The sequence below is a fragment of the Salmo salar genome, chromosome ssa03, assembly GCF_905237065.1.
Source record: "Salmo salar chromosome ssa03, Ssal_v3.1, whole genome shotgun sequence".
NCBI classification, from domain to species: domain Eukaryota; kingdom Metazoa; phylum Chordata; class Actinopteri; order Salmoniformes; family Salmonidae; genus Salmo; species Salmo salar.
This window is the reverse complement of record NC_059444.1, coordinates 72045037-72153097: the sequence shown is the minus strand read 5'-3', so window position 1 is coordinate 72153097 and position 108061 is coordinate 72045037. Positions and strand designations below refer to the sequence as shown.

The 108061-nt window shown below is 44.9% G+C and overlaps 5 protein-coding genes across 9 annotated transcripts; 3 read left to right on the top strand and 2 right to left on the bottom strand.

Annotated features, from left to right (window-relative positions):
- The first annotated feature begins 5471 nt into the window (after positions 1–5471).
- Positions 5472–32640, top strand: LOC106601531 (liprin-alpha-3). Its single transcript, XM_045715269.1, has 32 exons — positions 5472–5726; positions 7179–8213; positions 11902–12003; positions 13685–13849; positions 14088–14162; positions 14250–14309; positions 14469–14603; positions 14745–14837; positions 15456–15508; positions 15650–15743; positions 15955–16089; positions 18395–18478; positions 19037–19168; positions 19492–19554; positions 19640–19722; positions 20029–20194; positions 20430–20626; positions 20983–21223; positions 21915–22048; positions 22142–22293; positions 22441–22537; positions 22694–22775; positions 22891–23091; positions 23857–23919; positions 26052–26078; positions 26249–26424; positions 26907–27004; positions 27300–27475; positions 28891–28959; positions 29165–29327; positions 30425–30488; positions 30790–32640. Exons 2-31 carry the CDS (start codon positions 7875–7877, stop codon positions 30475–30477), a joined length of 3708 nt encoding a protein of 1235 aa, XP_045571225.1. The 5' UTR covers positions 5472–5726; positions 7179–7874; the 3' UTR covers positions 30478–30488; positions 30790–32640.
- Positions 32641–32853: 213 nt separating this feature from the next.
- LOC106601548 (uncharacterized) lies at positions 32854–50324 on the bottom strand. 2 transcript variants are annotated; one of them, XM_014193845.2, is made up of 2 exons: positions 50145–50324; positions 32854–35714 (listed from the first exon to the last, which is right to left on the bottom strand). In XM_014193845.2, the coding sequence occupies exon 2, from the start codon at positions 35693–35695 to the stop codon at positions 34112–34114; it is 1584 nt and encodes a 527-aa protein (XP_014049320.2). In that variant the 5' UTR covers positions 35696–35714; positions 50145–50324; the 3' UTR covers positions 32854–34111. The 2 variants fall into 2 exon arrangements, with proteins under 2 accessions (XP_014049320.2, XP_014049319.2); XM_014193844.2 differs by lacking the exon at positions 50145–50324 and adding an exon at positions 48227–48883.
- Positions 50325–57461: 7137 nt separating this feature from the next.
- Positions 57462–83558, top strand: LOC106601550 (excitatory amino acid transporter 2). 2 transcript variants are annotated; one of them, XM_014193848.2, is made up of 11 exons: positions 57462–57641; positions 68865–69044; positions 71134–71286; positions 71946–72202; positions 76625–76730; positions 76953–77079; positions 79249–79482; positions 80465–80659; positions 81036–81170; positions 81483–81921; positions 82096–83558. In XM_014193848.2, the coding sequence occupies exons 1-11, from the start codon at positions 57521–57523 to the stop codon at positions 82366–82368; spliced, it is 2220 nt and encodes a 739-aa protein (XP_014049323.1). In that variant the 5' UTR covers positions 57462–57520; the 3' UTR covers positions 82369–83558. The 2 variants fall into 2 exon arrangements, with proteins under 2 accessions (XP_014049323.1, XP_014049324.1); XM_014193849.2 differs by lacking the exon at positions 57462–57641 and adding an exon at positions 67617–67818.
- A 1971-nt stretch (positions 83559–85529) lies between these two features.
- Positions 85530–94696, bottom strand: LOC106601551 (potassium voltage-gated channel subfamily A member 1). Of its 3 annotated transcripts, none has more exons than XM_014193850.2 (3): positions 94494–94696; positions 91501–92357; positions 85530–88444 (listed from the first exon to the last, which is right to left on the bottom strand). In XM_014193850.2, the coding sequence occupies exons 2-3, from the start codon at positions 92233–92235 to the stop codon at positions 87536–87538; spliced, it is 1644 nt and encodes a 547-aa protein (XP_014049325.1). In that variant the 5' UTR covers positions 92236–92357; positions 94494–94696; the 3' UTR covers positions 85530–87535. The 3 variants fall into 3 exon arrangements, with proteins under 3 accessions (XP_014049325.1, XP_014049326.1, XP_014049327.1); XM_014193851.2 differs by having other exon boundaries at positions 91501–92331; XM_014193852.2 differs by having other exon boundaries at positions 91501–92280.
- Positions 94697–98106: 3410 nt separating this feature from the next.
- Positions 98107–104257, top strand: dhb14 (17-beta-hydroxysteroid dehydrogenase 14). Its single transcript, NM_001140853.2, has 9 exons — positions 98107–98457; positions 98558–98596; positions 99109–99206; positions 101725–101791; positions 102990–103081; positions 103242–103346; positions 103453–103520; positions 103630–103726; positions 103908–104257. Exons 1-9 carry the CDS (start codon positions 98367–98369, stop codon positions 104049–104051), a joined length of 801 nt encoding a protein of 266 aa, NP_001134325.1. The 5' UTR covers positions 98107–98366; the 3' UTR covers positions 104052–104257.
- Positions 104258–108061: the final 3804 nt, after the last annotated feature.

Genomic DNA, 108061 nt, shown 5'->3' with positions numbered 1-108061 from the left:
TGTATTTTAAACATTCTGATGTAGTAATGAATCCCTTCGGTGTTTCTGTACTGTGCTCTCTCTTTTCCTCTGCTGTTGTCCAGTGGTATGGTTCCCTGGGGAGTATGTGCTCATTGTTGTTGTCTCCCATGGAATGGGTCCCCTGGCACACAGTGCATTCCTACCCTGCATTCCATTTCCCTGACCCCTGGTGACCTCAATGATGACCTCACTGCCCCTTCTTTCTGGGTGGTGATACAGCTGTTAGCTGTCAATCACTCCGCTGCTGGTGATATCACTGCTCAGGGATGGACATATCTGTGTGTTTAGCAATGTCCTTTTTCTTCAAAATGTTTTTTTTTTTTTATTCTCAGTCTGGTAGTAGGTGAGACAAGTATGTGACAACATAAAGGAGAGACAGCTGGATGTAATCTTAAGTTATGAGCAACATAAGTTCTATATGTGACCATTTTGAACATCTACAGTGGGGAGAACAAGTATTTGATACACTGCCGATTTTGCAGGTTTTCCTACTTACAAAGCATGTAGAGGTCTGTAATTTTTATCATAAGTACACTTCAACTGTGAGAGACGGGATCTAAAACAAAAATCCAATCACATTGTATGATTTTTAAGTAATTCATTTGCATTTTATTGCATGACATAAGTATTTAATCACCTACCAACCAGTAAGAATTCCGGCTCTCACAGACCTGTTAGTTTTTCTTTAAGAAGCCCTCCTGTTCTCCACTCATTACTTGTATTATCTGCACCTGTTTGAACTCCTGTTACCTGTATAAAAGACACCTGTCCACACACTCAATCAAACAGACTCCAACCTCTCCACAATGGCCAAGACCAGAGAGCTGTGTAAGGACATCAGGGACAATAGGCAAGCAGCTTGGTGAGAAGGCAACAACTGTTGGCGCAATTATTAGAAAATGGAAGAAGTTCAAGATGACGGTCAATCACCCTCGGTCTGGGGCTCCATGCAAGATCTCACCTCGTGGGGCATCAATGATCATGAGGAAGGTGAGGGATCAGCCCAGAACTACACGGCAGGACCTGGTCAATGACCTGAAGAGAGCTGGGACCACAGTCTCAAAGAAAACCATTAGTAACACACTACGCAGTCATGGTTTAAAATCCTGCAGCGCACGCAAGGTCCCCCTGCTCAAGCCAGCGCATGTCCAGGCCGGTCTGAAGTTTGCCAATGACCATCTGGATGATCCAGAGGAGGAATGGGAGAAGGTCATGTAGTCTGATGAGACAAAAATAGAGCTTTTTGGTCTAAACTCCACTCGCTGTGTTTGGAGGAAGAAGGATGAGTACAACCACAAGAACACCATCCCAACCGTGAAGCATGGAGGTGGAAACATCATTCTTTGGGGATGCTTTTCTGCAAAGGGGACAGGACGACTGCACCGTATTGAGGGGAGGATGGATGGGGCCATGTATCGCGAGATCTTGGCCAACAACCTCCTTCCCTCAGTAAGAGCATTGAAGATGGGTTGTGGCTGGGTCTTCCAGCATGACAATGACCCGAAACGCACAGCCAGGGCAACTAAGGAGTGGCTCTGTAAGAAGCATCTCAAGGTCCTGGAGTGGCCTAGCCAGTCTCCAGACCTGAACCCAATAGAAAATCTTTGGAGGGAGCTGAAAGTCCGTGTTGCCCAACGACAGCCCCGAAACCTGACGGATCTGGAGAAGGTCTGTATGGAGAAGTGGGCCAAAATCCCTGCTGCAGTGTGTGCAAACCTGGTCAAGAACTACAGGAAACGTATGATCTCTGTAATTGCAAACAAAGGTTTCTGTACCAAATATTAAGTTCTGCTTTTCTGACGTATCAAATACTTATGTCATGCAAATTAATTACTTAAAAATCATACAATGTGATGTTCTGGATTTTTTTTAGATTCCGTCTCTCACAGTTGAAGTGTACCTATGATAAAAATTACAGACCTCTAAATGCTTTGTAAGTAGGAAAACCTGCAAAATCGGCAGTGTATCAAATACTTGTTCTCCCCACTGTATATGGTTGGACAACATGCAGTACCAGAGCAACACAGCAGATGATGGTAGACACTGATCAAACTGAGTGTCCCTCACACAGATTTATGTAACCGTTTTTCCTTTTTTATCTATAAAGGAATCATCTTTCAGCTTTGATATTTACAGCTCCTCGCCTCCATCTTGGCGTTTGGGAGGGTGGTTACTTCATGAGTTGGTTATGGAAGTGACCTGTGTTTCCTTGTTCTTATGTGTCCAATGTCCATAGCCTGAGGCACAGCACAGCCTCTGTTCTCATGTGTTAGTTCTCTGGATAGAACAACTGACTGTCTCTCTGCCTGTGACCTTTGGAACCCCCAATGAACCCCACTGGAACCTGAATGAATCACCAGATAATAATAGGAAATGATACCATTATGGAATGATCCTAGTATTAGATATAGTGCTGATGCTGCTGACACGTCTTCACCATCATCTCCAGATCAGAGACTCTGTCACATTTTCAACCTCTCCCTGTCTGAGTCTGTAATACTAACATGTTTCAAGAAGACCACCATAGTCCATGTGCCCAAGAACACTAAGGTAACCTGCCTAAATGACTACCCACCCGTAGCACTCACGTCTGTAGCCATGAAATGCTTTAAAAGGCTGGTCATGGCTCAAATCAACACCATTATCCCAGAAACCCTAGACCCACTCCAATTTGCAACGATGAGACAGCCTATAGGGAGGAGGTCAGAGACCTGACCGTGTGGTGCCAGGACAACAACCTGTCCGTCAACGTGATCAAGACAAAGGAGATGATTGTGGACTACAGGAAAAGGAGGACCGAGCATGCCCCCATTCTCATCGACGGGGCTGTAGTCGAGTAGGTTGAGAGCTTCAAGTTCCTTGGCGTCCACATCACCAACAAAGTAACATGGTCCAAGCACACCAAGACAGCTGTGAAGAGGGCATGACAAAACCTATTCCCCCTCAGGAGACTGAAAAGATTTGGCAGGGTCTTCAGATCTTCAAAAGGTTTTACAGCTACACTATCGAGAGCATCCTGAGAGTTTGCATCACTGCCTGGTATGGCAACTGCTCGGCCTCCGACCGCAAGGCACTACAGAAGGTAGTGCGTACAGCCCAGTACATTACCGAGGCAAAGCTTCCTGCCATCCAGGACCTGTATACCAGGCGATGTCAGAGGAAGGCAACTAAAAATTGTCAAAGACTCCAGCCACCCTAGTCATAGACTGTTCTCTCTGTTACCGCACGACAAGTGGTACAAGAGCGCCGGTACTAGGTCCAAGAGGCTTCTAAACAGTTCTACTCCCAAGCCATAAGACTCCTGAACATCTAATCAAATGGCTACCCAGACTATTTGCATTGCCCCCCCCTCCCCCTTTTACTCCACTGCTACTCTCTGTTATTATCTATGCATAGTCACTTTAATAACTCTACCTACATGTTCATATTACCTCAATTATCTCGACACCGGTGCCCCGCACATTGACTCTGTGTACCCCCTGTATATAGCCTCGCTACTGTTATTTACTGGTGCTCTTCAATTATTTGTTATTCTTATCGTTTACTTTTTTTTTTTGTATTTTCTTAAAACTGCATAGTTGGTTAAGGGCTTGTAAGTAAGCATTTCACTGTAAAGTCTACACCTGTTGTATTTGGCGCATGTTTTTTTATTTTATTTTATTTGTAATTAGGCCATGGTGCAGTATCCATATTTTCCTGCAGAGGAAGACATTGAGTCAGTGCAGAAACAGCACAAATGTGGAAAGATATGGACACAGAGTTCTTTCTGTCATTAGCCTCACTCTCCTATTGAGAGCTTTGTAGAAAAAGACCCATACCTTTGGGCTGTTTACCAAACCAATATGCCTACAGATCAATACAATTTAATTATGTCCAGTTCTTCACTTTAATCCTGCAGATGGGCTTTCTGTCAGACATTTTGCTGAGCTTTCACTAATAGTCCTTATTCAGATAAAGGTAGTTTAAAAAGCACATACATTTTCCAATTCCCAGTGTGTGAGTGAACTTCTCATCTGGTCTGGTGTCTTCTGAGGGGAGGCATCAGTGTCAGCCAGTCCTCTCCCTGCAACAGCAAGGTATAGGACAGAGAGTTGCTGAAACGTATTATGTCATATGTGTCCTATCTATTGTCACTATCTGCACACTGTGGAATCTCAGAGAGCAAGTCTTTGGAATAATCACAGTATTTGTGATTTGGCATGAGTTGGACGAGGGATTTAAATGTTGATAATGGGCAGATCAAGTGTCTTTTCAATAAGGTCTTTGGCCAAAGAGTGGTGGATTACGAATGTATCTTAAGGAAAGAATAGAAAGGGCATCATGGGAGACAGGGACTGAGGATCTGTTTGGCTCTCTATGAGGTCAGACTGCTGCCACCTCTGGTCTGACCCTGACTTTAGTGTGACCTGGAAGGAGAGAGGGAGAGAGAGGGGTGTGCGTGTGCGTGTTTTATATGATAAGCTATGCAATGGACACACTTTTCTGTCTGACAATTATTGTTCTTGACATCACATCTGTACTTATCTGAAGTGGGGACCCACAGACTTACTCAGACTATTGACTCATTCATTCTACTAAGTGTCTCGATGATGCAATAGCTTTCTGTCTCTTCTCCAAAGAAAAGATTATTGCCTATTTGAATGCTCTCTCTGTGCATTACAATGACATCATCCTCTAAGAGAAAATTACGTCATCCCTTCCGGGACCCTTCTTACCGCCCCAACCAATTGAGCTGAAACCAATTTCAATTTTTCCTATTGGCCCTGCCAGTTCCAGAAAACGCCTTCTCTTGCCTTCGGTTGGTTGTAGTGTAACCGATGCCCTGTGGTGATTGGTGTCAACTGCACATCTGTCTGTGCGTCCGACCATGAGAAGAATACAGAGGTGGAGATGACTAGCGGGTAGTTTGGATTTGACATTTATAGACGATTTGCATTTCTGTAGAAATACGTTCAAAATCCATCATATACACAGTTGAATTTAGAAAGATCTGAAAATAACAGTCTTTCATCATAAACCATATTTAGGCCTAAACATTTAACGACCCACTCTGCACAACAAAACATTAAATGGTGAAATATGTTGAAGACAAAAAGGAATATTTGTGATATACATAGTTTATTATGGGGAGTCACGGTCAAAAAGCCAGTGTGAACAATAGGTGAGTTTTGAGCCGTGAATGACGCAGTTCTCATACTAGACACCAGAGGGGGAGAATGTTTCACTGTTGCCGACATTATGAGGCTGTAGAAGTTATTAGTCCTTCTCTGATTTCCATACATGTCGGGTCTAACGTTGAATGTGAGTGTAATTTTAATGTGTGTCAATGTAAAATGAAATCGCGACTGTGCCCTCATGAGTGTGTGCGTGCGCGCTCCCATGCATGATCAATTAATTGTATAGCCCCGCGTGCGTGAGTGGGCGCGTGAGAGCTGCGAGTTTGTTTCTTTAAGACCCAACACCTTTTTATCCGAGGGAGGGAGGGATGGATGGAGAGAATGAGGAGAGAGAGAAAGACGGGGGTTGTCTATGGTGAGGTGTAACGTCGCTCGCGCCCAGTGCCATCGTTTACATGTGTGAGAAGGGAGAGGGGAGGGGGTTGCTTGCTGGCAACTGGGTTTTCACGGCGATACGACTTTTAACCGCGAGATGCCCGGATGGGGTAAATGGGAATTATGTATTTTTTGCTTTCGACGATGACAAGGGTGAGATAAGATTCTAAATACAACATTGGTATCTGACATTTAATTAACGTTGTGAGATGGAGCTGTGCATGATCGGCCAGCTGTTTTTGAGGATGGGGATGGAGAGGGGGCGAGGCGGTGGGGTGTAACGAGATGCTTCATTACCTACAATATAATTGGGGCATTTAAGAATAGAAGAATGCATAATCTTTCATTTGTGCGTATAGCCTTTATTTCGTTTGCAGAATTATTTGCATAGAGGCCATTGGAAGGAAATCGGATGGGAAGAGGCTATAGGCTACATAGCCTAAATACATGACATCTTCTGTTTTATTTTATTCACGTCGCTTTTCTGTTGTGACTGTGGTTTTAATTTATTAGGCCTAACATAGACCCTTCTCTCTAAATATATTTTCAGATTGTAACATACATGACAGTGTGAAGACAGAGGTTATTATGAGACAGAGATATATTCCCTTCTACAGACTACACATAGTCCATAATTACAATGATGACAATTTAAATTCAAATACGTTATGAGACTGCCCCGCATAAATACATCGGTCTGTCTATCTCTGTAGACTATTAAGGGATACATCCGGCTCGCTTATTTTACCCATGCTCCCCCTACTGAACGAGATGGCCAGTCTAAGGCTACAGCGTAACCCTCCATGACTCTCATTTCCGTGTATAACGCGCATCCATGATTAGCATTATGACTAATCGGCTGTATGGACAGATAAGAGCAGAGACCGATGGATACATAGCTTCAGACAGACGTGTGCAACGGAGTAGGTTGCCGTGGATGCTGGACATAATTAATGCAATAGGCTCCAACTATGTATTCTCCTGATTAGTCATTGTGGTGGAACAGAGATAGGTGTGTGTGTGTTTGATGACCAGTGAATGTGTGACGTGTGTGTGTGTGTGAGAGAGAGATGAGAGATAGAAGAGAGAGAGAGAGAGAGAGCTGCGTTTGTGTGCATGCCTGCATGTGTGTGGAGGTTGATTAGACATAATTTTTTCCCATCAGGTCAAATGCTTTCATTGTGCAGTACATAAGCTACAGTAGGTGTCTTAATTGTCTGGCCCGCTCTGTAAACAGCTGCTTCCAACTGGCTATGACAGATTTGATTTGGTCATTATCATCTGGTTTTGTGTCTGTACTGGCCACCCCATCATCTCACCTGGTCCACCCACATCTCAGAAAAGGGGTTCTCCACTTCCTCCTCTTCCGGCCTGGATTGTCTTCATGATGTTGGTTACTAACAAACTGTTCTCTAAAATCTGTTGCATTATTAGATCCAAGGATGAGGCTCTTTCAACTTGTCAATTACAATTATATAAGTTGATTGAGAGTTTAATGGAAAAACACTATAATTTCTCTCTTCCTTTCCCCTGTTTCTCTCTTCCTTCCCCCTGTTTCTCTCTTCCTTTCCCCGGTTTCCGATCATCTTGTTCTCTATTTTCCAGCTGCTTCTCTCATCTGTCTGAAGACCACCCTGGGGTGTCCGAGGCCCTCCACTACACCTGCCCTCCCTCTTGCCCCTTCCTTAAACTCTTAGACACCCCCATGGCCTCCTCCTTACTCGCCCTACCACTCTAGACCCTGCCTTTGGAAACCTAACTGCACCCCACCCAAAGACACACACCGCACCCCAAGGTACCTCACAATTACCTGGGCCCTGTCACTCAGCCAGACTCACTGAGACAACCAATCAGTTGCTATCACCACAAGCAGAGAGCCAATCAGACACAGCAGAGCTATTCCTATTGTAGCAATACATCCAAAGGAGCTAATTCGGTGAAGCCAGGAAGTAGAGATGAGGAAGTAGCAAGGTACAGAGTGACAAGCCATTAACCAACCAAACACAGGCTTGTTAGTGATGACTGTGACATCTTATTCATAGAGAGGTGAGGTACAGAGGAGAGAGAAGGGTAACAGAGTGCCACCATTCTGCTTGCCTGTCTACCAACCTCTCTCACATAGTAACAGGAGAAAAGGACAAGGACACAAACAAAAGAGAGAGACCAAGGGCCAAAGCTAGGCAGAGAGAAATAGAGAGAGAGACAAAAGAGAATAGAGTGCCCTTCACACCTTACCTCATACACTCTCCACCGACACCCACCAACTTTCAGCTAACACCCCACACACTCTCCGGCCTCAAGATGATGTGCGAGGTGATGCCCACCATCTCTGAGGATGGGCGTGGCGGGAGTGGGGGAGGGCCTTCCTCTCCGGGAGGGAGTGGCGGGGGAATGGGAGGCGGTATGGGGGGAATGGGGGGTGGGTACGGGGGCAGAGGGGAGCCCCGGGGCGGAGGTGACGAGGGGGGCAGCACAGGGAATCTGGAGTCTCTGATGGTGAACATGCTGACGGAGAGGGAGAGGCTGCTGGACAGCCTGAGGGAGACCCAGGACAGTCTGGGGACAGCCCAGCTTCGACTCCGAGACCTGGGCCATGAGAAGGACTCCCTCTCGAGACAGCTGTCCATCGCCCTACCACAGGTACACACGGGGAGGCGGGGTGTGTCTGTGTGTGTGTGTGTGTACATTCATGCGTCCGTGTTTGCGTGTGCACTTGCGTATGTGGCTGCCTGTGTGTGTGTGTTTCTGTGTGCATGAGTGTGTGTCATATGTGTGTTTACATACTAAGTGTGAGATCTGGAAAAATAATCTATAGGGACCTTCCTGTTACCTCGCTGCTAACACATTGTGAGTGTGAAAAAGAGAGAGTGAGTGTATACAGTGCATTCGGAAAGTATTCAGACCCCTTGACTTTTTTCACATTATGTTACGTTACAGCCTTATTCTAAAATTGATTAAATTAAATATTTCCCTCGTCAATCTACACACAATATCCCATAATGACAAAGTGAAAACAGGGTTTTAGAATTAAAAAAACTTTTAAAAAACTGAAATACCTTATTTACATAAGTATTCAGACCCTTTGCTATGAGACTCCATCCTGTTTGTTTGGGCTCAGGTGCATCCTGTTTCCATTGATCATCCTTGAGGTGTTTCTACAACTTCAGTGGAGTCCACCTGTGGTAAATGTAATTGATTGGACATGATTTGGAAAGGCACACACCTGTTTATATAAGGTCCCACAGTTGACAGTGGCCTCCATCATTATTAAATGGAAGAAGTTTGGAACCATCAAGACTCTTCCTAGAGCTGGCCGCCCGGCCAAACTGAGCAATCGGGGGAGAAGGGCCTTGGTCAGGGAGGTGACCAAGAACCCGATGGTCACTCTGACAGAGCTCAAGAGTTCCTCTGTGGAGAAGGGAGGACCTTCCAGAAGGACAACCATCTCTGCAGCACCACCAATCAGGCCTTTATGGTAGACTGGCCAGACGGAAGCCACTCCTCAGTAAAAGGCACATGACAGCCCGCTTGGAGTTTGCCAAAAGGCACCTAAAGGACTCTCAGACCACGAGAAACAAGATTCTCTGGTCTGATAAAGCCAAGAGTGAACTCTTCGGCCTGAATGCCAAGCGTCACGTCTGGAGGAAACCTGGCACCATCCCTACGGTAAAGCATGGTGGTTGCAGCATCATGCTGTGGGGATGTTTTTCAGTGACATGGACTGGCAGACTAGTCAGGATCAAGGGAAAGATGAACGGAGCAAAGTACAGAAAACCTGCTCCAGAGCGCTCAGGACCTCAGACTGGGGAAAAGGTTCGCCTTCCAACAGGACAACGATCCATCTTGGATTTCAGACTGGCAGTCTCCCTGGATGCCTAAGTGGAGTGATGAGGTTTATGTTGTTAGAACCCATATGTTCTCTGAGCTATTGAAAGCGATAACAGATGTGATAGGACAATGTGTTCTTACTGAGAATGACTGGACATTAAAGGGCCATATTACCTCACTGAGAGGGGGATCAATATGGTGCACACATCTACGGACACACACATACACACATGATGTGAGCAGCACAGAGCGCTGTGATAGATTCAACACTAGAGCTAGCAACACAGAGCGCTGTGATAGATTCAACACTAGAGCTAGCAGCACAGAGCGCTGTGATAGATTCAACACTAGAGCTAGCAGCACAGAGCGCTGTGATAGATTCAACACTAGAGCTAGCAACACAGAGCGCTGTGATAGATTCAACACTAGAGCTAGCAGCACAGAGCGCTGTGATAGATTCAACACTAGAGCTAGCAGCACAGAGCACTGTGTTAGATTCAACACTAGAGCTAGCAGCACAGAGCGCTGTGATAGATTCAACACTAGAGCTAGCAGCACAGAGCGCTGTGATAGATTCAACACTAGGGCTAGCAGCACAGAGCACTGTGATAGATTCAACACTAGGGCTAGCAGCACAGAGCGCTGTGTTAGATTCAACACTAGAGCTAGCAGCACAGAGCGCTGTGTTAGATTCAACACTAGAGCTAGCAGCACAGAGCACTGTGTTAGATTCAACACTAGAGCTAGCAGCACAGAGCGCTGTGATAGATTCAACACTAGCAGGGTTCATTAAGTGCGTCTGCTCAGAGTGTGCCGCCACTGCCGAGAGAAAGAGAGAGAGAGGGAGAGTGGAGAGACAGATTGATAGAGAGAGAGGGCGGCAGAGTGAGAATAAGAGCATGGTACAGAGAGAGAACTGGTGGTATGAAACACACACATAGACTAACGAATCAGGCCAATTTGCATATTGCTGCATACTAATGATGGAGCTTCTGGCGTCTATTCTTAGGTGTTCTGGGTTATCACATGGAGAGATAGAGATGGATGAAGGATTGTAAGGATGAGAGCGGAGTAGGCCGAGTGAGAGGATGAGAGGGAGAGATGGAGGCTCGGTACAGTCGAGAGACACCTTGAGGTAGTTTATGATCACATTGTGTCTTGGACTGTGGAGGGGGAGTGAGACAAGGATAGAAAGAGAGAACTCTAGAGAGAGAAAGCATATAATTGTGGGATATTGGTGCCAAAGGCTGTCTTTTCAGCTAGAACCAATCCCAGAATTCCAAATTCCTATGGGTCTGCTGTGTACCATCTGTACATGACTCTCCCTTTTCCTGTCTTCTTTTTCCCTTTTCCTGTCTTCTTTTTCCCTTTTCCTGTCTTCTTTTTCCCTTTTCCTGTCTTCTTTTTCCCTTTTCCTGTCTTCTTTTTCCCTTTTCCTGTCTTCTTTTTCCCTTTTCCTGTCTTTTTCCCCTGTCTTCTTTTTCTCTTTTCCTCCTGTGGTCTTTTTTCCTTTTCCCCCTGTCTTCTTTTTCCTTTTTCCCCTGTAATCTTTTTCTCTTTTCCCCGTCATCCTTTTCCCTTTTCCTCCTGTCTTCTTTTTCCCCTTTCTTCTCTATCAGTAGTTACCACTGATGTGCACACTGACAGCCCAGTCCCTAATATTCCTACCAGTCCACTGAACACAATAATCAACAGTGTTATGTTATAATGCTCCAGGGCATGTAGAATTACACCATATACTGTAAGAGCTGGACTGAGCACCAATGCTTCTCAGTGACTTGTGGGAACGCCCATGATTCAGTCTTCACATGCTCCAGGACACGGGCGGTTGCATGCCTTTCCTTACTGTGACACTGATAGTGAATGTGTGTCACGGCTTGGTCACGCACAGGTAAAGTCCATCTGAGCCAAGATGGTACAGTGTCATATGTGGCCAAATGTCAGCCTAGCCTACACAACATGGCTGGCCCCGCCATGGCCACGCCACAACAGAATGGCTATGAGGTGTTCACTGGAGGGTTATGAGCAACCCAGGCCAGGAACATAGACATTATCTGCTCCCAGATATACGTAGTTGGAAACTCAACATCATACTATAGTCGACTCAGTGATGGGGGGGTCAGTGGAGGCTGGTGGAAGGAGCTATAGGAGGACGGGCTCATTGTAATGGCTGCAATGGAATGCATGGAATGGAGTCAAATGTGGTTTCCATATCTTTGTGTGTGATCCACTTCTATTTATCCCATTCTAGCCATTACAATGAGCTCGTCCTCCTATAGCTCCTCCCACCAGCCTCCACTGTGTGTGTATGTGTCTCACCAGTGTGTCACAGGTCTGTAATTTAAATGTTTGTTTTTTCTTGTTGAAATGTTTTTGTGCTTAGTTGTGTCTTGTTGAACTGTTTGTAATTGTGCTGTATGTATGTGTGCCAATGTACTGTATATGATTATGGCTACATACAGTGTATTGTGAGTAATGCTGCCCCCTTGTGTCTCTGCAGGAGTTTGCAGTGCTGACCAAAGAGCTGAATGTCTGCCGGGAGCAGCTGCTGGAGAGAGAGGAGGAGATAGCAGAACTCAAAGCAGAGAGGAACAACACACGGGTTAGTCTGTTTCTGTGTGTGTGTGTGTGTGTGTGTGTGCGCGTGTGTGTTGAATTGTGGGCTTGAGTGTACGTCTTTGTGTCTATTGATGTGTGCATGTCTATTCATGCACACATATGTTTACGCTTGAGTATGTCTGTATACCTATATGTTATACAGTTCAGTTTGTATTTGTAATTGTATTTATTATGGATCCCCTATAGCTGCTGCCAAAGCAGCAGCTACTCTTCCTGGGGTCCAGAAAAAAATTAAGGCAGTTTATACCATTTTAAAAACATTACAATACATTCACAGATTTCACAACACATTGTGAGCCCTCAGGCCCCTACTCCACCACTACATCTACAGTACTAAATCCATGTCTATGTATAGTGTGTATGTTATCGTGTGTGTAAGTGTCTGTGCCAATGTTTGTGTTGCTTCAGTCCCTGCTGTTCCATAAGGCGTTTTTTTAAATCTTTTTTTAAAATCTAATTTTACTGCTTGCGTCAGTTACTTGATGTGGAATAGAGTTCCATGTAGTCATGGCTCTATGTAGTACTGTGTGCCTCCCATAGTCTGTTCTGGACTTTGGGACTGTGAAGAGACTTCTTGTGGCATGTCTTGTGGGGTATGCATGGGTGTCCGAGCTGTGTGCCAGTAGTTTAGACAGACAGCTCGGTGCATTCAACATGTCAATACCTCTCATAAATAAAAGTAGTGATGAAGTCAATCTCTCCTCCACTTTCAGCCAGGAGAGATTGACATGCATATTTTTAATATTAGCTCTCTGTGTACATCCAAGGGTCAGCCGTGCTGCCCTGTTCTGAGCCAATTGCAATTTTCCTAAGTCCTTTTTTGTGGCACCTGACCACACGACTGAACAGTAGTCAAGGTGCGACAAAACCAGGGCCTGTAGGACCTGCCTTGTTGATAGTGTTGTTAAGAAGGCAGAGCAGCGCTTTATTATAGACAAACTTCTCCCCATCTTAGCTACTAGTGCATCAATATGTTTTAACCATGACCGTTTACAATCTAGGGTTACTCCAAGCAGTTTAGTCATCTCAACTTGCTCAATTTCCACGTTATTTATTACAATATTTAGTTGAGGTTTAGGGTTTAGTGAGTGTTTTTTCCCAAATACAATGCTTTTAGTTTTAGAAATATTTAGGGCTAACTTATTCCTTGCCACCCACTCTGAAACTAACTGCAGCTCTTTATTGAGTGTTGCAGTCAATTCAGTCGCTGTAGTAGCTGACGTGTAAAGTGTTGAGTCATCCGCATACATAGACACTCTGGCTTTACTCAAAGTCAGTGGCATGTCATTAGTAAAAATTGAAAACAGCTACCCGGGGGAATTCCTGATTCTAACTGGATTATATTTGAGAGGCTTCCATTAAAGAACACCCTCTGGGTTCTGTTAGACAAGTAAGTCTTTATCCACATTTGTAGCAGGGGGTGTAAAGCCATAACACACATGTTTTTCCAGTAGCAGACTATGATCGATAATGTCAAAAGCTGCACTGAAGTCTAACAAGACAGCCCCCACAATCATTTTATCATCAATTTCTCTCAGCCAATCATCAGTCATTTGTGTAAGTGCTGTGCTTGTTGAGTGTCCTTCCCTATAAGCACGCTGAAATTCTGTTGTCATGTAGATCAGATCCTTATTCCAAGTGGCCCCTGCTCTCTGTGTGTCTAGCTGCTGCTGGAGCATCTGGAGTGCCTGGTGTCTCGTCATGAGCGCAGTCTGAGGATGACAGTGGTGAAGAGGCAGGCCCAGTCTCCTGCCGGGGTCTCCAGCGAGGTGGAGGTCCTCAAGGCCCTCAAGTCCCTGTTCGAACACCACAAAGCCCTGGACGAGAAGGTGTGTGTGTGGGGTGTGTGTGTGTGTGTGTGTGTGTGTGTGTGTGTGTGTGTGTGTGTGTGTGTGTGTGTGTGTGTTGCTGGACAAGAAGGTCAGTCTGGGTGCTAAATGGAGGAGTGAGTGGGCTGGCTCCATAGGATTTAACATCCACCTCTCTCTCTCCCCTTCACTCCCACTCTCTTTCTCTCTTTCCGCTATCGTCTTTCTCTCCCCCTTTGTCTGTCTGGGACTTCCTTAGGTGCGAGAGAGGTTACGTGTGGCTCTGGAGCGAGTGACTGTTTTAGAGGAAGAGCTGGAGTCCTCCTCAAATGAGGTGAGTTATCCTCTGCTCGTTCTCCTTTTCCACTCTCCACAGATAAAGCATCTTTTCTAAACCTTTCTGTTCTCCATCTCTACCTAGTGCCATTCTCTACGAGACCAAATCAAAAGACGGCAACAAGGCTTAGAAAATGGGAAAGAGGTGAGGGGATTTATGCTGTATTGGCTGAAGTAAATGTTGAAGTATTAGTGTCTCATGTGCTGCGTAGTTTGCTTGGAGTTTAAGGAGTCGCATCACATTTCCATCTTTACATGATCTTGTCTTTTCCTTGTCGTTTTCCTCTCCTTCTTCCTTTCACAGCGGCTGCCCAATGGACCCTCCTCCATCCTGGAGGATGGAGAGATTGACAGAGAGAGACAGAGAGAAACAGAGATAGAGCGGCAGAGAGCAGAGCTGGCCCAGCTGAAAGAAAGACTGGCCCTCATGTGCAGACAGGTGAGTGACAAATAGAGATAACTAACAGTTTGAGTCATACATACACCAGACATACATGTGTTTACAGGAATATCACTTTCATAGATGTGATACTGACCCAGATGGTGGCTTCTTGTGTGTAACTATTATGTCACCCTCCAGGTTGGGGAGATCGAGGAACAGCTGACTGCAGCTAGGAGGGAGGTGACCAAGTCAGAGGAAGCCAATCAGAAACTGCAGAGGGATGTGAAGGAGGTGAGCTCTACTTCCCAATTGGTTGAAAATACACGTGTGTGTCAGCATCTCATTGCGCTAGAGAGAAATTTGTGTCTGTTTTCCCTACTCTATTAGAGAAATGTAACAGTTTCCTGTGGCAACAGAGCCATTTTCCTACTTGGCAGCAATAACTGCTACTGTACTGTATGTGTGAGACTTGCCCTGTAGCCATGGCGACAGTATCACTAGTAAACAGGCAAGCGTGTGGATAGAAGCTGGCGCTGTCACTCACACAGCTGATTGGTGGCTTGGGACTGGGAGGGATTTTGGGGCTAGTGGTCCCAGAGCCACCCAGTCACCACACCCCCTACCTCCTCCTCCCTCCTCCTCTCCCTCCCATTCCTCCTCTCCCTCCTCCTCCTCCTCCTCCTCCTCCAGGACTTGTTCAATAACATCTGTCACTTGGCAGAGACGTGTTTCCTCTGTCAACAACTTCCTTCAACTAACCATTATCATACTTCAGCTACAGTTATAGTGGTTTAGCCAGCAGCGCCAAGTCCCTTTGATCATGCCCGACTTTTATGTTATTTTCTCCCTCTTTCTATTTCTCTCTTTTCCTCGGTCTGTCTGTCCCTCCCCCTTTCTCCTCTCTATCAGGCTCTTTGTCAGAGAGAGGACATGGAGGAGAGAATAACTACTTTAGAACGCAGGTAAATACAACTGTCTTTCCACCACCCCTGAAAACACCAGGGAATGTCTTTTGCCATAGGCAATTGTGTCTGTTGTGTTCAGTTGTACGACATTGCCTTCAAGATGTGTCTGCTGTGTGTCATTGTGCTGTGTGCCTGCAGGTACCTGAGTGCCCAGAGGGAGGCGACGTCTCTCCATGACATTAAAGACAGGCTGGAGAATGACCTGGCCAGTAAAGACTCCCTCTACAGGCAGGTGGGTGAAACGACCTGCTTTCTCCTGGTTGTTTCTGCTAGTGGAGAGGATTGGTAGATTAGCAATGATAAAAGTTCTGCATTTTGCGTTCAGGGTTAAGAATTATTTTTGTTACTGACTGTGAGGTCAATTCCTTCTCCTCCTTCTCTTCCTCCTCATCTTACCTCTCCCTCTTCCTCCTCCTCCTCCTCGTCCTCCTCCACTCCTGCAGAGTGAGGAGAAGAACAGGCAGCTCCAGGAGCGTCTAGACGATGCCAAGCAGAAGCTGCAGCAGACCCTGCAGAGGGCCGAGACGCTGCCTGAGATAGAGGCCCAGCTCGCCCAGAGAGTGGCTGCACTCAACAAGGTACACCACCTCCACTACCTGTGTGTGTGTGTGTGTGTGTGTGTGTGTGTGTGTGTGTGTGTGTGTGTGTGTGTGTGTGTGTGTGTGTGTGTGTGTGTGTGTGTGTGTGTGTGTGTGTGTGTGTGTGTGTGTGCGCGCGTGCGTTTGTGTGCGTGCGTGAGTACATCCAAGCGTGCATTCGTGTGTAAAATTGACAGCACGCTCAAATCAAATAAATATAAAATCAAAATCTGAAATAAATAAATAGCTGCTACGAGCCCTGCATGATAATGGATGCGGCTTCATCACACTATTCACATTGTAGTTCAGCCTCAGGTGCAGAACATGTCAAGTGCTGAATAATAATTAATTGCTTGTATCATAAAACTGTAATTTATAACAAACATGATTGTCAAGGAGATGTAAATGTCTCAATCATCAGCGTAACCCTAAAGAACCAATTATGTAGTACTTGTTGAGGCAAGATAGCTGAAATGCCACTCCAAATAAGATTCATGTACACTGACATCAGTGGAGGCTCCTCAGAGGAGGAATGGGAGGGACATCCTCCTTAGTGAATTGTAAAAATGGTAAAACATTTAAGTTATCCTTTTTAGATAAAACTATACTAAATATAATCACATGTCACCAAATAATTGATTAAAACACACTATTTTGCAATAACATCATTCAGTAATGTAGCACCATGGTGTAGCTGGGGGACAGCTAGCTTCTATTCTCCTCTGGGTACATTGACTTCAATGCAAAACCCCCAAAATGGTTCTCACCCCCTTCCATGGACTTACACAGTAATTATGACAACTTCCGGAGGACGTCCTCCAACCTATCAGAGCTCTTGCAGCATGAACTGACATGTTGTCCACCCAATCAAAGGATCAGAGAATTAATCTAGTACTGAACGCATAAGCTACATCTAGCTAGCACTGCAGTGCATACATGTGGTGAGTAGTTGAATTTATTTGGGGTAACAGAAAAATACTGCATGATAGCTGACTCAAAGAGAGAGAAAGACAATAGTTGAACAGTTTTGAACAAATTAATTTATTCCACTTTCAGTTTCACTTACTTAGCTAGCAAATGCAGCTAGCTAGTTTAGCCTACTCAAACACCCTGCTCAAACAGAGGGATGCTATGTTAGCTAGCTGGCTATGACTATCCAACATAACACTGGAACTCTTCCAAGTCAAGGTAAACTTTTACTAATTTATTGCCACCGGGGCCTGCCGGTGTAACGTTACTGCATGATTGTAGCGGGTTTACTATTGTGTTAGTTGTTTTAGCTATTTTTTATTTTATTTTTTATTTTTTATTTTTCACCTTTATTTAACCAGGTAGGCAAGTTGAGAACAAGTTCTCATTTACAATTGCGACCTGGCCAAGATAAAGCAAAGCAGTTCGACACATACAAAAACACAGAGTTACACATGGAGTAAAACAACATACAATCAATCAGCTATGTTGACTATGACGTTACTTTAGCTAATATGGTGACAACATGTAGGCTATGAGTAGCGGTTATGATATGGTTTGGCTTGGAAAGGTTTTTTCGCCTGGTCACATAGGTGGACAAGGTGAGAGGAGGAGAGCGCATGGATGCAAGAAGAAATACAAAGTGGCTGCTATGAAAGTGAACTGTGTTTACGTGTGATCAGGGGTGTATTCATTCCGCCGATTCTGTTGGAAAATGTTTCTTAAATGGAAGCAAATGGAACAAAACGGGGATGAACATACCTGAATTTGTTCAATAGAAACTCTTGTTTGCAACTGTTGGACTAATGATTACACCCTATACCAGCTAGATGCAGGCAAGAGTGTGCAAGGTGGTATTGAATGTGTCACTGTCTATCCATGTGTCACTGTCTGTCACCTCAACATTTTCTCTCGACCTGTGTGCACCTGCGTTGTAAACTTTCATTCAAAGGCTAAGTTGTAGCAACCTCATGGGGGTATAGGTCAAATTTGAGTATCCTGTAGTAGCCTAAACCTATCGCTGTTACATTGAACTGGGTGAATGGAATATGAATGACAGTCATCCAATGTGCTGTAATAGAAATAAGGCCATGCTCATGAAAAACTACATCTTAAACAGCACTGACCGCCACTGACTGACATCTGCAAACAGATCAGAAGTGAATGTGTATGCTAGAAAACATCCTACTGTGTTTGACTATGATCTGCACAGACAGGGGATCACTTAAATCAAAAGGTTGACCCAACCCAAGGTTGCGCAGTCATAATTATGTTCTATCAACATTCTTACATGCTGCCTGTTTTGACTCCCCACCCTCCTCCTCTTGCATCACAGGCTGAGGAGCGTCATGGTAACTTTGAGGAGCGACTGCGACAGATGGAGGCGCAACTAGAGGAGAAGAATCAGGAGTTACAGAGGGTGAGTCATGCTCGCTCTCCCTTTTTCTCCCTTCCACCCCCTCTTTCATACCATTCCTTTATCACTCTTTACTCTACAATGGCATACTAATTTTCTAAACCCTCTATTTGTCAGTCTGTATTCAGATCCCAATCTCCTTCTCTCTCACTCAGTCAAGCAGAAAGGTCGCTGTTAACTCTCCACCCACCCTCTGTTCTTACATTTTTCTATTTTACTCTCTCCCTGCCTCAGGGCAAAGGAGGCACACAGAGTTTCCCAACTGGAGAGGCCTTGTCCAAGATGGCAGCAGGATCAACAGTAGAAACAATAACAGACATGAAAATACCTCACTATTTAGCTCCCTAATCTCCCTCTTTTCTCTTTCTCTTTCTCTTTCTCTTTCTCTCTCTCTCTTTCTCTCTCTCTCTCTCTCTCTCTCTCTCCCACCCTTTCTCTTTCTCTCTCTCTCTCTCTCTCTCTCTCTCTCTCTCTCTCCCACCCTTTCTCTCTCTCTCTCTCTCTCTCTCTCTCTCTCTCTCTCTCTCTCTCTCTCTCTCTTTCTCTCTCTCCTTTCGCTAGGCGAGGCAGAGGGAGAGGATGAATGATGAACACAACAAGCGTCTGTCTGACACGGTGGACAAGCTGTTGTCTGAGTCTAACGAAAGGCTTCAGCTCCATCTCAAGGAGAGGATGGCTGCCCTGGAGGACAAGGTACTACTTACTGGCCCACTCACACCCTCTCACACCCCTTCACACTTAGCATAGTTCCCACTCAAAACAGTCAACACTTCAACCAAAACCCATACACCTTCATTTCACACACACCTGAGTTCCCACTCAAAACAGTCAACACAATCCTCTTCATCCAGTTTCTATTCAAGACTGTTGTCACTTCAATATTAAACCCACTCTGGCTCTAAACAGCTACTATGGAATACAGTTCGGACCTCATGGCATTGATAATGTGTGATTACAGATATGTTGTTGTTATGCAGTAGACCTAATAAAGTTTTTTTTAATGGTGATCCTTTCAGAATGCTCTCTCTGAGGAACTTTCTAACATGAAGAAGATCCAGGACGACCTTCTAGCAAACAAGGTATATCAAGAGATAAATCCATTTAATCATTTTATTAAATATTTCAATTGTATTAACTTATTCTCTCTTTCTTTCCCTGTTTCAGGACCAGCTGATAGCCGAGCTGGAGAGGATTCAGCTGGAGTTGGACCAGCTCAGACTGAGACCCGGCGGGTCCTGCTATTCCAGGTCTCCCTCCCTTCCTCAACACACCTCCTACACACCTCATACAGCTGCCGCCTATGAATGTGGCTGGCAGTATTGTAACCAAGTAGTATAAGTGGTTTGCAGTGTTATGTGCTTCCTATAACCTCTCTCTCCTACTCTCAGTATAGGTTCAGGTGTGGCCTATACACATGGAGCAGAGAGGCTGGATGAATGTATATTCCAGTTATCTCTCCCACTCACTGTCTATATCAGTCTATCTTTCTCTTCTCGCCCTCTCTCTCTCTCTCTCTCTCGCCCTCTCCCTCTCTCTTTCCCTACGTCTCTCAGGTCTCTCCCAGGCAGTGCTCTGGAGCTGAGGTATTCCCACGGGGGAGGCTCCCTCCCCACGGGCTCCACCGCTCACCTGGATCACTACGGTAACGCCAACACCGTGGCCGTGGTCAGGCGGACTCACCGCGGGCGCTGGAGCACAGCCCGGGAGGACACCAGCAAGGTCAGAGGTCACATGATCACATGATCACCTTTGACGTGTCTAATATTGATAATGATATAGTCACATTGACTTACACTTAACACATCTATTCAGTGGATGTTGTCTGTCCATTTGGGAATTAAACCAATAATTGTTATGTTGCAAGCATCACAACCCAACAAACTGAGCCTTCTCTGTGTGTATGTGTGTGCGCATGCTTGCATGTGTGTTTGTGCGTGTGTGTATATGTGTGCAGTACGGGGACTGGGACAGTGGGTCAGCGCTGCTGAGGACCGGGTTTGAGGGGGGTGTGGACCACGGTTGCTCTGACGATGAGGACGACAGAGAGACACTGTTTGGCTCGGAGCTGCTGTCTCCCAGCGGACAGACTGACGTCCAGACACTGGCCATCATGCTGCAGGAACAACTAGAGGCAATCAACAAGGAGATCAAGTAAGGGAGGTGGAGGGAGGTGGAGGGAGGTGGAGGGAGGTGGAGGGAGGTGGAGGGAGATGGAGGGAGGTGGAGGGAGGTGGAGGGAGGGATTGCAGGTAGAGGGGTGCTGTGATTGTGTACAAGCAGTTTAGGTCAAATGCAGGTGGAGAAGATTCATCTGAGGTTTCTTTTCATTTTCTCATTCAAGACCAACATTCATTGGTCTTCCGTCTGACATAATCCTCAATTTCCCGTCTTTCCCTCTTCTCCCCTTTTCACTTTCCTCTGTTTACCCTCTCTCTCTCTGACCCGTTTGTCTATCTATCTCTCTCACTCTCCCTCCCTCTTTCCCTTCCTCCCCCTCTCTCTGTCAGGCTGATCCAGGAAGAGAAGGAGAGTACAGAGTTGCGGGCGGAGGAGATCGAGAGCAGGGTTAGCAGTGTGGCTCTGGACGGTTCCCCCATCCCACCCTCCTCCCTGGGGAGGGACAGTATGGGACACGGCTTCATCCCTCAATCCCTCACCTCCTCCACCCTGGCCTCCCCTTCTCCTCCCAGTTCTGGGGTCTCCACCCCTCGCCTGCCCCACTCCCCTCACCGCGAGACAGATAGACAGGTACAGCTGCTCTGTGTGTCTGTGTGTGGGTGTGTTGTGAATGTGTGAGTCTTTGTGCGCGTGTGTCAGTGGAGGCTGCTGAGGGGAGGACGTCTCATAATAATGTCTGGAACAGAGTGAATGAAATGGCATTTAACAAACACATTTTTGATAACATATTTACAGTATTTCACTTTTTAATGGGTATAGTATTGCTTACTAGGTGTGGTCTAATGAATGCTGTAACCACTCCCTCTTTAAATCAGGGTTTATTGGAAAAAGCTGTTGAAAAGAGGACAGTGTATTATCATATTTTTGTACTCCCTGACGAAGGCCATGCAGCCGAAACGCGTCAGAGTTTTTAAACTTTGTTTCCATTGAACATGCCATACAAATAAAGGCATTTTAATGAATTATATGAAGAGTGCCTTGGTCCTCCTGCCTTTTTGATGACCCATTTACCCCTTTTACCAAAGAGCACCTTCTGTCTACCAAAACCTACTATTGTGTACCTGTACCCTTCCTCCTTTTTCTACATGGAAACCATGCTTGGAAGTATTTGATACCATTCCACTCATTCCGCTCCAGCCATTACCACAAGCTCATCCTCCCCAATTAAGGGGTCACCAACCTCCTGTGGTGTGTGTACATGCGTGCGTACAGTATGCATGCTGTATAAGGCCCCTAAATGTGTTCCTACTTTACACTCCAGAATAACAAAGAGGATGATAGGTCCCTTGCCCTTCTTGACTCCACCCCTCCACCCACCCCCCGAGCGCTGCGACTAGACAGGATGACCCTCACCCACCCAGGGGCCATGATGGATGACCCCAGGGAATTCCGCAGGTATTGACAGCCAATCATCATCGATGATGTAGTGCTCGTATGGTTCGTTCCTTCCCTGTTTCTCTTATTCCTTCTGTCTCTTCTGTCTCTCAGTCTGTCAGCAGACGGCAGCAGTTCCAACAGCAGTCAGGACTCTCTCCACAAAGCCAGTAAAAAGAAAAGCATCAAGTCTTCCATCGGCCGCCTTTTTGGGAAGAAGGAAAAGGGAAGGATGGGCCCGGCTGGGCGAGAGTCTGCCTCTCTGGGTGAGAGAAAATTGAAATGATACTTGAAAAACGACATATCCCATGACTTTGCTTTAAATGTGTTTGAACTGCAACAGGTCAAAGTCCACATGGTGTTGACACCCATATTTGTAGTCTTTGTAACCCCTGACCCCCTGTGTCTCTCAGCCTCTACGCCTTCTGAGGACCTCAGTACTGGGGATTCTATGGGACTGACCAAGGGGAGCATGACAGGAACTGTTGACAACCGCCGCAGCAAAAAGAAGTGAGTCTCAGGGAATATCACCCTCCGATTCATTTCTCTCCTGAAGTCATTTCTCTTTTCCACTCTCTGTTCCACTGCTTTTCTTCCTCTCTTTCAGAAATCACTTTTCGTTTTATGCTTATTCAATCTTTGTTTCCCCCGGTCTCTCTCTCCCAGACATGAGCTGCTGGAGGAGGCGTGTCGTCAGGGTCTTCCCTTTGCATCCTGGGATGGACCCACTGTGGTCTCCTGGCTAGAGGTACTCATAGATGTTTGATAGATAGATGGGAAACCTTTATAGCCATATAAACCCTCACGATCACTACATTCTAGCCAATCCGTTTCTAGCTCACCTCTTTCCCTCTCTACTCCAGCTGTGGGTGGGAATGCCAGCGTGGTACGTGGCAGCCTGTCGTGCCAACGTGAAGAGTGGTGCCATCATGGCCAACCTGTCGGACACAGAGATCCAGAGGGAGATTGGCATCAGTAACCCCCTGCACCGCCTCAAACTGAGACTGGCCATCCAGGAGATGGTGTCCCTCACCAGCCCATCTGCCCCGGCCAGCAATCGCTCTGTTAGTAGTCTCACTAGTACACACTCACAGAACACAAACCGTGTAGACACAATTATAGAGGTACACATGATACTATATTGATATACACATATACGTACAGGTAACTGCCAAAATAAAGGAAACACCAACATAAAGTGTCTTAATAGGGTGTTGGGCCACCACGAGCCTGAACAGCTTCAATGCACCTAGGCACAGATTCTACGAACTTCTAGATCTCTATTGGAGAGATGCGACACCATTCTTCTATGAGAAATTGCATTATTTGGTGTTTTGTTGATGGTGGTGGAAAACGCTGTTTCAGGCGCCACTCCAGAATCTCCCATCAGTGTTCAATTGGGTGGAGATCTGGTTACTGAGACGGCCATGGCATATGATTTACATCGTTTTCATGCTCATCAAACTATTCAGTGACCACTGTGCCCTGTGGATGGGGGCATTGTTATCCTATGGGGGCATAGTCATGGTAGCCAAAATAATGGCCTGCCCAACATTTTTATACATGACCCTAAGCATGATGGGATGGTGATTGCTTAATTAACTCAGGAATCACACCTGTGTGGTAGCACCTACTTTCAATATACTTTGTGTCCCTCATTTACTGAAGTGGTTCCGTTATTTTGGCAGTTACCTGTATATGCACATTTACATTATGTGCAGAGATTAACATAAAAATGTTACCTGCATTCACAGCAGACTTATCAACACACAAACAATATAGTTTTTCTGACGATCGTGTTTTCTTTCTTTCCTGTCTTGTGACCACAGTCGACCAGTAACGTGTGGATGACCCATGCTGAGATGGAGTCGTTAAACGCAGCCACCAAACCGGTAAGTATGTTTGTCCTGTTATGTTAATGTCTCAACATTTTCTAGACATTTAACATTGACGTTCATCTAACATTGACATATATCACAGGAGGTTGGTGGCACCTTAATTGAGGAGAACGGGCTCATAGTAATGCCTGGAACGAAATGAGTGGAATGGTATCGAACACATCAAACACATGTTTCCATGTGTTTGATACCATTCCATTCACTCCATTCGTCACATTATTATGAGCCGTCCTCCCCTCAGCAGCCTCCTGTGATCAACAGTGCATTCGGAAAGTATTCAGACCCCTTCACTTTTTCCACATTTTGTTAAATTACAACCTTATTCTAAAATTGATTAAATTATTATTTTTCCTCATCAATTTACACACAATACCCCATAATGACAAAGTGAAAACAAGCTATTAGACATTTTGCAAATGTATTAAAAATAAAAAACTGAAATACCTAATTTACATAAGCATTCAGACCCTTTGCTATGAGACTCGAAATTGAGCTCAGGTGCATCCTGTTTCCATTGATCATCCTTGAGATGTTTCTACAACTTGATTGGAGTCCACCTGTGGTAAATTCAATTGATTGGACATGATTTGGAAGGGCACACCTGTCTATATAAGGTCCCACAGTTGACAGTGCATGTCAGAGCAAAAACCAAGCCATGAGGTCGAAGGAATTGTCTGTAGAGCTCCGAGACAGGATTGTGTCGAGACACAGATCTGGGGAAGGGTACCAAAACATTTCTGCAGCATTGAAGGTCCCCAAGACCACAGTGGCCTCCATCATTATTAAGTTTGGAACTACCAAGACTCTTCATAGAGTTGGCTGCCCGGCCAAACTGAGCAATGGTCACTCTGACAGAGCTCCAGAGTTCCTCTGTGGAGATGGGAGAACCTTCCAGAAGGACAACCATTTTTGTAGCACTCCACCAATCAGGCCTTTATGGTAGAGTGGCCAGACGGAAGCCACTCCTCAGTAAAAGGCACATGACAGCCCGCTTGGAGTTTGCCAAAAGGCACCTAAAGGACTCTCATACCATGATAAACAAGATTATCTGGTCTGATGAAACCAAGATTGAACTCTTTGGCCTGAATGCCAAGCGTCACGTCTGGAGGAAACCTTGCGCCATCCCTACTGTGAAGCATGGTGGTGGCAGCATCATGCTGTGGGGATGTTTTTCAGCAGCAGGGACTGGGAGACTAGTCAGGATCGAGGGAAAGATGAACGGAGCAAAGTACAGAGAGATCCTTGATGAAGACCTGCACCAGAGCGCTCAGGACCTCAGACTGGGGTGAAGGTTCACCTTCCAACAGGATAACAACCTCATGCAGGAGTGGCTTCGAGACAAGTCTCTGAATGTCTTTGAGTGGCCCAGCCAGAGAAGAATGTGAGAAACTCCCCAAATATAGGTGTGCCGAGCTTGTAGCGTCATACCCATGAAGACTTAAGGCTGTAATCGCTGCCAAAAGTGTCTGAATACTTATGTAAATGTGATATTTCAGTTTTTTATTTGTAATAAATGTGCCAACCTTTCTAAAAACCTGTTTTCATTTGTCATTATGGGGTACTGTGTGTAGATTGATTATGAAAAAAAAATTATGCATTTTAGAATAACTCTGTAACGTATCAAAATGTGGAGAAAGTCAAGGGGTCTGACTACTTTCCGAATGCACTGTACGAATATATTGCTCTACAGTTATAACTTATACTGCTCAGTTAGGAGTCAAACTCTTTATCTCTCTCCCTCTGACCCTCCCTCTCTCTCTCTCTCTCTCTCTCTCTCTCTCTCTCTCTCTCTCTCTCTCTCTCTCTCTCTCTCTCTCTCTCTCTGAGTTTGTGGGACTACTAGACCTTGGTGTTGAGCATCTTCTTCTCTTCCTCTAGTTTCTGTTTCTGTGTAAACTGCTTCACACTAATGACCCGTTCACTAAACTGCTTCACACTAATGACCCGTTCACTAACACACTGTTCCTCCCTTTGTCTTGTCCTTCCTGTTTACTCTCTTCTCCCCTCCTCCCTCTGCTTTTCCTCCATCCATCTGTCTTGCCTGCTCCCCCTATCCTGCTCTGCCTCTGTTCTCTCGCTCTTTCTGCCCATGTCTCTCTCTCTCCTGTCTATCTGCTGCATCTAAGGAGCTGAAAGAGATTAGCTGGGATCAGGTAAGGAATGGAAGCACTGTATTAAATGGCATCAACATATAACACACTAATTACACTATTGTATGTGGCCATTGAAAAACAAATGATTAATACAGAAAAGTACTATAAGTAATAATCGAACAACAACGGAAACAAATGAGACACTAGTGGAGTCCTCTTCTGCATCTCAGATCCTGGCCTATGGGGATATGAACCATGAGTGGGTGGGTAATGACTGGCTGCCCAGCCTGGGTCTGCCCCAGTACCGCTCCTACTTCATGGAGTCCCTGGTGGACGCCCGCATGCTGGACCACCTGACCAAGAAGGAGCTGAGGGGACAGCTCAAAATGGTGGACAGCTTCCATAGGTACGTATGGCCTGCTCTCGTCTGTCTGTCTCTCGCTCTCTCTCTTGCTGTTGCTGTTATTAACCTCGGCACCTGGGTGAGTAGGCGTTTTTCTGCCTCGAGGGGGTGGTGAAAAGCAAATAGACAAATTCCAGTTTCTGCAAATGAACAATGAATTCTTCTTCTGCAACTGTTTCCCACTCCCACTTCACTCACTGCCTTTCCTTTTCAGTCCGTCATTCTTTCTCTCCCTTCCTCTGTTGACACACTAGCTCTCTCTCTGGTGTGTGTGTGTTCGTGGCATGGGAAACGTGCAGGTGTTAAAGGATATGCTGAAAGATTTCCTGCTGTTGAGACACTCTCACTCTGCAGGTGTGTCTCCAGGCCTTCTCAGGGTCAAAGACACCGGAGCGCTCTAATGCTTTCTCTGAGTACAGGTGAGAGTCCGTCGCAATGCCCTCTATTAACTGCCTGACCTTTTGACCTCTCTTGACCTTTCTCAGGGTTAGTTTGCATTATGGCATAATGTGCCTGAAGCGCTTGAACTACGACCGCAAAGAGCTAGAGAGGAGGAGAGAAGACAGCCAACACCAGAACAAAGGTGAGTTCCACCTCACTGACATTATATCCTTTGTTCCAATTTAGTGCTTCTCATCCATCCATCCAACCATCCATCCAACCATCCATCCAACCAATCCTCCATTCAGTAACAATCAAAGCATCGATTGATGATTAGTAGAATCAGGTGTTTCACTGCTTGGCTTGAGCAAAAGTCTGTACACACATTGGCCCTGTCAGTGTAAGATCCAGTCACCCTGTGGGTTTCTTTGAGTGAGAATGTCAGGTGTTCTGATATTTTCTGACAGATGTCTTCGTCCCACTACCCCTCTGTGTAGATGTGATGGTGTGGTCCAACGAGCGTGTGATGTGCTGGGTGCAGAACATCGGGCTGAAGGAGTACGCTGACAACCTGACAGAGAGCGGGGTCCATGGGGCCCTCCTGGCTCTGGACGACACCTTCGACTACACCGACTTGGCCCTGCTGCTGCAGATACCCAATCAGAACACACAGGTACACCCATCTAACCAATCAGAACACACAGGTACTCACCCATCTAACCAGATGACAGTTGACAGTTGTATCTCAGTAACAGAGTCCCCAGGCTAACTGCTGGCTGGTGGATGACAGTTGTATCTCAGTAACAGAGTCCCCAGGCTAACTGCTGGCTGGTGGATGACAGTTGTATCTCAGTAACAGCGTCCCCAGGCTAACTGCTGGCTGGTGGATGACAGTTGTATCTCAGTAACAGAGTCCCCAGGCTAACTGCTGGCTGGTGGATGACAGTTGTATCTCAGTAACAGAGTCCCCAGGCTAACTGCTGGCTGGTGGATGACAGTTGTATCTCAGTAACAGAGTCCCCAGGCTAACTGCTGGCTGGTGGATGACAGTTGTATCTCAGTAACAGAGTCCCCAGGCTAACTGCTGGCTGGTGGATGACAGTTGTATCTCAGTAACAGAGTCCCCAGGCTAACTGCTGGCTGGTGGATGACAGTTGTATCTCAGTAACAGAGTCCCCAGGCTAACTGCTGGCTGGTGGATGACAGTTGTATCTCAGTAACAGAGTCCCCAGGCTAACTGCTGGCTGGTGGATGACAGTTGTATCTCAGTAACAGAGTCCCCAGGCTAACTGCTGGCTGGTGGATGACAGTTGTATCTCAGTAACAGAGTCCCCAGGCTAACTGCTGGCTGGTGGATGACAGTTGTATCTCAGTAACAGAGTCCCCAGGCTAACTGCTGGCTGGTGGATGACAGTTGTATCTCAGTAACAGAGTCCCCAGGCTAACTGCTGGCTGGTGGATGACAGTTGTATCTCAGTAACAGCGTCCCCAGGCTAACTGCTGGCTGGTGGATGACAGTTGTATCTCAGTAACAGAGTCCCCAGGCTAACTGCTGGCTGGTGGATGACAGTTGTATCTCGGTAACAGCGTCCCCAGGCTAACTGCTGGCTGGTGGATGACAGTTGTATCTCAGTAACAGAGTCCCCAGGCTAACTGCTGGCTGGTGGATGACAGTTGTATCTCAGTAACAGCGTCCCCAGGCTAACTGCTGGCTGGTGGATGACAGTTGTATCTCAGTAACAGAGTCCCCAGGCTAACTGCTGGCTGGTGGATGACAGTTGTATCTCGGTAACAGCATCCCCAGGCTAACTGCTGGCTGGTGGATGACAGTTGTATCTCAGTAACAGAGTCCCCAGGCTAACTGCTGGCTGGTGGATGACAGTTGTATCTCAGTAACAGCGTCCCCAGGCTAACTGCTGGCTGGTGGATGACAGTTGTATCTCAGTAACAGAGTCCCCAGGCTAACTGCTGGCTGGTGGATGACAGTTGTATCTCAGGCATGCAGGTGAAACTGATCGTAGTGTATATCAAATGAAGTGACTAGCCTGATTCTTATCTGTACTCCCCCCTCTCACATCTTTCCTCTAGGCCAGACAACTCCTAGAGAAGGAATACAACTCCCTCATCTCTATGGGAACAGAGAGAAGACCAGATGAGGTATTAAAGAACGCAGTACGCTTAGTTCAGAAACTATGTGAAGACCGCATTTTCCACCTCATACAAGTCATTCTTTCTAACTTGACAGTTTGACAATGTTGACAGACATAATCTTTTTTTCTTTATTTCTCGCTCTCTTTCTCTCTCCCCTCCCCCCTCTTTTCTCTCCTCATTTCCCCCCTTCTCTCTACCCCCCCTCCATTAGGATGGGACTAAGACTTTCACCCGCTCCCCTTCCTGGAGGAAGATGTTCAGGGAGAAGGACCTTAGGGGGGTGACCTCGGACTCATCGGAGAACCTGCCTGCTAACTTCCGTGCCTCCGCCATCTCCACGCCCTCCGTGACCCTGAGAAAGGTTCAGAGTGACGGTGAGAAGGATGACCTCTCCCCCTAACCTCTGACCCCTCCCTTTGGCCACGCTCTCAGATTCCTATTTGTTCCGCTTCTTACACCTCCAGGGCTATTCTTCTATTATCACTCAGAAGGTCACGCTTTGGACAATTTATGACCCCTTAAAACCCTGGATAACACATATTTACAATGGGCTAGTCATACTGATTTATTAATCGAGAAAAACAACTATATTTGTCTTGAAGCGGTTTGCATGTTACGTAAGAGAAGAAATGTAAGACCAGTGTCACATGCGAGTATGTTCCGATGTACCCCATTCATAGAAGCTTACTAACTTTTGCGCCGATTGATAATAGTATTTTCTGTCTGGGGAAGTTTTGTTAAAAGCCTTGACGCTTGCTCTAAACGTTAACACGCATCACTTGCGGTACAGTTTTGGTAACATAAGGAACTTGTCTTTCATATCAGCGAGAAATCATTTTCTAAAAACAAAAGGTTAAATTACTACACACATTTATAGGGTTCCCATACGGCCATATTTCCAACGTTACAGCCCTTGACAGAGGAGACTGAGTAGACTACCTGTGCTAATTAGCATTCGGCGTCTCAGGACAACTGTGTGTAAAAGGAAGACGGACGCCACAAACGTGTTGTCACTGAAAGATACTGTCGGCTCAACTGTTTTAAAACCAATTAAAACAGTCTACAGTAAGTGTATATTCTGCATTTGTGAAATTATTTGGATGTGACATGAAAGTAGAGGGCGTTGTGTTTCTAAAACCTTATCACAATTGAGAGTCGAATCACGTTTAGATGGGAGTATTTTGTCTCTGAACAGAACATGTAAGGTCCTTGTATGAACATGTAAGGACTATAAGGAGTAACATTATGCTCCTTTAGTCCATTATTGGGCTAGTTCCAACACTGATGGCATTAGCTTGGATATTCATATGCAAAACCTCCAGTGGCTCGCTCCTACAGGACACAGCAGGTTCAGAGGGCAGGGCTACCACAATTTCCTCCTCCCACAACTTTAGAATAGTACATCATGGAAAAGTTCAATGCTATTTTGTCATTATTTTGATAATGTTTCTCTCTCCTTCTTCTCTCTTAGTGAACTCTGGGCCTCGCGGTGAGGCAGCCTCAGTCAGGACATACTCTTGCTGAAAGACACGGAGGTGAGAAGCCCTCAACCAACACATTAAACACATGCAGTAGCTAGTTGGAGTTCTCTCATGGTTTGATTTGCAACAAAACCTTCAGGCATGCCAGATAGCGTGCATGTGTGCATATTGAAGAGGTTTGACTTGTTTTCAAGCTACATTGTTTGTTGTGGTGCTGTGTTCTGAGCTTTGGTTATATCACTGTTTGTGGGTGAGGTCTTTAGCGGTGGGCTTGGTTCATTGGTTGGTGGGGATTTGGTTTGAGTGAAGTCAGGAGGACAGTGGTGTGTGAGAGTAATCCTGTGTTTCTCCTCAGGGCCATGGTGACTGGATTACGACTGGACTGCCCTCCTCTCATTCATTCACAGGAGGGGAAAGCAGCAGAAAAGCAATGAATATATACATTTATTAAATATAAATCTATTGGTCTGACCATTCTGCAATAACAGAGATAAAGAAGAAATGACGAAGATGGAGAAACAACAAAGGGAAAAGGACATGAAGAATGTATGAAATATTGACAGGATATATACTGTACGTACATGACTAGAAGAGTAGGATGAGGCAGGACGACTGTTTTATCTCTCTCTTTGTTCCGTCTCAATATGTGATTGTTCGATGTGGAGTTGTGTGCTGAGGAGGAGGAGACTGGTGTCCAGTGTCACCCATTCTGGCTCTCTATCTGTTAGCTTCTATGGTGCTGTCAGGGGTTCTCCTAAGTTGGTTAGAGTGCTGCAGTAAAACCATGTCCCCATTCAGGCCGCCATCTTGGCTCCAGCCACATCAGAGGGGCAGCAAGCCGCTCCTCTACTCATGGTTTATCCATTGGCACCTTGAAAGCTGAGAGGCTCTAGGCTCTAGAGTAATCTCTTTTGAATGGAATCTATTGTGGAGATCAAAGGCCGGGCCACAGCAGCAAGGATACGATGGGATGGGGGGCCACAGCAGCAAGGATACGATGGGATGGGGGGCCACAGCAGCGGGGATACGATGGGATGCGGGGCCACAGTAGCAAGGATACGATGGGATGGGGGGCCACAGCAGCAAGGATACGATGGGATGGGGGGCCACAGCAGCGGGGATACGATGGGATGGGGGGCCACAGCAGCGGGGATACGATGGGATGGGGGGCCACAGCAGCGGGGATACGATGGGGGGCCACAGCAGCGGGGATACGATGGGATGGGGGGCCATAGCAGCAAGGACACGATGGGATGGGGGGCCACAGCAGCAAGGACACGATGGGATGGGGGGCCATAGCAGCAAGGACACGATGGGATGGGGGGCCACAGCAGCAGGGATACGATGGGATGGGGGGCCACACAGTCATTGTGTTAAATGGCTGTGATGTAATTTAGTCATTTGTAGGTATCCACTAAAGTCAGTTAAATTAGAGTGGGGGGACATGTTGTTGAGGCCAGGTTACATACTGCAGGTCTAGTACAAAGCCCAGGGTAATGGCTTTCTAGATGTGGTGGACTTTACAGCTCTCATCATCAGCTCAGGTTCATTGGGTGCCCCTGAAAGACGAGGGGAAAGATGGAGGTGTGAAGAAGGCGAGATAAAACAGTCAAAGTGACCAAAAGAAAAGAGGATGGAGACGATTCATTTACTGCACGCAAGCCATAACAGAAACCAAGAGAGGAAGGATGATAAGCAGATCCAGGAAGAGAGAAGAGACCGTTGGAAGTCAAGAAAAACCTTTAGCTTCTGTGTTACGATGCATGTCAAACAACCAAGATGACAATGAAGTCAACTTTGGGGGGTGAAGATGATACACATATATCTGTAGAAATCTAACCTATGAGGATGAAAGCCTGGGGAACAATTTGTAAAATGTGTGTATTTTTATTTTTTATGTTTTTATGATAACTATATTTATTTTCGTTATGTATGTATGTATTGAATAATTGTATGTACATGTTCATTTAATACTTAATTCTTACTAATTTAATTTGACCTCATTTGAAAAGTAAACATTAAAAATGGTCATTAAAATATGCTACTGTATGTGTACATTTTGAAAACAAATTGTGTTATGATTGGGGGAAAAAAATATGAATGACGAAGATGATAATACAAATTGAAAATAACACCTGCAAAATAAACAGTAATGAAGATGATGGTGATAAAAAGACAAAATAAAGTGGTCTCGTGGTACTACACATCCCAATGTGTGTTCTCACTTTGTGTACCTGGAGTTGGCACGTGTGTAGACAACAGGAGAGTGTGTAAGGGGAGGAGAGACAGTGCTTTGTGTATTTGTGAGAAGCATGTTCAGCATATATATACTGTATGTGTATATGACAGAAAGAGAGACAACACATTGACACTTGCCGGGAAAGACCATTATGCATAAAAATCATGATAAAATAAGTTATAATAGTTTATCTTTTACTTATGGAATAAGAAACAGGCCTTTACAATATACATACATGTATTACAAAAAGCCAGATGTATAAATATGTTGTACTGCATATACTATAGAGTGCAGAGTTCAAACTGCGGCGAATGGAATTCTTCAATCATCTAATGATCTAACTACAGGGAGAGATAGAGATAAAATGCTTCTGTGGTTGTCACACTGCTGCATGGTTTCTATTGGTCACTCAAATGTTCTGATCACATATGATTGGCTACATTGTAAATGGACTGTTGCTCTCATGACAACAGTATGGGCATCATGATGACACCCAGCATTGTGCTCACAGTATACATGGCTCAATTCTCCTCTCCATCTTACTATTAAAGCACTCAGTGATAATGTTCTCTGTGAGACTTCACAAAGGAGGACTGGGGATGGTCAGTGCTCAGTATGGAGTGTTGAGCAGTATCAGGCTAAATCACTAGGTGCTGCCAGTCCCTTCCTCTCCCATTCAGAGCAGAGGCCAGACACCAGAGGCTGGAATCATGTAACAACAACAAACTTATCATTCCACATACCTTTCTCTATAAATATACATACTTTCATACATAAAAGCATACTGTTCACATATTGTACACATATATAAAGAAATATATTAATTTAAAGCTCATGCTTACATACAGTATTACTCAGCAATATCATGTATGATATCAAAACAATTATGAAACAAACAGTACTTTTCTAAAATCACTATTTTGATATGATAGTTTTCCCTAAGTTGTAGTGTTGAGGTTTTATTGTTTTTGTGTAGTCACTCTCACTGAGCCCGTGATGGGTGGAGGGGTTGTCTCGCCTACACTCTTTTAAAAAAGTGCTATCTAGAACCTAAGGGTTCTTTGGCTATCTAGAACCTAAGGGTTCTTTGGCTGTCCCCTTTGAAGAACCCATTTTGGTTCCAGGTAGAACCCTTTTGAGTTCCATGTAGAACCCTTTCCACAGAGGGTTCTACATAGAACCTCAAAAAGGGTTCTACCTAGAACCAAAAAGGGTTCTCCTATGGGGACAGCCGAAGAACCCTTTTGGAACCCTTTTATTGTAAGAGTGCAGCTATCATAAGAAGAATGCACTAATGTAAGTCGCTCTGGATAAGAGGTACCCTGGCCTATAAAGTAACACCTACTGTCTCATTGACATTACATCCAATGTCCCAAGCATTATCTGTGTTAACATTTCTTCCACATTATCCTCTCCACCTTTCCTCCATCTCCTGCCCTCACTCCCTTCCTCTGTTTTTCCTGGTTACTCTGGACAGTAGGACACACACGCAGGACGAGTTGATGCGGACCCACCTCCAGCCCTGCAGACCGCTGTTGTCAACAGTGAGGGCTCGGACATATGTGTCCTTGGCCTTACACTGACTCACCCACTGCCTGATGTCCACGCCCCGGCAGCTGGCCCCGGACACACCTATGGCCCCTGTCACTGCCTCCCGCTGCGGCCCACCGCCCCTCTGCTGCCCCTCCTGGCGGCAGCGAGTCTCATAGAAGTACTGCTTAAGCGCCCCCTTGACTGTCTTGATCTCTGGCACGATGTTGACTGTCTTACCCTTATCGTCGATGACCGTCGTCTTGTCCGTTACCCACACGCTCTCCGACTCGCACACCGGCATCTCACCCCGCCTGGTGTGGGACAAGTGTGAGCGCTTGTGCCTGGGGGCGGGGCGAGGGGGCTCCCTGGCCCCCCTGAGAGTGTCCACCCAGCTCAGCGGCACACTCCTGTCCGTCTCTCTGTCCCCATGACCCTCCATGTGTCCGTCTGCGTCCGACACTTCCTCCTCCTCCTCCTTGTCCTCCTTGTCCTCTCCTTCTATGGGCAACATGCCTGACTCCAGCATGAGGAGGAGGGGCGGGTGCTCTGGAGGAGAGGCAGAGAAAAGGACCCGCGGGTGTGCATCTAAAAACAGCAGCTCTTGCTTCTCCTTTACACCTCCCAGCCCCTGACCCAGCCCTAACCCTAGTCCTACTTCCATTCCTTCCTCTGACAGATCCGGACCTTTCCCAGCCCCTGCCCCAGGCCCACCCTCCCTCCCCTCCTCTCCCCTGTTATCACTGCTCTCTGTCCTAGCCTCTGCTCTCTGCGGGGTCCTCTGACTGGAGGGATCTGGCCCAGTTTTACTGTGGTGTCCAGCATTAGTGGAAGGTTTGTACGTTTCCACCACATACATGTTGGGAGGTCTGAGATCCTGTTCATCGGTCCTGGGGTCTAGAGAGTGATGATGGTTTTCCTTCTGAGCCATGTCTCTAAAGCTGCTGTCATCACCAGCTCTGCTGCTGTCTGGTTTATAGTCCCCTTGTACATAGTTCTCCTGGGAGGGGTAGTCCTGATGACTGCTGCCATTGGTGCTCCTGAGTTTTCCTCCATCAGTGTTAGAATATTTATTTAAACCAACGCTGTTCGGGTTTTCTGTATGTAAATTGCTTTTTGACAGATAACTTTGTTGTTTTCGCTTCCCTTTCAAAGTTTGCACCTCCTCTTTAATTATGGAGAGGTTATTGTAGTCTTTCTTGACACCCATCACGCTGAGGTGTTTTGTACGGTCTGCTCTTCCAGAATCAGCAGTCAAATTGTAGTCCTTGAGTGAGGCATTACTGTGGGAGTTGTAGTCCACAGAGGCCTGAGGAGCTGGAAGTGTGGAGTAAGATCCGGGGGAGCGACTGGAAGAGTCATCGATGTCCTCTGTGTGGTTGTCCAGGCTACTGCCGGGCTCCGTCATCGCAGCAACAGTAATGGTCACAGGGCTGTGAGGGAAGGGCAGGGCCGAGGCGATCACCATGGCAACCAGGGGAAGCCAGTGCATCACTCCCAACACGTATCAACTGAGGATGGAGACGGGTATGGGGGAGAGAAAGAGAAAGAGGAGAGAAAGAGAAATGGGGTTAAAACAGTGTTCAATACAGTAAATGTGGAACTCTCATGAAAAGGTAAAACAAGCCTTTTTACTGGTGCTAACCTGTAGCTTTACTGTTAACTCTAGAAGTGTAGAGGTAGCTTTATAATCTTAGCAGAACTCCTGGAAAATGGGGAAAACTGCAGAAAGCTCAGTTTATCCATGTGAGGAGATTGTGGAACAATGGACATGCAGCAGAACAGATCCCCTGCCTGCCCGGTTGGCTGCCCTGTTGGCTGCCCGGTTGGCTGCCCGGTTGGCTGCCCTGTTGGCTGCCCGGTTGGCTGCCCTGTTGGCTGCCCTGTTGGCTGCCCTGTTGGCTGCCCGGTTGGCTGCCCGGTTGGCTGCCCTGTTGGCTGCCCTGTTGGCTGCCCGGTTGGCTGCCCGGTTGGCTGCCCGGTTGGCTGCCCGGTTGGCTGCCCTGTTGGCTGCCCGGTTGGCTGCCCTGTTGGCTGCCCGGTTGGCTGCCCGGTTGGCTGCCCGGTTGGCTGCCCGGTTGGCTGCCCGGTTGGCTGCCCGGTTGGCTGCCCTGTTGGCTGCCCTGTTGGCTGCCCTGTTGGCTGCCCGGTTGGCTGCCCGGTTGTTGGCATTCAAATGGAGCCTCTATAATCCTGGTATGTGTGTAGACTGTGGGTCATAAATTACACAGTCAAAGGAAATGAATTACAACTCAAGCAGTCATAATGAGGCCTTCGAAAAGCTTTTTTCAACTTTTAAGGGCATAAAACATCAAATGTTTGTAGTTGCAGTTGGTCCTCTGTGCACAATCTATGGTTGTGTGCGAAGTAGACCCTTTGGTCAATTCTATAAACAGATTTGGTTTGGTGCATATCAGTTTGCAAAAACATACATGTTGCATACGAGTAAATACGCAAGCTTTGAGACAATAAATGTTTTGCCTTGTGGCAGAAAATAAGGAATTTCACAGTAATAACTGAACTAATCACTTAATTGTTGTTGTGACAGATGCTGAACTTAGACTTGGAAACATTAAAAAAGTGAAACCAGAAATACTTGAAGAACAGTTTTTCTTCTCAAAAGCTCCAGAAAATCCTGGCCCTTGGCCAATTCTCAGAAAGTTTACATCACAACCTCCTTTGAACACAATGATGAATGATGAGTGATACCAGAGAAACCTTAAACCACTACCCTAGTACTTCCAGAGAAGCTAAACGCCTTCTTCGCCCGCTTTGAGGATAACACAGTGCCACCGACGTGGCCTGTTACCAAGGACTGTGGGCTGTCCTTCTCCGTGGCCGACTTGAGTAAGACTTTTAAGCGTTAACCCTTGCAAGGCTGCCGGCCCAGACCGCATCCCAAGCCGCGTCCTCAGAGCATGTGCAGACCAGCTGGCTGGAGTGTTTACGGACATATTCAAACTCTCCCTATCCCACCCAGTCTGCTGTCCCCACTTCCTTCAAGATGTCCACCATTGTTCCAGTACCCAAGAAAGCAAAGGTAACTGAACTAAATGACTATCGCCCCGTAGCACTCACTTCTGTCATCATGAAGTGCATTGAGAGACTAGACATCCTAAACCCACTTAAATTTGCTTACAGCCCAAATAGATCCACAGATGATGCAATCGCTATCGCACTGCCCTATCCCATCTGGAGAAGAGGAATACCTACGTAAGAATGCTTTTCATTGACTATAGCTCAGCATTCAACACCATAGTACCCTCCAAGCTCTTCATTAAGCAAGGGGCCCCCAGGTTTGAAGGTAGGAAACAACACCTCCACTTCGCTGATCCTCAACACAGGGGCCCCACAAGGGTGTGTGCTCAGCCCCCTCCTATACTCCATGTTCACACATGACTGCGTGGCCACGCTCGCCTCCAACTCAATCAAGTTTGCAGACGACACAACAGTAGTAGGACCGATTACCAACAATGACGAGACAGCCTAAAGGGACGAGGTGAGGGCCCTGGGAGTGTGGTGCCAGGAAAATAACCTCTCACTTAACGTCAACAAAACAAAGCTGATTGTGGACTTTAGGAAACAGCAGCGGGAGAACCCCCCCTATCCACATTGACGGGACCGCAGTGGAGAAGGTGGAAAGCTTCAAGTTCCTCGGTGTACACGGCACTGACAAACTGAAATGGTCCACCCACACAGACATAGTAGTGAAGAAGGCGCAACAGCGCCTCTTCAATCTCAGGAGGATGAAGAAATTTGGCTTGATACCTAAAACCCTCACAAACCTTTACAGATGCATCCTGTCGGGCTGTATCACCACCTGGTACGGCAACTGCAATTTAATTTAAAGACCCTTGCACCCTTCGGTCTCAACATAGACTTTGATCTTAAGCCATTCTTGTGATTATTGTGACTTTGCCATTGTAATTGTTTGTAAGCTTGTGTAGTCTAAAATTATCTATTATCGTATGCTATCCATTTATTTTTTTGTATGCTGTTCTTTGTATGCAATTTTTATATTTGAGAATTAACCAATGATATTAGGCCACACTTGGCCATGATTACAGACACCTGTGTGTCTTTTGATACTACTATATAAACGAGTCATCTCGCAGTGTTTGTGATCATACCCTGATGAAGACAGCTTGGCTGTTGAAACGTTGGATATTACATTTTTGCATCTGAGCTCCTAGAGTGTGCGGCTCTCCCTTATTTTCACGGCAACTGCACCGCCCGCAACCTCAGGGCTCTTCAGAGGGTGGTGCAGTCTGCCCAACGCATCACCAGGGGCAAACTATCTGCCCTACAGCACCAGATGTCACAGAAAGGCCAAAAATGATCATCAAAGACAACAACCCCCCGAGCCACTGCCTGTTCACCCCGCTATCATCCAGAAGGCGAGCTCAGTACAGGTGCATCAAAGCTGGGACTGAGAGACTGAAAAACAGCTTCTATCTCAAGGCCATCAGACTGTTAAATACTGTAGCCATCAGTAGCACCTTAGAGGCTGCTGCCCTATATACATAGACTTGAAATCACTAGCCACTTTAATAAGGGAACACTGGTCACTTTAATAATGTTTAAATATTGCATTACTCATCTCATATGTATATACTGTATTCTATTCTATTCTGCTGTATCTTAGTCTATGCCGCTCCGACATTGCTTGTCCAAATATTTATATATTCTTAATTCCATTCCTTTACTTTGGATTTGTGTGTATTGTTTGTATTGTTGTGAACTTGTTAGATATTACTTGTTTGTCAAGTGTCAGTGTGCAGCGGTTAGGACGGAGTCAGGCGCAGGACACATAACTGGGCAAAAGATTTACTTTACTCGAAAAGAAACAACAATGATTTCCACGCAGGGAAAAACACACCAGCTCACAGAAGTCTTGAACACTAAACAAAGAACAAACACGCACAAAACCATGTGGGAACCAGAGGGTTAAATAGGGAATAAATTATAACGTAATGGGTACCAGGTGTGTATAATCAAGACAGACCATAGAAAATAAACGTAGATTGGTGGCAGCTAGAAAGCCGGTGACGTCGACCACCGAACACTGCCCGAACAAGGAGAGGCACCAACTTCGGCGGAAGTCGTGACAGTACCCCCCCCTTTATGCGCGGCTCCAGCAGCGCGCCGACACCGGCCTCGGGGACGACCCGGAGGACGAGGGCGATCCGGGTGGAGACGGTGAAATTCCTGTAGTAAGGATGGGTCCAGGATGTCCTCCACCGGCACCCAGCATCTCTCCTCCGGACCGTACCCCTCCCACTCCACGAGGTACTGAAGGCCCCTCGCCCGACGCCTTGAGTCCATGATGGCTCGCACAGTATACGCCGGGGCCCCCTCGATGTCCAGAGGGGGCGGAGGAACCTCCCGCACCTCGGACTGCTGGAGCGGACCAGCCACCACCGGCCTGAGGAGAGACACATAGAACGAGGGGTTAACACGGTAATCAGTGGGAAGCTGTAACCTATAACATACCTCGTTCAATCTGCTCAGGACTTTAAATGGCACCACAAACCGCGGACCCAGCTTCCGGCAGGGCAGGCAAAGGGGCAGGTTTCAGGTCAAGAGCCAGACCCGGTCCCTCGGTGCATACACCGGGGCCTCACTGCGGTGGCGGTCGGCACTCGCCTTCTGTCGCCTGATGGCCCGTTGCAGGCGCACATGGGCAGCGTCCCAGGTCTCCTCCGAGCGCCGAAACCATTCATCCACCGCAGGTGCCTCGATCTGGCTCTGATGCCACGGTGCCAGGACCGGCTGATAACCTAGTACACACTGAAACGGAGACAGGTTAGTGGAGGAGTGGCGGACGGAGTTTTGGGCCATCTCTGCCCAGGGGATGAAAGCCGCCCACTCCCCCAGCCGGTCCTAGCAATAGGACCGCAGAAGCCTACCCACATCCTGGTTAACTCTCTCCACCTGCCCATTACTCTCGGGGTGAAACCCTGAGGTCAGGCTGACCGAGACCCCCAGACGTTCCATGAACGCCCTCCAGACCCTCGATGTGAACTGGGGACCCCGAACAGACACTATATCCTCAGGCATCCCGTAGTGCCGGAAGATGTGTGTAAACAGGGCCTCCACAGTCTGTAGGGCTGTAGGGAGACCGGGCAAAGGAAGGAGACGGCAGGACTTAGAAAACCGATCCACAACAACCAGAATCGCGGTGTTTCCTTGTGACAGAGGAAGATCCGTCACGAAATCCACCAATAGGTGTGACCACGGCCGTTGTGGAATGGGTAGGGGTTGTAACTTCCTTCTGGGCAGGTGTCTAGGTGCCTTGCACTGGGCGCACACCAAGCAGGAGGAAACATAAACCCTCACGTCCTTAGCTAAAGTGGGCCACCAGTACTTCCCACTAAAACAGCGCACTGTCCGGCCAATGCCGGGATGACCAGAGGAGGGTGAGTACGCCCAACAGATCAATCGATCACGGACATCAAACGGAACGTACAGATGCCCAACTGGACACTGGGTGGGAGTGGGCTCCGTACATAACGCCCGCTCGATGTCCGCGTCAACCTCCCATACCACCGGTGCCACCAGGCAAGAAGCCGGAAGCATGGGAGTGGGATCCGTGGACCGCTCCTCTGTGTCATACATCCGGTACAGTGTGTCTGCCTTAGCGTTCTGGGAACCTGGTCTGTAGGATAGGGTGAAAACAAAACGGGTGAAAAACATGGCCCACCTTGCCTGGCGAGGGTTCATTCTCCTCGCCACCCGGATGTACTCCAGATTGCAGTGGTCAGTCCAAATGAGGAAAGGGTATTTAGCCGCCTCAAGCCAATGCCTCCACGCCTTCAGAGCCTTGACAACAGCCAACAGCTCCCGGTCCCCCACATCATAGTTTCGCTCCGCTGAGCTTCTTCGAAAAGAAAGCACAGGGGAGGAGCTTTGGTGGCGTACCCGAGCGCTGAGACAGCACAGCTCCTATCCCAGCCTCGGACGCATCCACCTCTACTCTGAATGCCAAGGAGGGATCAGGATGAGCCAGCACGGGAGCCGAGGTAAACAGAGCCTTCAGGTGACCAAAAGCCCTGTCCGCCCCAGCTGACCACTGCAGTCGCACCGGTCCCCCCTTCAGCAAGGAGGTAATGGGAGCCGCTACCTGACCAAAGCCCCGGATAACCTCCGGTAGTAGTTGGCAAACCCTAAGAACCGCTGCACCTCCTTTACCGTGGTTGGAGTCGGCCAATTACGCATGGCTGAAATGCGGTCATTCTCCATCTCCACCCGAGGTGGAAATGCAGTACCCTAAGAAGGAGACGGACTGTTGGAAGAACAGGCATTTCTCAGCCTTGGCGTACAGGTCATGCTCCAACAGTCGACCAAGCACCCTGCGTACCAGGGACACATGCTCGGCCCGTGTAGCGGAGTATATCAGAATGTCATCAATATACACCACTACACCCTGCCCATGCAGGTCCCTGAAAATCTCGTCTACAAAGGATTGGAAGACTGATGGGGCATTCATCAACCCGTACATCATGACGAGGTACTCATAGTGCCCAGAGGTGGTACTAAATGCCGTCTTCCACTCATCCCCCTGACGGATACGCACCAGGTTGTAAGCGCTCCTGAGATCCAATTTGGTGAAGAAGAGTGCCCCGTGCAATGACTCGGTCACACTGGCTATGAGAGGCAGCGGGTAACTGTACTTAACCATGATCTGATTTATACCTCTATAGTCAATGCACGGGCGTAAACCTCCATCCTTCTTCTTCACAAAAAAGAAACTCGAGGAGGCAGGTGAAGTGCAAGGCCGAATGTATCCCTATCCCAGAGATTCGGAGACATATGTTTCCATAGCCGCCATCTCCTCCTGAGACAGAGGATACACGTGACTCCTGGGAAGTGCTGCGTCTACGAGGAGATTTATCGCACAATCCCCCCGTCGATGGGGTTGTAGTTGAGTCGCCTTCTTTTTACAGAAGGCGAGAGCCTAATCGGCATATTCAGGGGGGATGTGCATGGTGGAGACCTGATTTGGACTCTCCACCGTAGTTGCACCTATGGAAACACCTACACACCTCCTTGAGCCCTGACGTGACCATCCCTTGAGAGCCCTCTGTTGCCACGAAATAGTGGGGTCATGAAGCCCCAACACCACAGGCTACACAGGAGAATTGATTAGGAAGAGACTAATTATCTCCTCATGACACTCCCACGTTATCATACATAGTGGAGCTGTGACCTCCCTAATCAGGCCCGACCCTAAAAGACAACTATCTAAGGCATGTACAGGGAAGGACACATCAACAGGAACAATAGGGATCCCTAATCTAAGTGCAAATGAACGGTCAATAAAGTTCCCAGCTGCACCTGAATCTACTAGCGCCTTATGCTGGGAATGCGGGGAAAACTCAGGAAATTCAATACATACACACATGTGCGCAACAGGGAGCTCTGGGTGAGTCGGGTGCCTACTCACCTGGGATGATCCACCAGTGCCCTGCCTGCTGCCTCAACTCCCTGGGGAACCTATCCAGCACCAACCAGCAGTGTGCCCTCTGCGGCCACAGGTGGTGCAGGAAACGCCCCCCCCTCCGGTCACCCTTAGAGCAGCACCTCCGAGCTCCATAGGTGTAGGATCGGAGGTACTGGGGGATGGAATGGACGGACCCCGATCTGGACGTCCGCGGGTGGCCAACAGGTTATCCAGCCGGATGGATAAATCCACCAGCTGGTCGAGGGTAAGGGTGGTGTCCCTGCAGACCAGCTCCCGACGAACGTCCTCACGTAGACTACACCGGCAATGGTCGATCAGGGCCCTCTCATTCCATCCCGCGCTGGCAGCCAGGGTCCTGAAGTCCAGTGTGAAGTCCTGTGCGCTCCTCATCCCCTGTCTGAGATGGAACAAGCGTGAAATCCTCATAGCGGACCAACATCTATTCCTCCCCATTCGGCGTTGGCCCAGTCAAGCGCTTTCCCTGACAAACAGGAGATGAGGGCGGACACGCTCTCGTATCCTGAGGGAGCAGGGTGGACGGTCGCCAGGTAGAGCTCCAACTGGAGCAGGAACCCCTGGCACTCGGCAGCCGTCCCATCATATGCCCTCGGGAGTGAGAGCCGTATCCCACTGGGTCCAGGTGACGGAGGGGTGGACAACGGTGTGGGTTGGGGTGAAGTTGATGGGGTGTGGGAAAACCCCCTCTCTCCCATCGCTCCATGGTGTGCAGCACGCGATCCATGGCTGTGCCAAGATTTTGGAGCATCGTCGCGTGCTGCTGGACGCGCTCCTCCACTGGTAATGGTGGACTGGGTGCACCTGCTGACTCCATTTTTTGGGTGCGTGTTTCTGTCAAGTGTCAGTGTGCAGCGGTTAGGACGGAGTCAGGCGCAGGACACAGAACTGAGTAAAAGACGTACTTTACTCGAAAAGAAACAACAATGATTTCCACGCAGGGAAAAACACACCAGCTCACAGAAGTCTTGAACACTAAACAAAGAACAAACAAACTGTCCTGTTATCCTGCAAAGTTATCCTGCAACAGGGTGATCAAATTAAGATCCTACATCTGTATTAATAGGGTTGGCTCATAGAGATAGAGGACTCAACATTGTATCTGTCCCATTATGGCGTCTGTGAGAGCATGGACAGTGCCATTGAGGCCATCTCCATTTTGAAATAGTTAATTTTCTTCTTCTACTACTGAGTTGGTAAACAAACTGAAAAAGTGCATACTGACACCTGGAGTGTGTTGTTTGAACAGGTATAAAGCCAAGGTTGGTAATTTACTGTCACCTGCAGTTATGGCTGATCCCCCCCCACCCAGGTGACTACTTCAAAATGGTAAAAGTCCTCAATGGCACTGCCCATGCTCAAACTGGATTTTGGGCACTAGAGTCCTCTATCTCTATGGTTGGCTGCACTTCCAGGATTACAAACTAGTTAACTAGTTACCTGGGAGGTTTCTTGGAAGATCTGATAAGAATCTGAGGAAGATATGTAACTTGTTATAACTTGTCGCTCTGAACCTGTCACTCTGAATTTGGCGCCAACAATTTAGCAGTGCCTATGCGCCACTGTTAAAGGAATATAAGGGAAACACTGATCAGTACAGCAACAACACATGCCTTCCTCTAGTTCGCGTTTTGTCTGAAGAGGCCTGCTACATATGTGGCATATCATGATGGTGTCACACATCATGTAGGACTAGTCAACCATGATTATGAGGACTCCTCTGGGAGAGCATATGGCCTCCACCCAGAAAAAGATGAACCCACTTCCAACACTGAGTCATGTGTCACTTCTATTTATCTGTTGTTGTGTGAAAAAGGGGAGGGGGACATTTAGAAAGAGTTAAAAAAGGTAGAATGCTCAGAATGTCTGTGATGTGGGTTTACTGCTACCTTCAGGTGTCCCCAGACCAGACAACAGACTGAGAAAGGGGAAGGGGGAGACTGAGTGAGGGGCAGGGAGAGAGAGACAGATAGAGAGGGGGGGTAGGTAGGAGGTGAGAGAGAAAGACAGAGAGGGAGAAAGAAAGATACAGTGAGAGAAAGAGAAATGACAGGAAATTCACTACACCTGACCACACCTGGGACACAATAGTGATTAGTGAAAGAACCAGGACATTAGATGACACATCAGCCATGCATTTATGCATGCATTCTGTGGGCCTCGTTCCCTGGTGATACGTACATCACATCAAAGGACTCGTTTCCTGTTTTCTCTTATTGGCACAGGGCCGTCCGTAAGTTCGTAAACACAGGTGTGCTGTGTGCTGTATGCAAATAAAGTGTCCTGAAGTGCCATTCTGGGTTCTGGTTAGTTCCAGCCCAGACAGATGGTGAGCTGCAGAAGAGCACTGTCAATTATAGATGAACATGCACTGTGCCATGTGGCAACAGACAACACAGACAGAGATAGAGACAGAGACTGAGACAGAGAGAGAGAGAGACATAGACAAAGAGAGATAGAGACAAAGACAGAGACAGAGAGAGGAGAACAACAGTCAATTATTCAATCAGTGGCATCATGTATATATAAAAAAAAACATTTTAAGGCTGTGTGTGTTTAGTGGAAGAGCTGGTTGTAAGGTTTTCTGAGAACACACACCAGACAGGCAGGCAGACACGCGCTGGAGACCATATCAGCGAGCGATGTGTACTCTGTGGCACAGGAGCTTTTCATCATCATGCTCCATTTGCTACAATGACACGCGCCATTGACACTCCCTGCCTGGCCAGACAAGGACCTCCTCACTCCTCAGCTGTCTGGATATGACCCTAACACTGTCCCAACCAGCAAATCTCAAACAATCTCACAAATGAATAGACAACCCAATCCCCGAAACGAACACACTATAGAAAAAACATCCCAAAACCACAGATTCAAAACTATAAGAAAACATAAGACTTTCCCAACTAATTTACAAAACCTCCAAACATTATCCAAACAAACAATCCAAACCCCAAACCCTGTCAAAACAAACCTTCTAACCCCAAACCAAAACACTCCCCAAGTTGCTACAGAAAACCAAACTGCCCAACAGTTCAAAAACACACTCATTTTTTAAAATGATCTTCAAGTAAACAGACACAACGTAACACGGCTACAACAAAGTCAAACGTACAACTTACAGCTAGGCCTAAATCTCACAAATAAACCTGGTGATTAGGGATCGGTGCCTTATGGTTGTTGGTTTGACTTATCTTTTAGATGGTTACCTGAGAAGTATATTGTGGGTCTGAAATGGCAGAGAAGGAGGAGTGAGAGAGAGGATTGAGAGGAATGAGACTGGGAAGCTAGAATTAGTCTGGGAGGTTCTGTTAGGAAACAGTGAGAGGAGAATTCCATTAAGCTGGCTCCACACCTGGCAGTGGCTACTGTGCAATTATCCTGTTAACAACTAATCAATCCCCTTCATGTGTGGGTAATGGGCCGGATGTCCATTTATCCGTCTGAGATGATTCATTATGTCAAGGCCCAGACCAGTCGGGATAATCATATCTCTTTGGAGTCAACACATAACCTTATGGACATGTGTGTGTCTACTGAAATCATCCGTCCATAGACCAGGTTAGTCAGTGCAATGTGTGGACTTCTTCATAGCCAAACTGTGACAGAGATCAACTTCACGCCTGTGACACCTGCTGTGCCTAGAGCAGAGGAAACACTACAGCAGGTTAATGTTTGTCTTTGTTTTTCTCTGTCTCTGTATGGCCTGAGGCTGAGTAAAAGCCTTGTGCTCATGAGTACGTAACAGTGCTTAGCAGTCCTTCTGCGCAAACATCCCATTAATTAGGATTCTATGATTGTGTCATTCCACGCTTTAGTCTAACTGGGTATCTACCCTGGCCTCTCTCTGGCCTTGGCTCTGTGTACAGCTCTTTCAGTTCACATTTCCACACACACACGTTTTACATTTTAGCCATTTAGCAGACGCTCTTATCCAGAGCGACTTACAGTAGTGAGTGCATACATTTCATACATTTTTTTCTCCGTACTGTTCCCCGTGGGAATCGAACCCACAACCCTGGCGTTGCAAACACTATGCTCTACCAACTGAGCCACGCACTACGCACACACACACACACACACACACACACACACACACACACACACACACACACACACACACACACACACACACACACACACACACACACACACACACACACACACACACACACACACACACACACACACACACACACACACACACACACACACACACACACACACACACACACACACACACACACACACACACACACACACACACACACACACACACACACAGAGAATCTTAATTTGAGCCAGTTTGCTATAGCAGGAAAATAATCCTGTAGAAACACAAAATGTGAATTATTAGGTGGATTATAAATAATGGAAATTTTTTTGTAGGGGTTGATACATTTTTCGTTAGGACACACACACCCCACACACAAAAAGGCACACACACAGCATAAACATGAACATACAAGGACCTGTCAAATCTAATCAGGCACTAACCCAAAGGATAAATGACAATCAATCTGATCATAGGAAGAAAGGAGAGCAGCAGTGCAGTGTGAATGAAGCTGTCTACCAGAAGGGAGCCTCCATGAAGGAAACATTCCATATGGTACCATGTTGTTACCTAATCGTCGTTGAAAAACCCAGAACATTTTCCTTAAGCATTTAACCAACTGAAGGTGGTGCACATTCAATGATTTACATGCAAAGGGCCACGTTTGCACGGCAAATTAAAAGCATCATCTGGAAGATTTCCTGTTGTTCTTTGGTTATTTTTATTTCAATGAATGATATAACCATTGATTCTTGAAGTATATAATGTATTATTCCTCATGAGTTTAATATAACTGTCTTCTTACTCCATCACAACACAACATATAAGGTTGTAGGCCTTATTTATTTCAGTAAACAAACAATGTATTGCTGCAAAATGCTTTAAACTATCATGCATGCAATAGATTGTCAGTACTTGCATTCAAAGCCCCACTATGAATACGAGAGTGGTTACATTTCCTAAACCCCATCTCTCAGCTTCCTACCAAACCAAGTGAGGGTCTGCTGTTGGGTTGAAACACATATTCAGGATTGTGGCTTTACTGCACTCCGCTTCTGGTAAAGGAACATAATCATAGTAGTCTAATATTTCAGGGACATTATGTACTTAATGCCATGAATTACTTTTAACACAAGAGGAAAGCAACAACTTAAATCTCCAAAACTCCCACAAAGCAGACTATAGGCAAGATTTCATTAGATTATGGATCAATTGGCCGGATGACCTGTCAATTTATGTGATCTCTAGCATACACCGGCAGATTAGGATTAGGTTATATCCGTAGCCTATTATCATATCTGAATACTTGTGAAAGAAAAAAAAACAGTGATGGAGAAATAAATTAGGCTATCCAATAATGCGCTGTGGCAAACCCAACAGTAGATGTATTAACCAAAAGTGTCCATAGCTCGTGTTAATACATATGCAAACAAATTAACATATACATGAACTGCAGTTTGTAAAAAGAACACGACAAGTAAAATGTGTACCCTTTAGGTGAGATCCGGACCACGCGTCCTTCCAGTTGACACCACATTGGTTATAGACTAATGATCCGAGAGAGTTGGCGAAGTGGTAAAACTCTCAATATTGGTTTAAATGAAAAAGTTACGTTTTCATATTCAATTCAAATTAACTTCCACGTCACAAAAAATGTTTATTCTATCAGTTGGCCATGTCCGTTTGAATTAAACAACAATCATTTAAAAAAACGATGGGAAGAAAAAATAAATATGCAAAAACAGCTCCGTCCTAACCGCGCTTTAAACAAGACAGACAAGTTTGATAAAAGAAAAAAGAAAGATCTATACATGATTCGGTCAAGATCTCATCCTCCTGACGTTGTTCTTCATATTCCATGAAAAGACCAACTGTAATTTATTTAAATTGAAGTCGACATACACAGTAAACTAATCGATGTCTCTATAACGACTGGCAGCGAAGCGCTGCGGTCCGATTAGGCTACGTTGGGATCAACAAAGTTTGTCAAATTCTTCCCAGTTCTCAAAAACTCCGTCTGTAGCCTAAACGCGAATAGCTTCTGGTTGCTTTTGGAGCGGAGGAGAGGGAGGACGACGGGGCGAGCGAGTTTTTTGAAAGGGGTAAAGGACAGAGGGGGAAATAAAGCACAGAAGAAACAACAGGACGAGGAACATCTGTGAGAGGAATATCGAATGCCAAGTTTTCTCAATACAAAATGTATAGCTCCAAACAGCCTAACTGCTGTTTATTAGGGATAAAGAAAAACATGATTATAGATTTAATATAATAATTTAAGCTATGATTTACCTTTACCTCACCCTTCCTTTCCCTGGGAAATAATGAGGCTAAACTGGGTTAAGGTTCATGATTCGTCAGTCAGCTAGGCCTACTGTCTAGTACATATAACACATCATAACATACCCATAAATACTGTACTTAATCAGAATTTGAGGTAATTGGATGAGGTGGGACATTTTGGGTGTGGATGAGTATGAGTCAGGTTAACTAGTGCATATAACACATCATAACCTACCTGTAAATACTGTACCTCAGAATTTGAGGTATTTGGATGACTTTGGACAGCTATCTTCTGCTTGTTTGAAGATAGCTGACATTTACCAGACCACATGTCTAGTATACTAGGCTACTGTGTAGGTCTTTCGGCCAACGTTTGAGGTTTGACCGACTCGACAACAAACTGGTGAAGATGAAACCAGGGCTGAGAGCTGAGACCTAGGCTACTGTGAAGACAATGGAGTTATGAAAGACACTTCATCTAGATGGGTCTTCGCACCAGCTGAGTATGTAGCCGATGTGCACTTCTTTTGACCTTGGAGAACAGCGCATCCACTGAGTCAGTCCACCTTGAAGTTTCTTGTTGAAAAGGAAACCATAAATTGGTAGATGAGCAGAGGAAGGCTTTCCTTTACCCTGTGTCTGCGTCTCTCAGACACACTCTTTCTTTACCAAGTAGTGGTTTCCATCTCACTAAAACCTTTATTCCATGAATGTTTAAAAAGATGAAAGGATAAGGAAAAGAATGGAGACAAAAGAGAGGAGGCTTGTGTTACAACCCTGCCCCTGTGAGACTGCTCATGAAAGAGTTTTGGGATGGGAGAGATGGGGACAGAAAAGGAGACAGAGAAAGAGGGGGAGAATGAAAAGAACTTTTCAAAAATCCAACTGCTAAACGGGTCAGTTGTGTATAGTGGAACTAGCTAAAATGCCGAACTCACTCAAAGATGGGGGTTCTTACCACTGTCATTACAGTCAGACCTAAAGGGATGTTGATAGACATCACTCTGTGACTAACTGCTACTGTTTTCCCACACACACACACGCACAGCCGCACACACTCCATCAAATACACTCAATCTCTCTCACACATACAGGAGCAGCCCTAAAATAAGATTTGTATGTTATTACCTCTTCATATCCTCACGCTCTTTGCTGTTCTTCCCCGGTGTCTCCCTCATGGCATTCCTCCCTCTCAGCATTTAGTGTCAGTCATTGGCAGTCCTTGGAACCCTCCCACCATTCTCTCTCTGCTTTTTTGTCTGAACTTGTTCTGTGCACACTTAGATATTTCTGCCCGAGGTTATATCAGTGAAAGAGGGAGAGCGAGAGAGAGTTAGCAAGGTATTGACAGAGATGACAGTCAAACAAAGATGGTGAGAGTAAGGTCAACACACACAAATGTAGTCACAAAAGTTATTTCACTCTTTCTCTCTCTCTCTCTCTCTCTCTCTCTCTCTCTCTCTCTCTCTCTCTCTCTCTCTCTCTCTCTCTCTCTCTCTCTCTCTCTCTCTCTCTCTCTCTCTCTCTCTCTCTCTCTCTCTCTCTCTCTCTCTCTCTCTCTCTCTCTCTCTCTCTCTCTCTCTCTCGCTCTCTCCCAGAACCACATCAGTAGGCACAGATATTGCTTTTTTTACACCCTTTCACCTGGAGCATTTTTCTGTCACATGAAACACATATCACATTATCCAAACATTCTCTGCTAATATATTTAGAGACTATGCTGCTTCAATGCATGCCACATTTTAAAATGCACACACAGAGACACATGAAATGTCACAACATTGTGACTCTCGTGATCCATTGGTCTTTCATTCATCTCGTGTACATGTAGCTAATTGCCATCAATAACTAACAAACAAACATAACAATACAATCATGTTATTGCAATTTGCACCAATCCAATAACCTCAAAAAACACAGAAACATTTTAAACTGGAAATGCACCAACATCATCTGATACACTTTCACACACCCCTAGGCTGTGTCTATCTAATTCCAAATAAACCCTAACGTTTCACATTCAACCAATCAGTCTACCTTTCTCTTCCTCACACAAAATGTCATCAAACATGGATTTATTACTATAGCAATGAATATCCTGTCAATTGTACCTCAGCCAAATATCAGTGTAATTGTGGCAATTATTGCAAATAGCCGAGCTGTCAGGGTGGAGGTTATACAGTCTGATTGCCCCCACCAGAGACCAGGGGCATGAAGGCAGACGCGTCAGACTTAACTTCAATTATTGAACTCACCCTTTCCCCCAGGCTGTGTCAATCTTTCATTAACTCTCATTCCTTCTCCCCCTACTCTCTCTAACTCTCCCACTATATGTTCATGTCTCTCTGCCTCTCTCTTTCCATGTCTCTCTCCCTCCCTCTCTCTTTTCATATCATCTCTCTCCCCTCTCACTTTCTCCACTTTATCTCCTCACATCTCACTATTCCCCCTTTCTCCTTCATTCACATTCTCTCCTCAACTCTCACTCTCTTACTACATCTAAACTCTCTCTTCATGAACCTCACCATCCCCCGTTCCTCCTCTTTTTCAGACTTGGGAACGAAGAGCGGCCACATGTGTTTCCAATTTCAGGCGTAATGCTCCACTCACCGCAATCTGACCCAATTAGCCTGCGACTCTTGGAAACGCCCCAGTCACCCTCACCGGCCACGCTACTACCCTGCCTCGGTGGCACGGAGGTAAAGGGTCGGGTCACTGAGGGGATGGGGGGATACTATCTCATGGTGAATGTGTGACTGGCTCTGTCTGGGTGGAGGTAGGGAGGAGGGAGGGAGAGAGGGGGGAGCATCTCACCTCGCCCCCCAGCAGTAAGTGAGCTCTACTTCACAGGCGTCCGACCATAATGCAGACATATCTGAGGAATAATCACTCAAGCCTGAAATTGAATTTCACGGGAAAGGGAGGGTCAGAGAGGCTGTGTGATGGGGTTCCAAAGCCGTTTAACATTAGGGAGGATTTTTTTTTTTTATGAGCATGGCCTTATTTCTATTACAGAATATTGGATGACTGTCTGTCATTCATATTCCATTCACCCAGTTACGTGTAACAGTGATAGGTTTAGGCTACTACATGATACTGAAATTTGTCCTATACCCATCATGAGGTTACTACAACCTAGCCTACAAATGAACGTTTATAACATAGGTGCACAGGTCAAGAGACAAATTGGAGTAATCGCGGTGACAGACAGTGACACATTCAATACCGCCTTGCACACTTTAGCTGATCTAGGGTGTAGTCATTAGTCCAAACGGTTTTCAAAACGTTACGTTTTGCAACTAAAACGAGAGTTTCTATTGGACAAATTCAGGTAGGTCCATCCCCGTTTCGTTGCGTTTGCTTCTGTTTAAGAAACGTTTTGCAACAGAATTGGCGGAATTAATACACCCCTGATCACACAGTTCACTTTCATAGCAACCATACAAACAGCATCATCACATCTACGTGCTCTCCTCCTCTCACATTTTCCCTTCACTTGTGGACAAAACCTCTCCAAGTCAAACCTTCATACCATAACCACTACACACAGCATACAAAGTTGTCATCATATTAGCTAATGTCATAGTCAACATAGCTACTATCAATCCAATCCATGTGTACAATCATGCAGTAGTGTACAGCAATCAGTTTAGCAGTTACACCGGTGGCTTACCTTGAATTGGAAGTGTTGGATAGCCTTAGCCAGCTAGCTAACATAAATATAATTCCTCTCTGTATACAACGAAATACAACAAAATCTCTCTCCCTCTTTCTCTCTGCTCTTTCTCCTTAATTGTTTAATAAATGAATTTGTTCAAAACTGTTCAACTATTGTCTCTCTCTCTCTTCGAGTCAACTACTCACCACATTTTATGCACTGCAGTGCTATAGCTAACTGTAACTTATGCGTTCTTTCTCTGATCCTTTGTTTGGATGGACAACATTTCAGTTCATGCTGCAAGAGCTCTGATAGGTTGGAGGACATCCTCCGGAAGTAGTCATAATTACTGTGTAAGTCTATGGAAGGGGGTGAGAACAATGAGTCTCCTAGCTTTTCAATTGAAGTCAATGTACCCAGAGGAGGACAGAAAATAGCTGTCCTCCGGCTGTTGAGGCTATCGCAGCTATCAATGAAAAGCAGTGTGTTTTAATCAGTTATTTGGTAACATGTGAATATATTTAGTATAGTTCTTTCTAAAAATGATAACTTTCTTAATGTTTCACTATTTTTATTTTTATGAAATTCATAGAGTTTTTCCCTTTCTCCTCCGAGGAGCCGCCACTGAAACACACACACACACACACACACACACACACACACACACACACACACACACACACACACACACACACACACACACACACACACACACACACACACACACACACACACACACACACACACACACACACACACACAAACTCATAAAAACATTTATACACATACTCACTCATAAAAACATTTAACACAGCTACACGAACACACAGAAAGCCTCAAGTCTATATCCTGTATGTAATATTCACCTTTGGGAGAAAGTGTGGGAGAGCGAGAGAGCTAGGGGAATTTAAAAACATCAGAGGAGTTGGATGTAAGGAATGTCTTAATTATGGGAACAGAGAACTAACTTCAGTTTAATCCTTAATGAGAAACAGGTTTGAATGGGAGAGAAACTAGAGCTGAGGGGAGAGGGGGCTCTGCATTACATTATCTGACAACCCACGCTACAGATGTAGGATCTAAATTTGAGACAGTTCGCAACAGCAGGAAAATAATCCTGCAGCAACAGGAAATTGTAAATATTATGTGGATTATAATTAATGTACATTTTGTAGGGGTTAATATATTTTTCGTAAGGCAAAATCATGTATGAAATTTTTAAGTGGAAATGACGAACTTCAGAAGCCTTTTTAAACCTCAAATACACTACAAGTTCTCCTGCAACAGGGTGATCAAATTAAGATCCTAGATCTGTATATACTGTAGTTGACAGTTGATTCTCACTCATAACGGTATCAATGCAAAATATGATGTCTCTTCATGTTCGTACCTTGATTCTATCTCTCCCTTATGCATCTCCACTTCTCCGTTATGCGTACATCTCCAGCCCTTTCTCTCCATCCCCTTATCCATCTGTCTTTTCTCCCTCTCTCTTTCTGCCAGAGGAACATTGTTACACATTGTAAACTTTACTCACTGAACGACACCCGGCAGTATAGGGTTTCACAGGCAGACTTTATATGTGAACCGCTCTGGCAATTAGTAGAGGATAGACTTACAGCGTACCCACTGCACAAAGAAAGGACAGGCCCAATTCCACAAGCCTCTGTCCCTGTTCTGTTCCTCTGCCCCTTTCCATCTGTCAGTCCCACAGGACAGGGTGTGTGTGTGTGTATGTGTGTATGTATGTATGAATGTGTGTGTGTGCATGTGTCTGTGTAGACGGTTCATGTGTGCGTGTGTTTGTGTGTGTTGTAGGAGGTTTGTGTGTGTATCTTTGCATGTGGCAGAGGATTTGTGTGTCCCTGTGTCAGAAGGTGTGTCAGCCATGTGACATTGCATGTACGTGTGTATGCATACAGAGCAGAGGGCAGGGGTTTCTGTGATGCGCTTACTTACATCACCCTGTCATTATCCTTATCCCTTGTACCTTGTTACACTGTCATTGTCACGGACTTGTTATTACGTCACATAAGACAGAATGTAGCACACACTGCTTTAATAACTCTGACATAGTGCTTGGTTGACATAGTGCTTTGTTGACATAGTGCTTGGATGACATAGTGCTTGGTTGACATAGTGCTTGGTTGACATAATGCTTGGTTGACATAGTGCTTGGTTGACATAGTGCTTGGATGACATAGTGCTTGGTTGACATAGTGCTTGGTTGACATAGTGCTTGGATGACATAGTGCTTGGTTGACATAGTGCTTGGATGACATAGTGCTTAGTTGACATAGTGCTTGGTCTGTTCAGTAACACTACTGACATCATGGCTATTTCACTTTAATTGCATAGTAATGACTTTGAGTGTTTTTTTAAATAACACAATAGGGACTGTTCCTTATTCCAATTGTGTAATAAAACGCTACTATGCAATTACTTAACTGTTGCTGAATAATTAATTTCAGCGTTATTATAGATATTATTGTACATCTGATGCTCAAATGCAAACCTCACTTTTATTCATGATTGGAGTATGGGGTAACTGATCCTGATCTGTGGTTAAGGGCAACTTCTATCTTCTACGTACCTACTAGCAAAGGTAGAATCAATGTTTCCCTGCCCGTTATCGCCCCCAAGTGGAAGGGTGGAGGTACACCTGGATGCATCAGAAGTCAAGCATTAGCCATTGATTGACATGACCAGGGGCGGAAATCCCGGGGGGGACGGGGGGGACACGACCCCCCCATCCTGGGAAAAATATGATTTGTCCCCCCCAATATATCACTGAAACATAACTATGTAATTTAAATAATATTAATAATACGCAATGAAAGCAATTGGGCTGATTATAGACACTTAATAGCGCGTTTTTATGTTTCAAAAGATTGCGACCCCCCCCCCACCCTTTGCCTCACAATGGTTTGATCCACTGCCAGTTCCTTAGCTTGCTAGGTAACAGAGAGGTCGTATCTACTGTCTGAAAGGCACTCAATGCACGGAACTGACGTGAGGTTAATCCAGTCAATCGCGCACACACACTAGCTGAATATGCAGAGCTAGCGCACAAATATTAACTATTAAGCTAGCTAGTACCTATTCCATTTATGTGGCGTCGTTAAAAGATGGAATCTTTGCTATCGTCAATTTATTCCAAGATCAGCATGCAGATGATGTAAATTAGTGCTTCAAAGTCCCTGTGATAAGGTTAGCGATAAACTGAAATCCAAACTGAACAGAACTACACTCTCTTCTACCATTGTCTTAAATATATTTAATGGTCTCGTTGCAAAAGCTAAATCGTCGCAAGGGAACTTTTATTTATTTATTTTATTTCACCTTTATTTAACCCGGGTAGCAAAGATTATAACAAACACCACTGAAACTGAATTGGTGCTCGCTAGCTTTGCAAATTCAGCTATTGTTGGAAGCCAGCCAATATGAAACAAACTATTAAAATTACAAAAGGTTGCAGCATATGTTGTGTAAATGGTGAACTCATACAGCTGTCAACTCTTGTCATTTTAATCCGTTTCACATTTGCTAGCTACCTTTTAGATCGAAGCCCAAATAGAATGATTGAAGATGATAGAAGCCCATCTCCTACTGTAAATAACCTACACACTGTGTGTGTAGCCAGCCAGACAGGTAGAAAAATGGCAGAAAAATAAAAGACGGACATCAGAGTATTTTTCATTACACCAAAACGCATAGTAAGAACCCTAGTAGCCTAATATCTCAAAGACTAGTTGATAAAATGTTCATAAGAAAGAAATTAAATTCTAATGGAAATGTTTCACAATGATGTCATTAGGCAGAGCAGGCAACAGATGGCACACAGACAGCAGAGTTGGGGACAGATATGCAGGGACAGACTGGCAGAGACAGGGAGTCTCAGGTAAGTTTGTTGAGTCTTTGTTTGGCAACATTATGAAAGGTTCTCAATTTTTTTGACTTGTAAAATAGGAACATAATTGGAAAATGCCATGGATACCCCCACTCTCAACTTAAACTGGTGACTGAACTAAGATTTGTTAAAGGCAATGGTATTGCTGTTGTGATTAGTTGTGTAGTTTTGGGTACCGGTAGTTAGGAGTACGGCAAACACCTTATTTCTTTGGTTCCTCAATATACATTTACCATCCCCCTCAGGAATTGCTCTTGAGAAAATTTCATGTAATTGTCCCCTCCAAAGTTGATATCAGATTTTCGCCCCTGGACATGACTAATGAGTGTGAGGTAACTCTGCATCTTAATAATATCTCCTTCCTCCAGAAGTGTGCACTTGTTCACATCCCTTCATGGATTTATAAGGAAATGACTGGTATATGGAAACTCCCTCTAGCCATGCCTACTCCAATACATTGCTTTTAAATTTGTCGGGAGTAGTGATCAAGTGCACACTTCAGGAAGAAGAGAATATTGGGACGAAACCTCACTCCCACTCTCTTTCAACTGTCTCTTACTGCTAGCTCATTTCTCTCTCTAAATCTCTCTCTCCCTTTGTCTCCCTCCCTCCACAGCCTGCTCTCACTCTCTATGGTAATGATTATAGTGACAATAAACATATATTTGTGTATTATCAGCCCAAAGTTCTTCCCAAATGAGCACTTAAAAGAACCAAAACAAGGGAAAGCTAGTGGCTGCAATACAGCTGATCAGGAGCTAGTAGTCTATCACTAGACGCTGACCATGAGGAACAACTCAACTTAGGAATTCAGAGAGGGAGTAGAAAAGAAACATAAAGAGAACTAGAAATAGAGAGAGTGAGGGAGAGAGAGTAAGGAGCAAGCAAGGGGACTCAGAGATCCAAGCTGTTTTATTAATCTGCCAATTTTCTCAGATGACGCAAGGACTGGGATTTTGCCTATTCTTTCTCTCTCTCTATCGCTCCATCCTTTCCTCCCTTCATTGTGTCTCTCCCGATGCCTTGCTCTGGTTGGATGGGAGACGACACACAGCAGGTAGGACTGACTTTACCTCCCTTCTCTTCGTTCCTTCTATCCCTTCACCTGTCCTCCCTCTGATCTTTCTCATCTTCTGAGTGATGTCTGGACATTTCTTTCATGTTCGTCTCAAATCCTCCCCCACCCATGTGCATAGGATTTACCAGAAATGTTGTTGTACTACCATTGTCAGTGCTATTTTTCATTCACTGAATTGCTATGAATTTGGAGTCCATGTGCTCATGTCACTTTTGCTCTGTTTCTCTCAGTCAGAATGTGCTGCACATTGACTGTCTTTATATCCTGGTACTGCTACCAGTTTGTCTGTGGTGATGTGTGTATATAGGTGTAGGTGTGTGTATATAGGTGTAGGTGTGTGTGTACATCGTTCATCTTCATTCGATTTTATGGAATGTTCTGTATCATCATTTTTCTTTCACTGGAGTGTAGTCAGCGGTGATGGTTCGATATTAACAGTGCTATGGAACCTCAGAATTAGCTGACTATTTACATTCCAATGAAATGCTTTCCCAGCTGTTGCATTTCAAATAGTTGTGTTTAGAGTCAGAGTGAGAAGAAGAGAGAACCAAGACAGAGTTTGCGTTTGGAGAAAAAAAAACTGAGAATATTCAAAGATATTTTTGGCAAAAGGAGAGGATGGATAAACTGTTCTGGAGGATTGGGAAGAATAAAACTAGCTTCTGCTGGAGAAATTGCATTCCAATGACAGATCGAAAGGAAAGAGGAAAGAGAGAGTATGAGGGAGGATTTATAAATAGCAGAGCTTTAGAAGGGTGAAGAGAGCAGATGTGATAGACAGTCTGTGCTTAAGGAGTTCAAACAACAGATTAATACACTCAGATTACAGTCCGAGAGAGAGGAATGGAGGGGCTGCCACACACACACACACACACACACACACACACACACACACACACACACACACACACACACACACACACACACACACACACACACACACACACACACACACACACACACACACACACACACAGACAGATGCACACACTGATGAACAGTCAATGAAAAATACACAAGCTCCCTATTTTTTCTCTCTGTCATGGTCTATTGATTCCAGAGTTTGCCACTGACGACCAAATCTGACTAATGTTGAGCCTGAGACAGAGGGTTATTACACTACATACAAACCCACTACATCCATTTTCTCTATATGGTCTGAACATGCCCTTAACACGTGTGTGTGGGTGTATGTGCATATGCTGTATGAGTAAACTCCTTGAACCTAGAATTAACATTTCTGAGGTGAGATTATGTGTGATGCCTGCCTGCATGCCTGTTTGCCTGTGTGCCTGTGTGCCTGTGTGTGTGCTGCACACACTATTCAGTGTATGTGTCTATTTTACATTTTTTATTGCTTGGTATTACTGCACTGTTGGAGCTAGAAACACAAGCAAACTTTATTTGTCACATGCGCCGAATACAACAAGTGTAGACCTTACCGTGAAACGCTTACTTACAAGCCCTTAACCAACAATGCAGTTCAAGAAGAGTTAAGAAAATATTTCCCAAATAAACTAAAGTAAAAAATAATAAAAAGTAACACAATAACATAACAATAACGAGGCTATATACAGGGGGTACCGGTACCGAGTCAGTGTCAGTGTGCGGGGGTACAGGTTAATCGAGGTAATTTTACATGTGGGTAGGGGTGAACTGACTATGCATAGATAATAAACAGCGAGTAGCAGCAGTGTACAAAACAAAATGGAGGCGTGGGGGGGGGGTCAATGTAATAGTCCGGTGGCCATTTGATTAATTGTTCAGCAGTCTTATGGCTTGGGGGTAGAAGCTGTTAAGGAGCCTTTTGGTCCTAGACTTGGCGCTCCAGTACCGCTTGCCGTGCGGTAGCAGAAAGAACAGTCTATGACTAGGGTGACTGGAGTCTCTGACAATTTTATGGCTTTCCTCTGACACTGCCAATTATATAGGTCCTGGATTGCAGGAAGCTTGGTCCCAGCGATGTACTGGGCCGTACGCACTACCCTCTGTAGCGCCTTACAATCAGATGCCGAGCAGTTGTCATACCAGGCGGTGATGCAACCAGTCAGGATGCTCCCGATGGCGGAGCTGTAGAACTTTTTGAGGATCTGGGGACCCATGCTAAATATTTTCAGTCTCCTGAGGGGGAAAAGGTTTTGTCATGCCCTCTTCACAACTGCCTTGGTGTGATTGGATCATGATAGATCGTTGGTGATGTGGACACTAAGGAACTTGAAACTCTAGACCCGCTCCACTGCAGCCCCGTTGATGTTAATGGGGGCCTGTTTGGCCCGCCTTTTCCTGTAGTCCACGATCAGCTCCTTTGTTTTGCTCACATTGATGGAGAGGTTGTTGTCCTGGCATCACGCTGCTAGTTCTCTGACCTCCTCCCTATAGACTGTCTCATCGTTGTCTGTGATCAGGCCTACCACTGTTGTGTCGTCAGCAAACTTAATGATGGTGTTGGAGTCGTGTTTGGCCACGCAGTCGTGGGTGAACAGGGAGTACAGGAGGGTACTAAGTACACACCCCTGAGGGGCCCCAGTGTTGAGGACCAGCGTGGCAGACGTGTTGTTGCCTACCCTTACCATCTTGGAGAGGCCCGTCAAGAAGTCCAGGATCCAGTTGCAGAGGGAGGTGTTTAGTCCCAGGGTCCTTAGCTTAGTGATGAGCTTCATGGGCTCTATGGTGTTGAACGCTGAGTTGTTGTTAATGAACAGAATTCTCACATAGGTGTTCCTTTTGTCCAGGTGGGAAAGGACAGTGTGGAGTGCAATTGAGATTGCGTCATCTTTGTATCTGTTGGGGCGGTATGCATATTGGAGTGGGTCTAGGGTATCCGGGAGGATGCTGTTAATGTGAGCCATGACCAACCTTTCAAAGCACTTCATGGCTACCGACATGAGTGTTACGGGGCGGTAATCATTTAGACAGGTTACCTTCGCTTCCTTGGGCACAGGATCTATGGTGGTCTGCTTGAAACATGTAGGTATTACAGACTCAGTCAGGGAGAGGTTGAAAATGTCAGTGAAGACACTTGCCAGTTGGTCCGCGCATGCTCTGAGTACACGTCCTGGTAATCTGTCTGGCCCCGCGGCTTTGTGAATGTTGACCTGTTTAAAGGTCTTGCTCACATCGGCTACCGAGAGAGCGTTATCACACAGTCGAGCATAAAAGGCATTTAGCTCGTCTGGTAGGCTCACGTCACTGGGCAGCTCACGTCTGGGTTTCCCTTTCTAGTTCGTAATAGTTTTCAAGCCCTGCCACATCCGACGAGCGTCAAAGCCAGTGTAGTAGGATTCAATCTTAATCCTGTATTGATACTTGCGATAACATCTGCAAATCTGTGTACGCGACTAATAAACTTTGATTTTATGTTTCTGAATGGACTTGTTAACCTATACAGTGCAGTGTTGTAGTAGTATCCTGTCGAAAGTTTCAAGACCCCCTCCCTTGTTCTCTCTGGAAGAAGGGAGGGGGATATGGGATTATATCTCTTTCCCAGCGAAAATCACACCAAACAGTCAACAAATGGAAATAATCCCCCCCTCTCTCTCACACACACACACACACACACACACACACACACACACACACACACACACACACACACACACACACACACATACACACACACACACACACACACAACATGCTCACGTGATAAAGACAAATGCATACACAGAGCTCAACGTAAATGCATATAAACTCCCATGTCCTGTTAGTTAATAGGGCTGTAGACAGAGGGTGGGGGTTTAGCGGTGGGCTAGCCATCACACAGCTGTTAAGTCTCTTAAACCCACATCACTGATTGGTCAGGGGCAGGGAGGGTCACTGATTGGATGAGAGCATGCGTGGGTCGTCATAGTGACAGTGATAGATGCTGATCGTCATAGTGACAGTGATAGATGCTGATCGACATAGTGACAGTGTTAGATGCTGATCATCATAGTGACAGTGACAGTGATAGATGCTGATCATCATAGTGACAGTGACAGTGATAGATGCTGATCATCATAGTGACAGTGACAGTGATAGATGCTGATCGTCATAGTGACAGTGATAGATGCTGATCATCATAGTGACAGTGACAGTGATAGATGCTGATCGTCATAGTGACAGTGATAGATGCTGATCATCATAGTGACAGTGACAGTGATAGATGCTGATCATCATAGTGACAGTGACAGTGATAGATGCTGATGATCATAGTGACAGTGACAGTGATAGATGCTAATCATCATAGTGACAGTGACAGTGATAGATGCTGATGATCATAGTGACAGTGACAGTGATAGATGCTGATGATCATAGTGACAGTGACAGTGATAGATGCTGATCATCATAGTGACAGTGACAGTGATAGATGCTGATCATCATAGTGACAGTGATAGATGCTGATCATCATAGTGACAGTGACAGTGATAGATGCTGATGATCATAGTGACAGTGACAGTGATAGATGCTGATCATCATAGTGACAGTGATAGATGCTGATCATCATAGTGACAGTGACAGTGATAGATGCTGATCATCATAGTGACAGTGTTAGATGCTGATCATCATAGTGACAGTGACAGTGATAGATGCTGATCATCATAGTGACAGTGACAGTGATAGATGCTGATCATCATAGTGACAGTGACAGTGATAGATGCTGATCATCATAGTGACAGTGATAGATGCTGATCGTCATAGTGACAGTGATAGATGCTGATCGACATAGTGACAGTGACAGTGTTAGATGCTGATCATCATAGTGACAGTGACAGTGATAGATGCTGATCATCATAGTGACAGTGACAGTGATAGATGCTGATCGTCATAGTGACAGTGATAGATGCTGATCGTCACAGTGACAGTGATAGATGCTGATCGTCATAGTGACAGTGTTAGATGCTGATCATCATAGTGACAGTGATAGATGCTGATCGTCATAGTGACAGTGATAGATGCTGATCGTCATAGTGACAGTGATAGATGCTGATCGTCATAGTGACAGTGATAGATGCTGATCGTCATAGTGACAGTGTTAGATGCTGATCATCATAGTGACAGTGACAGTGATAGATGCTGATCGTCATAGTGACAGTGACAGTGATAGATGCTGATCATAGTGACAGTGACAGTGATAGATGCTGATCATCATAGTGACAGTGACAGTGATAGATGCTGATGATCATAGTGACAGTGACAGTGATAGATGCTGATCGTCATAGTGAGTGACAGTGATAGATGCTGATCGTCATAGTGACAGTGATAGATGCTGATCGTCATAGTGACAGTGATAGATGCTGATTGTCATAGTGACAGTGTTAGATGCTGATCATCATAGTCACAGTGATAGATGCTGATCATCATAGTGACAGTGACAGTGATAGATGCTGATCGTCATAGTGACAGTGATAGATGCTGATCGTCATAGTGACAGTGATAGATGCTGATCGTCATAGTGACAGTGATAGATGCTGATCGTCATAGTGACAGTGTTAGATGCTGATCATCATAGTGACAGTGACAGTGATAGATGCTGATCGTCATAGTGACAGTGATAGTGACAGTGATAGATGCTGATCATCATAGTGACAGTGACAGTGATAGATGCTGATGATCATAGTGACAGTGACAGTGATAGATGCTGATCGTCATAGTGACAGTGATAGATGCTGATCGTCATAGTGACAGTGATAGATGCTGATCGTCATAGTGACAGTGATAGATGCTGATCGTCATAGTGACAGTGATAGATGCTGATCATCATAGTGACAGTGACAGTGATAGATGCTGATCATCATAGTGACAGTGACAGTGATAGATGCTGATCATCATAGTGACAGTGACAGTGATAGATGCTAATCATCATAGTGACAGTGACAGTGATAGATGCTGATGATCATAGTGACAGTGACAGTGATAGATGCTGATGATCATAGTGACAGTGACAGTGATAGATGCTGATCATCATAGTGACAGTGATAGATGCTGATCATCATAGTGACAGTGACAGTGATAGATGCTGATCATCATAGTGACAGTGTTAGATGCTGATCATCATAGTGACAGTGACAGTGATAGATGCTGATCATCATAGTGACAGTGACAGTGATAGATGCTGATCGTCATAGTGACAGTGATAGATGCTGATCGTCATAGTGACAGTGTTAGATGCTGATCATCATAGTGACAGTGACAGTGATAGATGCTGATCGTCATAGTGACAGTGATAGATGCTGATCATCATAGTGACAGTGACAGTGATAGATGCTGATCATCATAGTGACAGTGATAGATGCTGATCATCATAGTGACAGTGACAGTGATAGATGCTGATGATCATAGTGACAGTGACAGTGATAGATGCTGATCATCATAGTGACAGTGTTAGATGCTGATCATCATAGTGACAGTGTTAGATGCTGATCATCATAGTGACAGTGATAGATGCTGATCATCATAGTGACAGTGACAGTGATAGATGCTGATGATCATAGTGACAGTGACAGTGATAGATGCTGATCATCATAGTGACAGTGTTAGATGCTGATCATCATAGTGACAGTGTTAGATGCTGATCATCATAGTGACAGTGACAGTGATAGATGCTGATCATCATAGTGACAGTGACAGTGATAGATGCTGATCATCATAGTGACAGTGTTAGATGCTGATCATCATAGTGACAGTGACAGTGATAGATGCTGATCATCATAGTGACAGTGATAGATGCTGATCATCATAGTGACAGTGACAGTGATAGATGCTGATCGTCATAGTGACAGTGATAGATGCTGATCGTCATAGTGACAGTGATAGATGCTGATCGTCATAGTGACAGTGTTAGATGCTGATCATCATAGTGACAGTGATAGATGCTGATCGTCATAGTGACAGTGATAGATGCTGATCGTCATAGTGACAGTGATAGATGCTGATCGTCATAGTGACAGTGATAGATGCTGATCGTCATAGTGACAGTGTTAGATGCTGATCATCATAGTGACAGTGACAGTGATAGATGCTGATCGTCTTAGTGACAGTGATAGTGACAGTGATAGATGCTGATCATCATAGTGACAATGACAGTGATAGATGCTGATGATCATAGTGACAGTGACAGTGATAGATGCTGATCGTCATAGTGACAGTGATAGATGCTGATCGTCATAGTGACAGTGATAGATGCTGATCATCATAGTGACAGTGACAGTGATAGATGCCGATCATCATAGTGACAGTGACAGTGATAGATGCTGATGATCATAGTGACAGTGACAGTGATAGATGCTGATCATCATAGTGACAGTGACAGTGATAGATGCTGATGATCATAGTGACAGTGACAGTGATAGATGCTGATGATCATAGTGACAGTGACAGTGATAGATGCTGATGATCATAGTGACAGTGACAGTGATAGATGCTGATGATCATAGTGACAGTGACAGTGATAGATGCTGATCATCATAGTGACAGTGACAGTGATAGATGCTGATCGTCATAGTGACAGTGACAGTGATAGATGCTGATCGTCATAGTGACAGTGATAGATGCTGATCGTCATAGTGACAGTGATAGATGCTGATCGTCATAGTGACAGTGATAGATGCTGATCATCATAGTGACAGTGACAGTGATAGATGCTGATCATCATAGTGACAGTGACAGTGATAGATGCTGATCATCATAGTGACAGTGACAGTGATAGATGCTGATCATCATAGTGACAGTGACAGTGATAGATGCTGATGATCATAGTGACAGTGACAGTGATAGATGCTGATCGTCATAGTGACAGTGATAGATGCTGATCGTCATAGTGACAGTGTTAGATGCTGATCATCATAGTGACAGTGACAGTGATAGATGCTGATCATCATAGTGACAGTGACAGTGTTAGATGCTGATCATCATAGTGACAGTGACAGTGATAGATGCTGATGATCATAGTGACAGTGACAGTGATAGATGCTGATGATCATAGTGACAGTGACAGTGATAGATGCTGATCGTCATAGTGACAGTGATAGATGCTGATCGTCATAGTGACAGTGATAGATACTGATCATCATAGTGACAGTGACAGTGATAGATGCTGATCGTCATAGTGACAGTGATAGATGCTGATCATCATAGTGACAGTGACAGTGATAGATGCTGATGATCATAGTGACAGTGACAGTGATAGATGCTGATCGTCATAGTGACAGTGATAGATGCTGATCATCATAGTGACAGTGACAGTGATAGATACTGATGATCATAGTGACAGTGACAGTGATAGATGCTGATGATCATCAGTGACAGTGATAGATGCTGATCATCATAGTGACAGTGACAGTGATAGATGCTGATCGTCATAGTGACAGTGATAGATGCTGATCGTCATAGTGACAGTGATAGATGCTGATCGTCATAGTGACAGTGTTAGATGCTGATCATCATCTGACAGTGACAGTGATATATTCTGATCGTCATAGTGACAGTGATAGATACTGATCGTCGTAGTGAAAGTGATAGTCATATTGATAGTGATCGTGATGTGAGAGAGATCATAACATAGGTAGTTTGTTTTCAGATCCAATGTTAATATGTGCATTGATAGCTCAGCGATATTGGATTACATACTACGGTGATGTAAATCTCTCCTCCTAATCAAAGAGAGAGAGATTAGCCCTCCTGACTTGACTGGCATGACCATTCAGGGGATATGAGTATCTCTGGAATCTGGATGCATGGAACTAGTTTCACTCTGGTCTTCTTGCTGATCCAGGAGAGCTCAACATGGCAAGACACGTAAAGAAAAACACCACTGCCAGTAACAGCCCTGCCAGTAAGGATTACAGCTTTCTCCTCCCGTTGAGACTTGCTGTCTTTGAAGTATCCTCCTTCATCCCTGGTGCTTTATGCTCATTTCTAACACATGTTTCTGTTCTGAGTGCTTCCCTAAAGCCTTTTCCTGAGGAATACTGTAGCTTTCTTCTCAGAGAGATCATGGCCTTTGAACCTACCTGCCAAGGTTGTAATATCTCTGTCATGTTTGACCAAATCCTGGATTTACCGTAAGGGCTCTGACTTAACAGTGTAAACCCATTGACTGTCTGCTTTTATGTATATAGTATCTTGTAAAAAACTGACAATAATATAGCTAGCAAGCCTGCATTCAAGATAGTGCTCTGGGTGCTGAGATTATGATGAACATTACATTATTAAGCACATTACTCATCTGCGATACGAGGTGATATGATGTAACATAAACTAATATGACAAGTCCCTATGACTAGCTCTGATCCAGGGCTACATGTGGACTATCTTCCCTTTCAGTCTGTTGGAGGCTAGCTGCTCTGGTCCAGAGCTATATGTAGACTTTCTTCCCTGTTGGTCTATTGGAGGCTAGCTCTGATCCAGGGTTACATGTGGACTATCTTCCATGTTGGTCTGTTGGAGCCTTGGAGGCTAGCTCCCAATCCCACTGCTCAGGCCATTCCTACTGCCATCCTACTGAACAAAGTATTGGCAATGAGATCTGTGTCCCAAATGGCACCCTTTTCCCTTTATAGTGCACTACTTTTGGCCAGAGCCCTATGAGCCTGGGTCAATTGTACACTATATAGAGAAAAGATTGCTATTTGGGATGCACATAAACACTCTGTGTGTTCATCGGTCTACTCTGTGTTTTCTGATAGTACAGTGATTCTACAGTTCATCAGATCATGGTGCGGTTTCTGACTCACCCTCCTACAACAGGACTGCTGGATAATTGTAGTACGGTACATTGTCTCCTGGATGTTTGTAAACATTAATGTTAAGAATGAAATGAATTTTGCAAAGAGGATTGGTACAGTAACAGAAACAGGGAGCCCCCTCCACCCCTCCCTTTCCCCCCATCGCACAGTTCACAAGGGATTATATCGGTCTGCTATCGAAATTTGGCAAGAGATTCCCTTCCCCCAAATTTTTGTTGCATTTGCTGGCAATCCCTCTTTATGCCTGGGCAGCAACTGTTGTTGGACTTTAAACGACAGATGAAGACAAGCTGATGAACAGAGCGGGGAAAGAGAGCACGATGGAGAGAAGCGAGGTCAAAGGGTGAGGTCCATAGAGAGTGGAGGAGGTAAAGAAGGAAGGAGAGAGGGAATAGAAGGAGGTTAGACTAGACTGGTCTACGTGCATTTTGGTGAGTGTTTTCTCCATTCTTCCTTATGTAGAAATGCCATCTGCATGGCTGATGAATTATAATCATGTGTGATTGTCCCTACGGAGGCGGTCTGTTTGTAAATGTGCCACTCAGGTTCCTGACACTGACTTCACACACCGCCATGTTGCTCTCCAGATGTGTTTATCTCTGGTGGGAGGGGGATTCATCATCCTTCTCTACACTCTGTTGGAGCTGGTGCTGCTGGTCACTGCATTGGAATACTGGAACAGACAGACTAGGCAGACTGAGTAGTTATTAGTTGAATATTATTATAATATATCAAACCTGATCAGATTTACGTTGCTTACATAATATTGATGTTTTTATGTAAAGGTCTTGTTTGGATGGCACGTCCACCTATTGTTTTGACTATGTTTGAACCTGTCTAGTCTGATATCTGATGTTAGGCTGGATGTTCCTTCTCTGGCAGAAGTGGGGGGTTTGGTTTAGGTTGTGATGTGGGGGTGACTACAGTGATTCTCTGGTTGACTTGAATAGAATTGTGCTCCATCACTCACATTGTCAGATTATCGTTGATCATTCCCATGACATGACTCTCAGATGATTGTCAGAGTGCTTTGTTACTCCGCCTCTCTCCGTCTCTCTCCCAATTGTTTTCCATCCATCTTTCTCCACCTCCATATCCTGTATTATTCAGGTTGTGGGTACATTCCTTCTCAATGTAATGACATTTATCAGACCTTATCCTGACTGATCTGTCAGATCTACGTTTTACTCATCTTAGTCAACAGCACCCAACGGTTTCGGTCTTCCCTTGGTATGGTGATGATGTTAAACTGGTTTGAAAACAACTCCTCGCCTCTTCCCCCTCTGTCTTCGCAGATCTCAAGGAACCAGGTGTAAAACAACAATATGGTGTACGTTTCCCCAAGCCAATAGAAAGGCTAAGGGGAGCCACTGTAATGCTTACACCAGAGGAAGAGGCATGGGGCTGTTTTCTGACCAGGCAGATGTGTGCTCTCACAGTACACCTCCCTCTCTCACTGTCTCCCTCTCTACCACAGACAGGATGACGAATCAGCAGCCAGTCCACCAGTCTAACAAGGCCCATTATGATGAGGCACTGCCACCCATTGTTGGCGCTGGAGTGTTGGACTTGTTGGAACCCAAACTTCCCAATAGTTTCTTGGGAACCTACTGTGGCTTCCTCATCCGAAACTCACTGCTCGTCCTCACTATACTGGGTAGGTAGGCACCTACCCACCTACCACCTCGCTTCATGGTGGTCAACTGTCAGGAAATCAATTACTTCATCAACTTCAGTGGTTATAAAGTGTTACACTGCATTTCAGCTCTCTGTATTTCCTGCTCTAGCACACTATTTTTTATATATAAACATTTTATTAAATGTTTATTAGCCCATCCCCCTCTTCTACGACAATAACAAACTTTCTCTCTTATTTTTTTACAGCTTTCTCACACACATTTTACACACATGGCACTTCTCTCTAAGTTTTCTTCACCATAGTTACATATCAAGAATATAGTTAGTACATACAGTACATTCGGAAAGTATAAAGACCCCTTACATTTTTTCCACATTTTGTTAAGTTAGAGCCTTATTCTAAAATTGATTAAATTCTTTTTTTTCTCATCAATCTACACATAAAACCCCATAATGACAAAGCAAAAGCACGTTTTTAGACATTTTTGCAAATGTATAAAAACAAAAAATAGAAATATCTTATTTACATAAGTATTCAGATACTTTACTGAGTACTTTGTTGAGGCACCTTTGGCAGCGATCACAGCCTTGAGTATTCTTGGGTATGATGCTAAGCTTTGCACACTTGAATTTGGGGAGTTTCTCCCATTCTTCTCTGCAGATCCTCTCAAGTTCTGTCAGGTTGGATGGTAGCGTCGCTGCACAGCAATTTTCAGGTCTCTCCAGAGATGTTCAGTCGGGTTCAAGTCCGGGCTCTGGCTGGGCCACTCAAGGACATTCAGAAACGTGTCCCAAAGCCACTAATGCGTTGTCTTGGCTGTGTGCTAAGGGTTGTTGTCCTGTTGGAAGGTGAACCTTCTCCCCAGTCTGAGGCCCTGAGCAGTCTGGAGCAGGTTTTCATCAAGGATATTTCTGTACTTTGCTCCGTTCATCTTTCCCTCATTCCTGACTAGTCTCCCAGTCCCTGCCGCTGAAAAACATCCCCACAGCATTATGCTGCCACCACCATGCTTCAATGTAGGGATGGTGCCAGGTTTCCTCCAGATGTGACGCTTGGCATTCAGGCCAAAGGGTTCAATCTTGGTTTAATCAGACCAGAGAATCTTGTTTCTTATGGTCTGAGAGTCCTTTAGGTGCCTTTTGGAAAACGCCAAGCAGTCTGTCATGTATCTTTTACTGAGGAGTGGCTTCCGTCTGGCCAGTCTACCATAAAGGCCTGATTGGTGGAGTGCTGCAGAGATGGTTGTCCTTCTGGAAGGTTCTCCCATCTCCACTGAGGAACTCTGGAGCTCTGTCAGAGTGACCATCGGGTTCTTGGTCACCTCCCTGACCAAGGCCCTTCTCCCCCGATTGCTCAGTTTGGCTAGACGGACAGCTCTAGGAAGAGTCTTGGAGGTTCCAAACTTCTTCCATTTAAGAATGATGGAGGCCACAGTGGTCTTGGGGACCTTCAATGCTGCAAAAAAAATTGGTACCCTTCCCCAGATCTGTGCCTCAACACAGTCCTGTCACGGAGGTCTACGGAAAATTCCTTCAACCTCATGGCATGGTATTTGCTCTGACATGCACTGTCAACTGTGGGACCTTATATGGACAGGTGTGTGCCTTTCCAAATCATGTCCAATCAATTGAATTTACCACAGGTGGACTCCAATCTAGTTGTAGAAACATCTCAAGGATGATCAATGGAAACAGGATGGACCTGAGCCCAATTTCGAGTTTCATAGCAAAGGGTCTGAATACTTGTAGTTACGTTTTCGCTTTGTCATTATGGGGTATTGTGTGTAGATTAATGAGGATTTTATTTTTAATCCATTTTAGAAAAAGGCTGTAACCCAACAAAGTGTGGAAAAGGTAAAGGGGTCTGAATACTTTCCGAATGCGCTGTACACATCACTTCTTGTTGGCACTAGTGCACTTACTGTAAATCCCCCTGGAATGGAAATCCAATGAGTCAGACGCTGTGATTATAAACCCTCTCGAAGTGCTCTTCTGAAGCGTTTCACTGGACTCTCTTCTCTCTGTGCTCTCACGGAAGCTGTAAGGGTGACAGAGGCAACCATTGTGTGGCTGTTGTGCTTACTCCTCTCCTCTGTGAACTGTAACAGGTGTAATAGCGGGGTCGCTGTTTGGGATGCTGCTGCGGTATGTTTCTATTACAGACCCCAACACCCTGATGCTGGTGTCCTTTCCTGGAGACATCCTCATGAGGATGCTGAAAATGCTCATCTTGCCCCTCATCATCTCCAGCCTCATCACAGGTACACTGTTGTAATACACAGCACACACACACACACACACACACACACACACACCCAGACACACAGTCTTATACAGCTAACCTTGTGGGGACACACAATTCCATCCCATTCAAAATCCTATTTTCCCTAACCCCTAAGCCTAAACCTAACCCTAACCCTAACCCGTACTCTTACCCTTACCCTAACCATAACCCTAACCTTAACCTTAACCTTAACCCTAACCTTAACCCAAAAACCTTTACCTTAAACCTGACCCTAACTCCTAATTCTAACCCTAAAACTAACCCTAGCCCCAAACCCTTAATGTAATTCTAACCATAGCACTAATTCTAACCTTAACCCTAAACCCCCTAGAAATAGCATTTGACCTCGTGCGGACCTTCAGAATGTCCCCAGGTGGTCAAATTTGTGTTTGTTTACTATTCCTGTTGGGACTTCTGGTTCCCACAAGAGTAGTTAAACACGTCCACACACACACACACACACACACACACACACAGTCACACACACACACACACACACACACACACACACACACACACACACACACACACACACACACACACACACACACACACACACACACACACACACACACACACACACACACACGCAAGTGGAATGTGCCCTGCTCATCAGCTTGTCTCTCTCCCTCCCAGGTCTGGCTGGTCTGGATGCTCGTTCCAGTGGGAGGATGGGGTCCAGGGCCATGGTCTACTACATGTCCACTACGGTCATAGCTGCCATCCTGGGGGTCATCCTGGTCCTGGGGATCCACCCGGGAAACCCCAAACTCAGGAGCAGTCAGGAGCAGGACACGGCCCCCAAGAACCAGGAGGTCAGCAGTCTGGACGCCTTCCTGGACCTCATCAGGAACCTGTTCCCTGAAAACCTGGTGCAGGCCTGCTTCCAACAGGTAGGACCCAGACCCAGAACTAGAACTGGACCCAGACGCAGAACTAAGCCCTTACCCCATCAAACAGTGGATGTTCAGTTGTTATTGTGAGATTTGGACCTTATCAAAGCCTGGCTTTAATGACCAGTATTGGGAATGTGTGGCTTATGGGGCAATTGATTGTTACAGTGCCTTCAGAAAGTATTACACCCCTTTACTTTTCCCACATTTTGTTGTGTTAAAAAGTGGGATTAAAATTGATTTAATTATCTTTTTTTTGTCAACGATCTACACTAAATACTCTGTCATGTCAAACTGGAAGAAAAATTCTAACATTTGTAAAATATTTGTGAAAACCAAACAGTAATATATCTTGATTAGAAAAGTACTCAACCCCATTACATGTTAGAGTCCCCTTTGGCAGCGATTACAAGTCTGAGTCTTTCTGGGTAAGTCTGTAAGAGCTTTGGATTGTACAATATTTGCACATTATTCTTTTTTAAATTCTTCAAGCTCTGTCAAAACTGTAACTAGGCCACTCAGGAACATTCAACGTCATCTTGGTAAGCAACTCCAGTGTTTATTTGGCCTTGTGTTTTAGGTTATTGTCCTGCTGAAAAGGTGAATTTGTCTCCCAGTGTCTGTTGGAAAGCAGACGGAACCAGGTTTTCCTCTAGGATTTTGCCTGTTCTTAGCTCTATTCCGTTTCTTTTTATCCCAAAAAAAACTCCCTAGTCATTGCCGATCACAAGCATACCCATAACATGATGCAGCCACCGCCATGCTTGAAAATATGAAGAGTGATACTCAGTGATGTGTTCTGTTGGATTTGCCCCAAACATAAAACTTTGTATTCAGGACATAAAGGTAATTTCTTTGCCACATTTTTTTGTAGTTTTACTTTAGTGCCTTACTGCAAACATGATGCATATTTTGGAATATTTGTATTCTGTCAGGCTTTCTTCTTTTCACTCTGTTAATTAGGTTAGTATTGTGGTGTAACTACAATGTTGTTGATCCATCCTCAGTTTTCTCCTATCACAGCTCATAAACTCTGTAACTGTTTTAAATAGGTGCCCTTCTTTGCGAGGCATTGGAAAACCTGATCTTTATGGTTGAATCTGAGTCCATGCAACTTATTGTGTGACTTACTAAGCAAATTTTGACTTTTTAATTTATTTAGGCTTGCCATAACAAAGGGGTTGAATACTTATTGAGTCAACACATTTCAGCTTTTCATTTGTAATTAATATGTAAAAATTCCTAAAATATAATTCCACTTTGACATTATGGGTTATTGTTTGTAGGCCAGTGACCAAAAATCTCTATCTAATCCATTTTAAGTTCAGGCTGTAACACAGCAAAATGTGGAAGAAGTTAAGGGGAGCAAAATACTTTGAAATGACTGTATATGCACAAACAAGTTCATAAAAAGGAATGGCTTACGTTATCATGGAAGTAGAGTTTTGCTTTAGAGTAGAGAAGACATTAGTACTATATAGGTAGAGAACATTGAACAGAACGACATGAATTGGGGTATTTACAGTACTATATAGGTAGAGAACATTGAACAGAACAACATGAATTGGGGTATTTACAGTACTATATAGGTAGAGAACATTGAACATAACAACATGAATTGGGGTATTTACAGTACTATATAGGTAGAGAACATTGAACAGAACAACATGAATTGGGGTATTTACAGTACTATATAGGTAGAGAACATTGAACTTAACAACATGAATTGGGGTATTTACAGTACTATATAGGTAGAGAACATTGAACAGAACGACATGAATTGGGGTATTTACAGTACTATATAGGTAGAGAACATTGAACAGAACGACATGAATTGGGGTATTTACAGTACTATATAGGTAGAGAACATTGAACAGAACAACATGAATTGGGGTATTTACAGTACTATATAGGTAGAGAACATTGAACAGAACAACATGAATTGGGGTATTTACAGTACTATATAGGTAGAGAACATTGAACTTAACAACATGAATTGGGGTATTTACAGTACTATATAGGTAGAGAACATTGAACAGAACAACATGAATTGGGGTATTTACAGTACTATATAGGTAGAGAACATTGAACAGAACAACATGAATTGGGGTATTTACAGTACTATATAGGTAGAGAACATTGAACAGAACAACATGAATTGGGGTATTTACAGTACTATATAGGTAGAGAACATTGAACAGAACGACAGGAATTGGGGTATTTACAGTACTATATAGGTAGAGAACATTGAACAGAACAACATGAATTGGGGTATTTACAGTACTATATAGGTAGAGAACATTGAACAGAACGACATGAATTGGGGTATTTACAGTACTATATAGGTAGAGAACATTGAACAGAAATGCAGCTAGAACCTTAAAGTCCCAGGCGCTCCATATTATGATCCTTCCATTTCCCAGAAAATGATGACTTTGCAGACCAACACGTGTGTGGTGTTAGCTGTGCAGATCCTAATCCCCTCTCTTTATTCCAAGCTTTTGTTGTTGCATTGGACATTTGATGTCTCCCTCTGAACATCTTTCCCCTTGTATTGACCAATAGCTGTTCTTGTGTTGACATTTACATTTGACATTTTGGGAATTTATCAGAGGCTGTTGTCCAGCGTGATTTACAGTTAGTGTATTTATCTTAAGATAGCTAGGTGAGACAACCACACACCATAGTCGTAGTGAGAACAGTTTTCCTCTGAAGAAATCAGCAAAGTCAGTGCTAGTAGGAAAAGTGCAGGTTTTTAGTTTTTATTTTTAGGGGCGAGGACGGAGGGAATGAGACGGAGATGTCTTATTTAAGATACTCTTTGAAGAGGTAGGGTTTCAGACGTTTTTGGAAGATGAGCAGGGACTCTGCTGTCCTAGCATCAAGGGGACATGATCCTGTACCTAGGTGGCTGACCACAGGACAGAACAGGAGAGGACAGGAGAGGACAGGAGAGAACAGGAGAGGACAGGAGACTACAGGACAGGACAAGGCAGGACAAGACTGTGATTTATAAAGCAACACTGCCTGGCAGATATGATTGCTGTTAATCCAAGCAGTCGGATCATTTTTAAGCGATAATCCAGACCTCAATCATGTCGCAGCAGTCGCCTTCTTTTGTCCAAATCCTGTGTTTTTTCTCTCTCTCCTTATCGCTCTCGTTCTCTCTCTCTTTCATGCGCGTGTGTCTGAATGATTAGAAATACTCTGTGTTAGACTGGGTGAGGGTCAGACCTTCTGTTGGTGCTAATCTCTTTACAGCTCCGTTGGGTTGTCTTCATTTACTACAGTAAGGCATCTGCCTAGTGTGTGTGTGTGTGTGTGTGTGTGTGTGTGTGTGTGTGTGTGTGTGTGTGTGTGTGTGTGTGTGTGTGTGCTTGTGTGTGCGTGAGTGTGTGTGTGTGTGCGTGTGCGTGTGCATGTGTGTGTGTGTGCTGTTCAGCCCTGGGCTTATAAGGATCCTTTCTCTCGTTGTGTGCTGTCACTGCGTTTGTCTTCATCAGAGATTAATTGATATTGTAATTGCTTTTGCAGATCAGCCAAGAAATTGCATGACGATCCCCAGCCCCCTTTTCCATATTTCCTCTTCTCTCTCTCTCTCTCTCTCTCTCCCTCTCTCTCTCCCTCCCCCTCTCTTCTTCTCTGTCTGCATAAACATCTCTCTCTTTCTGGTGGTTGCTCTCTCTCTCTCTCTATTCTCCACCCCCCTTCTACCCCACCTCTCTTTCTCTCTATTCTCCACCCCCTCTCTACCCCACCTCTCTCTCTTTCTCTCTATTCTCCACCCCCTCTCCACCCCACCTCTCTCTCTCTCTCTCTCTCTCTCTATTCTCCACCCCACCTCTCTCTCGCTCTCTCTATTCTCCACCCCACCTCTCTCTCTCTCTCTATTCTCCACCCCTCTCTCCACCGCACCTCTCTCTCTTTCTCTCTATTCTCCACCCCCTCTCTACCCCACCTCTCTCTCTTTCTCTCTATTCTCCACCCCACCTCTCTCTCTCTCTCTCTCTCTCTCTCTCTCTCTCTCTCTCGCTCTCTCTCGCTCTCTCTCTCTATTCTCCACCCCCCTCTCTACCCCACCTCTCTCTCTTTCTCTCTATTCTCCACCCCCCTCTCCACCCCCACTCTCTCTCTCTCTCTCTCTCTCTCTCTCGCTCTCTCTCTATTGTCCACCCCCCTCTCTACCCACCTCTCTCTTTCTCTCTATTCTCCACCCCTCTCTCCACCGCACCTCTCTCTCTTTCTCTCTATTCTCCACCCCCTTCTCCACCGCACCTCTCTCTCTTTCTCTCTATTCTCCACCCCCTCTCCACTGCACCTCTCTCTCTCCCTCTCTCTATTCTCCACCCCCCTCTCTACCCCACCTCTCTCTCTTTCTCTCTATTCTCCACCCCCCTCTCCACCCCACCTCTCTCTCTTCAGGTTCAAACAGTAGCAAAGAAAGTGTCAGTGATGCCCCCGAACCAGACAGAACCTGTCATAGTCAGCAAGAAGAAACTGGAGTTCAAATGGGGCATGAATGTTCTGGGTGAGAGAATGCTATGGTTCTTTCCTCTCTATTCACTGAGCGGGCAACAATGTCCTGTTCGGTTCAACTCTCTTTCTGTTGATTGGACGGAATACTATTATGTCTATTTCCTTTTGTTTCATTGGTTTAGTTATATTCATCATATATTCATCATTCATGTTGAGAGAGCACATTGGGTATTTATGAACAGATGATTTAATGTTGTAATGATGTTTTCTGAAGGTTTAATTGGGTTCTTCATCACATTTGGAATGTGCATGGGGAAGATGGGAGAGAAGGGGAAGCTCATGTCAGAGTTCTTCAACATCCTCAACGAGATCATCATGAAGATGGTGGGCATGATCATGTGGTACGTGTCTCTCTGTGTCTTCCTGTCTGTGTCTTCCTGTCTGTGTCCCTGTCTGTGTCCTTGTCTGTGTCTCTCTCTGTGTCCATGTCTGTGTCCCTGTCTGTGTCCTCCTGTCTGTGTCACTGTATGTGTCTTCCTGTCTGTGTCCCTATCTGTGTCCCTGTCTGTGTCCTCCTGTCTGTGTCCCTGTCTGTGTCCTCCTGTCTGTGTCCCCCGTCTGTGTCCTCCTGTCTGTGTCTTCCTGTCTGTGTCACTGTCTGTGTCTTTCTGTCTGTGTCCCTGTCTGTGTCTTCCTGTCTGTTTCTTCCTGTCTGTGTCCCTGTCTGTGTCTTCCTGTCTGTGTCCCTGTCTGTGTCCCTGTCTGTGTCCTTGTCTGTGTCTCTCTCTGTGTCCATGTCTGTGTCCCTGTCTGTGTCCTCCTGTCTGTGTCACTGTATGTGTCTTCCTGTCTGTGTCCCTATCTGTGTCCCTGTCTGTGTCCTCCTGTCTGTGTCCCTGTCTGTGTCCTCCTGTCTGTGTCCCCCGTCTGTGTCCTCCTGTCTGTGTCTTCCTGTCTGTGTCTACCTGTCTGTTTCTTCCTGTCTGTGTCAATGTCTGTGTCTACCTGTCTGTGTCCCTGTCTGTGTCTACCTGTCTGTGTCCCTGTCTGTGTCCCTGTCTGGTTCCCTGTCTGTGTCTTCCTGTCTGTGTCCCTGTCTGTGTCCCACTCTGTATGCCTGTCTGTGTCCCTGTCTCTGTCTTCCTGTCTGTGTCCCAGTCTGTGTCCTCTTATCTGTGTCCCTGTCTATCTTCCTGCCTGTGTCCCTGTCTGTGTCGTCCTGTCTGTATCCCTGTCTGTGTCTTCCTGTCTGTGTCCCTGTCTGTGTCTTCCTGTCTGTGTCCCTGTCTGCATCCCTGTCTGTGTCTTTCTGTCTGTGTCCCTGTCTGTGTCTTCCTGTCTGTGTCCCTGTCTGTGTCTTCCTGTCTGTGTCCCTGTCTGCATCCCTGTCTGTGTCTTTCTGTCTGTGTCCCTGTCTGTGTCTTCCTGTCTGTGTCCCTGTCTGTGTCCCTGTCTGTGTCTCTGTATGGGTCTGTTTTCCTCTAGTGGAACAATGGCTGCAGTGCTGAAAAACATTCTATAGAATGATGAATTCACTGACAGTGATGAATAAGGGGAGGACTGCGTACATGAGAAAAATGGTGGGAACTGGGACCAGGGGCAGAGAGAGGATTGGAAAGGGGAGAAATATAGGGAGAAGAATTCCCTAAGACATGACAGTGTGTGGAATGCTGAGGACTAGCAGGAGTGGGAGCAGAGCAGAAGCCTTTCTGGTTCCCAGGGGGGAGAGGGTGAAACAGGTCCAGAACGTAATGGATCCACAGACAGGAAAGGAGCCACTAGCCGCTCAGCAGGCCAGCACAAATCAGAGCGCAGACAGACTGATGCAGGGCGGGACAGAGGGACGTGGTGAGATCCATGTCCTTGGAGAGCGATGAAAGCCTTGATGCGTTGCAGGACAGTAACAGACAGTCCAGTAGCACTGAAAGATCAAGGGAAAAGAGAGAGAAGGGGGAGAGACAGAGAGACTTCACACGACACTGGCCAATACCACTGAGAGAGAGAAAAACACACATCCTCTCTCTCTCTCTCTCTCTCTCTCTCTTTCTCTCTCTCTCTCCCTCTCACATACTCGGGGGACATCTTGATGTGCAGCACATTTTCCAAGGGAACTGTGTTCTCCATACCACAAACCCAACGTAAATCACCCATTTTACACACTAAACACATGACTCACTACTAGGCCTACAGAGCTGGCCAAACAAACCGACATGTATATACAAATAACATGTCATACACCGTACACTAAACACACTGGTCACACATAGTACACTAAACACACTGGTAATACACAGTATACTAACTACTCTACCAAACAACTCTGGCTAAATGCCATCTTCCTCACAGATCAACACACAGTACATCCCTTACACCTCAGATGCTAAGCTTGTGTTGCTGTGACCTATGACCCGCCCAGCTGTGGTTATCACCTAGTCCCACTGCCTCTTCAGTATTGATGCCATCGGTGGAGTGTGTCTCAATAGTCTAAAGTGGCTTCCTCTCCCCATATATTTTCCTACACCTGGAAAATTCTGGAAGAAGCCTCCTCATTAGCAATGTTGTGTCTCCAGGTACTCTCCAGTTGGTATCGCCTCTCTGATCTCAGGGAAGATAGCAGCCATCGGGGACCTGGAGGTGGTGGCTAGACAGCTGGGCATGTACATGGTGACAGTCATAGTGGGCCTAATGATCCACGGGGGCATTATCCTGCCACTCATCTTCTTCTCCATCACAAGGAAGAGCCCCTTCACCTTCTACTCCGGGATCTTCCAGGCCTGGATCACTGCCCTGGGCACCGCCAGCAGGTAGGGGAGGAACACTCTAGGGGGGATTGGGTGTGTATGGAGGGGGTGTATATACTATGTTTAGATCATTTGTGCTGGTGTGTATTTTCCTTAATAGCACTGTATGGCATCAAGTACTGTAGTAAATGTGATAGAGCCAACTGTGCATGAATCTGGGTGATCACAGACCAGCTCTGTCTGACAGACAGACAGACAGACAGACAGACAGACAGACAGACAGACAGACAGACAGACAGGCAGGCAGGCAGGCAGGCAGGCAGGCAGGCAGGCAGGCAGGCAGACAGACAGACAGACAGACAGACAGACAGACAGACAGACAGGCAGGCAGGCAGGCAGGCAGGCAGGCAGGCAGGCAGGCAGGCAGGCAGGCAGGCAGACAGACAGACAGACAGACAGACAGACAGACAGACAGACAGACAGACAGACAGACAGACAGACAGACAGACAGACAGACAGACAGACAGACAGACAGACAGACAGACAGACAGACCCTGGGTTGTAAATGTCTGGGGCTCTGGATAAGGTTGTATGGGCCAAACTGGCCATGTTTCCGCTGCTTCTGAATCTGTCGTGCTGCTCAAACCAACTGTCATTTTGACGCATTAGGGAGGCTTTACAGAATAAGAGTAATCCTATCAACTTTCTCTAATTATATTATGACCTGGGCTTAGCTTAGGCTCAAATCAAATTCCTGCAATTCACATGTTGGATTGTAAAATACACTTGCTGTTATGATAATGCTGTTAGATTTCACCCCTTCTCTCCCCCTCTCTGTCCCCCTCCCCTCTTTTTTAACTCTCACTTTGTACTCTCACCCTCCCTGTCCCTCACTCTCCCTCACAATTTCTGTCATTATTTTCTTTCTCAATACTTCTCTCTCTCTATAACATCTTTATACCCTCTCTCCCCATTTTTATTTTCTTCCCTTTATCTCTCTCTACCGGTCTATATCCCTTTCTTACCCACTCTCTCCTTCTCTCAGTGCGGGAACGTTACCAGTCACATTTCGCTGTCTGGAGGAGAATCTGAAGATCGATAAGCGCGTGACGCGTTTCGTGCTGCCCATCGGAGCCACCATCAACATGGACGGGACAGCCCTGTACGAGGCGGTGGCAGCCATCTTCATCGCTCAGATGAATGACATCAACCTGGACGCAGGACAGATCGTTACCGTCAGGTAGGCCTCTTCTTTACCACTAACAACCCTGGCTCAGGGGGTTTCTCAGGATACTTTTGTGTTGAGGTGTGTTACCTGGGTGTAATATATTATGCTTTTAGGTATAGTACTAAAGTGTAGTGATGGTTTTAAGGTTGTCATGCTCTGTATGTATGTAAGAGAAAGCTGTGTCATTTCCTCCATGGGTTTTTGTACCTTGAAATAGTCATCTAACTGTAGGTTTACTGTATGTACCAGTTATGGTTGCTGATGACTTTTATGAGTCACATGCTAATTCATTCTGTGGTGACAATGTCTTGGAATGAGAAACGTGTGTGTAACGTCAATTCCCTCTTCTCCTTCCTCTCCCTCACTCCTTCCCCTCCTCTCCTCTCAGTATGACAGCCACCCTGGCCAGCGTGGGAGCGGCCAGTATTCCCAGCGCAGGCCTGGTGACCATGCTGTTGATCCTTACAGCTGTGGGCCTGCCCACCCAGGACATCAGCCTGCTCATCGCTGTCGACTGGCTGCTGTGAGTCACATACACACAATCACTGTGATGTTACACTTCAGATACTCTGGTCTTTGTTTCCAACAACATGATGACATTAGACTACAATGATTCAATGTTGCTGATTATCTCTCTGAATGAAAAGTAGGGTACGTCAAGCTCTGTCAAAATGCAACGCATATTGTCAACTGTAAAGGGTAGAGTGGTACTTAGCTGTAGATGGCATTGCTATTGTTGGCATCTACTCATCCATGAGAGCTGCTGTCTTGTAGTGTACCTGTATCACAGTGATCAGTCATGGCTGACTCCAGCATTGTCTGTCTGTTGGGTCAGTGACAGAATGCGTACCTCAATCAACGTGGTGGGCGACTCGTTTGGTGCTGGGATTGTGGACCACCTGTCCAGGGCAGAGCTAGCTGAGATTGACGCGGAGCTCCTCTCCCCTGAGGATGAGGAATTCATCCCCCCGCCCCCTGTCCTCACCGAGATAGACCTGGTGGACCCCAAGAGACCCCCCGAGTTACCCCCACGTTCCCCCCGCCCGCCCAAACTCAACCACCATGGCCACTCCAACCTGTCACAGATCTACTCCATCACCAACTCTCCCCGCTCCGTCCGCTCTCCGTCCCCCCGTTCTGTCCACTCTCCCTCCCAGCGCTCCAACTGTTCCCACTCCCACTCCCCACGGCCCTCTGCCTTCCGTACCCACTCCCCACGCATCCTCCGCAGAACAGAGCCTGGCTACTGCGCCCTGCCAAGCCACGACAACCAGGTAGGCTGGCTTCCCATTGACTTACTGCAGGGTTACAGATACCACTAGTCCTAGGGCTCAATCCTAACTTCTTGTTAATCATGTATTGATATCAATGGAATATTTGTGTGAACGTTTGAGTTGGATGATCCTTTGATGGCCTGTCTCTGACTCTATTTCTCTTTGTCTTCCCAGATCCCCACACTCCCTCGCTCCCACAGAGAGAGAGACAGAGGGGATAGAGACAGAAGGGAAAGAGACAGGGAAAGAGACAGGGAAAGAGACAGAGAGAGAGATAAAGGAAGAGAGAGGGAGAGACTGCGGGGGCGAGACAGCGACCGATATCAGAGCGAGACAGAGGAAGAGGAGGAGAGGGATAGGGTGCTGGATGAGGGGAGTGAAGGAGAAGAGAGTGACGACACTGCTTACGACCGCAGGAACACCATCCTGCCCTGCGACCTGCCCTGATTGGGACGCCTCTATGAAAGCACTTCTGTTTTACCACAGTTTTACTACACTTCCCCCAATTTACTGCACTCTACCACCTAGTACCACTGTGGTGTTTTAGATAGAGGTCTGGGTTGGTGGATGCAGTGCTCTACAAAATGCTTACTATTTAGCAGTTGTCTGATTTGAGTCCTGTTTGACATGATCAGGGATCAAGAAGCTTGCTTTGAGCGATGACGATATGTATGTTGCTATGGCAACACCCTTTAATAATCTTTTAAAGTAGAGCCCATGCCCTAACTTTTGCGCTCCAGTGTGCTGCAGAAGGGAGCTTTAACTTAGTGTTGTGTCCTCTGTCAACCCAGCTCTATTCTCTGATAATCACTGTCTTGTTCTAATCATTTCAGCTAGCCAGTTCCTCAACCTTATCCTCTACCCTCTAGCGTGGCTGAGAGAGATGCTGTACTGAGATCTTGGTGTTCAGTGTCAGTTAACGCACAATCAGAAATGTTCTCTTCTCAACTTCCAAAAGGTCACGTGTAGAACGTCATCCATCTCCAGCTGTACTGTATAGAATGATTCAACAAATAAATACTAATACTTCTACTTATATGTAAGTTAAAATGTGAGATAAACTTGCGTGTAGCAACTATATGTAATTAAAGGTAACAAACACACTGTAGTCAAACTATTTTTATACTATTCTACCTCCTCTCTCCCTCTTCTCTTCCTCTCCTTGTCCTCTACAAACTCAACACTTCACTTGACTTTACCTCAACTTGTACCTCAACTTGTCCTGAAATGACAATCACAATACGGTTATTGTTGTTAATATTGTTATTTCTCAGTATTAATGTACGGTTAGTCATTTTTTGTCATTGTCTGGTGTCTGAAATGATGGTTGTTAATATTTTTATAAAACATTTCCAGCACAACAGTCTTCAGTCTGTGTTGCACAGCAGTCTGTTTTCATTTTGGTTAATGTATTAATTTACTTGTTGTTTCATTACTTTTGTACTTTAATTATTTATTGGTTAATTAAGAGATATTCTCATTGGTTCTGTCATATTGATTTGTTTTCCTCTGTCCCTCTGAAATGCCTTTCGTTGAAGGTCATTACTGCCTACCCAAATCCTTCAGTCTTAAGGCAGGTTTGCAGATCCAGGTTGTGTGTATATTGTATGTAATAAAATCTTAGAGATTTATTTAAATTACAATGACAAAGATTTGGTTATTTCTGTACCTTGTGTAAAAACTGTGGACAGATTTGTTCTACAAAAAATATTTTGTGACTAAAGACAAGGATATTACTGGACGTTCAAGTTGCAACTGACACACCAAACCTCGAACACACACACACACACACACACACACACACACACACACACACACACACACACACACACACACACACACACACACACACACACACACACACACACACACACACACACAGCATCACATTTACACATTGATGAGACAAAGACACACAGAGATATCAACACACTTAATCCTCTCAAAGAAGAGTTGGGGAGGGAGGGAGGGAGGGAGGGAGGGAGGGAGGGAGGGAGGGAGGGAGGGAGGGAGGGAGGGAGGGAGGGAGGGAGAGGAATAGAAGAACGGCAGATGGCAAGAAAGACGTCAATCCAACTCATTCTTCCAGACAGCATAGGGCACTGTGGGTAATTGCAAACAGGACTGACGTTAGTGTTGGGACCCTGCACGTCACGGAGAGAGGAGGAGAGGATGAGAGAAACAGGTAGATAATTAGGGAAAGCTTCAGGCCACAACAGGCCACCGCCACCTAGTGAACCCAGTGAACAGGGACAGACATGCCTCGACTCTCTGGGTGAAGGTATTCAACAAAACAGACAGACTGTGATTTATTTCTCTATTTCAATGTAGTGAACTGAGTCTTTTCGGCTCACATACAGGAATTCCTTACACAACAAGATTGACACTTGTATTTTTTTGTCAATTCAATGAATAGCAACCAAAAACAAGCATAAATCACTTTCTATTACACCAGAAACCTCTAACCCACAACACGACATCAGAATGTCAGCCAACCCGGGGGGAGAGAGGGGGTCAGGGTATGTAATCATTGGCACAGTCATCAAGCAGTGAGGGTATGAAGAGACTCATCTGCTCAAACCGTCAGTGTTGCTGAAAACCCATCAACTCATTTCAACTTCACTTCAGTCTGGCTTTTCTCCAGTTTTATTTAGAAGCGTTTACTTCTCTCTTTTAGCAACAGTCACTGAGTTTCCTCAGTCGTCCCTGGCAGAGTAGAGGCCATGGAACTGGTTGATGTTATTTCTATGTAGAGGATGGTTACTGATATCATTACATTAGTGTCACACTTATAGCATGTTTATTTAATCCCACCTGCACAATTTACCATTTCTGCCAACTAGGCTTTTTCAGTAGGGCGGAGGGTGAAGAATGTTGCAGAAAGAAATGCATTACAGACATGATTTTTTTGTATGGTTGTCCCATAAAATGTATGTTGTTTGTATAATTCGTTATTGTTTACATAATTATTTCAATCTGCAAAATACACAGTACGTGCTTCTTCTGGCTTCATGGATCAGGAGAAGCAACCACAGAGTCCTCAGTATGATGTCCCTGAGCTGGGATGACTGGGAGGATTTGCACTGAGTGCTTTGACCTCTAGAGACTAAAGAGATAGTTACAAGGAGGGAAATCAACTCAATCCTTTGGGCGCGTGTGAAGTGGGAACTCAAATGATCCAATCTGCTCTCTTACCAAATAAAACAGATGGTATCTAAATTGACAAAAAATATCATACATTTAACATAGTATGTCAACATTTTGAAAGACTTGACATTTTGGTTGCTGTTTTGTAGATAATTGTTTTGTGGTGAAGTGGGCATCTGCTGACTCATCTCCCCTCCGTTAATAAAACAGGGACTCATTTAGAGAACTGATAAATAAATATAATCTTTATTAAATACAACAAATATAAACAGGGTTCACAGTCATAGAACACATACCGGTAACCACACACACGTGCATACACACACACACACACACACACACACACACACACACACACACACACACACACACACACACACACACACAGTCATAGAACACATACTGGTACACCCACACACACACACACACACACACACACACACACACACACACACACACACACACACACACACACACACACACACACACACACACACACACACACACACACACACACAACCCACTCTCTTATACAATCTGTGCAGCTCACAATCTCTGATCATAAGAACATATTTATAAAGCACAATATAAACACTGAACACTGTGCAAAGCATTTTGTTAAGACACATTCTAAGTAGGCAAGGTAATTGAGGCACCATGGTAACATGGACAGGGGCAGGGATGTGTCTTTGGATGACCAGTAAAGTAGTTCTACCCAGGGGGTGAGTATGGATTTAGGCCAGTGGTATCTACTAGTGGTAGCCCTGCACAGCCATTGGGAGGAAGGGTCAGCTGGAAGCCTGACAGGTCCAGGATCAGATTTCCCTGCCGCCCAGCCTAGCTGTCTCCATTACACACTGAAAACTCTCCACTGGCCCAGGACCAACACTTAGGGCTGCTCTCTGTTTGCACCACAGCCCCCAGGCTGATCTCTTTGTGTTCCATGTCAACACAATATCACTGCAGAGCATTTCTGCCATAGCTTTCAGAGACGGGTGCCCAGTCCCATCACGACATTCAGAGTGTTTTTACACATAGTCCTCTTTAAAATAACTGATCTTTGAATGAGGTCTCAACTCTTTTGTCAGTTCACTTCACCTATTTTGTGGTCCGAGTCCTCTTTGCATTGGCATTGCCATGTTTAGAAAGGAACCAAGATCTTTTTCCAAAATTCACTCAATGCACTCCGGGTTTTTACAAAGTGCAGTGCAGGACAAGCCATTCCATCAAAACGTGTTATCGGACAGCTATATATACTACCGGCTTACATTTGGAAAGCTAATAGACTGCATTTAGTGAAAAAAGGGGAGAAACAATCATTTTAATCAGAAGACACTATTAACATGTAAATATTATTGGTAACAGAATAAATAGCAGAAGAATAACTGCAGATTAAATAATACTGTAATTGAAAATTGTACACCCAATGTAGGCTACCGCCCTTTTAAGAGCTATAATTGATTTTGGACCCTGTGTTGTGATTCTCACCAAATATACTGTTGTCTTCTCACACTATTCAAACCCCACAATCAAATAAACAGTTTTATGAACCTCTCTTAGAATATAGATCACATATGGCAAACAAATAATCTGAACTACAAACTAAACATTTCGGTGGATTCTTGACAATCGCTAATCAATATAAAAAATCATCACTTTTTTTCCATGAACCTGCACATCCACTTCTCTCTTTTGTAACAACAATGTGAGTGGTTACGGCAGGAAAACAATGCTGCAGTAGTCAAGTGTGTCGCACGGAAATAATGACAAGTGAACCTGGGGAGCTTTGTGTTCACATTACCCTAAAAAAGGAACCGAACCTCGGAATTCAAGAGAACCGACCTCAGACCAGCTCTCGAGATGATCTCAGTTCGGTTCACTTAGGGGGCACTTCTGAGGGGGTCTGAGTTCCTTTGGGAGTGTTCACACTGCACAAAAAAATTTGCAAACTGCACTGGGTTGACAAAAATTGTAAAAACGCCCTTAGTCAACCCTCTACACACATTCAAAACGGCCCTGTGCATTTAGCTAGCTAGCACACAATAACAAATAAAATGGCACTGCAATTCACTCATGTCTTAAAAACACCAACATTTACAATTGCCAGAGTTGTATGTACTGTATAGACTGTTATTACAATCTGGTAAATATATAATAAATAAATATACATTCTGTTTCAGCTGTTTTTATTGTCAATATGACGGCATCATACTCGATTCTCAGTGACATTAGCAAAAAGCAAGCTGTCACAATATCTCTGCCATGGTCTCATCAGTTCTGTCTGTAGTAAACGGTGTAAGCCACTGACGGTGCAAGCGTGCAACTAAGTCCTTGAGTAAAATAGTACTTTTTTTGTATCTCTTCTCATTTACTTTGCCATCCTCCTTTATCTTTCTCTCTATTTAACTTAGAGGCAGATTACCAGGGTTGTATTCAGCAGATCCTCTGTCTATCCATCCATCCTGTCTCATACCTGAGTGACCAGGGGTTCCCTGAGGTACACGTTGCCTTTGTTCTCCCACCCGTCCTGCCCCGCACACAGCCCTGACAGCAGTGTCCCATTGAGGGGGTTACAGATTCCCTTGCAGTCGCCCACATACAGGGGAGTGTAATCTCCCTCCCCCTCGTCTCCCTCCTCGTCCTCACCCTCCCAGAGAGAGGTGCTGATGTGGGTGTACTCACTGATTTTCTCGAGACACTCCGTCTCTCGGTGATAGAAGTAGCTGAAGTTGGACACAATGACGGGGACTGGCAGGGAGATGGTGAGCACGCCAGCGATGGCACACATGGAGCCCACCAGCTTGCCCCCCAGAGTTGTAGGGTACATGTCCCCGTAGCCCACTGTCGTCATGGAGACCACGGCCCACCAGAAGGCCTCGGGGATGCTGGTGAACACCGTGTCGGGGCTGTCCGCCTCGGCGAAGTAGACAGCGCTGGAGAAGAGGATGACTCCGATGAAGAGGAAGAAGATGAGCAGGGCCAGCTCTCTCAGGCTGGCCTTCAGAGTCTGGCCCAGGATCTGCAGGCCCTTGGAGTGACGCGACAGCTTGAAGATCCTGAACACCCTGACCAACCTAATGACCCTGATGATGGCCAAAGACATGCCCGGGTCCTTGTTGGAGGTTTTGTCCCTGGCCAGCTCTGTGCCCAGAGTGACGAAGAAGGGAATGATGGCGAGGAAGTCGATAGTGTTCATCACGTCCTTGAAGAAGTGGAGCTTACTGGGGGAGCTGGCTAAGCGCATAATGAGCTCAAAGGAGAACCAGAAGATACATATGGTCTCCACCTGGAAGAAGGGGTCATGGAAAGCACTGCCAGTGGGAGGGACCAGGATGGTGATGTTGGGGAGGGTAGGATGGGGCTGGTAGGTGAATTTCTGAAGGGAGAGAAGGAGAGAGGGAAAGTGAGTGGTAGAAATTAAGCAGGAGAGATTGAGGGGAGGTAAAACAGTGAAGGGGGGAATGACCGTGGTTTAGACAAGAGAAAGCAAACAGGGTTGTAAAGTCTGCTTCCAACTCACACCCTCCAACACATAGATCCCCTGAACGCAGCTAACTTTCAGGCCCACTTTCCAGCTCACACTCTCAAACACCTAGATCCCCTGAACGCAGCTCACTCTCCAGATCCCAATCATCTGAATTCTAATCACCTGTTCACACACCTGTATGTCATTATCACACACTATTTAGTTCAGTTCTTTGCATCCCATCACTGTGAGGTATTGTTTGTTTTGTGACACACAGAGCGCTGGGTTTCCTGTGATTTACGCCTCCCGTGTATGATAGTTTGTGTTTTCCTAACAATGCCTTTTGCCTATTCCCTGCCTGTACTTTAGCCTATCGGATTTCCTGTTATCTACCTATTGTCTGATCTCCCGGACTACGTTACTAGCCTTTTCCCTGCCTGTACTGTTGCCCTTTTGGACCCCCTGTGTATGACCTTCTGCCTGCCCCTGGACCCAGCTACCTGCCTCCTCCTGTGTATGACCTTCTGCCTGCCCCTGGATCCAGCTACCTGCCTCATCCTGTGTATGACCTTCTGCCTGCCCCTGGACCCAGCTACCTGCCTCCTCCTGTGTATGACCTTCTGCCTGCCCCTGGACCCAGCTACCTGCCTCCTCCTGTGGTCCTTTACAATAAACACCTGCTGCGTCCTGCGCTTGAAACCAGCTCTCTGTCTCTCGTGTTCATTACAAGGGTAATGAAGGACATAAATGAATAAGAAATAGTAAGGAGGGAAGGTTAAACAGAGATCAGGGAGAACCATGATGACTACAGTAAACATGAGAAGGAGGAGAAGTGATTATTTTAAAGGTGGAAAAGTCTTTCCTCAGCACATGTGGAAAATGTATCTGTCATCACGGTCTGATTAAGACTGTGATAACTGTAATACTGTGTTAACATAACTTCACTTGTGCAATCACACTCTCTTTCTTTCCGCAGACTTTGATACAAATGTGTTTCGTCTCTTTATTTAAACAGAAGAAAAACATTATAGTGCATGACTGCATGTGACAAATGCTAATGTTACAGCACAGCGTCAGGACTGACTGAGGAATCTGACACTTCATTTCATCCTGACAATGTTTTCTAAGAAGCAGTCTTGAGGTTCAAAGTGAGACAGTCAAATTTAGGTTTTATGGTATGTCCAGCCATAAGACGGATTGGAATCAAATGGCTCAGAATTTTTATTGCCTATGAATAGTGAAGCCAAAGTCTATGATATACTGTTTGTGTGTTAGTGTGTGCCTGTGTGAGGTACATATACAGCAGTTGTTTGTTTGTGCATATACTGCATATGTTAGTCTTTATGTAGAGGCCTGGAATGCTTTTACCAACTGAAATGACAGTGACATTTTGCCCTCACATTTGTCACCCACTTTAGTTCCATTTCTCCTCACCTTTATGAGGTTCAAAAGCCATGATCACACTGCCCCGACAGACATTCTCACTCTTTGTCACCCAATGAGAAAGGTATAACAACTAGCCTCTCATCCAAATGGTCACAGAACCATACAGCATGTCTTTCAATACTGTATGCAGTGTCTAGAGCTACCGTTGCAATGGGAGGTGATCGTCTTGTAAAAGACAAGGATTTATTTTCAATTGCTGCCACCTATGCTGCCATTTTGAGTCTGTACAGAGCACTGTGTGTCTTATGTCAGATGTTCTGATCATGTGAGTGTGTGTGAGAGGTCGGGTGTGTGCATATGCGCTTCGGTAAGACCCACCGTATACCTTGTGTTCTGTGCTTTTGCATGATCCCTCAAAATCCAAAGGCAGCTAAGCCAACCTTGTCGGTAAGCCACTTGGCGTGTGGGGTTCATTTCATTTTGTGCGAGTCATCAAATAGGTGTTCTGTACTACTCTTTCCATGCCTCTTTCAGTGGGTATGAGTCAGTGTGTTTATTAATGGGAACCATCGTTTACGTGTTGATGTGCTCTTAGGGTTGTCCTTACGCTATATATAGCTCCTTTAGATCTCTAAGGAGTAACGTGAGACACGCTCCTCTCCTCTTTTGCACTCCACTTTCACTTACCCCTCTCTCTCTCTCTCTCTCTCTCTCTCTCTCCCTCTCTCCCTCCCTCTCTCTTTCTCTCTCTCTCTCTCTCTCTCTCTCTCTCTCTCTCTCTCTCTCTCTCTCTCTCTCTCTCTCTCTCTCTCTCTCTCAGTTTATATGTTCCTATCAACTCCATCTATTCCCGTACGGAGTCGTCTTGGCAGTGATCCTGGAGCACCAGTCAATGTGAGACACAGATGGACAGTGATCTGGAGATACCATCAATAAAGCATAATGTTCTTTGTGCAGTCCATATTTACCCCTCCCTTCCTGCCCCTCATCTCTCTCTGTCCCACCCCTTTTTCTCTTCCGCTCTTACCTGCAGCCTCCCTCTTTCTCTAGATCCCTAACTGTGATTCTCTCTCTCCAATCTATTTCTCTTGTTTTCCTACCACACTTTCGTTCCCCCTCTCCTCACCCCCCACTCTTCCCATTCCTATGTGGTCACACATGTAGTATTTATGTTCCACAGGGTGACATCTGTCATTGACTTTCACCAACTGTCATCCACAAACTGTCATCCTTCACTAACTGTCATCCTTCACTAACTGTCATCCTTCACTAACTGTCATCCTTTACTAATTGTCATCCTTCACTGACTGTTGACGATCACCCCATCATCAGTCTCCCAATGTGCTAACCTCTGTTCTCTTAGCACCCTGTCGAGATGCCTTCCTTACTCTTTCATCCTCTCTTCATTCCTCTCTTCCTTCATCTGTGCTTTATACACATCTCCCGCAGCCTCTCCTTTCTCCTGGTGCCTTTGTTAATTTCCTTTTCTACCATTCTCTGTTTCTCTCTCATTCTCTCTCTCCTGTGTGTCATTTCTGTTTGGCCCTCAGGCCCCTGGCCCCACAACGGCCCCCTCTCACCTCTCGGAGCTCCTTCTCGTTCCTGAAGTCAGGCAGCGTCTCCAAGCAAAAGATGGCGATGGACACCACAATAACCATGACGCTGATGATGGCGATGATGCGTGCGCCCGAGGAGGATTCTGGGTGCTCAAAAAGCATCCAAACCTTCCTCTGCATCTCGTTCTCAGGCAGGGCAGGCACCTCCTCCTTGGGGAAGCCCTCATCCTCCTTGAAGCGTTCCATGATCTCCTCACCAAGCTCATAGAAGCGCAGCTCATCCAAGAACACATCCAGGGGCACGTTGGCAGGCCTCCGCAGCCGCCCGCCAGACTGGTAGAAGTAGAGGATGGCGTCGAAGCAGTTCCGGTTCCGGTCCAGGAACATCTCATTGCGCAGAGGGTCAAAGTAGCGAATTCTGCGGTTAGGGTCCCCCAGGAGGGAGTCAGGGAACTGGGCCAGAGTGCGGAGCTGTGTCTCGTAGCGCATCCCCGACACGTTGATGGCTAGCCGCTCCGTCAGGGCCCAGCCCCCCCTCCACAGGGAGCCTGAGCGACGACAGCTTTCCCTTTTCCCCTCAACCCTCTCCTTTTCACTGCCGTTGTTCTCTGTCTCCTTCTCTCCCTTCTCCGCCTTGTTGCGCTGGTCCTTGGTCTCCTTGTCGCTCTCGCTCACCTCCTCTGGGAGATGTTTCTTGTCTCCTTCTCCTCCTCCTTCACCTCCACCCTTGTCATGGTTCTCCATTCCTTGGTCTGTCATTCAACTTCTATTTAGTTCTTTGTGTGGACAGTTTGTCCCCTCACTCTAGAGAGAAATGCACAACGCTGCTGAAGTTATCAAGGGACATATCAGGTACTGCAGAAGAAGAGACATATCAGGTACTGCAGAAGAAGAGAAATATCAGGTACTGCAGAAGAAGGGACATATCAGGTACTGCAGAATAAGGGACATATCAGGTACTGCAGAAGAAGGGACATATCAGGTACTGCAGAAGAAGAGACATATCAGGTACTGCAGAAGAAGAGACATTTCAGGTACTGCAGAAGAAGAGACATATCAGGTACTGCAGAAGAAGAGACATGTCAGGTACTGCAGAAGAAGTGACATATCAGGTAAAGGCAGATAAAGAAGTGGGAGGAGAAACAACTCACATTATTGGCAATTTTAATACTCATAATTATTTAACAGAAATGTAAGCATTAAGTAATTTATGCCAATTCACCCGCAAATACACTACCGGTCAAGAATTTTAGAACACCTACTCATTCAGGGGTTTTTCTTTATTTTTACTATTTTCTACATTGTAGAATAACAGCTTTGCACACTCTTGGTATTCTCTCAACCAGCTTCACATGGAATACTTTTCCAACAGTCTTGAAGGAGTTCCCACATATGCTGAGTACCTGTTGGCTACTTTTCCTTCACTCTGCGGTCCAACTCAACCCAAACCATCTCAATTTGGTTGAGGTCGGGGGATTGTGGAGGCCAGGTCATCTGATGCAGCACTCCATCACTCTCCTTCTTGGTCAAATAGCCCTTACACAGCCTGGAGGTGTGTTGGGTCATTGTAACTGACTTGCCTGGTTAAATGAAGGTTACTTTTAAAAAATGTTTTAAATGTCCTGTTGAAAAACCAAATGATAGTCCCACTAAGCCCAAACCAGATGGGATGGCATATCGCTACAGAATGCTGTGGTAGCCATGCTGGTAAAGTGTGCCTTGAATTCTAAATAAATCACAGATAGTGTCACCAGCAAAGCACCCCCACACCATCACACCTCCTCCTCCATGCTTTATGGTGGGAAATACACATGCGGAGATAATCCGTTCACCCACACAGCGTCTCACAAAGACACAGCGGTTGGAACCAAAAATCGCCAATTTGGACTCCAGACCAAAGGACAAATTTCCACCGGTCTAATGTCCATTGCTCGTGTTTCTTGGCCCAAGGAATCCTCTTCTTCTTATTGGTGTCCTTTAATAGTGGTTTCTTTGCAGTAATTCGACCATGAAGGCCTGAATCACGCAGTCTCCTCTGAACAGTTGATGTTGAGATGTCTCTGTTACTTGAACTCTGTGAAGCATTTATTTGGGCTGCAATTTCTGAGGCTGGTAACTCTAATGAAATTATCCTCTGCAGCAGAGGTAACTCTGGGTCTTCCTTTCCTGTGGCAGTCCTCATGAGAGCCAGTTTCATCATAGCGCTTGATGGTTTTTGCGACTGCACTTGAAGAAACATTCAAATTTCTTGAAATGTTCCGTATTGAGTGGCCTTCATGTCTTAAAGTAATGATGGACTGTCATTTCCCTTTGCTTATTTGAGCTGATCTTGCCATAATATGGACTTGGTCTTTTACCAAATAGGGCTATCTTCTGTATACCACCCCCACCTTGTCACAACACAACTGATTGGCTCAAACACATTAAGAAAGAAAGAAATTCCACAAATGAACTTTTAAGAAGGCACACCTGTTAATTGAAATGCATTCCAGGTGACTACCTTGTGAAGCTGGTGAGAGAAAGCCAAGAGTGTGCAAAGCTGTCATCAAGGCAAAGGGTGGCTATTTGAAGAATCTCAAATACAAAATATATTTTGATTTGTTTAACACTTTTTTGGTTACTACATGATTCCATATGTGTTATTTCATAGTTCTGATGTCTTCACTATTATTCTACAATGTAGAAAATAGTTAAAATAAAGAAAAACCCTTGAATGAGGGTAGTATGACCGGTAGTATGTAAGAAACATTTTACAACTAGAGTACAGAATAACAAATAAAAGCATGAACTAGACAGGTGTTATTTCAATCGTAACCTTTAACCTTTATGTTCGGTCAGAATGACTATTTATTTAATCAGAAGGTTAGTCTTTACAGTAAACACAGCCATTATTAGAATAATACAGAGTCCTACTCATAAACACCCTAGTTACAAGCCATGCCCAAGCATGCTGCTGTGAAGTAAGAACCATATTATTGGTGTTATTTACAAGAAGCAGCCTGCACTGTTCCACTCACCCCTCTGTCAGTCAGCTACTGTTGATAGAGACTAATTACTCAAGAGAATCACGGTGCCTCTGCTACTGTACCTCCACCAGGGTATCTGTCTGGCTGTCTGTCTGGCTGTCTGTCTGTCTGGCCCTCCCTCTGGCCGTCTGTCTGTCTGTCCGTCCGGCCCTCCCTCTGGCCGTCTCTCTAGCTGTGTCTGGTCTGGGGGTGGAAGGGAAGGGAATGCGGGGGCACAAATGCTCCTTCAGGGGTAGTGTTAATCTGTCTGCTGATACCCCACCCTGGGTGAAGTGAAGATAGTTAAGCTTGTTTGTAGGTCACAGCCTTCAGTCTCTCCCCTTTGCTCTCTCTCATGCCTACTATTTCTCTGGAGAATGCTGTCAGGTCGAAATTCAATCCACTGCCTTCTCTCTACAACCTCAGCACGGCGTCCTCCTCATACCCCCACCCCCTAATGTCAGCCCTCTGCCCCTCTCTTAAAGTCTTCAATTCTCCCTGTCTCCCTGTCATAAACAAACACACAAAAACACACACACACCATCCACAACACATGTACTGATGTCCTCACGAGACCCAAATGAACACCCATAAAATCCCAGTGAGAATGTATTTTGGAGTTCCATTCTGGCTTTAGTATTTTTATTGCTCCTGACTATGTAACCTTACCAGGAAACACTCAGGGCCCTAAACGAGTTATATAGCAGAGCCAATGTATTTCCTGGTAAGGTGTGGTCAGGACAAATGTAGGGCCCTAGTCACATTTACAAACATGTTGATACATGTTATGAGACCAAACAGTAAAACTGAAAGCCTACAACAAAAAGCCATGACACTCCTTTTCTGATTATCCTTTCGTAAGCCTTTATTCAGTTGGCTTAGTGTATGGTATAGTATAGTGTATGGTATAGTATAGTGTATGGTATAGTATAGTGTATGGTATAGTATAGGGTATGGTATAGTATAGTGTATGGTATAGTATAGTGTATGGTATAGTATAGGGTATGGTATAGTATAGTGTATGGTATAGTATAGTGTATGGTATAGTATAGGGTATGGTATAGTATAGTGTATGGTATAGTATAGTGTATGGTATAGTATAGTGTATGGTATAGTATAGTGTATGGTATAGTATAGGGTATGGTATAGTATAGTGTATGGTATAGTATAGTGTATGGTATAGTATAGGGTATGGTATAGTATAGGGTATGGTATAGTATAGTGTATGGTATAGTATAGGGTATGGTATAGTATAGGGTATGGTATAGTATAGTGTATGGTATAGTATAGTGTATGGTATAGTATAGGGTATGGTATAGTATAGGGTATGGTATAGTATAGTGTATGGTATAGTATAGGGTATGGTATAGTATAGGGTATGGTATAGTATAGGGTATGGTATAGTATAGTGTATGGTATAGTATAGGGTATGGTATAGTATAGGGTATGGTATAGTATAGTGTATGGTATAGTATAGTGTATGGTATAGTATAGTGTATGGTATAGTATAGTGTATGGTATAGTATAGTGTATGGTATAGTATAGTGTATGGTATAGTATAGTGTATGGTATAGTATAGTGTATGGTATAGTATAGTGTATGGTATAGTATAGGGTATGGTATAGTATAGGGTATGGTATAGTATAGTGTATGGTATAGTATAGGGTATGGTATAGTATAGGGTATGGTATAGTATAGTGTATGGTATAGTATAGTGTATGGTATAGTATAGGGTATGGTATAGTATAGGGTATGGTATAGTATAGTGTATGGTATAGTATAGGGTATGGTATAGTATAGTATAGTGTATGGTATAGTATAGTGTATGGTATAGTATAGGGTATGGTATAGTATAGTGTATGGTATAGTATAGTGTATGGTATAGTATAGGGTATGGTATAGTATAGTGTATGGTATAGTATAGTGTATGGTATAGTATAGTGTATGGTATAGTATAGTGTATGGTATAGTATAGTGTATGGTATAGTATAGTGTATGGTATAGTATAGTGTATGGTATAGTATAGGGTATGGTATAGTATAGGGTATGGTATAGTATAGTGTATGGTATAGTATAGTGTATGGTATAGTATAGGGTATGGTATAGTATAGTGTATGGTATAGTATAGTGTATGGTATAGTATAGGGTATGGTATAGTATAGTATAGGGTATGGTATAGTATAGGGTATGGTATAGTATAGTGTATGGTATAGTATAGTGTATGGTATAGTATAGTGTATGGTATAGTATAGGGTATGGTATAGTATAGTGTATGGTATAGTATAGTGTATGGTATAGTATAGGGTATGGTATAGTATAGTGTATGGTATAGTATAGTGTATGGTATAGTATAGTGTATGGTATAGTATAGTGTATGGTATAGTATAGTGTATGGTATAGTATAGGGTATGGTATAGTATAGGGTATGGTATAGTATAGTGTATGGTATAGTATAGTGTATGGTATAGTATAGGGTATGGTATAGTATAGTATAGGGTATGGTATAGTATAGGGTATGGTATAGTATAGTGTATGGTATAGTATAGTGTATGGTATAGTATAGTATAGTGTATGGTATAGTATAGGGCATGGTATAGTATAGGGTATGGTATAGTATAGTGTATGGTATAGTATAGTGTATGGTATAGTATAGTGTATGGTATAGTATAGTGTATGGTATAGTATAGTGTATGGTATAGTATAGTGTATGGTATAGTATAGGGTATGGTATAGTATAGTGTATGGTATAGTATAGTGTATGGTATAGTATAGGGTATGGTATAGTATAGTATAGGGTATGGTATAGTATAGTGTATGGTATAGTATAGTGTATAGTATAGTATCGTGTATGGTATAGTATAGGGTATGGTATAGTATAGGGTATGGTATAGTATAGGGTATGGTATAGTATAGTGTATGGTATAGTATAGTGTATGGTATAGTATAGGGTATGGAGCAGACGTGTCAGACAGGTAATGACTCACAGGTGTGGTGTCAAGAAAAATGTAAGTGACATATAGTGACCACTGTAAGATGTCAACAGCATTATTTCTGGGCTAGAAAAAAGGTTACATGGGGTGGCACGTAGCCTAGCAGTTAAGAACGTTGGGCCAGTAACCGAAAGTTTGCTGGTTTGAATCCCAAACCAACTAGGTAAAGAAATATGTCGATGTGCCCTTGAGCAAGGCACTTAACCCTGATTGCTCCGGTAAATCGCTATGGATAAGAGCGTCAGCTAAAGGACTCAAATGTAAATGTAAAATAAGAATTGATGGTTGAGTTAACTATTTAGAGACGTGTACCAGTTGGAAGGGGGGAAAAAGACATGTAAAATGTATAACAGATATAACACTGATATGAGGTGGATTTTACAGGAAAGTGAGCATTAAAGCATTTAAAGTATTTTTTTTTTTATTATGCATTAAACATTTGCATAAACCATCCCATTGGCTTCTTGGTTAATTGACGAATGTAATGGCTTATTTTTTCCATTTCAGAATATGCCTCATAGATAGACTGAGATACCGGTATGCATGTTGACACAGCAGGTTGCAGCACCAGGATGTGCGTTAGAATTTGCATGGAGCTTAAACGACAAGTCCCACAAAGCCGCTCACCTGTCTTCACAAACCCCATGATTTTTGAGGAACTTAGAAGAGGGAAGAGAAAGTTAACGTACAAATGTAAAAGACAAAAAGACAACGGGAGGGATGCAATTATATATTTTGCTGCATGTAAAGAAATAGAATAAAAAGTGTAGCTTGGAAAGAGGGCAAGTAACTTTGTTTGCGGCATTCGACCAACACAGTCAACCAGGTAGTGGCGATTCTTTGTGAACGTATCATCAGTGAAATCATCACCCGTGACGGGTTGGCTCCAGTGAACATGTCAGGCAGTACATTGCGTTACGGAGACAAAGTTGTCATTGTGACCGGCGGGTCCAAAGGGATTGGTAGAGGGATTGTCAAAGTATTCGGTAATAATCAAAGTTGCTGATTTGAAGTTAGTTTGTTGAGATTTGAGCAGAGTGAGGTACTGGGGAAACAATAATGTGCTATTCTGTTGTTTTTTTCCAGTGGAGAATGGAGCCAAAGTTGTCTTCTGTGCAAGAGGGGGTGAGTGTCTGCACGTTTTATTCGATTTTTTTGCTCAGATTAAAGTATACCATTGCAGGTGTGGTGGAACTGGTGGCTTCTACGGTTGTGGCTAGATGGAGTGGAGTACAGTACAGCTACGTACCAAAAATTGCATGTTAGAGTTGCGTCGGTGACAACGGTAGGATTGAAGCTAAGCCTAACCTTAACCTTTTTCTCCTAACCTGCTACTTTAATTCTCCTAACCTGCTACGTTAAATATCCAAACCTGCTGCATTAGTTCTCCTAACCTGCTACATTAATTCTCCTAACCTGCTGCATGAATTATCCTAACCTGCTGCATTAGTTATCCTATCCATCTAGCCACAACGGTAGAAGCCATCAGTTACAAGAGTCTCAGAATCTTCATTCATCAGTAATCCATTGTTGAAGACTTTATGAATCATTAAAAAAATCATCTTTACATTGCATGTTCATAAGTTTACTGTATTCTTATTATTATTTATTTTTATATATTTTTTATTTTTTTACAGTGGCAGCAGGACAGGCTCTAGAGGCCGAGCTGAACAGGGCAGGGCTAGGGTCATGCAAATTTGTACCTTGTGACATCTCCAAAGAGGAGGACATCAAGGTAGGGCTTCTGGGCAATGACTTATCTTACAGGGCAGTGAAATGAGAGTCAAATGATCACTCATATGCACAACATTTCAACAGAGTTTATATCCTCATTCCTCAATGGATCATATGACCTGTGGTTTATCAGAATGCTTACTATAACGTTTTGTATTGTAATCTACACTCCACCTATCTTTAGTCTTTGTTGGATTTTCCCTGCCTGTGAAAGGACTTTTCTCCACTGAGTTTACTCACAGCTCTAGCAAGCTCCTTGCTCTTCATTTGAAGGTCTGCTTATAAACTCCTTAGAAATCACTGTTAAAGGCCCAGTCGGTCATTATTTGAAGCGCTCTGTGTTTCCTGTGCCCTGGTTTCCTGTTTTTTTCCCCCTGTTTTTTTGTGCTTGCCTCCCAGACTGAGAGTTCACTCAGGCATTGAGGTCTGTGCTGACATACATTTATTAATTAGTAAAAAAAAAATATATATATACAGTTGAAGTCAGAGGTTTACATACACCTTAGCCAAATACATTTAATCCTAGTAAAATCCTAGTAAAAATGCCATGTCTTAGGTCAGTTACGATCACCACTTTGTTTTAAGAATGTGAAATGTCAGAATAATATTATAGAGAATTATTTATTTCAGCTTTTATTTCTTTCATCACATTCCCAGTGGGTCAGAAGTTCACATACACTCATTTAGTATTTGGTAGCATTGCCTTTAAATTGATTAACTTGGGTCAAATGTTTCGGGAAGCCTTCCACAAGCTTCCCACAATAAGTTGGGTGAATTTTGGCCCATTCCAACTAACAGAGCTGGTGTAACTGAGTCAGGTTTGTAGGTCTCCTTACTCGCACACTCTTTTTCAGTTCTGCCCACAAATGTTCTATAGGATTGAGGTCACGGCTTTGTGATGGCCACTCCAATACCTTGATTTTGTTGTCCTTAAGCCATTTTTCCACAACTTTGGAAATATGCATGGGGTCATTGTCCATTTGAAAGACCCATTTGCGACCAAGCTTTAACTTCCTGACTGATGTCTTGAGATGTTGCTTCAATATATCCAGATAATTCTCCTCCCTTGTGGTGCCATCTATTTTATGAAGTGCACAAGTCCCTCCTGCAGCAAAGCACACCCACAATATGATGCTCCGTGCTTCATGGTTGGGATGGTGTTCTTCGGCTAGCAAGCCTCCCCCTTTTTCTTCCAAACATAACGATGGTCATTATGGCCAAATAGTTCTATTTTTGTTTCATCAGACCAGAGGACATTTCTCCAAAAAGTACGATCTTTGTCCCATTGTGCAGTTGCAAACTGTAGTCTGGCTTTTTTACGGTGGTTTTGGAGCAGTGGCTTCTTCCTTGCTGAGTGGCCTTTTAGGTTATGTCGATATAGGACTCGTTTTACTGTGGATATAAATACTTTTGTACCTGTTTCCTCCAGCATCTTCACAAGGGCCTTTGCTGTTCTGGGATTGATTTGCACTTTTCACACCAAAGTACGTTCATCTCTAGGAAACAGAACGCATCTCCTTCCTGAGCGGTATGACGGCTGCGTGTTCCCATGGTGTTTATACTTGCGTACAGATGAACGTTGTACCTTCAGAAGTTTGGAAATTGCTCCCAAGGATGAACCAGACTTGTGGAGGTCTACAATGTTTTTTCTGAGGTCTTTGCTGATTTCTTTTGATTTTCCCATGATGTCAAGCAAAGAGGCACTGAGTTTGAAGGTAGGCCTTGAAATACATCCACAGGTACACCTCCAATTGACTCAAATGATGTCAATTAGCCTATCAGAAGCTTCAAAAGCCATGACATCATTTTCTGGAATTTTCCAAGCTGTTTAAAGGCACAGTCAACTTGGTGTATGTAAACATCTGACCCGCTGGAATTGTGATACAGTGAATTATAAGTGAAATAATCTGTCTGTAAACAATTGTTGGAAAAATGACTTGTGTCAGGCACAAAGGAGTTGTCCTAACTGACTTGCCCACACTATAGTTTGTTAACAAGAAATTTGTGGTTGAAAAACGAGTTTTAATGACTCCAACCTAAGTGTATGTAAACTTCCGACTTCAACTGTATATATATATTGGAGTGGACAGATAGATGAAGCCTCATCAGACAATAAAATGTATTAGTGATCAGACTAGCACTGCAAGACGGAAGCTTTCCATCATGTTTTACATTTACATTTAGGTCATTTAGCAGATGTTCTTATCCAGAGCGACTTCTTTTTTTTCTACACCGCCAATCATCAATCAGTGTCCAGACCCTGGTGCTTGTGAACAATAGTGCCATTGCTATAACCTGTTTTGTGTGTTTGACTGAGGGATGTGTGTATGTTTCTATGTTATTCTAGTGGTGTGTCTAGCTGTTTTTTCAGCTTAGGCTCTATGTAGCAAGTTAGGTAGGTACATAGGTAATGGGATCATAGGTCCAGATACCTGGAGATGGCAGTTATAAACGTCTTACACAGTGTGGTGGTCAATGACAGAGAGCAGTCAACTCAACGTGTGATATTCTCTCTGCAGAGGTTGATTTCAGTGACAGTGGAGCATTATGGTCAAATAGACTGTCTGGTCAACAATGCTGGGTGGCGTGAGTATCTGTTATCATTTTGTATGAGAATTGATGTTGTTAAGGAAAGAAAGAAAGAAAGGAAATGATATATCCACAAATCAGCTGATAGTTGGTATACCAATCCACATCCAGGCACTTATTTTTATTATTATATATATACTTTTTTTACCACCTTTTTCTCCCCAATTTCGTCATATCCAATTTGGTAGTTACAGTCTTGTCCCATTGTCCGGAAACACAACCCCGCCAAGCCGTACTGCTTCTTGACACAATGCACGCTTAACCCGGAAGCCAGCCGCACCATTGTGTCGGAGGAAACACCGAACAACTGTCAGCGTGCATGCACCCGGCCCGCCACAGGAGTCGCTAGAGCGCGATGGGACAAGGACATCCCGGCCGGCGAAACCCTCCCCTAACTCGGATGATGCTGGGCCAATTGTGCGTCGCCTCATGGGTCTCCCGGTCGCGACCGGCTGCAACACAGCCCGGTATATAACCAGGGTCTGTAGTAACACAGCTAATATTGCGATGCAGTGCCTTAGACCGCTGCGCCACTCGGGAAGCCCTGGCAAGTCATTATTTAAACAGGCATATTCAAGCAATAAAAACACGTACACTGAGTGTACAAAACATTAAGAATACCTTCCTAATATTGAGATGCACCCCTCCTTTTGCCCCCAGAACAGCCTGGACTCTACAAGGTGTCAAAAGCGTTCCACAGGGATGCTGGCCCATGTTGACTCTAATGCTTCCCAAAGTTGGCTGGATGTCATTTGGGTAGTTGACCATACTTGATAAACACAGGAAACTATTTATGGTGAAAAATCCAGCAGCGTTGCAGTTCTTGACACAAACCGGCGTGCCAGGCACCTACTACAACACTCTGTTTAAAGGCAGTTAAATATTTTGTCTTGCCCATTCACCCTCTGAATGGCACACATACACAATCCATGTCTCAAATGTCTCAAGGCTTAAAGCTTTGCAGCTTGCACCATCAAACCAATCACATCCTGATCCTCACACCCTGACAATGGTGCAAGTCGCAACGCGGATGTGTTTTTAATGCTATACTGGTTTTCATCGTTTGTTAAGATCTGCATACGTTTTTGTACCACTTAACACTTTTTTTGTGGATATGAAATGCATGTTTTTTCCCCCTCTTTGGTTAGTGTTTATGCTGTATTCATTGAGTTCCCTCACTTTCATCCCCTTTCAGACCCACCTCATAAACCCACAGATGACACTACTGCAGATGAGTTCAGAGATCTTTTGAATCTTAACCTCATCAGTTACTTCCTGGCCTCCAAAGTAAATAATTCACTCATTATATTTACTTTACTGAAAGCCTTCAGGTACAATGCTTTATTACTTGTTATAAGCATGTATGAGCCTTAATAATGGGTTATTATATAGCTTATAATATGTTTTGCTTCATCACGGGATCTCCCCACCTCTCTCCCCTCCTCAGTATGCCCTGCCCCACCTGCGACAGCGCCAGGGGAACATCATTAACTTGTCCAGTCTGGTGGGCTCCATTGGTCAGAAAAATGCAGCACCATATGTAGCCACTAAGGTGAACTAAAAACCTAGATAACAGTATGCATCAGTACTTTATCCCAGTGTTTGAGGCTTGGAGAAGTAGGCTTAACAGGGGTGATGTGTCTCTTTTCCTCCACAAGGGGGCGATCATTGCCATGACAAAAGCCATGGCTGTGGATGAGAGTCGGTACCAAGTGAGAGTCAACTGGTGAGTAGAACTGGCATCTGTCCTGTTTTAAAAATACTTTTGTATTTTCCCACTTTTTCTCTTATCTCTATCTCTGTTTGCTGCAGTCTAAATGTGTATTATCTTGTAGCATCTCCCCTGGTAATGTGATGACACCTCTGTGGGAGGAGCTGGCTGGACAGACTGCAGATACCTTAGCTACCATTAAAGAGGGAGAGAACGCTCAGGCAAGTGCTCACTGGACAGGAGCCAATACAAGATATACGATGAAATATAGATCTGTTACAATGACATATTTCAGAATGCATTGAAAAGGGAGGGTTGGTAGAGACTTCCTAATTTCACTTGCATCTCTCGTCTTGATAAACCTGATGCTTTATCTTTAACATTCTTCCTAATCTCCAACAGCTGCTTGGTCGAATGGGGACAGAAGCTGAGAGTGGGTTGGCTGCTCTGTACCTGGCTGCTGATGCGACGTTCTGCACTGGGATAGACCTGCTGCTTAGTGGAGGGGCAGAACTCAACTATGGCTACAAGAGCCAGGTCCCATGAGCAGGCCTGTCACTCCGGGCCTTGTGCCTACCTGACCAATAACAGGACCTGTTATGTTCTATTGCTGTCCTGCTTGAGATTATTCAACCAATCACCCTGTTTTATCCATAGCCACGGGATGTAGAGGTGCTGGGGATGGTACAGCACCCTCTGGTGGTGAGATGGTAAAGCTTCAATAATTTGTGTTGCAATAAAAACGATTAAACTATTTTTTTTGTTGCATTGTTGATATAAATGATAATGGGATTGGGGTAGGGGTAGGGGAGAGAGAGAAAAAACATGGGATATGTATATATGGGCCCTATTTTGCATCGAGAGCTCTCAGCTCTGTTTTGTAAACTGTGCGCTCATGATATGCTCCTATCTATTCAGTGTGGTTGGTTTGGAGTTGGACACGCTCTACTGTACGATAGACCGTTTAAATTAATTCGGGTCTGACCCTCTCCACTCTTCATATTCTATTCTTTCCCCCTTGTGGTGGATATCAAGTGATCTGGAGAAGTTTTCGCAATAGTTTTTGACATATATTTTCTATTAGTTTACAATTCTAAACTTGGCGTAAAGGGAATGGGAACAAAATAAAATTGCGTTCTCTCGCACTTGGCTCGCAGGCCTGCTGCTGCCCATGTCAAACATGAGTTTCGTGAGTTTCAAGTTTGTGAAAATTCAAGTTTGGAGAAGCTTACAATTTATCCTACCATTTCTACCGATCTTCATACCAGTTATGATTATCATATGCACATTTTCGTGGAACAGTTTAATTTCAATAGTAACGTTTTTGTTTCTCAAAATCATTGTCACGTGGCTGATAATACAAATCGGGATTAAAATGATAAAAACCCCAAAAGTTAAAATTCCACTAATGGGAGAGCAGCAGCCTCTGCCATATGAACACACTGATTCACCATGAGCCATTGGCGGCTAAATAAATGAACACATGGAACAATGAGATAGCCTATAGGCCAATGTAGCAGTAGGACTATAGTTTACACTGTCAACTAAGAAAAATACCTAAAGCTGACAAATAAAAACTGAAAATGTCCTGATGAAAATGCAGGTTCTTTCAATTTCATCTATCTTCCCACCGCCTGTCTGCCTCCCGTTCTATCTGTCTTGATTTGAGCTATCACTAGTGAAGCCAACATTGCATCAAATCAATAAATTGGGTCTGGCCCAATGAAGGCCTGGCCCTAAGCTGTCACTGGCTACATTGAATCAACTAGCCTTTTCTGGGCCATCACAGTTTCTGGAGCTCCTGACAGACACAGTTGTTTTTGGCAAAGGGAAAGGTCTTCAGGTATTTTATGGCGTTTCCACTGGGTATATGGGATGCTCAGAGCATGACATTTTGCTCTTTCACACCAAGGCCTGGTGATTATCTAGGGGGAGAGTGTTGGAAAGATTTTTCAAATACTGTGAGGAACTATTATCATTCACACTGGATGTAAAACAAATATATATATATATAATTCATTGACTTGCTGAAGAAAAAATTGCTGAGAAACTCAGCGTATTAGTTGTGGTGAGTTAAGACAATCAGAAAAACCAGACATCCCAAAATAGGCAACCAGACACATTAGTCCATTGATGACATAGTCCCAAAGTGTCTGACCCAAGATGGCGTAGCAGTAGGACGTGTGTGTTTGTCTTTGTCTTATCCCGTGTCTTATCCAGTGTTAATAGCCGGTCTTTTTCGTATATATCTTAATCTCACTTTCTATCTACGAACTAAATATACTTTCCTGCAACCCGCCTCACCCATTGTGGTACGGCTCTTCTATTTTTATTCCTTATAACTGGAACTTCCATCAGGAGCTAGCCAGCTAACTAGCTACTAGTCTTTGTTAGCCACGGCTAGCGGTCTTCACCTTTTTCTCGGTCACCAGCCAGCCTTAGCTCGGACAATACCTGCCAGTCTGCACAGCACGATATCAACCCAGAGCATATCGGACTGCTTCTCTCTACCACATCACCGGATTCCTGCCGCTCTGGATCAATACATCGGACCATCGCAGCTAGCTAGCTGCAAACAAGTGGCTACTGTTAGCTAACGCCTCTGTCCCGAAGAAAGCACCAGCTAGCCTTCAGCTAGCCTCGAGCTAGGCCCATATACCAGCTAATTCTAGGGCTACAATACCTTCTTTGCCAATTGGCCTGGACCCTTTATTGTCGACACGGAGCGCCGCCAATCCATCACGACTGGACTGCAGACGTGATCACCCGATGTGGTCTCAACAGGCTATTCTGTTACAATGTCGCCGAAGAACCATCTACTAGCCCCGGCCCGCTAGCGTTTCTGAACGCTGTGTCCCCTGCTTGCCTAGCGTAGTAGTGACTACCAAACGGCACCGTGACTCACCTATTGCTGCTCTTTTGACCCTATGATCACTCAGCTACACAGCTGATGGATAACCCCTGGACTGTTTCAATAACACGGTACCTCATTTTGTTTACCTGTCGGCCCCAGCCTCTAACTCAGGTCCTGTATGTACCTAACTGACCCGCTCTGCCCATTCATCGCCATTTACCCTTTGTTGTCTTAGCTCTCCTGATCAACACCTGTGATTGCTTTATGCCTCTCTCTAATGTCAATATGCCTTGTCTACTGCTGTCTTGGCTAGTTCTTATTGTTTTATTTCACTGTAGAGCCCTCAGTCCCGCTCAGCATGCCATAGATTTCTCTTTTGTCCCACCCTGGTGCCTCCAGAGACGAAACCTCTCTCATCGTCACTCAACGCCTAGGTTTACCTCCACTGTACTCACATCCTACCATACCATTGTCTGTACATTATGCCCTGAATCTATTCTATCACGCCCAGAAATCCACTCCTTTTATTCTCTGTCCCCAACGCACTAGACGACCAGTTCTTATAGCCTTTAGCCGTACCCTTATCCTACTCTCCTCTGGTGATGTAGAGGTTAACCCAGGCCATGTAGCCCCCAGTTCGACTCCTATTCCCCCCAGCCGCTATCATTTGTTGACTTCTGTAACAGTAAAAGCCTTGGTTTCATGCATGTTAACATCAGAAGCCTCCTCCCTAAGTTTGTTTTATTCACTGCTTTAGCACACTTCGCCAACTATGATGTCCTAGCTGTGTCTGAATCCTGGCTTAGGAAGGCCACCAAAAATTCTGACATTTTCATTCCCAACTACAACATTTTCCACCAAGATAGAACTGCCAAAGGGGGTGGAGTTGCAATCTACTGCAGAGATAGTCTGCAGAGTTCTGTCATACTATCCATTTCTGTGCCCAAACAGTTTGAGCTTCTACTTTAAAAAATCCACCTTTCCAGAAATAAGTCTCTCACTGTTGCCGCTTGTTACAGAACCCCCTCAGCCCCCAGCTGTGCGCTGGACACCATATGTGAATTAATTTCCCCCCATTTATCTTCAGAGTTTGTACTGTTAGGTGACCTAAACTGGAATATGCATAACACCCCGGCCATCCTACAATCTAAACTAGATGCCCTCAATCTCACACAAATTATCAAGGAACCTACCAGGTACAACCCTAAATCCGTAAACACGGGCACCCTCATAGATATCATCCTGACCAGCCTGCCCTCTGAATACACCTGTGCTGTCTACAACCAGGATCTCAGCGATCACTGCCTCATTGCCTGCTTCCGTAATGGGTCAGCGGTCAAACGACCACCCCTCATCACTGTCAAATGCTCCCTAAAACAGTTCAGCAAGCAGGCCTTTCTAATTGACCTGGCCTGGGTATCCTGGAAGGATATTGACCTCATTCCAGGATACCCAGTAGAGGATGCCTGGTTATTCTTTAAAAGTGCTTTCCTCACCATCTTAAATAAGCATGCCCAGTTCAAAAAATGTAGAACTAAGAAGAGATATAGCCCTTGGTTCACTCCAGACTTGACTGCCCTTGACCAGCATATCATAACCGTAATTGATAACAGACAATACTGTGCAGCCATCTTCATTGATCTGGCCACAGCTTTCGACTCTGTCAATAGCCACATTCTTATCGGCAGACTCAACAGCCTTG

What these genes read in the sequence shown, in the direction of transcription:
- LOC106601551 (XM_014193850.2), bottom strand. Translation starts at nt 92,235, where the DNA reads ATGACAGACCAAGGAATGGAGAACCATGACAAGGGTGGAGGTGAAGGA. An exon ending in ACGAGAAGGAGCTCCGAGAG is followed by an intron (nt 88,445 to 91,500) that starts GTGAGAGGGGGC and finishes CTCTCCCTTCAG; the next exon opens with AAATTCACCTACCAGCCCCA.
- dhb14 (NM_001140853.2), top strand. Translation starts at nt 98,367, where the DNA reads ATGTCAGGCAGTACATTGCGTTACGGAGACAAAGTTGTCATTGTGACC. An exon ending in TACCAAGTGAGAGTCAACTG is followed by an intron (nt 103,521 to 103,629) that starts GTGAGTAGAACT and finishes ATTATCTTGTAG; the next exon opens with CATCTCCCCTGGTAATGTGA. An exon ending in AAGAGGGAGAGAACGCTCAG is followed by an intron (nt 103,727 to 103,907) that starts GCAAGTGCTCAC and finishes AATCTCCAACAG; the next exon opens with CTGCTTGGTCGAATGGGGAC.
- LOC106601548 (XM_014193845.2), bottom strand. Translation starts at nt 35,695, where the DNA reads ATGCACTGGCTTCCCCTGGTTGCCATGGTGATCGCCTCGGCCCTGCCC.
- LOC106601531 (XM_045715269.1), top strand. Translation starts at nt 7,875, where the DNA reads ATGATGTGCGAGGTGATGCCCACCATCTCTGAGGATGGGCGTGGCGGG. An exon ending in ATAACTACTTTAGAACGCAG is followed by an intron (nt 15,509 to 15,649) that starts GTAAATACAACT and finishes GTGTGCCTGCAG; the next exon opens with GTACCTGAGTGCCCAGAGGG. An exon ending in CAGCCAACACCAGAACAAAG is followed by an intron (nt 27,005 to 27,299) that starts GTGAGTTCCACC and finishes CCCTCTGTGTAG; the next exon opens with ATGTGATGGTGTGGTCCAAC.
- LOC106601550 (XM_014193848.2), top strand. Translation starts at nt 57,521, where the DNA reads ATGACGCAAGGACTGGGATTTTGCCTATTCTTTCTCTCTCTCTATCGC. An exon ending in TGCAGGCCTGCTTCCAACAG is followed by an intron (nt 72,203 to 76,624) that starts GTAGGACCCAGA and finishes CTCTCTCTTCAG; the next exon opens with GTTCAAACAGTAGCAAAGAA. An exon ending in TGCCAAGCCACGACAACCAG is followed by an intron (nt 81,922 to 82,095) that starts GTAGGCTGGCTT and finishes TTGTCTTCCCAG; the next exon opens with ATCCCCACACTCCCTCGCTC.